This window comes from Triturus cristatus, chromosome 6 (assembly GCF_964204655.1).
Source record: "Triturus cristatus chromosome 6, aTriCri1.1, whole genome shotgun sequence".
NCBI classification, from domain to species: Eukaryota; Metazoa; Chordata; class Amphibia; order Caudata; family Salamandridae; genus Triturus; species Triturus cristatus.
The window spans coordinates 656,931,151-657,075,329 of record NC_140589.1 but is presented as its reverse complement, the minus strand read 5'-3'; positions in this window follow the sequence as shown (position 1 = coordinate 657,075,329).

Below are 144,179 nucleotides of genomic sequence, written 5' to 3'. Positions count from 1 at the left end.
TGGGATACATTTTATCTGTGATAAAATAAAAACAAGGACTGTGTAATGCTAGCGGATCTCAAACTTTTATAAATACGTGACCAAATCTTTTTCCAAAATGGTACATTCCAGTTCATGTCAAGATCCTTTTCCTATAAAAGTTCAGTTTTGGACTTGGTTCTAGAGGAATCAGGAAAGAACAGAGATTTTGTGACCACTTGCTAGGTTTGACGTTAAGAGAAAGTTTACAGCGGTCTCAAGGTGAGTTTACATTCTTTTATTCAGTATTGACAACTATTTATGTGTGAAACACTCCAGTCCTTCTTGATGTCCTTTATGCGTCTTCCTCTCTTTTAGGTTCACCGGAGACTCTCCCCGCCAGCACCCTCGGCAAAGAAAACAAAGAAGCAGGTGAGTGTCTGCCCTTGTTGCTGGCTTTAGGGCTGTTTTTCAACTAGGGAAGGGGTGGGTAAATACAACTATTTTGGGAACTCTCTTTCCCTTTTTTTCTACAGGGAATGCCTTCTTTATTTTTCTTACTTCCCTTCTCTCTTTCCTCTTCTTTCTTGTCTCTTTCTTTGCTCTTGTTCTCTTCTTTTAGACACCACTCTTTTCTTTGTAGACTACTGCCCTTGCCCCCCCTTCTTTTTCATCTTTTCCTTCTCCCTTCTTCCCGTTATACCCCAACCTCCTCCCTGCCCCCCTCTTTTCATCTTCCTTTTTAGTCTTTTTTTGGTTTAGTGAAAGAAATGGGCACGCACCTGACGAAGCAACGCCCCTCCTGGGACGCAGCGGATATCCCTCGTCAGCTGGCGGTGAGCCAGTTCTTCTTTGGTGTGGGATTCTTGTTCCCCTCTGGACAGGACAGGATTGCTCGGCGTTGCTCCTCTTCTCTCTTTCTCCCGGGGTTACTCTTCGTATCGTCTCCCTTCAGTAGCGCGTCTTGGCTCTCCGTCTTCGGCTTCAATCTCTAAAAATGGCCAGCACAATCTTCCAGCTTCTTCTGCTTCCGGGCTGTATGTGACAGCGGGACTCCGCCCAGATGCCTGACTTCCAGGCCAGGCAAATAGCAATGGGCTGGCTGTTGTTTCTTCATCACCTACCAGCTTTAGGACCAGATTTAAGAAAACTAGTTAAGAAAGAAGAGCGGGGGATAGCGGAAGAAGTATGTTTTATAGAAAAGTATGCATCTAGGTCTGCATTCATAAGCATAAGCAGCAGAATGCAAGTATAAAAATGCAGGGGACAGTGAAAAAGCTGCTGAATTTGTGTTAAGGGAATAGGAGTATTGTCTTCAAATTATTGACTAAATGCAAATTTGACCTTTATCCTTCCATGAACACCAAAATATTGTTCTGGTATTTACCTTAATAAGTGTGCTATACCATATTGGTATAGTAAGAAGCAGTGCAGGAGCTAGTATAGTCAGAGTGGATGTAGATTTGATCAAGGAAGTGGTGTTATGAAAAATGGGTGAATTAAGAAGAGGAGATTTAGAGGAGAAAGAAGAAACCTCTTTGGGAGAGATGTTTCTACTGTTACCCATGAAGGACAAAAGGGAGAAAGCAAGCCTAAGATTCAAAAAGACGCTTGACGTACCCAAATGCTACATGATAAAAATACAAATCTGGAAAATTCATCCCTCCTTCCAACTTAGACTTTTGTAAGAAGGACAGAGATAACCTTGATTTCTGATTATTTCAAACAATGTTAATAAACATGGAATTCATTTTATTAAAGGATTTTTTAGGAATATGAACTGGAAGAATGGATATAAGATAAAGAACAAGAGGGGATATCATCAACCTAATGGAATCTAAGCGACACCACCAAGAGTTAAATAAATGATTCCAAGAAAGAGTAGTAGATTCAATTTTTAGCAACAAATTCCTTAGAATGAATGCTGATGGAGTCTGATATCAAAACAGTGAACCAAACACTTAAGTATTTACATTTGGAAGTAGTCCATTGAAATCCAGTGATCATAAATGGTTGCTTCATGGTATATTTATTAAGAGGTAACATTTACATTTTATCTTTATTAATCTTGTAACCTGAAATATTAGAGAAAAGGGTGATTTCATGAAGCAAAGCAGGTAAAGAAGTTTCTGGAGAGGAAATAAAAAGAAGTGAATCATCGGCGTAAGCTGGTAATTTCAAATGTTGATCACCATAACAAAAACCAGATATAGAAGAATTTGTTTGAATGCAACATAGGAGAGGTTCAAGAGCTGGAGAGAGAAGACATCCTTGCCTAATGTCTCTCTGAAGAAGAAAATAAGAAGAAACTTTGCCTTTAACAAGAAAAGATGCACGTGGAGATTTATATAGAGGAGAGACAAAAGCTGTACATTTAGGGCCTAATCAATGCCTGGATAAAGATGTTAACATAAAGTCCCAATTTACTCCAGCAAATGCTTGCTCCACATCTATCATAATACCTGCGAGAGAAGATGAGAAATGGAGATTTGCTAAGTATATTTAAAAAATAATCTAGTGTTATCTGATGCCGTCCGACCCTTAATGAAACCTGATTGCTCTTTTCTGATGAAATGTTGAAGAAAAGATTCTAAATGGAAAGCTAAAGGTTTAGCATACATTTTATAATCTACATTTACCAATGAAATGGGCCTATAATTTTTACCATGAGCAGGTTCCTTAGCATCCTTATGGATAAGACAAATTGTAGGTTCCTGAAAGGTGACACAAGTTGATTAAAAGTAGTAAAGTGTTAAAATTAAAGAAGTAAATGAGGAAGAAGGATATTAGAAAAGTGAACATAGAATTCTTCTGCAAAGCAATCTGGTCCAGGTATTTTACACAAAATTAGTGTTTTAGGCAATCAAGAGATTTCAGTAAAGGTCCAAACTACCTACCAGTAAATAAAAATCGAAATCTGAGTGAAGAGGAAAAGGGACAGAATGCAAATACCTTTCAATATCAAAATGTTAAACTGGGATCTCAGGAGTATATAAAGTATGATGCAATTGTACAAATTCCTTTAAGATATCCTGATTATTTGTAATCTATGGGGCCGATTCACAGAACTAACTTAAGACAAAATCCTAAACTTACTACTTTTGGTATTCACAGAAGTTAGGATTTTGTCTTAAGTTTGTCTTAAGACAAATTTAAGACATACTTAAGACAGTCTTAAGACAAACTTAAGACAGTCTTAAGACAAACTTAAGACATACTTAAGACAGTCTTAAGACAGACTTAAGCTAGTCTTAAGACAGACTTAAGACAGTCTGAAGACAGATTTAAGACAGACTTAAGACAGACCTAAGACAGACTTAAGACAAACTTAAGACAAAATCCTAACTTAAGTCTGTCTTAAGTCTGTCTTAAGTTTGACTTAAGTCTGTCTTAAGACTGTCTTAAGTCTGTCTCAAGACTGTCTTAAGTCTGTCTTAAGACTGTCTTAAGACAAACTTAAGACAAAATCCTAACTTCTGTGAATACCAAAAGTAGTAAGTTTAGGGTTTTGTCTTAAGTTAGTTCTGTGAATCGGGCCCGAAGTGCCCTGCGAAGTTATTAAGAAGTCTATTTTACTTCTTTGTTTCCTTATTTTCAAGTAGTTAGCTAGTAGCTTACCAGTTTTATTTTTTCCACCATAATACCTCACACTATTTCTAAGTAAAATAGAATTAGCTTCCTTAGTGGATATTGTGCTAAAATTTAGTTTACCTTTGATTCCATTTTGGAGGTCAAATCATGGTTTAGAGGAGAACTATTGTTGCTCTAGGGATTTAATAGAGGAAATCTGTGATGTGTGCTCTTTAATAAGTCCTTTCCTTCTTTTAGAGACATAATCAATTATAAAGCCTTGTGCTGCTGCTTTAAATGTGTCCCATAATAGAACAGGAGTAATGAGAGAAGAATCGTTAAGTGTGAAGAATTCAGATCCGAAATATAGGAAGAGGTAATTAATTGAGCATCCTGTAGTAGAGAATTGTTAAATCTCCACCAAGTCCAAACCTGTAATAACCATGGCGTGATCGGAACATATTATGGGACTTATGTGAGAATTTACAATACATTTTGAGAGGGACTTAGAAACAAAATCTGGTCAAGTCTAGAAAGCCTACCATGTGATGCTGAATAAAATGTGTAATCTCGAGAAGTCGGATTTGACAATCTCCAAGAATCAATTAACGCACCATGAGAAATGGCCGAAAGAAATTATTTATGCATTTGATGAGATATGAATTGAACTGAGGATGGCCTAACAAAACATGGATCAATAAATTGAATACAGTCGCCTCCTAAAATAAAATAGAAATTTAAACATTGTGTACATTTTTGTGACCAGAATGTATGATTGGGTTGAGTGGGAGCATAAATTTTCAAAATCAGTAGAGGGATATTATATGTTAAAAAAATAATAACAATCTATCTACCCAGATCATCTTTTTCTTGCGATAACACAACAAAGTATTGGAAGAAGGGGATACAAATACCGAACCGTCCCAACCGCATTTTAATTTTAGGGCTTCAATTTCAGTGAGATGAGTATCCTGGAGTAAGACTAGATCAGGACTGGATTTACCCAAATGGGATAGAATTCTCTCTCATTTAACAGGATTAATAAAACCTTTCATATTCCACGTGATTACTCTGAATATAACAATAAATGCACAATCTAAATCTTATGAAGACAATGCAATATAAAATAAAGTTACAAAATAAGCCAAAACCAATATATGATAAAAGGAAAGAATACGTGAAAAAATAGAGTGAAGAGGAAAGGAAGAAGGAAATAGAGGAGGAGATAGAGATGAAGATGAGGGCGAACAATACACAACAAGAAAAGACAGTACATGTCAAAAATAGATGACTGACAATACATACCTGAATAAATAACAAAAGTAAAAGACTGGGGTGGAGATCACACAGTTCAGGATGGCACAGCTGAAACAGGGAGACTGCGCACCACAGGGTAACAAAATACAATCAGGAGGACACTATATAGGGTAATCAACATGGCAGATCTATATGAGGAAAAAGAAAAAACTACCAAGAAATATTGAGAAACATCATATGGAACAGTTCATATAAATTGACAATTCAAGAATAGGGTCAAAAAAACAGTTAGTGCACAGATGGTTCAGCTGTGTCCATGTTAATAGTCATATGCGTATTAATACATGTTTTAAGTTCAGCTGGATCTTTGTAGGAAGAGGTGTTATTCTGAAAGGTGACCTTTTAGAGAATATCGGGCACCAAGGATGCGTAATGCCGGGCGAAGATTGAGAAACTCTTTTCTTCTATTGGCTGAGGCGTTGGACACATCTTGCTATATGAAAATCTCTTTATACTAACCAGATAAGTTTTTGCTTAGATTTGGCAGCATTGAGGACCTTTAATAAATCAGTGAATTCCTGAAAAAGAAGAAATATTCTTCTTAGCCTAGTAGAAGAAGCAGATGTGGAACAATGTAGACCAAGTCTGCGAGCTCGCTGGATATTGAGCACTGTAGTAGAGAGTATATCTAACAATTTGGGCAGAAAAGAAGTAAAGAAAGAGACAGGGTCAGAGCCTTCAATTTCTTCAGGAAGGCTGTGAGAGTGCAGATTATTATGCTGATTCCTATTCTCCAAGTCCTCTGCCTGCTATTTTAGTTGAAGAATCTCCTTTTCTAAATGAGCAATTTTATTTGTTTCATCATGGAGGTCAACTATCTGCTGCTCCATCAAAGAAGCTCTATTTTCATTGAGATTCTGACTATGTTTGATGGTTGCTTTAAGAAAAGGTTGCAGTGCTCGAAACTCTTCCAGCAATATATCCTTGGAAACTGGAGATGGAGAATTTTCTGGTGAGGCAGGGTCTTGTTTCAAACACTTGGTAGTGGAAGATGGTAATTGAACTTTGAGGACCTAGGTAAGGAAGAAGCACGAGAAGTAGCAGAAGTTATCATGCTAGCTGAAGTAAGCACCCTGTCTACCAAAGATCTATTAGAGATGGAGCACACAATTGAAGAAGAGGTAAGCAGTGACTTTGACTTGGTGCCAAAATATTGCTTCTTTAGTCTGTCCCTAGCCCTGCCCTGGACAAAGCAGAAGTTCCAATACAACTAAAGAGCAAGCAGCAGGTAAAACAAAGTCATTGTTGTTATTGCTCCAACTGCAGCGCAATATAATAATAGACACATTTTAGTCAAAGAGTGAGTGCAGCTAAGGTAAACAGAACCAAAATAGCAGCCATGAGTGAAGGGGTAGCTATAGTGGTGGCAGAAAAGTCACAAAGTCATTCACCTGTCTGAAAGATGCGCTCCCGGCATCCTCATATTATCCGGAGCAGATCAGAATCTGAAACCTCCATGAAACAGGTCTCAAGACGAAATTAAAACACCGGTAGGTCCCCTGTGTAACAGAGCTCCTGGTTCAGGTGGCCACCTTAAGTGGCGTTGAAGCCAACCCCCCCATGCCATCTCCTTTAGATTTCCGCTTAAGCACAAGCTTCTAATCCTTCATTTGCTGTTATTATCAATCATCTCGGGATTAGAGAAATATTCTGGGACACCATGCGCTGACATGGTCTGTTTAATATATGAGAATCAATTAATTTGTAATGCATTATTCAGCTCTAGGCAGTAAATACTAATCTTGAAAAAGCCACATCTGGTGAGAGCCAAATATGAATACATACTAATAGAGTGGCTAATGTGTAGTGCCTGAAATATAGTTTACTCCTAAATCAGTGTGACAAATGTTGGTGGCAGTGTTTGTGGCTACTGAAAGGAGTCCACGTAAAAATAAATGTTCTGCTCTTTGAAGGGCTCCAGTGTTCATGTGACACCATATGCCTGCTCCATAGAGAGGTACAGGTATGCATTTGCTACTGTACAGCTGTAGCATCTCCTTAACGGGTCTGTGACGGAGCTTAATGGCAAAACGAAAAATCGCCATGGTCACCCTTGCAAATTGCTTTCTATATTTATTAACTAATAACCTTTTGATCCTCTCAACACCTGGGCTGAATTCTGTACTCATTGGAGAAGAAGCGAAGGCCATGCCAGGTAAAACTAGTATACAGTCTCAGGAATACCACATAGACCAAGAAGGCAAGTGGAGGTGCAAATACTTTTTTGTGACTCTTCTTCACTTCTGATTTAGAAGGCAACAGACAGAAAAAACAGAGCAGGTACACCAAATGCAGCAGCAAAGTAAAGCTACCTCACAAATGCAAACAGGTACAGGACAAGCGGTGACAGTGGAAGATGCCGTCCCACATGATAAACCTGCTGGGCAAGCTTCCACAAGACACAACATGGGCAACTGTAGCACAAAACATCCACATAAAGATAAGGAACAGCAGGGACAGCAACTGTGAAAAATCATCTTCACAAAAAAAGTTGAGTTTCTCAGCAACCTGAGCAAGCCTCTTTAAAAACAAATTTTAAAAAAACTGGATCAAGCCTCTTTATAAAAAACGGAAATAACAGACACTGCACAGAAATGGTCAGCATAAGCATTGCTCACCTAGTGGTTACATGCACAGCATTAAAAAAGTTGTATATGCCTCCCTCATAAAAAGGTACCTTCCCTCATAAAAAGCGCACAGAATGAGGATGAACTGTGCAAACCTCCTTTGTAGAAAACTTGAAAAGCCTGGGGAGCATCAGTGGAGACCTACCACTGAAGCAGCTACAGTAGTGGTGCCCAAACGTTTTAGAACTACGACCCATGTTTTAAAACGACGAACTTTCACAACCCACCCACTGTAGTGAGGATATGGACACACCTGCGGACATTGCTAAGTTAGCATAAGTTAGTATATGCTTGGCCGCCATTTTGCCGCCTTTGCTCACGTTACTACATGCCACATTTCTCGTAAACATTTTGCTTGCTCGCATTCACATGAGAACTGTCTGCATTTGACATATTTAGTTGAACACTCTGCTCCTTGTCTGTACAGTGTGTTCAAGATAAAAAAAACAATAAGCTCTGTTGATTTGCTTTGGTCAGTCTCACGTCCCTAGCCATAGCATAGAACATAGAACACATCTGCAAATCTGAAAATCTGGTGCTTTTAATATTGCCTTGCATGCAGGTTAAGACACTTGGAGAAACGCTTTCCAGGATAGAAGAGCTGTGCTCATCCGGTGATGTAAATTCCTGCATCTGAACTCAGAGGTATGCGGTCCCCCTGACAAAGCCTGGAGGTCTTCTATAATTATAATAAACTAGCTTCTAGCACGGGGAGGGTGGCAAGGCACTATAGTCCTGTTTCCACCATCATTATAATATGATTTCCCCTTTTGTTCTATATGGAATTGTAACAATGCTGATTTGTTTGAGCTTATGCAAATTGCTGCTAGTATTGGCTAGTGTACTGCATTATAGAGCACGTTAGTTAAAATAAACATTTTAAACTATTCCTTGACTCTATTTACTCACGTTGTGGACAAGTATGAGAGTTTGAACTAAAAAATGTTCTTGTTCCCACGTATCCTGAGAGGGACGGAGTAGCATGTTCCAGGATGTCTAATCATTGGTTTATTTGCTGTAGCATGGAGAACGAATGAGACACTATAGCTAGTCGGATTGGGGTTCTGGGCTCCGAGGTGGGTATTTTGGTACACCACTACACACTGAGGTCCTAGGTTCCTGTGCATAGTTCTGTGTATGTGCAGAATCCCTGCAACACCACCTTTAATGGACATGAGGAGGGGTGATTTTTTAATGTAACTAAAGCAGCGTGTGGTAGCCCATTGCTATATATGGACAGCACATTTTCCATTGAAATGGCCACTAACTTTGCCAAGACGTGCAGCTTTACTGATCAAAGTATATAGCGTACTGTATTCAAATGATAATGCGTGGTAATGTGATTTCTGGGAATATTTATCATTTGTGCGTCATCAATTAAAGTGGCTATATTTGTTTTGAGCGTATTAAAATCTCTGTTTCCATCAAACTTCTGAATTATAAAAATTATACATCATTTTTGCTTTTCTAAGTGCTGAATTGATACAGTTAATTTACAGGTATTTAAATTTGTTTCTGTCTTGCAAAAAAAGACATCCTAAGATTGTCACATAATTCAATTTTAAAACTCCTTTCACATTGCAGTCAGAGAAAGAAACGTAAACACCAATCCCATGTTAAAAGAATAAGCAGCAACTTGTCAGAAGACGTAGGCTGAAATTTGACCTCTGTCGTTAAAGAACTGGAAATGTGACAAGATAAACAGGGCCCAATTCAGAGGGATTTACGTTTAATAAAGTTATGATGTCTAAACAATTGTGGTGGAGTCTTTGCACTCACCACGGAATCTCTGCACTCTGGGTGGAATCTCCACACAGCGCATTCTCTGCAGTGAGCCACGTGGAAATTCTGCCACAAGTGCGGAAACTCCACCAGGAGTGCTGAGACTCCACACTCGTATCTTTACTACATGTAATTCCCTTCGAATCAGGCCCATAATTTAAAGGCATCTTATTTAATGCCCAGACTTTCCGGAACGTCCCAAAATTGGCTCTCAACTCACTAGTGGGTCACGGGCCAAAGTCTGGGAAACGCTGAGCTACGGCATAGGAAGCAAGCAGCTATACAAGTCTTTTCAACTAAAACAGACACAGTCTGGCAGCAGGAGCCTCATACAAAAAAGTTACAGTGTGGGCAGCAGAAACCACGCAGGATGCAAACCATGTGGGCAAATAGCTACTAGCGTAACAAAACTTGAGGAGGTCCCCCTGCACAGTTCACGGAAGAGGCCAGGGCCGGACTGGGAACCAAAACCGACCCTGGCAAATAGCTTGGCTGGACCCGGGGAGTGGAGGTGGGTGTGTATGTTAGTGGAAACCTTGTCGCTTTTGCTGGAACCCGGTAACAAAACTGGCCCCCTAGGGGTCTAAAACCGGCCCCCACCCTGGCAGCTCACCGGGGTAACACCTGATGGTCGCTATGGCCAGTCCGTCCCTGGAAGGGGCCCCTCACGCTCTAGACTCAGGATCCTCAAAGCCAGGGGCCCCACAACTGGTGCACAGTGCGGGAGGGGGGCTCCTGGAGCTTGCCCCTCCACTGTCCCCTCACCCAAAGCTCCCCCCCCCCCGCACTGCATAGGCTATTCTTCCGCCACTGCAAATAGCATACATTCTGGTTTGTGCTCTTTGTAATGAGGGTAAAACACACTAATAGTTTGTTATCCCTAAATCCAAGGTTCGAAACTTGGAACCTGTGATAATTGGACACTCTTTGAACACTACACCCACTGATGCAAGTATTTAAAGGGTGTACAATTATCAAGAGGGATTGGAGGCCTGTTAGAAGCAGGCATTGCAGTGTGAACAGCCGAGATCAAGTCCATCACTCACAATACAGCACAGGAAGCAAAAACAGTGCAAGCCTCTCCCATGGCAGAAAAGAAGCATGATCTGCAGCAACACAAGCCTCCCTCACCAAACAACATTCACCTTCACCAACAGCATAGGGATAGATCTGTCCAGCTTGCAAGTGGTATCATGTCATGTATAACTTCATACAGTCCTTCACTTTATCCAGCAGCACATTCCTAGCTGTGATGTGCTGAAATATATGCTTGAAATCGTAAAAGGAAAAATGCAAGTTCCAGAAACATGCGAATAGATGGTAGCAAAAACGTTAAAACTACCCGAAGCTGTCATACCAGCTACCTATGTGCATTTAAGGACTCTGTGAGCCATGCACCTGGCGGCAGTGTCAAACAGAGGGGCATCAGATATGTTTTGATTATGATCTTTAAAATGCACAAACTCGGGGCAGCAGGGCATGTCTGACAGCTTCAACATTCAAGCCGACAGGCCATCTGTAGTACTAAACACGGGCGTTTGGAATATCTCTTCTTTTTATTTTATTGATATTTTCAACTGGATTTGACGGTGCCAGGGGACAAACATGGAATGTTTTTCCAGCCAATCCAAGGTTATTTAACTGTAGGAAATTTAAAAAAAACTAAAGATAAAAGAAGTCAGCCAGGTCACTGCATTAGAGCACCTGGACAACAGGCAGCAGGACCTCGGTTTTCCATCACACCATGCCAGCCCCTCCCTGGTTCCAGGTAAGATGAGTGCAGTACTTAATTTGTAAAAAAGATAAGTGCCTGGTCTCCCGACAGGAGGCTTCTGCAGCTTGCTTCACACATTGCCCCTTCCATGCGGCCAATGCCAGCAGCAACAGAAAAAAGTGTGACTATTTCAGGCCCCCAAAAGCTGCAAGAATGGCTTGGATGTCAGGAAAGAGTCATTTTATTGTATATTGAATGAATAATTAACTATTGTTGTGGGCATCTCTAAATTAGCCAGAAAACATCACATTGATGCCGGTGCTGAGCACTGGAAACCACCGGCTCAAAAAAAGGCTCTGGGTGAGTGACTTTATAAGAAACTGAACTTCAGCTTGCCTTTCCTGCTGCTGGAGTGCTCTACAAAGTGATTTCTCTTGACAAACAGTAACAGGGGTCACTTCATCCTGGCCTCCAGGCTATCAGACTTTGTTTTATGGGTGAGCCACAGGGGAGCACGGCCGCTGGGTATTACAGATGCCATAATCCCTTACTGGACCAACAGCTCTTGGAGATAAGTGCGTCGCAGTCCCACGGTGGCGCAGAACTTCACCTTGCCTTTCCTTCTGCTGGGGTGCTCTGCACAGTCATTTTTCTTGACTTCCAGTAAGGGGGGTCGCTTCATCCTGACCTCCAGGCCATTGGACATGGTTTGAGGGGTGAGCCGATGGGAACCACGGCCACTGGGGACTGCACATCCCATATTCTCTCACTAGGCCTGCAGCTGTTGGAGATAAGCGTAATTTAAAGCACGTCGCAGTCCCGTGGTGCGGGACATGAGCAGAAGGTGCCCAGGCATAGCGCCGGCCAAGGGCAGGCCTGTCCTGCGCCCGTCACTGCCAGGAAAAGGCAGGGCAGGGCTGCTCCCCTTGGCTTTATGGCTGGACATTGCCAGGGACATTTGAGCAAATGGTACTATTATAACACTGGCTTCTTACTATGATTATGAATTTTATCTGACACTTTGCTCCTTGATTGATCAGTGCCCTTCCACACTTCCTGGAGCCCTCCAGGTAAGTATGTATGTATTTGGTATTTGTTAAGCGCATATATCACCCTTAGGTCTCATAGCTCTAGCTGCTATTCAGAGAACCAGAAAAGGTGGGGCAAAGAGCTAAAAATATTTGTGATCAGTTTCCAAACAAAGATGTAGAGGCAATGTGTTCCATATTTCAGGAGCAATTCTTGAAAAGGATCTGCAACCGTTCCTTACCTGTGCGGACCTTGGGTGCAGTTCGAAATTATTTACTGGTGTTTTATGAGTTTCTTTGCTAGATATTGTGGTCCTTTATTGTTTAGTGTTTTGTGTACCAAACAGCAGAGTTTGAAATTCATCCTCTTTCTGAATGGGAGCCAGTGGAGGGTTTTTAGACTGGGCGCCGATGGAGAGCGCGGTGGGGGGGGGGAGGTTTAAGATCAGCCTTGCCGTCGTATTCTGTAGAACCTGAAGCTTTGTCAGATGCTTTTTGTATTTATGGATGCAAGTAGCGCATTTCCATAGTCCAAGTGACTAATGATTAGTCCCTGTATGAGGGGCATGCAAGAGGGAAGGGGAATCCATTTGAAGATTTTCCTCAGATTACGCATTAGACCGTAGCTGGTATGAACCACGGAGTTATCGTGGTCCGCCATGGAGAGTTTATTATCTATTATCACTCCTAGATTTCGGGCTGCTGTCTTGTGCGGGGGGCAGGGTCCCAAAGAGAACGTCCACCAGTCAGAGGTCCATAGTTTCTGTACATCACCAAAGAACATGATTTCTGTTTTACTCGCGTTGAATAGTAGGTGGTTATTTGTCATCCAGTCGTTTACGGTTGTCATGCATTGTTTGAATCTGTGTTGGGTGCCGGTGGGATCAGGTCTGAGGGTGATTAGTAATTGCGTGTCATCGGTGTATGACACTGTTTCAAAACCATGGGCTCTGATTATCTTAGCCAAGGGCGACACATATAACTTAAAGAGTGTGGGGCTTAGAATTGATCCCTGGGGGGACTCCCTTGTCAATCGTCTTGCTTTTGGAGGAGCAATCTCCTTTTTGGACCTTGGAGGACCGGTCCATCAGGTAGCTCTTAAGCCATTTCAGTGTGGGGCCCTCAACACCAAACTCCTGTAGACGCTCCAAAAGGAAGCATTGTGAGATGGTGTCGAAGGTAGCCGACAGGTCAAGTAGGATCAGGATGGCAGATTGTCTCGCATCAAGTGAGAGCCTGATGTTGTCAACTATCTCTATCAAGGCAGTTTTGGTGCTGTGAAAAGCCCGGAAACCTGATTGAGATGGGTCTAACAAGTTGTTGCTTTCTAAATGTTTAGATAGTTGGTTGTTGACCAGTGATTCCATTAATTTACCAAACAGGGGTAGGAGAGAAATTGGTCTAAAGTTAGAAAGTTGTTTAGGCTGTTGTTTTTTTTAGAATCGGTCTGACTATGGCTTCTTTCCAATGCCAAGGTACGGTGGATTATGGTAGGGAAAGATTGAGAATTTTTGTCAGATTGGGGAGAAGGGCAGGTCCAATTTTAGATAAAATCTGGGAAGAGGCGGGGTCGGTCGGTGAGCCGGATTTAATCCTGCTTAGTGTGGTGGATGCTTCTTCCTCTTTAATTGTATTAAATTCTCTACGAGGATCCGTGTGCAAGGATTTGCATCAAGTCTCCGTTCTGGTGGTTTGTCGGTTGGCTAGTAAAAGTGTTTGTGGATGTCATTTATCTTATTTACAAAAAAAGATGAGAGGGGGCCGACCCACTCCTGTGAAGCATTGTGCGTGGGTTGGCAGGAGGGGGATTGGTAAATTCCTTCACAAGCTTGTACAGCTCTCTATGGGAGTTGGAGGCCTGCTTTATTCCATTTCCTGGGTAGACTTTTTTGGCTGTGGCTATATTATCCATATAACTCCGGTGTGTTGTTTTGTAGTGCTGCTTATCTGTTGTATTTTTTGTATGCCTCAATTTGCGTTCTGCCTCCCCGACGGCGAGTTTATTGATTTTTAAGTCGGGGGTGAACCAGGGGGACAGTTTCTTTGGACATTTGGGTTTTTTCTTAGGAGCAATTATGTCAAGGGTCATGCTAATGGCTAGCTCGAGATATTTGGCTGCCTTGTTAGCGTCAGCCAGCTCAGAGGAAGAGAGGGGAACAAAGGTTGTTGAAAATGATTCTAGGTTTATCTTGTTCCATGACCTACTTAGTTTAGGTTCTTTTGTGGGGTGTGGTTGGGTTGATATTTCACGTAGATGGAACGTTATTACATGATGGTCAGACCATAGGACAGGGAGAAGTTGGTTGATATTTACATAGGGGGAGTTTGTAAATTGTAAAATGTGACCAGCGATGTGGGTGGGACCTGCCACCAGTTGGTTTAATCCTAACGTGTTAAGCCTGGTGATAAGATCAAGTGTATGAGAATCTAATAGGTGTTCTGCGTGATAATTAAAATCCCCTAATAGGAGGAAATTATCAGCAGCCAGGACGTACGGCGCAATTGTCTTTATTAGATTACTAGAGAAATGGGCTTTGTTTCCAGGGGGCCTCTAAAGAAGTACACCTATCCAGGACTCCCTGCTAGTGCTCTCTATTGTGAAGATACAGATTTCGCCCCAATCTGCCTGGACGGACTCTACGGTGTGTGATTTGGTGTTTGCTCTAAAAGCAATCACTATCCCCCCACCTTTCTTATCTTTTCTATCCAGCCTGGTCAGCTGGTAGTCGTGGGGGAGAGCTACTGAAAGGTCTGGTTGTGAAAATTCGTGGAGCCATGTCTCTGTAATGAAAAAAAAATCAGGTTTCTCAGAGTCCAAGTGCGTGTTTTGGGAGGGAGTGAGCATTACAGTATAGGCCTGTCGAGTATTTAGGTTCTGGTATTACGAGATTTAATTGTGAGTGTTTGGTGCTACAATTTACTATTTTGGCTTGCCCGCTGATTGAGGAGTTCTCGTGGGCTGTAAGACCCATGGTACTTTCTGGGGGGGTGTTGCCTGCCTCCTTGGAGTGTACTTTGTTAAAAGAGTGGAGCTCCTGACTAGTATATTGAAGAATAGCCATCACAGGCTAGTAGTTCGTGAAAGAAAACAAAAAATAATGGGTGAAACGGGCAGGATGGCTGGCGCCTGGCGGCGGTCAGGCGCAGACGGGCTTGCCTTTGGTGCCCAGCTGCGCACGTCCGCTCGGCGCACTTCCTTTTAAGTACGGGAAGTGGGCAGGACTGCAGCAGCGTGTGGAGAGCTGACCTGGTGTCAGGAGAAGTGTGGGCTAAAATGGCGGTGCCTGTCCCATCCACACAATCGACACAAGCCGCAGCAGACCAGGGGGAGCACAAAGTCTGCATGTAAGCCGCGCCGGTTAAAATCTTTAAAAAGTGTGGCAGCAGAAAACAGTTCTGCCTGACCTCTTCTGTGTCTTCGGTTTCTAATTTAGCTGCACCTCCGCTCGATGCACTTCCTTTTAAGTACAGAAAGTGGGCGGGACTGCAGCAGTGTGTGGAGCGCTGACCTGGAGTTAGGAGAAGTGTGGGCTAAAATGGCCGTGCCTGTCCCCTCCGCACAATCGGTAAAAGCCGCGGCGGACCATGGGGGGCACAAAGTGTGCAGGTAAGCGGCGCAGGTTAAAAACTTTAAAAAGTGTGGCAGCAAACAAACAGCTCTGCCTGACCTGTGAGTTGCTGGGTGGGGGCTTATGGTCATTGTGTGTTTATGTGTTATTACACCTTTTGTATTGCCTATGGAACCGTTTTTTTTCCCTTTTCTTACTAGTTTGTGTTTGTCTGTGGAAACCTCACTGCTTCTCTCTTAAAATGCTGGGAGGCTCTGGTTTCATGTACATAACTTTTGCTTCACTAGCTCGATGTACCATCTGTGCGTGACCACAAATTCATCAAGGGATGCGGAGTGCAGTAATTTACACAGTACTATAAACAGACTGTTAGGACGAACGAGGTGCTGGGTGGGGCTTTATTGGGAGGGATTCTTAGATTTGGACCTCCCCCTATGCAAAAATGATTTATTTGCATTAGAGGCCAAAACTAAACAACCTACCCCATTTCGTAAGGGGGGCCCAAATAATTAATTCTATTGTTGATAATCCTTACTGGGACTCACCAATCTATTGGCTCTTCGTTGAATGTTTCCCTTCATCTGGCCCCTTTTGTTGAGAGCTCAGTGACTCTAACCACTGCCTTCGACAGGATGGTAATGAAGAAAGTTACAGAAATGTTCCCTGTTGCTACGCCCCAAGAAAAGTTCACCTCCATAGATAGGATAGGGCCTTAGGAGTTATCAGTGCGGAGATTGAGCTTACTGTCCTTAGAATAGGGGGAATCCCCAGGATAGGGTTGAGTTCTAGCTTGATCATCACAGAATATTATAGAACCAATGTCTACCCACAATCCCCTATTCCCGGTGACCTTGTCACAGACTCTGCATCCGAAATAGAGCCATCTACCAAGGGAGCTGCTTAAATTTTGGGTAATGCTAAGCGAACCAGACAGCTAGCAGAGCACTTAAGTCAGGCCAGTAGTGACATCCACCCTAGTCCCTTGCAGACTACTAAGGCTCTGCCCAGAGAACCCCCCAAGGATCTAATGGGAGTAGTTTCCACCCCCAAGCCCGAATGGGGCGAGAAGTTTATTGAGGATTGCATGCACAAAGTCAAAGACATCATTCAGAACAAACGTTCCCCCTTTTGTGTCCGCTTGGCAGCCATTGAGAGTGAGCCCTACTAAGACAGGTTAAGGCCCCGCCTGCAATAGTAAATCCCTCTGAATGCAGAAACTCAAGGTTACAATGATTTAGGAGTGTCATAGTGCTAATAGATCTAGGCCCTCTAAAGACGTATTGCCCCTAGAGCCAAGACCAGCAGTCGAGCTTTCTCATCATGCCTATGATGGTCTGGTGTTGATTGCCTGCTCCATCCTCCTCCTATGCAATTAGAGAAATCATTTCATAGCAAAGCAGGGAATACACTGGGGGCGAAGACCCCCTTAGCTAACACTGAACTCACCAGAGCCACGGAGAGTCTAAATTTACCAATCTGAATCCTACCCATACGTAGCAATATTAATGATAGTCACACGGTTGCGTGCAGGTCAGAGTGAATCATATGAGGACCTCCTCAACAAAACTTTGAGCTGGTTCATGCAGTATAGAGATTGTTCTCTGTCACAAGGGTTGCTTGGATTGGGCCTGGTAGAGTGGACTGGGATGGAGACTGTTTTATTGTTAATTTCAGATTCCTCTCCATGGCCCACAAAGTGCTATTTGGGCATGAAGGCAACTATGTAACAGCAAGGAGCCTCTTCAAGCCACTGCCCCTTGACAATTTTTACAGGCCAGGTGGCTGCATGGGCTCTGCAGCACATCTCCAGCTGCAGAGATATGGCAAGCACCCAGCCACTGCACGACCATTAGAGATGAACTTTAGAGAAATTACCACAATCCCAATTTTCAACCGCGATGAATCATTAGTAGATGTGGATTGACTCTCAAACATTGTACAGGGGTCAGCCAGACTATTAATACTACCAACACCATGAACGGGGTTAACAAGAGCACTTTTCTCCTTAGTTCATCCGGAGGCCCATTAGCACAGGAAGCTACCAATAAACACCTAATGGCACCACAAATTGCAGAAATAGTTGCGTCCACCTACCCTGACTCTTCAATTTCAACCAAGGAATAGACTGGGGTAGTTCTATATATATCCCCTCAATTCAATCTTATCTCTTGGAATGTAGTGGGTCTGGCATCTAAAATAATCAGTCCAGAGTGGGGTGATTGTGTTGATCAATATAAACTTTGTCTCCTCCAAGATACTTGGTCCTTGCAGCCAATACATCTTGCAGGTTATGTTATCAGTATCCTCAAGGGTAGGCAGGCACTCCGGAGGTCTTATGACCTGGGTTAAAACTACTATGCCGGGCCTGATAAGTGAGGTCAAGGTAAATTCACTTTACATTTTATACCTCAGTTTGACCACTTTTTCTAATGTAACATGTAAAATATAAAATGTATACAGCAGACCCATTGGTAAAAAGAAGGACTCTCCTGTCATGGATTGTCTGAGAGAAAATCTTGCAACAGTCACAGAAACCGCAAGAAAAATAGTGGGGGCGATTTTAACTGTCAATTTCAGCCCCTGGGTGTTGACAACCATGCATTCATGGCAGAGGAGGATTCCACCTGGGTAATCCAGGCAATAGTGATTTCACCTATTAAGAAATGGCCTATCGTAGCTGTCCAAATTAATGCCCTCACACTGAACCAGGAGCTACATGCCTGTAATGGTATGTCCTACTCTGATAACTCAGGCAAGCACACATACAAGATGTCAAACCATACCAACCTAACCGACTACATATTGTGGGATGTTAATACATGGCTATTCCTGATTGATATGATGGTGCTTCCCAGTTCTGATAGTGATCACAATCAATCAATCAATCAGGTGTTTGTTAAACGCGACTATGCACCCTTAAGGGTCTCAACGCACTGGGGGTGGGGGGATTGCAGGTTCCAGTCCATAAAGGAGGGGGTCCGTCGAAGAGCTAGGTTTTGAGATTTCTTGCAAAGATGGGAAGCGCTGTTGTCTGTCTGAGGTGGAGCGGGTGGGCATTCCAGGCTTTGGCCACGAGTAAGGAGAAGGAGCGGCCTCTCAATCTGTTTTTTCTGGTGCGTGGGACCATGGCTTAGGAGAGCTGGGCTGATCGTAGGGTCCTTTGGGGTGCGTGGAATTTGAGTCGGCTGTTCAGGTATGCTGGTCCGGTGTCGTGGAGGGCCTTGTGCATGTGGGTGAGCATCTTGAAGGTGACTCTGTCCTCGATGGGGAGCTATTGGAGTGTGCACAGGTGCTGGGAGATGTGGCAGTGTCTTGGCAGGTTGAGGACCTGTCTTGTGGCGGCGTTCTGGATGTTCTGTAGCTTGTGGGTGGGGTTTTTGTTTATTTCGGCGTAGAGTGCGTTGCCTAGTCAAGTCTGCTGGTGACCAGGGCGTGAGTGACAGTCTTTCTGTGTTCGAGGGGGATCCATTTGAAGGTCTTACATAGGAGGTGGAGGGTGTGGAAGCAGGAGGACGAGAAGGAGTTGATCTGGCGGTCCATTTTGAGCTCAGAGTCCAGGATGATTCCCAGGTTGCAAGCGTGGTCCATGGGGTTGGGCAGGTTTCCGAGGGCACAGGGCCACCAGGTGTCGTTCCAGGTGTTGGGGTTTGGGTCCATGATGAGTACTTCTGTCTTGTTGGTGTTTAGTTGTAGACAGCTGTTTTTCATCCATTTGGTGACGACTTACATGCCTTCTCGAAAGTTGTGTCTGGCGGTGTTGGGTTTGTTGGATAGGTAGGGGATGAGTTGGGTGTCGTCTGCATATGACACGATGTTGAGTCCGTAGGTTTTGATGATGGGGACGAGCGGAGCCATGTAGACATTGAAGAGCGTAGGCCTGAGTGAGGACCCCAGAGGGACTCCACAGGTGGTTGGTGTAGGGTCCGAGAGGAAAGGGGGGAGTCTGACCCGCTGCGTTCTGCTAGAGAGGAAGGAGTGGATCCAGTCTAGGGCCTTGTCCTGGATTCCTGCATCGTGGAGTCTGCGTATTAGTGTGCGATGGGAGACTGCGTTGAACGCCGCTGAGAGGTCGAGGAGGATGAGGGCTACCCACAAAAGAAGCTTTTTGTACTCAGGGTGAGCCATTTGACAGAAGACTGAGACTCATGAGTAACAGTTGTAAGGTCAAATGGAGTAGTGTGAATCACTCTCAAGAGTTCATTTGTCAGATCTATAGACTGGTTGTCAATGGGATGGAGGAACTAGTTTCTCTGGATTCAACAGCAGAAGTGAGTAAGCCCCTGGGGGAGATCTTGAAAGGGCATAATCGATGTTCCAAAATTTGAGGAACCTTTTTTTCATTGAAACCAGAAAAACAGCTGTGAGAAAGTGATCCTCATTCTGGAATAATAAGACATGCAGAGACACTAAGACCAAGTTAGTTCTAGCAATAAAGAAGCAAGATGGGTCCTTAATACAGGCTTCAAGCAGTCTTACAAAAAAGCAGTATCTGATGCTAAAAGAGAATGGGAGCGTGGAATCTGGGAGGGTGCCCTAAATGCTGCCAGAACAAAGGGACATCGGTCCTTTTGGAATCTGTGTCATGAGATAGTAGGGTAGGATTCTGCTCGATAGAAAATAAAATTTCAGCCAGTGATGGGGTTAAACATTTTTCTAACTTATATATGCAAAAGAGCGGTCACCAGGCACCCCTGCGCCAATATCCTGGGTTTTGAGGAGCCAAGACAGTTATATGAAGACATAGGGGAGGTGGCACAATGCTTAAAGGTGGTGTCACCATGGTCTGTAGAACATACAAAGAAGCCTGATGACCAGCTGGTTACAGCGCAGGAAATGAGCCAGGCTATCAGGGGAATTGTTTTAAATAAAGCACCTGGATTAGATAAAATTCCTGACAATTTGTTCCTGAGTGAGATGGGTAATTAGAGTGCATACTTTTCAGTGATATTTACAGCCGTTATGAAAGGGGTGCCTATTCCACCAACATGGGAAGGGTTGGAAATCATCCCCATTTTTAATTAAAAAAAAATTATTTAAAAGTATTTTATTGGTTGCTTCCAAATAAAGCAATACATACAGTACATCAAATAAAAGGACATAAGGACTAGACATACGAAAAAAGCAAAGTAGCGACACTAAAACAACAAAAGCATTACGTAATCAGGTAAGTGTGACTGAATATCACATTTTCATACACAAGTATTGCTTGGCTAGTGTTATCCAGCCACTAAGTAGATTAACAATTTTGCATAATGTGACTGTATAATCAGCAAGAAGTATCTTAGCTCAGGGAATAGAACGACTCGGGTATCGGTGTGGATCAATGATCTATAGGGTGGTGCCCTTAGTCAGGCAAAACGAACCCTAGAGCGAGTATGATGTGGGGAGATTAGGTTATCAGGTCTGTTGTGGTTCATGGTGGTCTGTGTGAGTTAAAATAGAGATCAAGTGTGTCCCACATGTGTCTGATAGGGGCTTTCCATAGTGAATTCTGGAGCGCTATGTTGTCAGCCCCCCTTAAGTTGGTGACCCAGTTTAACCAGCATTTAAAGGATGCTTTGCGTGTATCTTTCCAATTGTTGAGTATGATCTTAACTGCTGCTGTTAGGAGTAGGTCCAGCAGCGCCCTATCTTCTTCACTCAATGACTCTGCTTGGAGGTGACCGAATACCAGTGTCAGTAGATCTCTATTAGGGTAGTAAGAGAAGAGTTTAGATATGAGTTCGAAGACCTTATCCCAAAAGGGTACAACACAATCACACAGAATTAGTAAGTGTTCCAGATCACCTATTTTATTGTTACAATTCCAGCAGATGGGATCTTCACGAATTTTGTGTGAGTATAATCGGGCTGGTGTCCAGTAGACCTTATGCAGTAACCAGAACTTTGTCTGGGAGAGTGGAGGCCTTCTTTTATTCCTTATGACTGAGTTCCAAGTTTTGGAACAGTCGTCTCCAAGATTGGGAAGGAGGAGTGTAACTCTCAAAAGGATGTGAGCTTCTTATTGAGAGTAGACTGCTGTGGGCGTATTAATCTATAGATCCAGGAGACCTGGTGGCCTAAACTGTGTACAAAGGGATCACATGACTCACCTACAAATTATAGACCTATAAGTCTGATTCATAGTTCAGAAAAGTTGTTTTGCAGACTAATCCTGGACAGAGTTCAGGACTGGATTTTAGCCAACGAAGTGTTGACTCCTCTTCAGGCAGGATTCAGAGAGCGCACTAGCATCATTGATCAAGTGTTCTGCTTACAGATGGTCTACTGGAAGACCGTCATTCTGGGTGGGGGTGAACTTTATGTCGTTTTTGTAGATATGCGCTCAGCATTTGTTCTAGTACCCACAACAACATGCTGACAGGTGCTTGCTGAGATGAGGGTGCCCAGTTACCTGATAACTTTATAGTGACACTGCATCATAGAAAATATGTGCAGGTAAGGTGTGGTAATGCCGACAAGATGACTGAACCCCCCCTGTCACTAGAGGAGTTAGGCAGGTGTGTGCCCTCACCACATCCTCCTTACATCATATATTAATTGGCTTCTCAAATTCCTAGAACAATGCAACTATAATGCACCTAGATTAGCAAACATGAAGTTTCCCATCCTGATGCTTGCCGAGAACACCCTTCTTTTCTCCAAATCCCCATGGGACTCCAAAAACGGCTTGTTTCGGTTTGAGTGCTTTTGCAAGATGAGGGACCTAGAGATCAATTTGAGTAAGACCAAGTATATGGTCCTGAACGCAGAGCACTCAACCAGGTTCAACCCAATGTTATCAGGGGTCCCGCGCGAGCACGAGAGCAATTTTGCACACTTAGGCATGACATTCATAGAGCATAAGGGATGGCAAGCTAACATCACGCAGCATTGGTTAAAGATGGAACAGATTATAGGTGGAATCATTAGGATGCCATTGGGCTCCCAGTTTTGCCGTATTCTACCTGCTCTGCAGATTTATAGACATCAGGCACTTGGGGCAGCCTTGTATGGTGCAGAAATGTGGGGCCATGTAGGTGGGACCGCGCTAACTGTGATGGAAAACAGGTTCATGTAACAGCGGGTTAGTGTCCCCTTAAGTACTCCTTTGCTCCCCCTAGGGCTGAACTTCGGGCCAAGATCACTATCTGACATTGCAGGATTGCTCTGTTTGCTCTACCTGAGGATGATCAGGGCGAACCCAGGGCTTGAACCCACCAGCAGGAATTGGAGGAAATTCTCTCCTGGGCTGGCTCTAGTAGTATTCCATGGATAAAATACTTGAAAACGACCCCGCAGGTCATTGGTATAACTAGCTGAGATAGAACACCTGGCGTGTTAGGGGCCATTCCTAACTCGTTCATTAAACCAGCCCACTGGTGGAATGGGGACTCCCTCCTATATCTGAGCCATGGTACCCTAATTGATGTTTTCCTTTTGGACAAGGACACCTACATGAAGGAGTCTTTCCAGGATCAGATCGAGCCACCCCTAGCTAAGTGACTCTATCTGCAGTTTCATTATGGAGCCCTGCCTTCTAGCGCGTTTACTGCCAAGTTGCCTTGTGCTCCGAGGGGATTAGATAGGAGGTGCCTGGCTTGTGGTGCTGTGAATTGAAAATATAGAACACATTTTGTTTTTCTGCCCGGTCTTTAGGAACTGCAGGAGGTGTTGGATAATTCCGCTGTGTCGGAACCTGAACGCCAGGAAATATAAAAAGGCCCTTATGATGCTGAGATGTGATACCAGCAAGTTGTTAGCTTTTGCACTTACCTGGTACTTGATGGGAATGTGGAGACCCAAGCAAAAAGTGTGTGTCGCCCGTCAGCATGGTTGGCTATGATGCAACCCACCTGCTGATTATAATTGGTACAATGTTGTGCTACATCTGTATAAATTGTTTTACATTTTTGGCCGTAAATCGTATCAATTCAGTTTTCCTGCCCTGATTTAAGGAATTATTCTTTTGTGGGTTGTATTTTATTCATAGTCTACTGTTATTAACATATGAATTATTGCGCCTACTACTATTGATTGGTAAATTCCCCAGAGCAATGACTATTGTGAGACATCACGTTTCATGGTTTTATTGCGTTTACCCCAAGTGTAAGGGAAGAAAGAGTCACTGCACAGGAACCTGTGGCCTACACAGCATCAAAGAAAGTGAAACAGGCTCTGCTGCTGGAGTAGAGCCTGAAATGAACAGAAGAGTCAGTTTTGCCGCTTGGAACATCTGAATTCATTAAAGTGCACATTGCATGCACTTCAGAGCGTATTTGTAACTGTCAACCTCTTGACTCAAAAATATGGGTGAAGTCAAGACTTTAACTGGGTGATGACATTAAGGTGAATAGAGAATGAACACTTTTTTGGAGTGTGATATTGTTTAGAAAATGCAGTTGAGATGACAGGTCTGTGTTTTTATTTTGCAAAATAAAAACATTCTGAACTGTGATGAAGATTCTGGAGGCCATCATGCTAGTGCAGGAACAGAAAGTAAGCAAGTCGCATTAGAGCACTGTTAACTGAAATTCAATCCTGGCACAGTCTTTCAGATCTCCGAGTGCTGAGGTCACAAGGAAAGTGCCATGGGTAAGAAGGGGCATGCCAGGAGTTGGATTAACCTGCTGTCACTGGCAACCTGTAAATGATCTCTAGGGTACCTGTTAATGCTGTTCTGTGCCTGTGATAAAGCATATGAGGTCACATGTATGACCATTTCTTTAGCGGTCGCAAAAGGCCAATCGGGCCGTTTGCGACCGCTAAATAGGTCTGTGGCACGTACAAACCCTATTTTGCGAGTTGGTAAAATAGGGTTGGTGACTCACTATTAGGAAGGGGGGTGCCAAGGGCATCCCTTCCTAAATGCAACTGCAGTGCCACATACAAATGTTTTGCAATCGAAATGCAGTCGCAAAATATTCTCATTTTACCATCAATGAAAAGTTGATAGTAGACCAGTCACAAATGGAAAGGGGTCCCCAAGGAACCCTTTCCCCTTTGCAAATGTGGGCGCACTGCCACAGTCTTCTCTTCAAAAATTAAACTGAAATGTTTCATTTTTCTTTTTGAAACACATCCTGTCTGCGTTTAAAAAAAAACAGCTTTATGGAAAAAGCAGTCGCAGACATGGTAGTCTGCTGATCCCAGCAGGCCACTATCCCTGCGAGTACGGCCCATTCACAATGGGTCGCAAATTGCGACCTCCCTCATGAATATTAATGAGTCAGGTCACTTGCTCCCCTTTTGGGAATCACAAACGGTGTCTGAGACACTGTTGTACATTCCATTCTGCGAGTCGCAAATTGGGAGTCACAAAACATTGCAATTTGCGACTCACGAAATGGAATGGTCATACATCTGTCCCGTAGTGCTCTACACTGTGCTGTACCTGATGCTAGCATCAGTGAAAGAGTGGACCACTGCTGCTCAGTCTGTGCTTTGGTTGTATTTCAACAAAGCGTGGTGATCACAGGTTCTAAGCTGCCCTTGCACACACACAACACATGCAGCAATAGAACAAGCCATCCGTGCTTCCCGTCAACACACCCAGAATGTAATGTAAGGTGGATTTGTAGAGCGCTGCTTGTTACCTGTGAGGGTATCCAGGCACTGTGAGGGTATTCAGGGGCTGCAGAACATGTACCATATAGGCATTCAGTAGTTAAAGCGCGCCTTGCACACACAGAAACATAACTACAAGGCAATCGGAAGGGCAAGGTTCACTTCAATCACAGGGAACATAATTTCATTATTCCAAGAACTTCACTGGGGTGGGTGATAACATGACCTCTTATGTCAGTTCCCAGAGACAATTCAGTTTGTTCTCTGCACTATGTCAGTGTAAGTTATTTCACTGAACTAGATAGCGAGGAAGGAAAATGAAATCCGTTCACGTTTACGTCAAGCCTGACTAGTAATGACTGGATAGAAGGAACGCTCCCGAAACACTATTCTCTGCTGCCTGCGGCCAATGTCGCTGCTCGCTCTTGCTTGTCAATGTTTGCGTGGGTATTCTGTGCCTGCCTACATGTTGTATTCACCACTCGAAAGTCAAACATCTAGTTCTCTCAACGTTTTTTTTTTTTTTTTAGATATGTGGACATATAAAAGGCCTGCTAACTGTAAATGATGCACAGTATTTTTGTAATTTCCCACATTGCATAAGTATTTTTTGAAATGGTGACAACAAATAAGTTATGGCTCGTCCCACTGTTTCTCTGTCTTGGAAATGTAAATGAAGCACTCGTGAATGTCAGGTGATCTACTCACCATCCACTAAATTAATTCGCACTGCTTCCGGTTCTAGCTCAGACATGCAAATGATCTACTTTGACTATTTTAAAGAAAAGGGAATAAGCAAAATGAGTAAAGAAAAAATTCCTGGTGATGACGGTGGATCGCCTCAAGTGATAAACCTCCACGGAACATCCGCATGCTACTAATAAATGTAGAATACTTTGGGAATGACTAAAACAATTGCTTAACCATAGCTGACGTGGGAAGATATATATCAGCTTATTGATCAGGTCAGAAACCCATAGCCAAATTGAGGCTGCTCCCTCAAAACGGGACCCAAAATAGTGGCTATGGATTTCTTATCTGGTAAATTAGCCGAGCTGGCCCTATGAAATCACAGCTTCAGCCTCTGCCCTCATGGATTTGTGTCTTAACCCTGGCTGGATCATTTGCCTTTATCCTACATGTCTGTGGTAATAATTAAAGACAATGTGAAAGGCACTTGGAGGGTTTGCGAAAAGGTTCAATGTCAAGAAGTTTCCAGCAACCTCTTCCAATAAATCATTGGAGAGTTCCTACGGGTCTCATCATGAGACACTCATCCTTTGCTTGTATTTGTTAGTGTCTACCACTACAAGTTTGAAACCAAAGTCACGTTTTCGTGTATACTTCCAAGAGCACACACTAGAGAGAGCTAAACCTACTAATACAACATCATTCTAAATGCTTTGGTTTTGTTAAATAGAGGCAAGAAGGAGTGTTATTTTAGAGTAGGGCCACTCAGCATGCTCTCAACTAAAGCCAACTCAATATGTGAGTATTGGGACAAGGACATGAAATGCACTGATGAAAATCACTCCTGAGAGAAAAGGGAAGAGCTGGTATAGGTGCTTGCATTAAAGTTTTGTGTCCAGTGTGCTAAAGCTTCCGCTACTCTTCGGGGCATATTCTCAAGGACCTATCGCCGAGTTATTGGCACTTTATCGCACCCAAAGTCACGATAAATGTATTGCCCAATTCACAAGCTGGTGCAAACAGCCCATATCACCAGTTTTCCAGCGATAGCATCCGCAAAAAACATCGCCACATATGACCCCGGCAACTATCGCTAATGAGATGCAGAGTAGGCGTTCCCGAGCAAAAAGACGCGACAACACCAAACCTCAAAATTCTCAACGACCAGCCAGATCCGCCATAAGATCACAAAACATGTGATAAGGCGTGTTAGCAGCAGGAAATTAACACCTGCTCTGACCTGGTGCAAAGTCAGACGACAACCGGCACCAGAAAAGGGAACCCAGACCACAGCCACTCCCGAAGACTAACAATGCCATGGAGCCACTGATCATGCAGCTCGGAGCCCCAACAGGGCCACACCAACCACCGCCCCCCTCCCCCGGACCACCACAGAGGCAGCATGGACATAGACAGCGGACCCTCAGGAAACGCATCAGCTTCACAGACCTAACAACAGACAATGTCATTGCCCACTACAGGCTCAAAAGGACAACCATCCTACGCATCCTGACCATCATTGCCGAACAAGCTGATGGCACCAACACAGCAGACAACCAACATCTCACCTCAGACACAGATGCTGGCTGTGCTGCACCTGTTGGCCTCTGGTACCTCCCAACCAAAAACTGCCAGAGTCAGATGAGTCTCACAGCCAGCCCCATCCAAGTCCCTCACACCTGTCCTGGATGCCATCATCAGCCTGGCACCCCAGTACCTATACGTCCCCCACAATGCACAGGAACAGCTGGAGACCAAGCAAGGACTATATGCCATAGCTGGATTCTTGCACGTGTTGGGGGCAGTCGACAGCACACATGTCCTACTTGTGCCCCCTCGTGACACAGCACACAATTACCTCAATGGAAAGCACACGCATTCCATCAATGTGCAGGCAACAGTTGACCATCGGGAAATCGCCACCAACGTCGTCGCCAACTACCGACAGTCCATCATCAACCAGCACTACCAGGATGGCACCCATGGAAATGCACTGCTTGTTGGTAAGTACCAAATGAACACACCACACACCTCAACTCCACAACCATGCAACTCACAACCCTGGGAATGCACATGATACAAATTCACATACAACATGCCCAACAACTTGCCCACCCACCAGACACAACAGCACAACTTACTGTGGCATCCTGGGCTAGCCATGTACATGAGTCTTCAATGGCATGGCACATCAGCCACACAATAGCAGATTGGGAGGATTGGTGGGAACCAGGCGAAGGAGGCAAGTGACCCATGAATGAGAATGTACACAATGCCAAGTGTGGCGTGGATATGATAGCCAGACTACAGTATGCAGACCACACCCATAGCCATGTCGACATACGCCGCTGGTGTATGGAGTGTAGTGGACAGTGGACGCAACCATGTCACCCCAGCCAGTGGGGAAGATCACGGAAATGTACCTTGTTACATCCCCCCCTGTAAGCATGAGCGGAGTGGGCTGGTCCGGCGTACACCAGGCCAGCGTAGGGGTGTGAATAAAGAGCACATAGCCCTGGGCGTGGTTCTCTTCCAGAATGCCCAACGTATCTGCCAGGGCGGCGCCTCTCACCCTGCCATGAGGCCAATGCCGTTGTCGTGAGTGGAGTTCCCTGCAATCCTGTGCGCCTGCTGTACCCCGGGCCGCTGGTCGCCAAACCCATCTTGCCTGCCCCTGTGCAGGCAGCCCTCTCTGCTCACCTACCGACACCGGTGTGTGTCAAGGAGGGCCCACCACGTGCCGATGCAACCTCCAAGCCAGGGGCCCGCGACCTTGGCATCCGGCTCAGACCATCACGGCCTCCTCGAGCAAGGCCCACAGTCCTCCTTTCTCGTTGACGTACTCCAAAGGCATACACAGCGGACAAGTAGGTCACACATTTGGAACTGAGTCTGATTACACAGTGGCAGAGTACATATTTATGTCTGATTTTATGTCACTATACTCTCTTTGATGTGGTGCTACCAAGTCTGTGAATGGCATTCCAACCACAAGTGCCTGTGGGACCTCGCGGACTAATGCCCTCGGCCCACACTGCGCTCGAGTAGGTCACACATTTCATCATGGCAGGGTTCATATCATTGCACGCCAAGAGAGGTGTAAGAGGAAGACGCGTTTCAGTCTGGAGGAAAAAAGGATCATCTCAACGGTGGTGACCGAGCACTACCAACAACTGCCCTGGTATCACTAACTGTGCATCGCAAGCCGACGACACATGCTTGTGGGCCCCTGCTGACCGCTGCCTCCGGCCTACACTGTGGTCGAGTAGATCACACATTTGGGACTGAGTCTTGATTATACAATGTTTGAGTACACAAATTAATGCAGAGTTTAAATCACTATACTCCCTTCGATGTGGTGCCACCAAGTCTGCGCATAGCATCCCAACCACACGTGTCTGTGGGCCCTTGATGACTACGCCTTCGGCCTACACTGCGGTCCTGCAGGCCTCATACCAATCCAATCCAGTCCGTACCGTGCAGGACACGGCATCGTCGCTGACTAAACACACGCTCATCTCTGTTGCTTCTATATCCCTCAACCACAAGTCACCCCCACATGCCATTTCAACGTCGTGTGTTAGAGTTCCAGGAGGAGCTCGCTGAACAGCGGTTGGCCCGTGCTGACCGCTGCCTAGGGCATACATTGCGGTTGAGTAGGTCACACTTTCAGAACTCAGTCTTGATTCATTAATGGCAGATTTGATATAATTGTACAAGCCTCATTGCAGACTGCATCCCCTTTCAGCTCCGGTGCCACTAAGTCTGTTCCCCGACATCCATGGACACTTTCTGGTTGAACTTTGGTGGGGACTGAGTCTATGGACTGGAGGTTGTCGTCATCATCATGTTGGTGATACTGACTTGGTGGCAAAAACAAAGCAGTAGCATTCCACTCCTCCATTTTCCGCTTTCGTATGGCTTCTACCCTCTGCATCATGCCCTGGAGGACACCTTCTACTGTCCCACGCAACCCTCCGCCACATTCACCTTGGACATCGATGAGGACCCGCTCAGCTCGCATGGCCCTATCTCACTGCACCGCAAGTCACCATCCCGTGGCGGTGTGCCTGTGCCAGCCGCAGTGCTTCCAAGGCCACTAACTCTCTGCAGCTCAAGTCAAGGACCTTGTCTGCTGAGATATTGGATGGCCTCTGAGACAATGGCCTTGGGTCATCAACACCATGTGTATGGAGCCCTGCACTGTCCGCTGCCTCCAGCCTCAACTGCGGTCCACCAGGGCTCACACATCAAAGTGAGTCCTGACCGGCCCGGTCGTCACATCACCGCAGGAGGCACATGCCACCACTGCCAGGGCCGCCTCCAAACGTCAACTGCCAGAGTCAAAAGTGTCTTACTGCCAGACTATCAGAGTTGCTCCACCTGTCGTGGATGCCATCATCTGCCTGATACCCTGCTCAGCACTACAGCTGCCACTAACTCAGTGCACCACAGCTCATGGACACTTCTGTTTTCTCATTGGGTGACCTCTGTACTTGCTCCGGCTACCACCATGATGCTCCGCAGTTGTCTCTGTAATGCTGGTGTTCTCTGTTTCCGTTTTAATAGTGTTCACTGTTGTAGTTGTTGCCAGCACCAACCACTCCTTGCGGGCTGGCTTACACTCACCCCACACACATCCAGAAGAGGTGTCACTGTACATGTGACCCTGCCAATAAAGGGGCCGGGCGCACATGCCCGTAGCCAGTCCCATAAACTGTCTGCGTGTGTCCATGTGGTCATAATGTATGCATGAGGGCCCCAGGCCCTACAACATTACATTGTGCTGTGTACAGCAGACACAACCATGTCCCCGCTGGCAGCGGGTAAGACCTTGGGCATGTAGCTTTGTCGTCACCCACTCAATATGTAAGAGGAGCGGGCTGGGCCGTCGTACGCAGGTCCGGCGTGGGTGTGTGAATGATAATTCCGGAGCTCTGGGTGTGGTTCATTACAGGACATGTGCAAATGCATGTGTCTCTGTAGCAGTGTGGGTCTCCTTTGTGGGGTGTAGGTGGTCCCTGATGGGACTTAGACACCCACATATGTGGTCCAGTTCAGCATCCATGAGCTTTGACCCCACCCGCACCTGTTCGGCCACCTCCTTTTGGCATTCTGACACCTGGCATTGGAATGCGATGTGTGCCTCAGTGGAGTGTTGGGAGACAGCCGTGGTGGCGGGTGCTTCCTGCTGTGTGGTCTGTGCAGGGGCAGTGGTCTCCTCTATGTAGCTTGACTGCACTGCTCCTGGTGGTGGGTTGCCTAAGATGTCCATGAGCTGTTGTAGGGCATCGGTGTTGGAGGTGTGGTGGTCCTTTCCAGCAGCACTGATGAGTTGTCTGGTCTGCTCTGCTGGAGGTGTTATTTGCCCCTCTGCAAAGTGAAGGGGAGATGCATGTTGACATTGTGTTGACATGTATGTTGGCGCATTGTTCTTGTTTACATGCAGACTGTATGACAATGTGCATTGTGACTGTTTGGGAGGTGCTGAAATTTGAGGCAGGACAGTGGACATTTGGACTACATAAAGGATGTGAGCTTGTACACGTTCATTTCAATCTCACAGTTTCCTGCTTTGTTAGATGTGATTGGCCTGTTTCTGCGCATGGGCAGACCCAGTTGTGTCCTCTGATCTGCAGTGTCGGTGTTGCACTTTGTACCACATTGTCGTGGGATGTGCTGTGATTGCTATGTGTGTATGCTGCAGTGTGCCATTGGGATCAGGGACATGATCCTGGGTCATTGTGGGTGTGCAGTGTGCTACACATCGTTGTGCATGTTTGCCATTGTGCCCATCTCCCTCTGCCCCCCCAGTCCCTGGTCGTTGCTCACCCTGTTATTTTGTGTCAGGTCCTATCGAGCTGTGTCCATACTCCCGACTTGCACCGTATCCACACTGATGACTGTGGCCTCCATTTCCTCCAGCTCCTTCTGTGGCGCCGTACTCCCACCTCCTGTCGCCGTTGCTGCCTTCCTGTTGGCAGCGGGTTTGTGTATGGTTTGGCTTTTCACATCATGCCAGCGCCTCTTGGCCTCCTCAATTGACCTCCTCCACACTCCGACTGCATTCACGTTTGTCAAATTGGCGTTCAGTTGATGGTAGTGTTCTGTCACCTCCGTGACGCTGATCTGGTTTTCCTGCGGACTGCACCCCGTCTTCCTCTTCCTCTGCTCCTTGCCCTTCCCCAACCCTGAGGTTCCTTGCTGGTGGTCTGTGGGTCTTATGGGGTTCACATTGGCTTCTGCACTCGGGTGCATCCATGGTGCTACGCAGTTTCTTTTTTTCTCCCTTTTTGTTGTTACTTTTATAGTGCATTTTCCCACATGATGCATGGGAATTGCAGGTCTGTGGCTGGTTTTCACTGATTTTTGTATATCGCGATTGGCGTCATCTCTACTATTTTTGCGTTTGTGTTTTGCGTTTTTGCTGCGTAGCGTTGATTTTAACATGTTCATTTGATGCGTTATCGTGGGTCTATCGCATGGTACAGCCGTGTGAGAATACCACGTTAACACCGCGTTATTTTCCCGCGATAGACTGCAATGTGAAGAGTTGCGTTATGCTACTTTTGCAGTAGCTATTACACATTCTTGAGAATATGCCCCTTCGAGTACTGAAGCTGGTTGCTCCATAACACTGTAATGTTTATGTCTGGGTAGTGATGATGTTATTATTCCATTGTGTCAAGACTTCCAGAACCATAGCCAGCATTAGATCAGTGCCAGCAAAAGCTCAAAGGTCATTCAAGCAGGGCTCCAAGTATCCATGTGGGCGAAGGCAGCATAGAGTCACCACGTTGTTCCTGCGGCGCTGTGTATTGAACCTGAAGAAGCGAGTACCCCAACATGGCCGCCGAAGGGGATTACAAACAGCGAGGAGTGAGCGCTCTAGTCTTCGAGAGCGCGCGAGCAGCTGTGGAGATGAAGCGCACAGCTGCTCAGGAATCTGCGCACTTCAACTGACCTCTTCACCGGAGTCACTGCGCAGCTCTGAGTGAAGTTCTTGTTCTGAGGGAATTCCTGTCAGCGCTTCTGTTTTGGTTGTTCTTATCGCATGCGCAACGTGGGATTCTGGCAAGTGACTTATTTGAAGAATTCGTAGTATGTATTTAGTTGGTGCCACTTCACGAAATTCTAGTTAATTATCTCAGGTTCCAGAATTGGGGTTAGTACTCCTTCACAGTTCAGTCAGTTCAATAGGACAATATTAGTTACTCAAAGCTAGGGGTTTAGTCATAGTGTCTACTTCAAAGTTCATCCCTTGAGTCGGAACTTCTCCACTACTATTCCTCAAGAGTGTTGCCTGTCCATTCCCCCATTGTTCCTTCGATAGACTCTTGTGAGGATAAGCAGTACATCGCCTGTCATCAATCATCTCCAGGGGCTCGTACAGATCATATTGTGGGTAAGAGACTTCGCCTGTATTTTCCAATTATTCACAGCAATTGTCCAGAGTGTACATTGAGTTCTTTTTCAGAGGTAGTGGGCATAGGTATCTGTGTCGACTCCAGTGTTACTGAAGATCCTGACAGATTGAAGTGCCCAAAAAAAAAAAAAAAAAAAAAAAAAAAAAAAACCTTTCACTCGAGTCGACATGGCTGAGGGATTTGATATGAACTCCTTGGCGGGAATCCTAGAAGGGTTACAGACCCAACTTACACGTTCCACAGAAGAGAATAGAGTCCTGAGGGATGAGGTAAATAGGTCCCAACAAGAAACTCGTCACGTTCAACAGAAATTAGAGGAACTCTTAGCGGGGACAACTCCTTTACCTAGCTTCAACTCCTCTCAGAACTCTAGTGCAGAAGTGGCCACGCAAGTAATTCATTCAGTGGCACCTATTGTCCCCTTAGCCAACCCAGAACGCTTTAGCGGGGACCCCCATAAGGCCCAGATTTTCCTGACCCAATGTTCCCTACATTTCTTGTGCAGATCAGTGGTGTTCAAAGAGGATCAAGCCAAGGTCGCATTCATGTTGTCTTACTTGAGCGGCGACGCCGCAGCTTGGTCTATGCCGTTGGTCTCTCGAGACGACGCAGCTTTGTACGATTTCAACCGTTTCAAGAAGGAATTTCTACGAATATTCGACAGAAGAACGGCCAATCAAGCCACCGACAACGAACTTCTAGACCTTAAGCAAGGCAATCGAGAATTGGTGACATATATAGCTCAGTTCAACAAACTAATCGTCGAGACAGATTGGCCCGACAGTAAACGTGCGGCGATATTCTATCGTGGTCTCAAAGATGAAATAAAAGATGCATTGGCGCAGATCCCGAAACGTCCTCAGGAAATCTCAGAACTTATTGATTTAGTTCTTCAAATAGAGCATCGATTGTTTGAAAGAAGGTCGGAAAAGAAGCGAGACTACAAGTCGTTTGTGCCACGCCTAGACCGTATGAGACCCGAACCCTCAAAACCTGATACGGGTACCGGGGAGGAACCAATGCAAATAGGTTCCATCAGGGGCCCTCTCTCTCAAGAAGAAAAAGATAAAAGGCGAGCAAATCAGTTGTGTTTGTTTTGTGGTACCTCGGGACATTTTGTGAGGGAGTGTCCGAAGAGAAACAAGAGTAATCAGGGGTTAAAAGATCGATCCCACCAGTAACAGGAGTTGCCCTGGTGGGATGTTCCAAACAGTCAACTCATGAGCCTCAGCAACAGATTAACACATTGCAGTCAGCGGCCCCCCATCTTACAGTATTTTTTACAGTCAAATTCGGAACCCAGAATTTGGAAGAAGTCTCAGTCATGATTGATTCGGGGGCCACTGGGAACTTCTGTGACCTGAGATTTGCGCAAGAAATGGGCATAAGGGCGATCAAGAAGAAGAATCTCGAAGTCGTAAAGGCAGTCGACGGCTCCAATTTAACTTCAGGACCCATAGTAGAAGAAACAGAGACCTTAGAATTGGAAGGATTGCAGGGTCATCGAGAATTTATTAGATTTAACCTCATAGACGCACCCCAGTTCCAGCTGATTTTAGGGTTACCATGGTTGACCACGCATAACCCGGTTATCGATTGGGAGAGGAGAACAGTCAAGATGAACTCGGAATTTTGTCAGAGGAATTGTTTTACTAAGAAGTCAGAAGAGTGCGAGGGACCGCCGGCTACAGGGTTGGCCAAGTTGTCGCCCCACATCTGCACTGTTAGCGCAGTGGAAATACCAAAAGAATACCAAGATTTGGCGAGTGTGTTCGACAAAAGGAATGCAGAGAAATTACCACCACACAGAAGCTATGATTGCAAGATCGAATTGGAAGCCGGTGCCAACCTGCCCTGCAGTCGAGTTTACGCACTCACCGAAAAAGAGAACATCTACCTCAAGGAGTATTTGGAAGAGTTTACCAGGATGGGTTTCATAAGGCCATCACAGTCTCCAGTTTCATCTCCGCTTTTCTTCCGGCCGAAGAAGGATGGGACTCTCCGCACGTGTATCGATTACAGAGCCTTGAACCAAGTTACAGTGAAAAATCGGTACCCATTGCCACTAATCAATCAACTATTGGATCAAGTCAAAGGAGCAAGGATTTACACCAAGCTTGACCTGCGTGGAGCTTACCATTTGGTGAGAGTAGCCGAGGGTGATGAATGGAAAACAGCCTTTCGGACCAAGTATGGGTTGTTTGAGTATCAAGTGATGCCTTATGGGTTGAGCAATGCCCCAGCAGCATTTCAAAACTTCGTTAATGATGTTCTGAGAGAATTCTTGGATCGAGTGGCTGTCGTCTATATTGATGACATATTGATTTTTTCCGACAACTTGGAAGATCATGTCAAGCATGTGCGAGCTATACTCCAGAAGCTTTTGGATAACCACTTGTACGTGAAATTGGAGAAGTGTTCTTTCCATGCCGAGAAGGTGGAGTTCTTCGGATTCATGTTGTCCGCAGCAGGGGTCGAGATGGATAATTCAAAGGTCCGTGCCATTCAGGAGTGGTCATCGCCAGGAAGTGTGAAGGAAATCCAAAGTTTTATTGGTTTTGCCAATTTTTACCGGAGGTTCATCCCTAATTTCTCGTCTAAAGTCACTCCCATCACACACCTGCTAAAGAAGGGACAAAAATTTGTGTGGACTGCAACGGCAGAACAAGCCTTCCAAGACTTGAAGACGGCCTTCATTAGCGCCCCCATTCTAATGCACCCTGATCCAGAACAAGCCTTTTTCGTCGAAACTGATGCATCAGACTTCGCAACCGGAGGAATTTTGTCACAGAGGAACAAAACGACGGGACAACTGCATCCGGTGGCCTACCGGTCCAGGAAGCTGTCGGACACGGAGCGCAATTACTCCATTGCCGACAAGGAACTACTGGCTGTTCGAGAAGCATTCCAAGATTGGCGACACTACTTACTGGGGGCCAAGCATACTGTCACTGTGTTTACAGACCATCGCAACCTCCAATTCCTAAAGTCTGCCAAAACACTTTCGCCACGTCAATTGAGATGGTCCTTGTACTTCTCAGAATTTGACTTCGTGATCACATACAAACCAGGTGCGAAAAACGGGAAGGCCGATGCACTTTCGCGCATGAACCCAACAGCCGAAGAGAAACCTTCAGTCGAAGAACCCATAGTCCCATTGAAACAAATAATCGGAGCCCTGCAAATGAAAGAATTCGATGAACAAATTCAGCAAGTCTGCTCAGAAGAGGATCTTCGTAAGTGGGCCGAGGCCGATGCTAAAAGGAACCTTGTCGAAGGACTCCCATATCATGAAGGCAAGCTATATCTTCCAACCAGAACACTCCAAGAAGAGGCTTTGAGAGGTTGTCACGATGATCGGATGGCAGGCCACAAGGGGGTCAAGAAGACCGAAGAACTGGTCCGGCGACACTTTTGGTGGCCGGGTCTGGCAGCCCAAGTAAGACAATATGTTTCGACCTGTGAAGTCTGCATCAAAGGGAAGCCCAGTCGTCAGGCCCCACAAGGGTTATTGCAACCCTTACCTAACGCACCCTACCCCTGGCACACCGTGACATTAGATTTAATAGTGGATCTGCCCTCTAGTCTAGGTAACACAGTGATTTTGGTGGTGGTGGACTCATTTTCTAAAATGGGACATTTCATTCCTTTCAAGGCTGTACCCACAGCTTCGCAATTAGTACAGACATTCAACCAACACATCATTCGGGCACACGGAATTCCACAAGTAATCATCTCAGATAGGGGGTCACAGTTCATGTCGAAGTTTTGGAAGGCCTTTATGCACAACTTAGGCGTTGACGCACGTTCTTCAACTAGTTACCACCCCGAGACAGACGGTCAGACCGAGAGGTTGAACCAGGAGCTAGAACAATATTTACGCCTCTATCTGTTAGAGCAGGATGTGGAATGGTCCGAATTACTGTGGACTGCAGAATTCGCATACAATAACGCAACTCATGATTCCACAGGATTCACTCCATTTTACTTGAACACAGGCAGACATCCAGCTATCACACTGGGGAGACAGATTGGGGAGGTCCCTGCCGTGGCTAGAGTAATGGGGGAGCTGCAGCGCGCTTACAAAAGAGCTTTGAGCAATTTAATCAAGGCCAAACAATCCTATAAAAAGCAGGCAGACAAAAAGAGAAGACAAGGCCCACAGTTTAAAAAAGGTGACCAGGTGTGGCTATCCACGAGACATTTGAGATTAAAGGGTAATCGGAAGTTTCAGCCTAGATTCATAGGGCCATTTAAAATTCAGAAGATCATAAATCCTGTAGTGGCGAAGTTACAATTACCAAAGTCACTGAAAATTCATCCGACCTTCCATGTTTCCCTTCTGAAGAAAAGTCCAGACAAGGTCAGATTAAAAAACTCTCCACCCGCCATAGTGGCAGAATCGAGCGAAGAATACGAAGTCAGCAGAATCTTAGATTCCAAGGTGACAAGAAACAAACTGTATTACTTGATAGAGTGGAAGGGGTAAGGACCTGAGGAAAGGTCGTGGGAACCAGCAGTCCATGTAAATGCCCCACGACTAGTTAAGGCCTTTCATCAGGCACACCCAAACAAGCCCGCTGTGGAAGGAACATTCTTGAAAGGGGGTACTGTCAAGACTTCCAGAACCATAGCCAGCATTAGATCAGTGCCAGCAAAAGCTCAAAGGTCATTCAAGCAGGGCTCCAAGTATCCATGTGGGCGAAGGCAGCATAGAGTCACCACGTTGTTCCTGCGGCGCTGTGTATTGAACCTGAAGAAGCGAGTACCCCAACATGGCCGCCGAAGGGGATTACAAACAGCGAGGAGTGAGCGCTCTAGTCTTCGAGAGCGCGCGAGCAGCTGTGGAGATGAAGCGCACAGCTGCTCAGGAATCTGCGCACTTCAACTGACCTCTTCACCGGAGTCACTGCGCAGCTCTGAGTGAAGTTCTTGTTCTGAGGGAATTCCTGTCAGCGCTTCTGTTTTGGTTGTTCTTATCGCATGCGCAACGTGGGATTCTGGCAAGTGACTTATTTGAAGAATTCGTAGTATGTATTTAGTTGGTGCCACTTCACGAAATTCTAGTTAATTATCTCAGGTTCCAGAATTGGGGTTAGTACTCCTTCACAGTTCAGTCAGTTCAATAGGACAATATTAGTTACTCATAGCTAGGGGTTTAGTCATAGTGTCTACTTCAAAGTTCATCCCTTGAGTCGGAACTTCTCCACTACTATTCCTCAAGAGTGTTGCCTGTCCATTCCCCCATTGTTCCTTCGATAGACTCTTGTGAGGATAAGCAGTACATCGCCTGTCATCAATCATCTCCAGGGGCTCGTACAGATCATATTGTGGGTAAGAGACTTCGCCTGTATTTTCCAATTATTCACAGCAATTGTCCAGAGTGTACATTGAGTTCTTTTTCAGAGGTAGTGGGCATAGGTATCTGTGTCGACTCCAGTGTTACTGAAGATCCTGACACATTGTAAGTGGTGATCTGTTGTTGCAATACTAGTGCTTCTGCTGCTATCCGAGAGCAATAAATGATGCTACTGTTGTCAGTGATCATGCTGCTAGCCAAAACAAAGAAATAATGCGGCTGTTTGAAGGATGTTACTTCTGCTGTTATGTACAACAGTGTAATGATGTAATTGTCTGAGTATATGTGCTTCTGCTTAAGTGCAAGTCAATATACTGCTGTGAGCACAAAATGTGCTACCCGAAGAAAATAATGTTGCTGCTGTGTGAGAAAGGCTATGGAAAGATTGTCAGGTGGCCCGTCATCCACCAGAAGAGCAGAGGTGATATCCTAGTATTAAAATGAAACAGGCCAGATTCATAAGACTTTTTCTCTGAGTGGATGTGATAGAATGCATTTGACAACCTCATATTCTAATAACAATGGTAAAATAAATCAACTAAATATAGCTTTTTTTTGCTTGTGTTTCAGTTTTCCAAAGTTTGATTTGTATTACTGTTCTGGATTGTCTGTAATTTACATTCCTTGATTGAGAGTTACTCTTTCCTCCCTAAATCATTTTGGTGGGTTGCCATAACCATTCTAAGAAATTAATTCTAATTTTGGCATAGACCACTACATATTGTTTCACTAATGTGGGCACACAGTTATTTATCTGTCAGAACCCTTTTCAGAAGGCTAGTGGGAAAGCAGGAGCTGCTGGCCCAACTGCCCAACTGTGGGGGTTGATGTCTTTAACTCCTGATGTTCCGGGGCCTGAGTTACTATTGGTCCTGAGCAATTTGGCCAAGTGCCCCCTCAGCACTTGGCTCTCAGTAGTAGCGTGGGTCGAGCAGTCCAAGGCTTCTCGGAGGACAGGTAGGGTGAGGTAGATGCAGGGGGGTAAACATACGTTTACAACTCAAAATATGTTCAATGGCAGCAGTGTTAGACTTGTCAGGCTTAGGGTGGTCTTCCTCTAATCTTTTTTGCTCGTTGCTACCACGCTTTGCAGAGTCTTTTGTTGTCCTTCAGACTCTGTGCACTTTACCACTGCTAAGCAGTGATATAATGCATGTGTGTTTTCCCTAAACATCTGTGCAATTGGTACATACCTCATTGACATATTTAATTTACTTGTAAGTTCCTTGTAAGGAACTTACACACTTACATACTGTATACCCAGGGCCTGTAAGATAAATGCTACTAGTGTGCTGCTGCACTGATTGTGCCACCCACAGAAGTAGCCTTTCAAACGTGTCTCAGCCCTACCACTGCAGTACCTGTGTATGCAGTTTACTGCCACTTCGAGTTTGGCATTTAAAACTACTTGCCAAGCCTTAAACATCCCTTTTTATTACATATAAGTCACCCATAAGGTAGGCCCTAGGTAGTCTTAAGGGCAGGGTGCTAGGTAAGACATGTGCTTACTGTTTTTATGTTTTGCATGTCCTGGTAGTGTCAAACAGTTACACTTGTTTTTCACTATTATGAGGGCTGCTCCTCACACAGTTTAGCATTGGGAATTCCTTAATGCACATTTAAGCTGTAATTACTGATCAGAGAGGAGTTGGTCTTTCATGTTTAATATCTTTGGAATGGTAATGACAAATCCTCCTTAATGGTGAAGTTAGATTTAACATTACTATTTTAGACATTTCTCTGCACTGACCACTCTGTGTGTCTGCCGGCCTGTCTCCAATATATATCTGGGGTGGGTGACTGCTACACTTTGTGCATTCTCTCTAGTGAGCCACAACACAGGAAGGATAGGTGTGTCTGAGTACCCATCTACATACATCTGCATTCTGATGGATAAAGGGAAGGGCTAACACTTCACTTGAATAGGCAGTGTCCTGCCCTACACAAAGGGCTGATTTCTCCCGCATTGATAGCCTGGCAGATAGGACAGGCTGAAAGAGAAACTTATGCACTTCAGAGAGCTGCTTTGAAGTCACCACCACACCAAAGACACTTTTGCGTATAAATACTGGGGCTCTGACCCCCTAAAATCAGACACTTCTGGATCTTTAACTGAACCTCTGTCAGAAGGACTGCTGTGCTGCTTAAAGGATTCATCTTTGGACTGCAGACTTGGAAGGCGTGCTTTTCTCCTGTGTTTCCCTGCTGCCTGCTGCACTCTGACTCTGCTGAAGGAAAGCTGGACTCTATCTTCACTCCAAGTTATCTTCAAGGGCTTTTTGGCTTGCCTCCTGTCGCTTGATACTCATGGAACTCAAAGTCTCTACCCCTGCTCCTGTGCCCAATTCACTGGAGGCGGCCCAGATACTTGCAACATGGTTGAAGCATCTCCTGTCTGCTGGTAGGAGAACCAGTGCATTGACCCAGTTGCGGGAGTAAAATCGGAGCATTGCATCAGATCCAGGACTTTGCCTACTGAGGTCGACAGAGTATCACCACCGCTGCAGCTTGGTGAGATCGACACATCCCCTCGTCTGCATGGCAGAAACCGGCGCATTGCTCAATGCCTCTCGACTCCGCCATCGATCTTCAGAACTGAAGTATCGCTTTCACTATGCGGAGAAGATGGACACATTTCTCTGCTTGCACCAGGAAAGGTACTTTGTTCACCGGGACCTGAGTGGGTCCTGTAGTCAGGGGACTCTCCATTGCTGTCAGCCAGAAGTTTTCTTTGCACCGGTCTAGCGCAACTAAAAGCAACCTTTTTAGAGTTACTTGCTTCTGAGCACTTTACTGCTTTAATTCTTTCACAATTCAATATCTGAATCTCTATATCTTGTTTTTTTGTTGATTTGGTCTTGTTTTGCTTAAAATATAAAAAGTTATTTTTCTAAACCTGTGTGGAGTCTTTTTGTGGTGTATTCATTGTGTTACTGTGAGTGAATGTTACACAAAAGCATTTCACATTGCACATTTAGTTTAGCCTAACTGCTCTGTGCCAATCTACCAGAGGGTGATCACAGTCTTTTAGTGTGATTCTATCTTACCCTAACTAAAGTGATTGTGCTTTCCTGGCCTGGGTGCATACCTGAGCCAACCAGGAATCCCATTTCGAACAAGCAGAAATGATTCTCCAGTCAAATACTTGCTTTAAATGAATAAAAGAGCATTTATATAGGAACACAAAGTGAAATATGGCATACACAAATAATAAACACAGTACCCTGAGGGCACTATTGTAGTGTTCAATAGTCAGGTCCCTAAGTCCCAGTTCTCTCTCGCTAATGATAGTGGTTATTCACAATTCACAATAGGTTACATTCAGGTTAAGCCTCACTAGTATTCTGAGTGTCAAGAGTCCAATCGGACCCTTCGAAAATCAAAAGTGTTCCACTCCCTAAAGCTTTATGAGAATAGATTCCCCTGGGCCCTTTGGTCCTATGATCAGTCTTACCGACTAATGGAGGCATTGGGCAATTGGAAACCCCTGGAGCCCACCCCAGTTGGGCACTGCAGAAGGCTGCTGAAGCTGCTGACCATGAGTAGCTCTCTCAGCTTTGCAGGGGCAGCGACTGTTCAACCATGGCGCTTCTTCTGTTGACACAGTAGGTTTCTCGGACCCTTCTCACGGGTAGGAGATGATTGCTCAGGTTCTGATCCTTTAGTTGGGCTCGGGCACTCACAGGTCACCACAGCGACCTCTCCTCTAGATGTCAGTGAAACAAGGCAATGATTTCACGGTGGTCCCCTCTGCCATACGGGGTCATCATCTTTACACCACATCGGGGTGAATGCCTCAATGGCACAACATTATCGCACTCTTCCTGGCAATCCCTTCTGGCATGCAGGGTCACCGATTTCACTCCACAAATGGGCATGGAATTAATTCAATCTTCACTGCGGCAATCTCAGCCATATGGGGTCATCGACTTTACTCCCCACATGGGCAATGGCCAGATAGGCAGAGCAGTAATGCAATCATCCCGGTGGCCCCTTCTAGCAGAGGGGTTGCAGACTTTACCTTGCACATGGCCCAATGAGTGCAGCAACTACTGGCTTCAAAGCAGTCCCCTCTGGCATTCAGGTTGCTGACATTATTATATGTATTTGTAAAGCACCTGTTAGAAATAAATAGCAAGCAAATGAGACTTGCATAAACATATTAGAATTTCACTTTAGAATGCATTTAAAACACTGCTAAGAAACTGCCGAAGAAACTCACATTAGGAAAATGTGCTTACTTATAGCGTGTAAGAAATTTAAGTGCAAAATGTAGTGGCTATCATTTTCAATGTGCTTCTGTAACAAGGCCCAAACCATATTTTCTTTTGACTCTTGCTCACAGCCAAATAGACTTTTCTGTATAATATTGTGCCTTGCACCAGTATCCTTCCGAAGAATGTGCTGACTTTAAGATAACAGTCTTTTGCTTTATCACACCCCATTAGCTTACCCTGCTTTGGCAATGAATTTGCTGTTGCCTATAATGGATAGACTTTTAGAATAAAGAACAAATTAGATATATAATGTATATGCTTAACCAGGATACTGTTGCTAGAATTGTTGCCTTTCATTTGACTAGCCCTTTGTCTTCACAATGGGATATTGGTAGCAGCTAACAGCTTAGGTACGAAGATTTTCATAAGAACCTTTTCCCCTTATGTCAACTACTGTAACATTAGTTAACCATAGGAATCAGGAGGAGAAGCAATGGATGGCGACGATACCACTGGACAAGTGGTTTCTGTTGGCTGACGATGACGTGCACCTATTATGTTTGTTACATTATTGTTCATTTCATATTATAATCGAGTATTCCTAGCTAGAGAGGAGATTCTTCTCCTTATTATTTTTCCCACTCAGACCTCTGTCTTTATTACTGAAATCTACTGCTGATAGTAAATTTACCCTCCTTTTACCTGACTCTTTTTTCAGGAAGATTGTCTTCTTGCATTTGATTAAAGCTACTGCTACGATCATTCTTCTATCTTTGACTTTAATGGTTGCTACTGCAGCTGTTGGCAACCCGACAGATTTTTCAGAACAACCTTTATGGGAAGTTCAATACTTTAATCATGCTTTGAGAATCTTGTTCTTTTCCAGAAGAGACTCTTCATGGGTTTCTATAGGTTAGGATAGGCTCTTTAGATAAGGTAGGGACTATTTCTTTATGGACCATTATGTTGATTTATGCTGTCACTAATCAAACATTTTTCTTGATATTTCTGTAACTGGACTAATTTGAATAAAAACACCAAAACCATACTAATCCTTTAAAGATAAATAAAGGTTTTCGAAACTTCTTCAACTTCTTGTCATTGACTGATAATTTAGAACCTAATAGTTGATGACAGATGACTTGTACTTTTATTTTAGCTCCATAACAAAATGGTGGCAAAGGTCTGTCAACCTGATAATGAAGCGCCACAGGATATCGAGTATCCCAGTTGTAAGTTTGGGTTGATTGACTTAAGACCCAATCCCGACCAATCCTTGGGCACTTACACGCCCTATCAGCCACACGGGAATCATGGCGCTAAGCAGGTGTGTGTCTAGTCCTGCCTATGGTAGATTGGTCAACTGAAAAGCCAGGTCTTCAGCTACTTGCAGAATTCAATAAGAGAGGAGGCTCTGATGTGGAGTGGGATGCCTTTCCATGCTTTAGAAGTGATGTAAGAGAATGCCTGTCCTGATCTGTTTCTGTGTTTCTGTGTTTGTGTGGGATGTGTAGGAGTCCTGTGGAGCACAGATTTCTGGGTGGTTCGCGGAAGGAAATATGACTATTCTGGTGCGCCTGAGTTGTGTAGTGCCTTGAATGTGCATTTGAGATGTTTGAGTTGAGCAAATTTGTGTATTGGGAGTCAGTGGAGTTCCCTGAGGTGTGGCGTAATGTGAGTTAAGGGTGGGATGTTGAGGATGAGTCTAGCTGCCAAGTTCTAATAGTTTGTAGACTTCTAGTGAGCTAATTGCTGATCCTGGCATAGTTGGTGTTCTCATAGTCCAACTTGCAATCGGCCAGGTTGTGAATGACAGTTTTTCTAGAGCTGCTTAGGACCCATTCGAAGATCTTCCTCAGCATCTCCAGGGTCTGATAGCAGGATGCAGGACTGTGCTTACCTGGGCTTTCATGTCTAGTTTGCTGCTGATAATTATTCCAAGGTTCCTGATTTGGGTGCTAGGTTTGGGTGTGGGTCCGAAGTTGGCCTGCTACCATTTAGGGTCCCATGGTGAGCTGTTCTGTCAGTGTTGAGCTTGAGATAGTTGTCTTTCATCCAGTTAGTATCTTCTGTTTATGCAGGCGATGTCTTGTTCCTTTTTTGGTTGTCCTTTTTTGGTTGTCCTGTCTGGGAGGCAGAGTGTGAGTTGTGTGTTGATGGCATAGGAGAGGAAGTTGATGTTGTGTGCTCAGATTACATTGTTCAGAGGGATCATGTATGCGTTGAAGAGGGTGGGGCTGAGAAGTGAACCATGAGGCACTCCACAGGCGAGTTTGTGGGCTTCCAAGGAGTAAGGTGCCAAGCTGACAGCTTGCGTTCTAGTCATTAAAAAGGAGCAGATCCAACAGAGAGTGGGTCTTTGGATGCAAATCTCATGCAGGTGCCAGGTGGGGATGTGAGAGCTCCACAAGAATACGGGCCGCCATGTCTCCTCTGTCAAGAATTGTACCAATGTTACTTGTGGCGGTGATGAGTGATGTTTCTGCATTGTGATTTGGCCTGAATCTGCGTGGCATCAAGTAGCTGGTAGTTGCTGACGTGGTCAGGAAGGCATCAGTTGATTATTTCCTCTAAGATCTTTGCCGAATATGATAGGTTTTGAGATGGGTCTGTAGTTGGAAAGCATGGCCGGGTGTTGAGGATGGGTGCTAGTGGTTCGCTGATCAGTAGGAGTCCTTTTATGAAGGTATGTTTGGAGCAAGGGTCAGATGGAGACCCCAACTTGATGGTCTTCATTGTAGCAGAAATTTCAATGGTGGTGATGGAAGGCTTCTAGGTTAGAGTTTGTTTATCGGCCATGATAGAAAGTTGAGTTGCGATGGTGGCGGGGTCCAGTAGAGGGTCAATGTTGATATATGTGGAGACGCTTTTGTTATGGAAGATGTGATTTCATTCTTACATAAGAATTCTGAGAGCATGTTACAAAGGTCTGATGAGATGGTGATATTGCTGGGGACAGCAGAGGCGCAGTGAAATCTTTGAAGATGGTAAAGATGTATTTGCTGCCGTTAGTGCAGGTGGTGATGCAATCTGCAAGAGCTGTGCACTTGGCGTTCTGTATCTGCTGATGGTAGTGTCTTAGGGCTGATTTGAAGATGCCTTTGTCTGCAGTCTTCAATAGTTCTGTATTTGCACTCTAGTTTCTTGAAGTGGTGTTTTGTCAGCCTGAGTTTCTCTATGTACAACCTGGCCTGTGGTCAGTCTCTTGCCATGGGGTTATGCTTGAGGTGAACCAGGGTGTGGGCGCATGCTGTGATCCAGCTACTGAGGTTCTTAATGGCTTTTGATGAGTTGCTGGTATGCTCAGGCCAGTGCTCGTAGAGGGCAGAAGTCCACTCCTCTTCTGAGATGCTTTTCTAGCTACAGCAGTTGGTCCCTGTGGTGGTAGGTGCAAAATGGATATGCTGAAACTGACAAAGGTGTGGTCTATCCAGGTCTTAGTTGCTGGCTTGTTGACTGTGATGTTGCTGAAAGAGGAGGAAATTGGTTCTAATAAGGGTCTGGCAGGGTGGATGGGTTCGGTAACGTGCTGGGTGAGGACAAAGTTTCTGAGGTTTAGAAGGGATGCAGAGTTTTAGTTGTGCAATCTTCTGGGTAAAAATTAAGGTCTCTGAGGAGGATGGGAGTGATCGCACCAGTGATGAGGGGTGCGACAAAGTCTGTGATGTTGTTGACAAAATTGGTGAGGTGTCCTTTGGGTATGTATAAGAGGGTTCCACTCAGGGAGAATTTGGCTAGGATGTGTATCTTAAGCATGAGATGTTCGATTTAGGTGGTGGGGTGTACTTCTAGCTGGTGCTGCTGATGGTATCTTTGAATTTGATGGTGACTCCACCTCTAGGCATGTGTTGACAGTCTTGCCTTTTGATCTTGTAGCCGGCGGGCATGACTGTAGTGATGTCCAGGGCCAAGGCTGGGTGTAGCCCTGTTTCAGTGAGAAACAGCAGGCTAGTAGGTCCAGAATGTGGTTGTGCACTAGGTTCCATATCTCCATGACATGTTTGGTAAGGGAGCCGGTGTTCAGGAGCATGCATGCGAGCATGGTGTGTGGTTTGAGTGATGTTTGATCTGTGTGAGCCTGAGCGGATGGCTGGTTTTGGTTATTGTGAGAAAGTGGGGTGCTGGGTGCTGTTGGTGCAGGAGTGCTGGGTGTAGAGTGGGGGAGAGTGCATGAGAACATGCAGAAGGTGCTTATGAATTCTCCTTCCATGTTGCGTGGTGCAGTGTGGCAACAGTCCAGGGAGTGGCAACTGGGATTAAGTACACAGAGGAGCACAGTAGGGTAGCGATGGGTAGGAGGAGAATGAGAGCTCCTGGCGATGGACGTTATTCAGGCACGGAAGGGTACAGAGGGACTTGCCTGTGGAGCATCTTTGCTGCCCCGGCAGCACACCAACTGAGCACGTCCCCTATGCAGGCACCATTAAATAGATACTGGGAGGAGCGCAGGGTATTGTGGGTAGGAGACTAGTAAATGCCACTTCCTGTGCAAGTGGACGATTGGAAACCCAGTTATGTTGCTTCCTGTGCAGATGGATGATAGGAAATTTGACATTATCCTAAACATGGGTGACAGAAAAATTGGTGCAGCAGCCACCTCTTTACATCTTGCGATGGGGATCCGCTTTCCAGGATTTCCCACTGGTCCTCCCTCACTCCAAGAGCTCTCTGATTCCTCACAGGACACACTGCTCCTGGCAAGAGGGCAGGTGTTGGTGCTCCAGACTCCAGGGCAGGTGTTATTGGATTTCCATGGATGATGTCCCTTCATCTAGCAGGGAACATAGCAGACCTTAGCACCCAGCCACAGGTAGAAGAGATTTCTTGCAGAGCTTTTCTTCCTTAACATAGAGCCAGACTGGCTGGCCTGATTTAGATCTTGGTGGATGGAATATCCGTCACCATTGAGATGGAGTAACTCGCGCGACCGCCACTCTATCACAAGGATGATGTCATCAGTGATGTCATGAGTGATGCCACTGACCATGTCATGAGTGATGTAATATGTGACGTCATGAGCAGAAGATTGCGGGCGCGCGAGTTATAGTTATCTCAATTAACTATAACGGGGGAATTTCATTGGTTTTTTACGAGTGAGATATCCACCTAACTATAACATGTGTGAAACCTATGGTTTTTTAAGTGAATATATATATGTATATACCCAAACACAATCCCTCCAGCCGGCAAGATAATTAGGACGCACTCTCATAATCCTTTTGCACTTTTTATTTTTTCAATCCTTCAATAACGGGATGTTTGGCAAAACAGAGCTACGCGTTTCGGTATTCCCCGATACCTTGCTCACGATCAAACATTCACCTAGAAACCGCCCATGCAAATATTCAAATTGATGTTACATCATTTCCTGTCGGTTTTCTAAGAATCCCTTTGCATTCTGGAGGATATAGTTTTACATTTAAAATGTCAAATGTGAAGTTGAAAGTAACCAAAAATACAGACAATAAAGTATTATTTTCATCATTTGTGAAATATTCATGTGTAAATACATGTAACCCTTATGTGCTTAAGGGGGAAAAAGTTCAAATTCTTGCATCAATTCATGGAATTATACCCCTCCACTGGAGGGGTATAAAGCATTATGAACTTCCATTGTGATACTAATAATGTATTGATGCAAGAATTTGAACTTTTTTCCCCCTTAAGCACATAAGGGTTACATGTATTTACACATGGATATTTCACAAATGATGAAAAGAAAAAAAGTGAATACTTTATTGTATATATACATATTTACACACTTGGGTATCCTGGCATTGTTGGTATGAGTGTGACATTAATGCCATTTTTATGATTTTCACTACAGGTCGCATTTTTAGAGGGTTTTTGGTTCATTTCATAGCTATCGCTCTGCCATGTCAATCACAATACTCCAACTGTAGGAAAACATTCATTGATAAGTAGAATTATGACTGAAAATAGACTTTCCAAGCCCCCTTGCTGTGCATTATTCTGCTGTCTACTGTCACTCTGATACTTAATGGGTTTCAGGTTGAGCATATGATGATTTACTCTTACTTAACTTTTCATTGCCTATACATAGAGGGCCTAATTTACAAAGATTTGGCACAGGTCAGAGCCCCAAGTAATCTTGGGGGATATACTCAAGAACGTGTGATAACTACTGCAAAAGTAGCTTAACGCAACTCTTCACATTGCAGTCTATCGCGGGAAAATAACACTGTGGTAAAGTGGTATTCCCAAGCCAGCAGTACCATGCGATAGACCTACGATAACGCGTCAAATGTCCGCACTAGAATCAACATGAAGACGCAGCAATGAGAAACACCAATGTGAAAAAAGTTGCGATGCCGCAAATCGCGATACAAAAATCAGCGACAACCAGCCACAGGCCTGCAATTCCCATGCGTCATGCAGAAAAATGCACTATAAAAGCAAAAAAAAGAAAACACACCAACACCAAATCAAACTGCGTAGCACCATGGATGCACCCGGACCGAGTGTAGAGGACAACTGGAACCCCTCAAGTCCCACGGAGGACCACCCAGGACCCCTGGGGTCAGGGAAGGGCAAGGAGAAGAGAAAGAGGAAGACGGGGTTCATGCCGCAGGAAGACCGGATCATCGTCACGGAGGTGATAGAACACTACCAACAACTGTTCATCACCTCCACTGCGTCATTGACAACACAAACGGAAATATGGCAGTCCATCGTCACGAACGTGAATGCAGTCAGAGTATCAAGGAGGTCAACAAAGGAGGTCAAGAGGCACTGGCATGAAGTGCACAGCCAAACCAAGGAGAAACTTGCTGCCAACAGGAAGGCAGCAAAGGCGACTATAGGTGGGAGTCCTGCACCACAGGAGGAGCTGGATGAGCTGGAGGAAATGGTGGCCACAGTCATCAGTGTGGAGATGGCGGCAATAGTTGGGGGCCTGAACACAGCTCGATATGACCTGACACAACAGCAACAGGGGGGTATCGACCAGGGACAGGGGTGACGGAGGGAGAAGGGCACAATGGCACATATGCACAATAATGAGCAGCACACTGCACAGCCACAATGAGTGTGGAACATGTCCCTGATACCCTTGGCACACTGCAGCACACATAGAAACACCAAGTAGGCCCCCGTCCACAATGTGCACAAATGGGCCCCCCTCCATATCACCAATTTCCCAACCTACCCATGCACATGTGCGGAATCCAGAAAAGCAGTGGCTCTGTTAGCCACACGGACAATGCAAGTGACACTGCATGACAGATAGCATGGCTGCAGTCACAATACATGCCATGGTGCACAAGATGACTTTGAGGTGGCTGAGTGTGGACCACATCCGTAAAGGAGCAGGGCACACTCTGACACATCCATGTGCACCTACAACCCATGAGGTCAAAAACACATCTGCAGACAAAGAATGCACAAGAGTATAAATACCATACAAGAGCACATGTGACCCAAATGCAAACATACCAGCATTCGAAAAGCACACAAGTCAAAGGTACACCAACTCAAAGGGGATAAGGGGCTGCAAAATCAGAGCTGCAGGGGAGACTCGCCAACAATGTAGCACACACACATAGCAAGCACAGTACACCAACATTGACGAAAATGTTGTACAAAGTGCAACCCTTACACCACAGGACAGAGGACACAACTGATGCCATTCATGCATAGCAACTGGCCAATCACATCTGGCATTGCATGGCACTGTAAGATGATAATGTACGAGTACAACCTCACATACATCATGTAGTCCAAATGTCCACTGTCTCCCAACAAATAGACAGCTTCACCAAAACAGCCAAAATGTACACTGTCATGCAGTCTGAATGTAAACATCTACAATGTGTGAACATACATGGAACACACTGTTAACCTGCATCTCCCAGTTACATTGCAGAGGGACAATCAACACCTCCTGCAGAGCAGACCACACATCTCTACAGTGATGATGAAGAGGACACCCTGCACATTTGCCCAGACACCCTCCAACGGCTTGTGAACAGCATCTGCACACCACCCCCAAGAGCAGGGCAGCCCAGCTGCATCGCGGTGACACCACACCCTGCACAGACCACACAGCAGTAAGCACACACCACCACGGCTGGCTCAAAGGACCCCCACGACCAACACATGGAATTCCAATGCCGTCTGTTAGGGTGGAAGGAGAAGATGGCTGATCAGCTGCGGGTGGGTTCGACCTCATGGCTGCCAAACTCAATGCCATACATGGGCATCTGAGTCCCATCAGGGACCACTTACAGTCCCTAAAGGAATCCCACGGTCCGCATAATGCTCACCAACAATCCTTGGCTGACCTCGCTGATGCCATTAGTCGGATACAAGAACTGTCTAGTCGGACAGACTTCAGCTATGACAGCACAGAGTTGGCACAGATGCGGAGGACAATGGAGCCGATGCAGCCTGGAAGTAGGGCTGCCACGTCTGAACACCAGTGAGATGTAGCTGGGATCTTCCATGCCTCGCAGATCCTCATCTTGCCATTGCTGCCACGGAGCCTGTCACAGATAACTGCTGCTGGAACTTCGACACACACATCTCTGCCCCCTGATGTGTGAGTGGTACACAGTGATGCAGCCCTACCACCTCCGCCCCCTGGTGTGTCAGTGGCACACGGTAATGCAGCAATAACACCACCACATACACCTGACACACCAGACACAGAAGACATCTCAGAGGAGTAAGATGTGGAGGGTAATGACTGTGTGAGGAAGGAGGCAGTAGCATCCGCAGCTGCCACATGGCCTGTCCCTGCCTGGTTCAGCCCTATGCATCATGCCCTTGAACAACACCTCCCACTGTCCCCCGGAACTCTCCGCGACATCCACCTGGACTGCCATATCTGCTCTCGTACCAATGACACAGCAATCCGGCTGAGGACTGAACTCTTCATCTACAAATTAATTTTGCATTCCCCCAAGGACTCTGCTTGGCCCAACACTGGGCAACCACGCAATGTGGGTTTGATCTGGCCATGTACCCCTCCAGCTGTGACCCTCCCCGGATGTGAATAAAACATTCCAAATCACACAGATGTGTCATGTCTATGTTCACTCTTGTGTACGAGAATGGATGAATGTAGGGACATTGATTGCACAAAAGGTACACCCTGGTAAATATCATCAATGTACATGCTTGATCCAGACCCACATGGACCTATAGATGAATGTGAAGGTGTGAACCAGCTGTGGCCTCAGTGCACATGAACAACAATCTTGCATCCCCCAACGTAGCCCCACGTCCATATATTACATGGGGCTGTGCGTGTAAATGTCAGGATCGGTAGCCCACCTGAAGTAGTGTCCCCCATCCCATGTGGCTACAGAACATCTCTTCGCATGACCTACTCACACACATCAGTGTGGACACAGTCTGTCATAATGGATCATATTGAGCCACATGGCAAGAAGTTGGACACCATACTTACATTGCTGAGGACATGTAAGAACACAGGTCTACCAGCAACTATCCCAAACACAATGTCTGGCTCACAGAGGTGGTGCTGCCAATAGGGATTCACCACCAATGTACCAGTGGCAGTCTGTCCCTCCCTGTGTATGGACAATGCTCATTGAGGCACACGATTTGTCACACTTATCAACACTCATCACAGTTGTACACTGTTGCAGTTGCGAAGACTTTATTAGCATGTGCGTGTCAGTACTGGCAAGTAATGGGCCACAACAGGCTGACAAATGCTTAAGAGACTTACTGGCAGAATGGGAACGTGTCGAGGTGCAAGAATTTGGGATGCAAAAATGAACACATATCCTTACGTTTGGCAACAGTCTCAGCCCACCTTGCCTTGCTGGTCGAGTCATGTGATGTGAGGCATCTGTTCATAGCCTGTGTCAGGGGACACGACTCACAGCCCATGGGATCTACATGGAGCTGTACCACCGGACTGCGCCGACTGTGTGCTATGCTGACAGTGAGCAGGTGACAGGGACCAACAAGGTCACATGTTGTGCTACATTGCCATGTGTGTAGTCTCCCTCCAGCAGTATGTCAGCTTTAGGAAATTTGCCAAACAACGCTGTGCAGCTCCACCAATGGGGCTACATCACCCTGCACAGGTGTGTGACAACACGCTTCGGTGCACGCACATGCATTCTGAGTCTGGGAGAATGCAGACATATCCACTGTTGTTCTGGCTTATGGGACCATTACTCCGCGATGCAACACGGTGTTGGGACCTGTGCTCTGGGTGTCAATCAGTTGTGGCTGCAGGAAGGTAGTTTCTCGTCCATGAATGAGAGCGCTGCTTCATAGGCAATCAGTTCCAGAAGTACGTCGTTCTCGAATTCAAGGAACACGAGGGAGAGCCAATCCATTAACTGGTCCGGACATATGTGCCCCGACTACCCATTTTCACCGATCCGCAACATAGCCCAATAGGGGAGCACCTCGATGTGGTCACTGCACATGAGGACTTGTGCAATCTCCCATCCACTACTGCCAGCACATATGCCACAGATCAGGGAATCCAATGCACGCATATCCCGGTTGCACTCCTGTTCGTGGGCCAACGGGGGCGCACACACAAGTCATAATCCAGTTTGGCTACCGCTGTGTTGGATAGGCAGACCTCCATGGGCCACTCGAATGTGCATGATCGACAGTGGAACCAGGGCTGGACGCATGTGACGTACGCAAGTCAGAAACTCACACGGTAATTGATTCGCAAAACTGCCATTGGCAGTGCTCCCAAAAGATGCAGCATTTGTGCACGGTACAGTTCCACATGACAGGGGTTGTGCATGTGCCTGGGATTGCCTGCCATTGCGTTTGTTGGTCTCGTACCAACGGCACTCCTCAGACCGGCGGCAGTTCTGTGGATGATATGCCACAGCTCGGAGAAATGAGTCGTATGTGTGTTTAACGTTTGGCTGTATGGGTTTTTTTTGGCAATGTGTTGGGGGCATGCCATACAGGTGTACCTCAAGCAGGGACAAGTGTGTGGGGTGTGGACATGTTTCTCTTTCATTGGCGCAGTTTGTGGTGTGGGAGTCGTAGGAGTATGGTATGGTATCTCACTTAGGGGGTGCCGGGCGGAATTGAGACCAAGGTTGGAGGTTCGGATGTCCTTCCGCCTTGTGTATTGAGACAAATAAGCTTTCATGCTTAATGTTTGTCTGACTTATACTTGCATTTCTGAAATGTGATGTGGCCTTTGTGCTGAAATCGTTGCCAGACCTTTAGATTTAGGGTGCACTAATTGCGAAACACACGCAGCAGTTGGCATGTATGGGCCAAGGATCCGATTGTCCTTGCGCTCCTTGTTCTATCTCTCTTTCTCTCTTTCTCTCTCTCTCTGTCCTTTGATGAGTGCCTGACACACCTTCTCATCTTGGATGTTGCCTTACAGGCTGTCACTTACAGATTGTCCAGGGATGACCCGCCATGACTCTTCCAAATAGTTGTTTGGAGAGAAATTTGATTGTGATATTTTGTTCGGACTTTCAATGGTGAATGATTCATTTGGCTTTTTCTGTACTCACATGACTGTTAGTTGTTGTGATTCTGCAACATCAGGCAGATGATTTTGTTCATGATTTTTTGCCGTTGATGTGCAGTCTCTTGGTCCAGGAGAGGTGGGGGGTGCCTGGGGTGGGGCCCCGGGGTGGGGTCCGGGGATGGGTGGCGGTGGGTGTTGTGGCCCTGTTGGGGCTCCGAGCTGCATGATCGTTGGCTCCATGGCATCTGTTGTTCTTCAGGTGTGGCTCTGGGCTGTGCTCCCTTGTCTGCTGCCGGTTTTTGTCCAACTTTACACCAGGTCAGAGCAGGTGTTAATTTCCTGCTGCTAACGCGCCTTATCGCATGTTTTGTGTTCTTATCGCGGATCTTGCTGGTCATTGAGAATGTTGTGAAGTGCTGTTGTTGCTGCTTTTTGCTCGGTAACACCTACTCTGCATCTCATCCGTGGCAATGTTTTTTGAGGATTTTATCGCCGGAAAAATGGTGATATCGGCTGTTTGCACCGGCTTGTGAATGGGGTGATAGATTTATCTCGACTTTGGCTGAGCTAAAGTGCCGATAACTCAGCGATTGTTCCTTGAGAATATGCCCATTGGTACGCTACCCTGAGTCAGAAGAAAAGGGCCGGAACATGGCGTATATATGAGATACAACACATTCCTGTCCTTTTCCCCAGCGCTGGCGCACAATTGACTACCATGTGGAAACGCAGGCACCCTTGTGCCATGGTATATGGGAGCCTGTGTTGCAGGGCTGATTGATTTGGTACAGGAAGGGACACCTTTCTGTACACAATCAATCAGTTGAGGTGATTTCCTCTCTCTATGTGTGCTGCAGAATACAGCACATATAAAGAGAGGGAAATCTAAGAGAAATTAAAACATTTCTCCTCATAGCACTTCCCTAATACCACCCATCACCCATGGAGGAGCATTAGAATCTAAAGCATTCACAGGTTGAAGATCCCTAATAAATCTGGGAATGCTACTGATTCCATGGGTGAGACAGAGGAACACCCTCAGCAGCACCCGTGGAATGCCCCTTTCATGCAGAGTTCTGCATGAAAGGAGCACAAATTTACAAGGACATGAAAAGCCAGGTAAAGTGGCTTTGTGGGGCCTTGTAAATATGCAGCGGCACATTGCACCACTGGAGCATCACAAAATTAATGTTCCTGAGGTGCAAAAGTACTGCAAGGGGCCTCATAAATGAGGCCCATAATGTTTTTTTCCAAATCTCAAAATTCTATCTGGCCCATGCATCAAGGAAGGCTTTTGCGATTCCTTAATTGTGATTATTAAGGAATCGCAAAAGCCTATGCATGTAGGAATCGCTAAACAAAATAGCAATTCCTAAACATTCCTTATTTGTGACTCGCAAATTGCGAGTCGCAAATAAGGAATGCCTTTCCACTCAGGCCCATAGGAATGAATGGGAATTGCATGCGCAATTTGCGAGTACCAAATAGGTACTCGCAAATTGCGCGTGCAATTTCAAGGGTGCAAGGGTGCCAAAAGGACAACCTGCTGCACCCCTGAAATTGTAATGTGCACCCATGATGCGCACACACATGCCCCAAAGGCATGTGTGTGTGTAAAATGTAACTTTGAAAAAGACACTTTATTTTTTGCAAATTACCGACCAGTTTTAATTTTCGGTAATTTGCGACCCCTAATAGCGAAATCGCTATTTTAAATTGCTTCTAGAATTGCATTTAAGGAATCACAATTTGTGATTCCTTAAATGCAATCACGATTTGCGAGTTTTGCATTTGGGATGATGCATCCCAAATGCTAAAATACCGGTCGCAAAGGGACAGATTCTGAGAATCTGCCCGTTTGCGACCAGTTTTTATTTTGATGCATGGGGCCCTATATTCGTTGTTTAGAAAGTTTAACTTAACATGTTTTTGACATTATTCCTTCTGGTGGATTTTAATCTACATCAATTATTAACCCCTTCGCCGCAGGGGTAATTCCCCCGCGGCGCGGGGGGGGCGGCGGCAGCGGCGCTGTGCTCGTGACCAGCCCAGCTCGTCATGGGGCACAGTGGAGCTGTGCTCATCACGAGCTGGGCTCGTCACGTCTCCGCCCACTAGTTGATTCTCCCGCACAGGTGGGGAATCAATTACGCGTGGGATTGGCGGGAGTTATGACGAGCCCAGCTTGTCATGAGCCAGCTCTACTGTGCCTCATGACGAGCTGGGCTCGTCATGAGCACACAAGGGGTTAACTAAGGTGTACATTTCTAGACGCTCCTGAACCAGTTCTACCAGTATGGAATAGTCAAATATCCTTCTATTACATAATATAGAGGTACACATTATCACAACAGAAATACATAGTGGAATAAATATTGAGGACAACAATATCAACTTTTATTACAATGAAAATTACAATAATTTTCAACTAGAATAAGTATTTTACTAAAAGTGAAATTATACAATATAATTATGAAATACTCATAATAAAATCAGTGTGTAAAATATACTACTAAAAGCACAATTAATCAAACAATAAAAGAAAATAAATGGAAAACATATCAAATAAATGTAAAAAACCTATGAAAACCAAATATACCATTATAAGGCCAAAAAAATAAATATGATAAAAAATTAATACATTAAAGAACATCTGATTTTCCATTCCTACCCCACACTAAGCGACGTTAGGAAAAGTATACTATTGAGGGGAGAAATTCACTATTCCCACTAATAACTATGCATCAGTAGAGAAAGTGCTGCTCTTAACACTGGTCATATTTACTAACCCCACACCAACCCAACAATAGTATTAAAGTGTTGGACTTTGGAGAATTCATACGTACTATTTAAATTCTAACCGGAGCAACATTGGTGATGTACTGGACTTTAGAGGGGTCAGATTTACTATACCCACTCCAACATGAGCAAAAAAAGAAAAGTGTTGGATTTTGGAGCTGTCCAATTTATTATTTATACTCCAAACTCTAGAGGATGTATTGATCTTTGGAGGGCTGAATGTTACTAATCCCACTCCAACCTAAGCAAGAGTAGGGAAAGTGTTGGACAAGGGTTGAGATTTACTATTCTCACTCCCACCTGAGAAAAAGTGGGAAAAGTATAGGACTTTGGAAGGAACAGATTCACTACTCTCAGTCCAAACTAAGCAACAGTGGAGAAAATATTGGCCTTTGGAACGGTCAGATTTAATTTTCCCACTCCATAATGAGATACATTAGAGAAAGTGTTGCCACTCCAATCAAAAGATCAGTAGGGGACATGTTGTATTTTGGAAGAGCCAGGCTTACTATTCTCACATACATGACTTTTACATAAATACACTAACATTTAATAAAATAAACTATTTAAAAAAAGGATTGCCAGCAAATCCAAATCAAACAAAATGTGTTACTTAAATCATATATAAAAACCGATTTCAATTATATAATGTAAATAAAACATAATATTCAAGTTCACAATATAAAAATACAAATTAAAAAAACTATTAATAAATATTTTAGCAATAAAAAAAATAGCAATAAACTATATCATATTTAATAAATCATTGCAGTTACACATGTGACCTATTAGGCAAGATTTACGAGGTAAGTTTGCTACTTTTGGTAATCACAAACTTCGCTTTTGTAGTAATTACAGCACTAAACATTTTCAACCACTGGTACTGCAACACCCTCCCATACAAAATAATGGAGAAAGAGATTTGAAATAAAACCTCATGGGAATAATTTTTAATTACATTATTCAAAAATTCCAAAAGTAAAAAGTTTAAATAAACACACATTAATTTTTAAACAATATATAAAAATAGTGCACATTTTTATTTATGCTGGTTTTAATTACAGTATACATATACGTGTCAATATAAAAAAGTAAAAATGATTTTAATTTATGAAAACCAATGAACACACACACAATTCTGGTAGTCAGCAACCAGTCTAATGTTGGGGTCTTCAGTGGTGGCCTGATGCCCTGAGTTCTCCTCCTACCCCCAAATTTGCTGTGAAAAAATCTGGGTGTATGGTGCAACATTAATTTAACTTACAATCAGCAGATAAAACCTGTGACTCCATGCTGTTTTGGTCTTGTGATTTGCCTGAGGAAAACATTATGGATTCTCCTTATTTCCAAACCAACAAAAAGACTATTATCCAGACTTTAATAACATCTTGCCTGCAATATGGTAATGTTAAGTATTAAGCATCGGTCAGGCATCATTAAAAAGTTGTCAAATAATATAGAATGTGTCGGCACTACTGCTTGCCCATTTCCGCAACTATCACTCAGTTTCTTCCCAGCTACAGAACCTGCATTGGCTTCCAAATGAGCAACACATCACATTCAAAACTCTCAGTTTTGCCTATTGGGACTTCACTGATGTAGGTCAACAATATCCCGGGCACTGCTTTCAGCCATAAAGACGAACCCAGGAGCCTATGGTTCTGTAACCTGAGACTGGCCTTAGTCCTCATATGAATGAAGTCAAGCAGAGGGGCCACTCTTTTAGGTTTTTAGCACTCAAACTATAGAAAATAAATGCCCCACCTGCGTTTAAGCTCACACAACGAAATCTTCTGAAAAAGTCATAAGACTTGGCTTTCCTACCTATGTCTGTTCAATATCATGGAGTAGTCAAGTTCTTTAGCGCTGTGAGGCTCTGTCTAGGGCAGCCATATGTTCAATTAATCTCAGTATCATAAAAGCATAATTAGAACTCTTAATTAACATAATAAAACTCAAAGAGATATAATAAATAATTAATTAATCAATAAAACAGTTAAATAAAAATGTCGCACCCTACTCCACTACAAACTCAACAGCCACTTACAAATTGTAATAAATATTTGAAAAACTGTAATTATTTCTTAAAACAAATACACAAATATATACATCTAAAATGAATTACTCAATCTACATGATTAATACACTAATTGCCAATTAAAATGTAGTAGCTTCATTCAGTTATGAAATATAATAAAATGTATAATTTAAATCACTTCCCTCCTCATACTCAATACTAAAGAAAAGAAAAGAAAATCAAATTGAATACACTCTTTATTTAAATATATACATTTAACAATACAATATTAATTAATTTACACAAAATAGACTCAAACTAATACATTTAAACAAAAACAGAAAGAGATAATATATGCAACAATGTTAAATAAAGAAATACTATATGATATTTGAAAAAAGGAAAAAATGTATTCTTGCCTGCAATGTTATGTCTCACAAGATTCTTGACTTTACAATATTTCTGAAATGGTATTAATGACCAACCAAATCTTTCAATCAATGTTAAGATACAACATGATCAAACACTGCTCGATTGCCCTAAAATCATAAATTTGATGTGGTGCATTGCTTACAAAAATACAAATGCAGGTAAGCAATCTCAGGACATTTACCTGACATAAATTATTATTTTCTTTTTGCAAATCTATTGGCCATGTATCGCTTTCCAGTATAGCTCATTGGATCAAACGGGTGACGGAATTGTTTTTTTTGACAGAGCTGCTGACTCATATTCTGTTAGTGCAGCAATTGTCTCTAAGGAATGTTATACAGTAGTAGAATGTTTGGAGGATGTGCTCCAAACAAGAAACTTCACAATAAGAGATCTTGAATTACCATAAGTTTCAAATTTTTCATATCTACTCTTGAGGGAAAGTTGAGAATTTATTAATGACAGTGATAAGTATCGTCTCACTTCTGACTATTGTCCAAGTTTGAATATAAAAGATCCCTGTGCCACATTTTTTTAAGCTACACTATTTTCTGTTATTGATACAATCTGAGACTGTACTGGAGATAATAGTTTGAGGATTCATTGTTTTGATCCTGGGATCTACTCTCTTAATTTTAATATCTTATTTTCCAGATGAAAATTCATAAAGATCTAACATCAAGTGGAGTGGACACACTTCCTTCAAACCTTAAAAAGGAAGTTATTTCAACTTCCATTGGCTTGTTCAAATTGTTGACAAGGTGGCTGGAGGCTTCTTCTGAGATTTTCGTTGTTATCCTGAACCATCGTTAGAATGTATAATTGTAAGTATTTTTTATGAGAAACAAATGAATATTGTGTTGAGCATGTAGAGTAGTAATAATTCCTGGCACTTTGGATTAGTGAAATGTGGAAGCAATTGTGAATGAAGAATAGAAGATCCATTTGGTTATTCTGTTATGATTGTTTTCTGGATATTACTGTAGTGTGGTAAGTTGAAATCTATTTTTGAATTTTTTTATTGCCATTTTAAGTTGCTGTGTGCTGTTAGGCTATGTCGCTTTGACGGTAGCTAACTAGGCGAAGCCGATTGTGTTTCATAGGTTCATACTAGAATGGGTAGCATTGGCACAGTAGTTTTCAATTAAGAAGGGGTGTGTGCTGATTTACTTCTGCAAGACGTTTAGCAGGTACTCCTCTTTGATGATAAGACTGTGCTTCTGGCCTCAATCTTGAGTAATTTGTATGGAACAATCATAAATGGTTAAATACATTTCTGAATATATCTCCAGGTAGCTTTCCATTTCTAATATATAACCTACTGTGTCTGACTTTCTTGCAATAAATAGCTTCACAGTTTAAGAATGTCTGCTTATTCTTGTGATCTTCTATTGCCCAATAAGCAACATTTAAATATGTGGCTCTAGTAATTGAAAAATGAAATGTTTATGATATAGAACATTTGACTTCAAGCCAAAACAGTGTAAGGCACAATAGGTGTTGTAGTCCACAGCTGGCATTTAACTTCCAGGCATTGGGTGCATTATTTACACCATATACTAGGGACCTTAGGCAAGTTAAATGTGTCAATCAGGGATAAGTCAATTGAATCCCTGTTTAAAAGGAGAGCTGTTTAGCCAGCCATCAAAAAATACATCAAACATTTGGGGGACATCACTTCAAACATGATCATTTTCTACACTTATGGACTGTGTTACTATCCCACACCACCTCCGCTGAGCGGGCCTTGGACTGTTCTGCCTCACTACCTTGAGAGAGTCAGGGATACATGGATCACTGTAGATGGAAGATTGTGGAATTATTACTTGGGGAAAACCCACAGCATTCACAGCCTTCACAACTGGTAATCCTCTTTCCCACACAAGGTATGTCGTAAGCCTTCATGTCAAGTTTAATCTGAGAAAAGGACAGACATTCCAGGCCATTAATATTACAGTATAACAGAAGCTCCAAAAAAAACGGTAACATGTGCCTTTATTACCAGAAGGGGCCATATTACATAAAGTGCCCCGGGGGCGTAACGGGCATTTGCACCCACTTTGTGGGCCCCCGGGGCACTTTGGTTTTATAGAAGGGGGAGCAGATGCTTGTGCGCCCACTTCTGCCAGTGTTACCTTCAAGAGGGAGTTACCTCATCTGAAGGGGGCGTGCCCCATCCAAATGAGGGAATCCCTTTGCCTATGTGCCCCCTTTGTATTACCGACATCGGCACAAAGACAAAAAAGACCTCAGGAAGCGCACTGACAGTGTGTCCCCTCGTGGCAGGCCTCTGGCATGGGAAACTGGGTTCCTATGTAGCCCCAGACATCCCCTTGCAGAAGGGTGCAGTAATTGACTGCACCCACCTGCAAGAAGATATCCATTCCCCTTTAAAAGCGCTGGCTGGTTGCTGCCTGCACAGTGAAACACAAAGTGGCTTTAAAGCGTCCTCTCCGTATTTTATGTGAATGCACTGCCCTCAGGGCAGCAGGAGTTCTCGACTGCCCTGGGGGCAGCGATTTCCCCATAATGCGGAGCATTTTACTTCATTGCACAGGGCGCACCTTTTTAATGGTGCACCCGGTGCAATGATGGAAAATGTGAAGCATTTGTAATGCACACCCTAGGAGGGTGATCTGGAGTACTGGTAACTTGAGTCCTCAGTAAAGGACTTAATTCTGTTTGCTCACTCAGAGATGAACACACTTTGCTTAATAGGGAAAGAGAAGAAGTTTCCAGCCTCCGACACATATAAGCATGCATAGCAACTAAACTGATCTTTCACTTACAGAAATGGTTTGGATGGAGGAGGATTTTTTATTTCTCATCTGAAAGAGTGCCTCCTTGATGCACTGGCTGGTGGAGGTAATGTCTATCCACTATCACACTATTCATTGTGCTACTAATATGGCTACGACCATGTAGGTAATATTATTATACATTTATTTAAAGGGTACTACCCCATAAATCTCACTACATATTTAAAATATATCTAAAACAATGCCATTTATATATCATTATTCTACACTTTAATGCATTGCATAGGGCCAGTTCATTCCTTAAAGCTCAAACAACTTATGTAATTCATAGCACAGTGAAATGTAGGGGTAGATTTACGTTTCCTGGCACATCCCTGCAAATCAGCAGGGATGCGCCAGGAAACTTGCGACACGCATCTCAATTCTTGCACCACCACAGAAGCGCCGCGATCTCGGATTAATCCATCATCTTTAGCCCACTCTGCCACCCCAGTTCAGACGTGGCCATATGCAAATCAGTCTGACCCTGTGCCTCATGGGAACAGTCCAGCCTGAACTGCCAAGCCATGCCTTCCCTGGACCGGAAACAAGCTTCCTAGGACCGGTTTCTGGCATTTCAGCCGTCTTCAGCCAGGCTTGCTTGAATCCAGTGGCAAAGTGAGCAAGGGACTCAACGTCTGAGCATACCCTGCCAACTTATGGCGAACAAAGCGGTACAAAATGGGGTGGTGATGGACGGAGCATCAGAACCAATCAAACACTCAAACCCGTCAACAGATCTGGGATTAATCCATCACCGTTCTTTAGCCCACTCTGCCACCCCAGTTCAGACATGGCCATATGCAAATCAGTCTGACCCTGTGCCTCATGGGAACAGTCCAGCCCGAACTGCCAAGCCATGCCTTCCCTGGACCGGAAACAAGCTTTCTAGGACCGGATTCTGGCATTTCAGCCGTCTTCAGCCAGGCTTGCTTGAATCCAGTGGCAAAGTGAGCAAGGGACTCAACGTCTGAGCATACCCTGCCAACTTATGGCGAACAAAGCGGTACAAAAGGGGGTGGTGATGGATGGAGCATCTGAACCAATCAAACACTCACACCCAGTCAACAGATCTGGGTTTGATCCATCACCGTTCTTTAGCCCACTCTGCCACCCCAGTTCAGACATGGCCATATGCAAAACAGTCTGACCCTGTGCCTCATGGGAACAGTCCAGCCCGAACTGCCAAGCCATGTCTTCCCTGGACCGGAAACAAGCTTCCTAGGACCGATTTCTGGCATTTCAGCCGTCTTCAGCCAGGCTTGATTGAATCCAGTGGCAAAGTGAGCAAGGGACTCCCGTCTGAGCATACCCTGCCAATTTATGGCGAACAAAGCAAAAACCAAAGGAAATGATCGACGGAGTGTTGAACATTGCAAGCACTCACCCCCAGTCAACTGATCTGGGTTTAATCCATCACCGTTCTTTAGCCTACTCTGCCACCCCAGTTCAGACATGGCCATATACAAATCAGTCTGACCCTGTGCCTCATGGGAACAGTCCAGCCCGAACTGCCAAGCCATGTCTTCCCTGGACCGAAAACAAGCTTCCTAGGACCGGTTTCTGGCATTTCAGCCGTCTTCAGCCAGGCTTGCTTGAATCCAGTGGCAAAGTGAGCAAGGGACTCATGTCTGAGCATACCCTGACAACTTATGGCGAACAAAGCAAAAACCAAAGGAAATGATGGACGGAGTGTTGAACATTGCAAGCACTCACCCCCAGTCAACTGATCTGGGTTTAATCCATCACCGTTCTTTAGCCCACTCTGCCACCCCAGTTCAGACATGGCCATATGCAAAACAGTCTGACCCTGTGCCTCATGGGAACAGTCCAGCCCGAACTGCCAAGCCATGTCTTCCCTGGACCGGAAACAAGCTTCCTAGGACCGATTTCTGGCATTTCAGCCGTCTTCAGCCAGGCTTGCTTGAATCCAATGGCAAAGTGAGCAAGGGACTCACGTCTGAGCATACCCTGCCAACTTATGGCGAACAAAGCAAAAACCAAAGGAAATGATGGACGGAGTGTTGAACATTGCAAGCACTCACCCCCAGTCAACTGATCTGGTTTAATCCATCACCATTCTTTAGCCCACTCTGCCACCCCAGTTCAGACATGGCCATATGCAAATCAGTCTGACCCTGTGCCTCATGGGAACAGTCCAGCCCGAACTACCAAGGCATATCTTCCCTGGACTGGAAACAAGCTTCCTAGGACCGGTTTCTGGCATTTCAGCCGTCTTCAGCCAGGCTTGCTTGAATCCAGTGGCAAAGTGAGCAAGGGACTCACGTCTGAGCATACCCTGCCAACTTATGGCGACCAAAGCAAAAACCAAAGGAAATGAAGGACGGAGTGTTGAACATTGCAAGCACTCACCCCCAATCAACTGATCTGGGTTTAATCCATCACCATTCTTTAGCCCACTCTGCCACCCCAGTTCAGACATGGCCATATGCAAATCAGTCTGACCCTGTGCCTCATGGGAACAGTCCAGCCCAGACTGCCAAGCCATGTCTTCCTTGGACTGGAAACAAGCTTCTTAGGACCGGTTTCTGGCATTTCAGCCGTCTTCCGCCAGGCTTGCTTGAATCCATTGGCAAAGTGAGCAAGGGACTCACGTCTGAGCATACCCTGCCAACTTATGGCGACCAAAGCAAAAACCAAAGGAAATGATGGACGGAGTGTTGAACATTGCAAGCACTCACCCCCAGTCAACTGATCTGGGTTTAATCCATCACCGTTCTTTAGCCCACTCTGCCACCCCAGTTCAGACATGGCCATATGCAAAACAGTCTGACCCTGTGCCTCATGGGAACAGTCCAGCCCGAACTGCCAAGCCATGTCTTCCCTGGACCGGAAACAAGCTTCCTAGGACCGATTTCTGGCATTTCAGCCGTCTTCAGCCAGGCTTGCTTGAATCCATTGGCAAAGTGAGCAAGGGACTCACGTCTGAGCATACCCTGCCAACTTATGGCGAACAAAGCAAAAACCAAAGGAAATGATGGACGGAGTGTTGAACATTGCAAGCACTCACCCCCAGTCAACTGATCTGGGTTTAATCCATCACCGTTCTTTAGCCCACTCTGCCACCCCAGTTCAGACATGGCCATATGCAAATCAGTCTGACACTGTGCCTCATGGGAACAGTCCAGCCCGAACTGCCAAGCCATGTCTTCCATGGACCGGAAACAAGCTTCCTAGGACCGGTTTCTGGCATTTCAGCCGTCTTCAGCCAGGCTTGCTTGAATCCAGTGGCAAAGTGAGCAAGGGACTCACGTCTGAGCATACCCTGCCAACTTATGGAGAACAAAGCAAAAACCAAAGGAAATGATGGACGGAGTGTTGAACATTGCAAGCACTCACCCCCAGTCAACTGATCTGGGTTTAATCCATCACCGTTCTTTAGCCCACTCTGCCACCCCAGTTCAGACATGGCCATATGCAAATCAGTCTGACCCTGTGCCTCATGGAAACAGTCCAGCCCGAACTGCCAAGCCATGTCTTCCCTGGACCGGAAACAAGCTTCCTAGGACCGGTTAATGGCATTTCAGCCGTCTTCAGCCAGGCTTGCTTGAATCCAGTGGCAAAGTGAGCAAGGGACTCAACGTCTGAGCATACCCTGCCAACTTATGGCGAACAAAGCGGTACAAAAGGGGGTGGTGATGGACGGAGCATCTGAACCAATCAAACACTCACACCCAGTCAACAGATCTGGGTTTGATCCATCACCGTTCTTTAGCCCACTCTGCCACCCCAGTTCAGACATGGCCATATGCAAAACAGTCTGACCCTGTGCCTCATGGGAACAGTCCAGCCCGAACTGCCAAGCCATGTCTTCCCTGGACCGGAAACAAGCTTCCTAGGACCGATTTCTGGCATTTCAGCCGTCTTCAGCCAGGCTTGCTTGAATCCAGTGGCAAAGTGAGCAAGGGACTCACGTCTGAGCATACCCTGCCAATTTATGGCGAACAAAGCAAAAACCAAAGGAAATGATGGACGGAGTGTTGAACATTGCAAGCACTCACCCCCAGTCCACTGATCTGGGTTTAATCCATCACCGTTCTTTAGCCCACTCTGCCACCCCAGTTCAGACATGGCCATATACAAATCAGTCTGACACTGTGCCTCATGGGAACAGTCCAGCCCGAACTGCCAAGCCATGTCTTCCCTGGACCGAAAACAAGCTTCCTAGGACCGGTTTCTGGCATTTCAGCCGTCTTCAGCCAGGCTTGCTTGAATTCAGTGGCAAAGTGAGCAAGGGACTCATGTCTGATCATACCCTGACAACTTATGGCGAACAAAGCAAAAACCAAAGGAAATGATGGACGGAGTGTTGAATATTGCAAGCACTCACCCCCAGTCAACTGATCTGGGTTTAATCCATCACCATTCTTTAGCCCACTCTGCCACCCCAGTTCAGACATGGCCATATGCAAATTAGTCTGACCCTGTGCCTCATGAGAACATTCCAGCCCGAACTGCCAAGCCATGTCTTCCCTGGACCGGAAACAAGCTTCCTAGGACCGGTTTCTGGCATTTCAGCCGTCTTCAGCCAGGCTTGCTTGAATCCAGTGGCAAAGTGAGCAAGCGACTCACGTCTGAGCATACCCTGCCAACTTATGGCGAACAAAGCAAAAACCAAAGGAAATGATGGACGGAGTGTTGAACATTGCAAACACTCACCCCCAGTCAACTGATCTGGGTTTAATCCATCACCATTCTTTAGCCCACTCTGCCACCCCAGTTCAGACATGGCCATATGCAAATCAGTCTGACCCTGTTCCTCATGGGAACAGTCCAGCCCGAACTACCAAGGCATGTCTTCCCTGGACTGGAAACAAGCTTCCTAGGACTGGTTTCTGGCATTTCAGCCGTCTTCAGCCAGGCTTGCTTGAATCCAGTGGCAAAGTGAGCAAGGGACTCACGTCTGAGCATACCCTGCCAACTTATGGCGACCAAAGCAAAAACCAAAGGAAATGATGGACGGAGTGTTGAACATTGCAAGCACTCACCCCCAATCAACTGATCTGGGTTTAATCCATCACCATTCTTTAGCCCACTCTGCCGCCCCAGTTCAGACATGGCCATATGCAAATCAGTCTGACCCTGTGCCTCATGGCAACAGTCCAGCCCAGACTGCCAAGCCATGTCTTCCTTGGACTGGAAACAAGCTTCTTAGGACTGGTTTCTGGCATTTCAGCCGTCTTCAGCCAGGCTTGCTTTAATCCATTGGCAAAGTGAGCAAGGGACTCACGTCTGAGCATACCCTGCCAACTTATGGCGACCAAAGCAAAAACCAAAGGAAATGATGGACGGAGTGTTGAACATTGCAAGCACTCACCCCCAGTCAACTGATCTGGGTTTAATCCATCACCGTTCTTTAGCCCACTCTGCCACCCCAGTTCAGACATGGCCATATGCAAAACAGTCTGACCCTGTGCCTCATGGGAACAGTCCAGCCCGAACTGCCAAGCCATGTCTTCCATGGACCGGAAACAAGCTTCCTAGGACCGGTTTCTGGCATTTCAGCCGTCTTCAGCCAGGCTTGCTTGAATCCAGTGGCAAAGTGAGCAAGGGACTCATGTCTGATCATATCCTGCCAACTTATGGCGAACAAAGCAAAAGCCAAAGGAAATGATGGACGGAGTGTTGAACATTGCAAGCACTCACCCCCAGTCAACTGATCTGGGTTTAATCCATCACCATTCTTTAGCCCACTCTGCCACCCCAGTTCAGACATGGCCATTTGCAAATCAGTCTGACCCTGTGCCTCATGGGAACAGTCCAGCCAGAACTGCCAAGCCATGTCTTCCCTGGACCGGAAACAAGCTTCCTAGGACCGGTTTCTGGCATTTCAGCCGTCTTCAGCCAGGCTTGCTTGAATCCAGTGGCAAAGTGAGCAAGGGACTCACGTCTGAGCATACCCTGCCAACTTATGGCGAACAAGGCAAAAACCAAAGGAAATGATGGACGGAGTGTTGAACATTGCAAGCACTCACCCCCAGTCAACTGATCTGGGTTTAATCCATCACCGTTCTTTAGCCCACTCTGCCACCCCAGTTCAGACATGGCCATATGCAAATCAGTCTGACCCTGTGCCTCATGAACACAGTCCAGCCCGAACTGCCAAGCCATGTCTTCCCTGGACCGGAAACAAGCTTTCTAGGACCGGTTTCTGGCATTTCAGCCGTCTTCAGCCAGGCTTGCTTGAATCCAGTGGCAAAGTGAGCAAGGGACTCACGTCTGAGCATACCCTGCCAACTTATGGCGAACAAAGCAAAAACCAAAGGAAATGATGGACGGAGTGTTGAACATTGCAAGCACTCACCCCCAGTCAACTGATCTGGGTTTAATCCATCACTGTTCTTTAGCCCACTCTGCCACCCCAGTTCAGACATGGCCATATGCAAATCAGTCTGACCCTGTGCCTCATGAACACAGTCCAGCCCGAACTGCCAAGCCATGTCTTCCCTGGACCGGAAACAAGCTTCCTGGGACCGGTTAATGGCATTTCAGCCGTCTTCAGCCAGGCTTGTTTGAATCCAGTGGCAAAGTGAGCAAGGGACTCACGTCTGAGCATACCCTGCCAACTTATGGCGAACAAGGCAAAAACCAAAGGAAATGATGGACGGAGTGTTGAACATTGCAAGCACTCACTCCCAGTCAACTGATCTGGGTTTAATCCATCACCGTTCTTAAGCCCACTCTGCCACCCCAGTTCAGACATGGCAGTATGCAAATCAGTCTGACCCTGTGCCTCATGGGAACAGTCCAGCCCAAACTGCCAAGCCATGTCTTCCCTGGACCGGAAACAAGCTTCCTAGGACCGGTTTCTGGCATTTCAGCCGTCTTCAGCCAGGCTTGCTTGAATCCAGTGGCAAAGTGAGCAAGGGACTCATGTCTGATCATACCCTGCAACTTATGTCGAACAAAGCAAAAACCAAAGGAAATGATGGACGGAGTGTTGAACATTGCAAGCACTCACCCCCAGTCAACTGATCTGGGTTTAATCCATCACCGTTCTTTAGCCCACTCTGCCAACCCAGTTCAGACATGGCCATATGCAAATCAGTCTGACACTGTGCCTCATGGGTACAGTCCAGCCCGAACTGCCAAGCCATGTCTTCCATGGACCGGAAACAAGCTTCCTAGGACCGGTTTCTGGCATTTCAGCCGTCTTCAGCCAGGCTTGCTTGAATCCAGTGGCAAAGTGAGCAAGGGACTCATGTCTGATCATAACCTGCCAACTTATGGCGAACAAAGCAAAAACCAAAGGAAATGATGGACGGAGTGTTGAACATTGCAAGCACTCACCCCCAGTCAACTGATCTGGGTTTAATCCATCACCGTTCTTTAGCCCACTCTGCCACCCCAGTTCAGACATGGCCATTTGCAAATCAGTCTGACCCTGTGCCTCATGGGAACAGTCCAGCCCGAACTGCCAAGCCATGTCTTCCCTGGACCGGAAACAAGCTTCCTAGGACCGGTTTCTGGCATTTCAGCCATCTTCAGCCAGGCTTGCTTCAATCCAGTGGCAAAGTGAGCAAGGGACTCACGTCTGAGCATACCCTGCCAACTTATGGCGAACAAAGCAAAAACCAAAGGAAATGATGGACGGAGTGTTGAACATTGCAAGCACTCACCCCCAGTCAACTGATCTGGGTTTAATCCATCACCGTTCTTTAGCCCACTCTGCCACCCCAGTTCAGACATGGCCATATGCAAATCAGTCTGACCCTGTGCCTCATGGAAACAGTCCAGCCCGAACTTCCAAGCCATGTCTTCCCTGGACCGGAAACAAGCTTCCTAGGACCGGTTAATGGCATTTCAGCCGTCTTCAGCCAGGCTTGTTTGAATCCAGTGGCAAAGTGAGCAAGGGACTCACGTCTGAGCATACCCTGCCAACTTATGGCGAACAAAGCAAAAACCAAAGGAAATGATGGACAGAGTGTTGAACATGGCAAGCACTCATCCCCAGTCAACTGATCTGGGTTTAATCCATCACCGTTCTTTAGCCCACTCTGCCGCCCCAGTTCAGACATGGCCATATGCAAATCAGTCTGACCCTTTGCCTCATGGGAAGAGTCCAGCCCGAACTGCCAAGCCATGTCTTCCCTGGACCGGAAACAAGCTTCCTAGGACCAGTTTCTGGCATTTCAGCCGTCTTCAGCCAGGCTTGCTTGAATCCAGTGGCAAAGTGAGGAAGGGACTCACGTCTGAGCATACCCTGCCAACTTATGGCGAACAAAGCAAAAACCAAAGGAAATGATGGACGGAGTGTTGAACATTGCAAACACTCACCCCCAGTCAACTGATCTGGGTTTAATCCACCACCGTTCTTTAGCCCACTCTGCCACCCCAGTTCAGACATGGCCATATGCAAATCAGTCTGACCCTGTGCCTCATGGGAACAGTCCAGGCCGAACTACCAAGCCATGTCTTCCCTGGACCGGAAACAAGCTTCCTAGGACCGGTTTCTGGCATTTCAGCTGTCTTCAGCCAGGCTTGCTTGAATCCAGTGGCAAAGTGAGCAAGGGACTCACGTCTGAGCATACCCTGCCAACTTATGGCGACCAAAGCAAAAACCAAAGGAAATGATGGACGAAGTGTTGAACATTGCAAGCACTCACCCCCAATCAACTGATCTGGGTTTAATCCATCACCATTCTTTAGCACACTCTGCCAACCCAGTTCAGACATGGCCATATGCAAATCAGTCTGACCCTGTGCCTCATGGGAACAGTCCAGCCCGAACTGCCAAGCCATGTCTTCCCTGGACTGGAAACAAGCTTCTTAGGACCGGTTTCTGGCATTTCAGCCGTCTTCAGCCAGGCTTGCTTGAATCCAGTGGCAAAGTGAGCAAGGGACTCACGTCTGAGCACACCCTGCCAACTTATGGCGAACAAAGCAAAAACCAAAGGAAATGATGGACGGAGTGTTGAACATTGCAAGCACTCACCCCCAGTCAACTGATCTGGGTTTAATCCATCACCGTTCTTTAGCCCACTCTGACACCCCAGTTCAGACATGGCCATATGCAAATCAGTCTGATCCTGTGCCTCATGGGAACAGTCCAGCCCGAACTGCCAAGCCATGTTTTCCCTGGACTGGAAACAAGCTTCCTAGGACCGGGTTCTGGCATTTCAGCCGTCTTCAGCCAGGCTTGCTTCAATCCAGTGGCAAAGTGAGCAAGGGACTCACGTCTGAGCATACCCTGCCAACTTATGGCGAACAAAGCAAAAACCAAAGGAAATGATGGACGGAGTGTTGAACATTGCAAGCCCTCACCCCCAGTCAACTGATCTGTGTTTAATCCATCACCGTTCTTTAGCCCACTCTGCCACCCCAGTTCAGACATGGCCATATGCAAATAAGTCTGACCCTGTGCCTCATGTGAACAGTCCAGCCCGAACTGCCAAGCCATGTCTTCCCTGGACCGGAAACAAGCTTCCTAGGACCGGTTTCTGGCATTTCAGCCGTCTTCAGCCAGGCTTGCTTGAACCCAGTGGCAAAGTGAGCAAGGAACTCACGTCTGAGCATACCCTGCCAACTTATGGCGAACAAAGCAAAAACCAAAGGAAATGATGGACGGAGTGTTGAACATTGCAAGCACTCAACCCCTGTCAACTAAGCTGGGTTTAATCCATCATCGTTCTTTAGCCCACTCTGCCACCCCAGTTCAGACATGGCCATATGCAAATCAGTCTGACCCTGTGCCTCATGGGAACAGTCCAGCCCGAACTGCCAAGCCATGTCTTCACTGGACCGGAAGCAAGCTTCCTAGGACCGGGTTCTGGCATTTCAGCCATCTTCAGCCAGGCTTGCTTCAATCCAGTGGCAAAGTGAGCAAGGGACTCACGTCTGAGCATACCCTGCCAACTTATGGCGAACAACGCAAAAACCAAAGGAAATGATGGACGGAGTGTTGAACATTGCAAGCACTCACCCCCAGTCAACTGATCTGGGTTTAATCCATCACCGTTCTTTAGCCCACTCTGTCACCCCAGTTCAGACATGGCCATATGCAAATCAGTCCGACCCTGTGCATCATGGGAACAGTCCAGCTCGAACTGCCAAGCCATGTCTTCCATGGACCCGAAACAAGCTTCCTAGGACCGGTTTCTGGCATTTCAGCCGTCTTCAGCCAGGCTTGCTTGAATCCAGTGGCAAAGGTGCTGTTCCCATGAGGCACAGGGTCAGACTGAATTGCATATGGCCATGTCTGAACTGGGGTGGCAGAGTGGGCACACGTACTCCTACGGCACCAGTAGAACAGTGATACGGACCGTACACACGCAATGAATGTGTGGGTACTGTGCGTTGCACATGTACTCCTACGGCACCAGTACATTTGGAATACGAGGCGTACACACGCCAGGAATGTGGGCTTACGGACTGGCCCTGCATGTTACCTTGATATTGGTGTGTGTGTAGGTCCAGGCCAGCAGTGTACTGCTCCAAGGTGGTGGGTGAGTGGGTGCAGAGGATTCCCAGCAGTGGCCAGCCGTATGGGGTGGCTGCAGATCAATACCAGCAGTGGCCACACATATAGGGTTGGGTGCAGAGGACTCCCAGCAGTGGCCTGCAATATGAGGGGTGGGTGCAGTTGAATATCAGCAGTGTCCAGACATATGGGGGTGGGTGCAGAGGACTCCCAGCAGTGGCCTGCAATATGAGGTGTGTGTGCAGTTGAATACCAGCAGTGTCCAGACATATGGGGGTGGGTGCACAGGACTCCCAGCAGTGGACAGAGACATGGGGGTGGGTGCAGTCCCAGCAGTGGAAAGAGACATGGGGTGGGTGCAGAGGACTCCCAGCAGTGGCCTGCAATATGAGGTATGTGTGCAGATGAATACTAGCAGTGTCCAGACATATGGGGGTGGGTGCAGAGGACTCCCAGCAGTGGACAGAGACATGGGGGTGGGTGCAGAGAACTCCCAGCAGTGGACAGGGGGGGGGTGTATCATTATCAGATGACCACACCTACATGGTGGTATGGACGCATCCCTAACTTTGGACTATGATGATAGTGCTATAACAACACATCACTGACAGCAGCGTTCCACTCCCAGGAGGATGGATGTATTTCACACACTGCATGACACACCACATGTGGGTGTGAGGACATGTAACACATGCATACCCACCCATGGCGGATGCAGCACAATACACACCCTGATATCATGCCACAAGACTGTATAGTCATGTAACTGCCTACAAAACTAAGATAGCCAAAGGGAACACACACTGTCATGCACATCCCAGGACTGATAGGAATGTCCAGGTGCTGGTCCAGCCACCAAGATGTTGTCTCTCATGGAAGGAATAGAGTGGAATTCCCATAGATACAATGCCCAGTATTGTCAGTCAGGTGCCCAAATATTCTGCATAACAAGTACCATTTGTGTGGTAGGCCGTGATTACACACATGCATAGTGCTGAAAAGGTGGAATTTGTCCCTGAAGGCATTCTGACATACTGAAAACACAAGTACAGTGACTAGCAAGGATGGCACTGACGATTCAGCAGGAGACATCGGTGAGCAGGCATGGCCATTGTTGAAGGGATCCGTCACCAACAAAGGAAATGTTGACACAGGTCAGCACAACAATTGTGCAACTGTTTGCAGGGAAGATGTCAGGTGCCACAGAGGAAGGAACACTCCTTGGGACAATGTCTCAAACCAAAATTAACACACACTACCAATGATTCTTTGCAGAGACATTGTGATGGCACACAGATACCATGATCCACCTCATGACCATCATACAAAAACATTTCTCAGAACCCTAACAAATTACCAGAACACCAACTCCAGGAGCCTCATCACCAACATCAAGTACCTAAAATGCAATAGTGTTGAAAGTAAAAATAAAGGCTTTATTCAGCACCAAAAAAAAACAACGAAAAATAGACTATGTACAGAGGCCAATGGCCAGTCCATATTTCAAGTCCGAGGGCGGACGTAGGGTACCACGTCTACCCCTAGCTAGCCTGCACAAAGGAACCTCAAGGTTTGTCGACTGGGGGGGCATCATCTGTGGCAGTACCAGGCACCGCAGGGACAGGAAGGGGAAGGGTAGGTGTGGCGGGTGCAGGGGGGACGTCTCCACCACAGGGGGTGGGACAGCGCAGAAGGTGGAGGTGAGTGTGGCACTGCACACTGCTGCTAGGACGTCCAGCCTAACCCTTGCACCAGAGGATTCCCCAGGGTCAACAGAGGGTGTGGTGGGTGAGGGATGGGGCGCAGCGCTCTTGGGGGAGGGGGTCGACATGGTGGGGGACTTCCTCACCCGCTTGTGGGGTGGTCGCTTAGTGGGGGCGAGGTCCAGCTCTTCTTCTTGGGTGAGCGTTTGGCCAAGGGGAGTGGTTTTGGAGGAACAGGGTTGTGAGGACTGCGACTGTGGCTGCGTGTATGTCATCTGTCCCCAGACCCTGTGGGTGTGCCTACATGCCCCTGAGTGTGCGTGCCAGGAGGTGTGAGCTTTGCTTTACTTGGGGGTGTGCTGCCTGTGTCTGGTGGGGTGCATGCCCGTGACTGTCTGGGTGTGCGTTGGACAGGCATGGGAGAGGGAAGTGTGGATGGGGCTGGGGTGGGGGGGAGGGAGCGCTGCAGGAGAGTAACTGCTGCCATCAGGGAAGAGTTCATGGACCGCAGAATCCTGCGTTGGTCAGACATCGTTGCTGACATGCCCTCCATGAACGACACCATCTGTGTGAGCAGTTTAGTGTGTCCATGGAGGACATTCAGCACCGATGCCTGCCCAACCTGCAACTGCCGCAGTATGTCCACAGACTCTTCACTGAGGGCAGCAGGGGTGACAGGGGCAGGGGGTGCGGTGCCTGGGCCGATGGAGACATGGTGGGCCTCTGCACGGACAGAAGGGACAGGAGCAACTGGGAGGGTGGAGATGGTAAATGAGGAGGCGGGGACAGATGTGTGGATGCTGCCAGGTGGTGTTGCAGCCTCCGCCTCCTCCAGGAGGGCAGCGTCGGACCCGTCGGCGTCGTAGCTGGTATCGTGTCCAGACAGGTCCTCTGACTGACTCCCCTCGCCCTCCATGCCACTGGCTCCTCCTGACTCTACAGCACTGGTGGCACTGTCGCTGGGTCCCTCCTCCAGGTCCGTGCAGGTGTCTCCCTCCGTTGTGGATTATGATGCTGTGGGCAAGGAGAAGAAACCGAAATGCATCAGTCACCTGTATACATCTGACACATGAGCACAAAAACAATTGGTCACAGTGCATATCAGGCAATGCATCATGAGTAACAGATAGATTACTCCGCACATATGTAAGCCCTGTACTGCCCAGTTGGTAGACCCTCTATGCCACTTGGACACAAGGAAAAAAAGAACACACCAGACCACAACTTGAATGAGAAATACACTGAGAAGCTAGTGTCTGTGAACCGGTGAGCACAGCAATACAATGAAGTCATGCTACCTCTTGTTTACCCTGAAAGAAACAGTAGTGGTGCACCCAATGTAAACTGACACACCTCAATACTCAAGGTGTCACCACACTCAGAGACCTGTAAGTACATTGGAACACAAAACGAAAAAATGTTGGTACCTTGGGACTCACAATACTTTACACAATCGACATGTTTTGAATGTGCCAATTCGCCATTTTGTGAAAAAAACACTCATGTGCCTGCATGAAATATGTCTCACAAGGCAGTGCACACAAAACTACATTTACACTGTCATTGAAGAAGCTGGCACCTTTTCTAAGAAGCCACTGTTAGAAATGAATGGTGTTGCAGAAAGTACATATACATGGGCCCACGGAGGTCTTGATGTCTTGAGACTTGTTAGTTTGTATCACCAACAACAAAGGAGTCTCACAAAATCAAGACCACTGTGGGAACATGTATATGGAGAATCTGCAACACCATTTAATTCTAACAGTGGCTTCTATGCAATGGTGCCAGCGTGTTCCATGAAAGTGGAAATGTCGTTTGGTGTGCACTTCCTTGGGAGACATCTTTCATGCAGGCACATCAGTGTTCTTAACACAAATCATCAAATTACCACATTTGAAACATGAAGAACTGTTGACAAGTGCTGTGAGTGCCAAGGTACAATTTTTTAGAGTAACAACTTGAATTATGTCAGTTGTCACATGGCCATCCGTCACCTGATTACACAGTTGGCTACACATATGACCTACTGCCTGTCATCTGGAGTGGCACCAATGTCCACACCCAGGACAATGCATAAGCTAATGGGCCTGCAATTGGGTTGTTAAAAAGCATAGCTGTACTGTGGAGACACCCTTATGGCAAGCCAGAATGTCCACACAGATGTCAGCACACAAAGTCCAAACTATGTTGCATCTGAACCACACAAAGGTGCCAAAAATATATGAGCAGGAGTCATGTTTTTGAAAAAATGACACAGGCTGCAAAGCACGAACATTAAGCACTGGCCAGTATCACAGGGACACTGCACGGTGATTCTGTGTACAGCCAATTCTCACACACAGGTCAGACCTGGCACGGAAAAATCAGGGGTGCCCATGTAGGCCTCTCCCGCACAACCACCCATACCTGAGTCAATGTGATTGATACAGATCAAGAAGTGACACCTCTTATTCAGGGTAACAAAAATGTGCAGCAAAAATTCCTAGATTTACACAACATCACCTCCTGGGGCTGGCAACACATATTTGTGACTAACAACCAGCAACAGATTGTTGTGAATAGCCACACATGCACTGCCCAGTGTGAGTATGCACAAGCAAAATGGTGTATCCATGTCCAGTGGACACATGTAGCACACACTAGAAAAATACAAACTAGGCCAGGGAACAATGCCACAGAGGCAGACCTATGCTGAACCCACAGAGAATGTGCACAGTGTTGGATGACACACATGATTAGGAGGCCAGGGTGTTTCAGGGGACTGTAGTGGGCACACTGCTCCGTGTTCCTAGAATGAGCTGACTGTACCATGAGCAACCGTCATGGCACTATGCATGTCTCCCACTCATTCACATCATGTCTGAAGCCACAACATTGGTCATGCATGCTGCAAGGGTGTGCAGTTGAAACCTCACACTCCTATTTTGAGAATCATCATCAGTGCCAACAAATATGGACCCCCAACATAGTGAACAGGTCATGGCACAGGCAAGGTACCAACACAAGTCACACACCACCCTCCCACATGATGCAGAAAGCAATGTGCACTTAGATTTACTGGAACCCTAGATGACCATGTGCAAATGTGATTACACACAGACCAGGGGACACATGTCAAGGATGGGAAGGGATGAAAAGGAGCACCAGGTGACATTGGGGAACAGAAAATGCAATGCACATATAAACTCTGGGAGTGTATCCAGGCTACAGAGCACATCCAAAGGCTGGTGACACATAACACAACAAACAGCCATGTACCTACTCCCTTGTTGCTGCAGTCTCTCCTGTAACTGCCTATCGAGGTCAGGCAATACCACCGCCAGGACACGGCTCATGTGGGGGGTCAGGCGTCGGTGCCCGCCGTGGGGGCGAGGACTGTCGATCCCCAGCTGGACCCGGGCGATCCGCCGGGTCCAGCATTGGATGTCCTGTCACCTTTTGCGGACCTGTGGCAGGCTCCGACTACGCTCCCCCGCAGATCTCACGGCCCTGACGATGTCCCGCCAGATCTCCCCCTTCTCGCAGGCAGTTACCTGTAAGGATGACAAAGTGACACAACATCAATACACCTGCTCCATGTCCCAGAGACACACATTTGAACATCTTTTAAATGTTGAACGAGGCATAGGATGCCGACAGGAATTGCATCATTCACAATAAGAAATTGGCCTGTGTTCAAGCCCCAATGCACTACATGGCATTGAAAGTCAACAGGTGGCATGAAGGGTGCGACACACTCACTGATCTTGGCACACACTGTGCAGCACATGCAACAGCAGGCTGATGGCCAGCAAGTGTCAAGCAGTCACATGTCCCACTCCACTGACGCACCCTCAGCAGACTAGACAGACACACCCAGGCACAGATCACTCGCCTGTCATTGACAACAGCGGATACAACCCTCACTCTGCACATGTGCCACTTGCCAGTGGGGTGTCACAGGTGTCGTGCTAGCTCTGCAAGTCAGACACACAGCACAGCTTACTTGTCACATCAGATGGGTAGATCTGTTGCCTCCTCCATGCAGCTGTGGTGCAACACTTCACATAGACACTCACCCACATGACAAGGAACATTCACACACATCAAAGTCCATGAGGTCGTACACATCATTTGGACACTCTCACCACAGGTCCACTCAACTCATACACATCTGTGGGAACAGTCACCTGTCACACCTGGGGGACCACTGAATCACCTCAGGACAATAGACACCTGGACACAATATTGACAGTCACACAACAGGTGCATAGGCAAAGGTAGTGGAGTCAGCACTCACCTGCTCCCCTGGACTCCCATACAGCTTGGTGTACTGTGGGAGGAGGCAGGCCAGCAACGCCTCATTCTACTCCAGGGTGAATGGCTGGGCCCTCTCCACAGTAAGTGACATGGTCCAGAGGAAGCAGAGACAGCAGCAGTGTGGTTGACTCGAAAGTTGTGCAGGCAAGTGCCCTCTCATGGGTTCTGGCTGCCTTATAGCTGTCTTGCTGAGGGGCATTCATTTTGAGCAGTACATAGTGATTGGTCAGACACATTTGCATTGTACGTTTACTCCAATCCCTTTAAACATACACCTATGACACGCATTTGCATCGTTCAAATTTTGAGCATCATGTCAAGTCAACAACCACTTTGCAACATTGTATTTTGTGGCCAACTGACTGTTCCAGGACACCTGATGGACACATTTCAACTGAAAACTCAGTATCCATGACAACCAGCATGCATTTAGGGCCTAATACTTGTCCCTTATGTGTCCCCTATGTAATTTTGAAATCCACACACAGGTACGGTGCGTTTCACACCTACCCCTACGGCACAAGTACAATGGTGAAACGAAGCGGACACACGCGAATATTGTGGGTGTACGGTGTGTTTCACACGTACCCCTACGGCAAAAGTACAATGGTGAAACGAAGCGTACACACGCGATGATTGCGGGTGTACGGTGCGTTTCACACGTACCCATACGGCACAAGTACTATAGTGAAACGAAGCATACACATGCGATGATTGTGGGTGTACGGTGCGTTTCACACTTACCCCTACGGCACAAGTACAATAGTGAAACGAAGCGTACACACGCGATTATTGCGGGTGTACGGTGCATTTCACACGTACCCCTACGGCACAAGTACAATGGTGAAACGAAGCGTACACACGCGATGATTGTGGGTGTACAGTGCGTTTCACACATACCCCTATGGCACAAGTACAATGGTGAAACGAAGCGTACACACGCGATGATTGCGGGTGTACGGTGCATTTCACACGTACCCCTACGGCACAAGTACTATAGTAAACTGAAGCGTACACACACAATGATTGCAGATGTACGGTGCATTTCACACGTACCCCTACGGCACAAGTACTAAAGTGAAACGAAGCGTACACACGCGATGATTGCGGGTGTACGGTGCGTTTCACACGTACCCCTACGGCACAAGTACAATGGTGAAACGAAGCGTACACACGCGATGATTGCGGGTGTATGGTGCGTTTCACACGTACCCCTACGGCACAAGTACTATAGTGAAACGAAGCGTACACACGTGATGATTGCGGGTGTACGGTGCGTTTCACACGTACCCCTACGGCACAAGTACAATGGTGAAACGAAGCGTACACACGCGATGATTGCGGGTGTACGGTGCGTTTCACACGTACCCCTACGGCACAAGTACTATAGTGAAACGAAGCATACACACACAATGATTGCGGATGTACGGTGCGTTTCACAGGTACCCCTACGGGCACAAGTACTATAGTGAAATGAAGCATACACACGTGATGATTGCGGGTGTATGGTGCTTTTCACACGCTTACAATGGTAATACAGGCGTACACATGCCAAGAATGGAGGGCTACGAGTCGCACAAGGATGTCCATCAAGTACTTGTCATTGCATACTTTCATGTGCAGGCCCTAGGTGTGTCAGCCAGTGATATTGCACAGGTCATCTCATCTAGTTGCACAATTGATGTGTCATGACCTGTGTACACGTCATGTGTGATGGGGCACTATGTGGCACACATCACCTTGACACTTGCCACATGTGTGTCTGTAGTCCAACTGTGTCATGCACAGCAGCAGTGGGATGGCACAGTCATCAACACCTGCACCTGTCTCCTGAGGCCAGGGACAGGGACACTCTATCAACTGACATGTCACGATCAGCGTGCCCCTATGTGACTATGTCAGGTGTGTGTCATGTGTTTCCATGAGCTTGCTGTTAGTGTTCCGTCAATTGCATCTGCTGTTGGTGCATCCAACATGGGTCTGTGTGAAGATGGGCATGGCACACATCTACGCACACCATGCCACATGTGGATTCCCACGGCTGTAGGGTCTGTGTGCATTGGACATCATATTTTCCAAGGCATACATGTCTGCATCGTCTGAATGGCTGTGTTAATTGTTGTCACGTGTACCCCTTCATCGCAATGTGTGTCATATGTACATTTGACATTCCATGTGACCTAAGCATGTGCCTTGCAGTCAACTGTCTGGATGAGATGACATCCTTCCAATGCAGCTATGTGGATGTGTGTCACTCCGGTGATATCTCTGGCTGTTGACTCAGACTTGCCCCAAGCTCATTTCAGGGCATGTCATGTAGACTTGACAATCAACAGGTGTATCTGGCTTTTCGTAGGAGTGCCAGCAAGCTGGCATATGTGTCCTGGATGTATTGCACACACCAGACTCCATAGTTACCTGATGTTTTGTAGCAGTTTAGCATGTGCTATGTTCCTTGACATTGATGTTGGCAGACTCTCAATCTTCAGTATTCCTAACAATGTCTTGCAGGGCACCGCCTGTCCCAAGACCAATGCGAGACTTGGCTGCCATGAGGGAACGTGCCTGCATCCAACGTTACAGATTCACTCAACAGTTGATTGAGGACTTGACCGACAAGCTGGCACCACACCTCCAACCGCGACACAGGTGACCCCCAAGATGAAGGTGATGGCATCCCTACATTTTTTTGCCACAGGTACATTTCAATTGACCATAGCTGATGTTGGTGGGATGTCACAGACAATGTTCAGCGGTGTCCTGCATGATGTTTTGGCAGCCATGTTGGAGCACCTTAATGAATTCATCAAATTTCCAACTGACAGTTGGAAATTTGACAGATGTCAAGGGTGATTTCTATGCCCTGGGAGGGATGCCCCATGTCATTGGGTCCATTGATGGGACACATGTGGCTTTGGTACCACCACAGGCACAGGAGCAATCCTATCGCAACCGTAAACATTACCACTCAATAAATGCCCTTGTGGTGTGTCTTGCTAACATGCTGATTTCCCATGTCTGTGCATGCTTTCAAGGATCAGCACACGATGCCTAAATCATGAGGCGTAGCAGGGTGCCACAACTGATGCTGCGGCTGCACAACGAACGAGCATGTCTTGTTGGTGGGTATACTTTGTTTGTCCTGTGTGTTGCGGTATCTTTGGCTCTTACGGCATCTCCTGACCCACATATTTACATGGTGTTTCCATGTAGGGGACTCTGGATATCCCAACATGCCATGGCTAATTACACCTCTCCGCAACCCGAAAACAGCTGCAGATCACCGGTACAACAATGCACACGGGCAGACCAGGCGAGTGATTGAGAGGACGTTTGGACTCCTTAAGAGCCGATTCCGGTGCCTTGACAAGACAGGTGGGTCCCTCCTATATGCACCGGAGAAGGTGTGCAAAATCTTCATTGTGTGCTGCATGCTGCGCAACATGGCCATTGAGAAGGCAGAGCCACTCATCCTTGATCCTGATGAGCAGGAACATCCACCCGTGGAGGATCCAGGGCTTGGTCACGAGGCAAGTGATGAGGAGGATGATATCCGGAGTCAGCTGATACGCAACTTCTTCTCATAATGGTGAGTCACTGGGTATGAGTGTGCAAGCTTGTAGCATTGAGTAGCATGTGTTGCAATGTGTGTGTCCAGCTGACTGAATGCAAAGTGACTTTGATGTGTGTACTGATGTGTCACTCGAGAGATGATGTCATGCCACACAGTTTTACGGAGAGACTTTCTTTTAAATTTGCATGTGTCCAAAATTGTTAATGTTTCGTAACTGACCATGCGAGCGGCGAGATTTGTTTTAGGTGACTTCTTGTGTGTCTGACATTCCCAGGTTTTTTCGCCTATTGTCTGCTCGTGTCATCTTTGTCCTCCTGCTATTCCTCATGAGGATTGCAACGTGTGCTGAATCAGCGTGCCATGCACGGACATGTGGAAATGTCAGTTTGGGAAGGATAGCAGCAAGGCTTTTTGGTGGTGGTACGGGTTGGGAATGTGTGGGGACTGCTTCTGTGCATGTTGTGGTACCATGCATACATGTCTTCTCACCATGGAGCATGTAACATGTAGCATCACTCCCATGACATGATATTCACCCTTCTTGACAGTCCTCTGTAGTGGAGTGTGGAGTCTGATGTAGGCATCAATGTGCGAAACCTTGCCTCTGAAACATTGCAGATGCTACTGGTGGACGTAGTGTGGGACATCACAACAACAGGCTCTATGGTGAATTGCAGCCTCTCCGTGTGCAGCAGGATGTGTTTGGCTCATCCCCTTAACTTGTGTGCGACTTCATTGGGATTTACTAAATCCGTGTTGTGAAGGGGGGGTCCAGCGTATGTCCCACATGTTCTGTCAACTGACCTGTGAGTCTGTTCGTATGGATGCATTTCCCTTAGTGTGAGTTTGTGTAATAAAGGTGTTCAGCACAATTCGAAGTGCCTCATCTCTGTCACTGCAGATCTCTTGCCAGTTTGCATGCTTCATCTATGGCATAATTGTCAAAGATTGAGCATATGGGTGTATGTGTACTTCAGCAACATGCATGCAGTTCTTCATGGCTAATAATATGTATTGTGCATGAAGTACCTGTTTGTGTATGTATTTGTGCAGGTTACTCCCCACAACGGGACGTGAACGCCTGTTGACGGTGTGTCTCCTGTGCGCAGCTCCGCTTTTTGTTACCTGATCCTGTGGCCGTCATTTTTGCTGATTGTTCATACATTTTCTCTGAGTGACCCATGAGTAACCTGACACTCCTTCCTTTACATACACCTGTTGCACTGTGCCTTTCTGACCTCCTTGTCTTTGTGTGCTACTTTTTGCCTAGTTCCTCACCCTTCCGCCTGCTGCTGCCTCCCCTGCGGCACCGCCCCACCGAGTGCCCTTATTCTGCAACCCACACACCTCCAAATTGCTCCTCCCTTCCCCCTCCACCCATTCTAAAGGCAGCCAGCAGCTTGTCTGTGCCACTGTTGCACCAACGCCGTGCCAAAGGCAGGACCGTCTGCACCTGCAAAGTGCACAGTGCACGACCCTCTGGTCCTTGCATGACCCACGTCACACAACAGGCTCATGCTGCAGCCCCCCTCCAAGCAATGTCCTCCAGACTATCAACCGCCTTCTATCAGGCAGCCCCTAAGCGCACACACGACACCTTTGCATGCTGAGTGTGCAACTCCAACTGCCTACACAGCGCTGCCCCGCCTACCAGACCCTGTCAGAACAACCAGGTCATGTGCCTCCTACGCCACACCCGCTCCGGCCACAAGCACGCCATTGGACTCTGTTACCTTCTCAACACAACAGCCCCGCCCCACACATCACCTTCATGACAGTAACCTGGTCAAAAGCATCCTCAGCACACAACTTCTTCATTGCCATCTCAGACGGATACAAGATCACATGCATGGAACGGCAACAACAATCCCGGAGGATGAATTGCAATTTATTCCCAAGTACACCCTCAGAGTCACAAATCTGGTTTTGCTCCAACCCCCTGGCAACCCTCAGAGTAACACTCATCTACAGATCTCCAGGCCTACATCCACAATTCCGCAAAGCCATCAACACGTACATCTGCACGCACGTCCTCACCTCCACAGGCTACATGTGGCTGGGGGCCAGCAACTTCTTGCTGGAGGAGAACCACACCACCATCCAACATTGGTCCATCAACATTTGCATCCACGTCTCCGACAAGTAACACACTGCCCCACACCCCGCTACCGATCCCCCAAAGATGCTTGATGTAAGTCACCACAGACAAGCTGTGTGGGACACTCGAACCAACAACACCGCCACACCCTGCAACCTCACACAATGGATCAGCTACTGATCCAACAATCTTGCCACATTGACGGACTTTCCTGTGAAGCACAACAACAGTTAAGCCACCTGGGACAAGGCAGACCTGCTGGACTCATACAGATCTAGCCGGACTCTTGTGCAAACCTTGCAACACAAAGTACCTTCATTTACCTTACAGCCCTGGAAAACGCCACACACAGCCATTACCATATCATCAGCAAGGACAAGTGGAGATCCTTCAGATAGGGCAGAGGCACCAAAACACACAACATCAAGGATCTCATCAGCATTGTGAGTGAACTGACAGCAGATCTCCATCCAAAAGACACCCCACCCTTGCAAGGCAGATCACATCCCTTGCAACTTTCTACCACTGCAAGCTCATGGCCATACACGACAGCCTTGGCACACAGAGGCAGACAGCACTATTATCCGCAGGACAAACACCCCTCAGGTTCTGGACTCCCGTCAGCAACAAATACACCACCTGGATCATGTGCACCATCCACTCTGGCTCTCCATCAGGCCCCTTCCCACACAACATCTCAACCACATCTTTCCCCATCCTTGAAGCCAATGTCCAGGGTGTTGTGAATGTCTCTTTTGAGTTTGCCACATTCCATGGGAGCTGGAGGCATGCAGAGACCCAGGCTCTTCTTCAACAACGGACGGCAGTACCGCAGGATCTCCTGGAACATCACCCTGCTTCCCTACCCAGCAAATGTCATCAAGAAGACACTCAACGAGCAACTGACAAACTTCCTCCGCGCATACAGCTCCAGGCAACCAGCACCAGAACATCTTCCACAGTAATCACACCACTGCAACCGTCATCATTGCCACCACCAACGACAACTTTGCCCTGCTCAACAATGGTGAGACCACCCCCCTTGACCTCTCAACGGCATTCTACACCATATGCTACCACACTGTCAGCTCACACATCTCCAACACTGGTATCCAGAGGAGGGCCCAGGATTAAATCAACAAGTAGCTCACCAGCAAGGCCCAGGGAGTCGGCCTCCACCCTGCAGCATGTAGTACACTGGGGTCATGTGGCCCATGCCCCAGGGCTAATCTCTCAGCGTGACGATCTTCAATGTCTCCATGACCCCCCTCGCCACCATCACATGCGCACATGACCTCATCATCATCTCGTATGCCATTGACACCCAGCTGCTCCTCAACCTCACCAAAGACCCAGCCATTGCCAGATCCAACCTTCAAGAAGGCATGAGATCCGTTGATGAATGGCTGACCATCAGCCACCTGAGGCTGGACTTGGACAGGACTGAGGTCATCATCTGAGGATTGTCCCCTTACGGCTGGATCAACTCCTTGTGTCCCACCGGCATGGGCACCGCACCAGCACCCAGTGGCCACGCATGCAAGCTGGTGTCCATCATGGACTCATCGCTCACAATTACCATGCAACTCAACACCATCTGTACCTCATGCTGCAACACCCTCCGCATGCTGCAAATGATCCACAAATGGATCCACTCCAAGGCAAGACAGACCGTCCCCCAGGTCCACGACACCAGCCGGGTCAACTACAGCACCGCCCTCTACGGAGGAACAACAGCAAAACTGCAGGAGAAGTTGTCCGCACACCTCATCTTCAACATCCCCCGCCCCAGCCACATCACCATCCACCTGGGATAGCTACAATGGCTCACTGTCTGCTGCAGGATCACCTTCAGACTCCTCAACCGCACTCAGGAGGCAGTCCACAACCCCAGACCCAAAACCAACCTTGGACGTCTGTCATCCAACACCCCGTTGGCCCAACTCCATGCAGCCCACCTTGCCCTGGCCACCATTCATCACATCCACAGAACACCTGCATGCAGGAGATCGTTCTCCCACCTCGCCAAACAGACCTGGGACTCCCTCCCCGGGCACCTCAACATGACCCATGACCTCTACACCTTCATGATACTCTGCCAAATTGGTCTGTCTGAGCAGTATTGCAAGCCCCCCCTCAGCAGCTTGAGGCCATCACGGGTGAGTATTGGGCTCCATGTCTGTATTTGGTGATACATTGTGACCCATGTGTGTCCTCGACCGGACTCAGATCGAAGTGTATGGATGGCTGAAGTTAGTTCCACACTCACATACTTTGACATATCCCCACACGTATGTTGTGGACTCATGCTAAATGACTGCAACATCAAATTACAATTATACATTTTTTTATTATAGGTCTGGGGCGTGATTTGTGCACAGAAAAAGGTGCCATACAGGGAGCATAGAATCCAAAGTTCACAGGGGGAGATGGGATCCTTGGCATTTGAAGTCATCAGAGTCCAGGCCACAGTGTTTGGCATCATTGGTCAGACTGTGACCAGCAAGTCCATGTGGCAGATGATGTCAGGCAATGAGGTGATAATGTCGCACATGGAGGCCAGGTGCCACGCCAGGTGACCTGGGAGATGTGGATGGTCCGCTGCCTCTCACGGGCTTTTCCGTGGACAACCCACCTACCTCCGGGGACCCTCAGATGCAGGCCTTGACGATGCTTGGGACACTCCGTCTGACGAATCCTCCTCCTCCTCCCTCCCTGTGGCTGGTGGTGGTCTTCGCCTGGTGGCACAGGGAGGGTTGCCCATGTTGTCGGCGATCCGACGGAGTGAATGGCTTCTGTCCCTTTGCACCGCCAGGAGCTCAACCAGTCTTGCCTCCATCCATCCTTGGTGTTCTTGTTGACTGCCGTGTTGCTTGGCCTGCTGGTTCTTCATCTCTGTGAGGGTCACCACTACCTGGCTGAACTCCCAGGTGTCACGCCGGTATGCGTCCATGATGTTGTCTATGTGTGAGATACCGGTCCCTTCAGCTGACTGGTCGGGTTCTCGCCTCCGCCTGCCTCCACTCCCACCACCCCTGTCCACACGAGCCTGGCCTGCCGTTGTGGGCACATCGGGTCTACGGGACCCCTGAGGGATGGCAGTGGCAGTGTTGTCTGCCTCCTCCTGGGTGCCCGGCGCACCTTGTCCCTCCTTGTCAGACTGGCTCAGCTGTTCAGTGCGGGCAGGGCTCCTCGGTGTCTCCTGGGATGTGGCAGGAATGGGGGTGGTGTTTGGCACAGATGTTCCTGAACCAGGTGCTGCAGGGGCTTGGACACCAGAGGGTCCAGGTCAGTCGGGGTCATCCGCGGAGTGTTGAAAGGCATCGCTGCCGGTGGGATCAGGTTCCTCCCGAGCCTGGGACTGTGATTCTTCACCCCCATTGTTAGGGGGAGAATCATCACGTTGCCCTGTGTGTGAGAGACAGACAATGTTAATGCTGTTTCATGCAACATCCATGTTTCATACACATTCAAGTTGGCACTGTTCCTCCAGGTACTTGTATGTGCCTAGCATTCTCCTCAATGTTCACTTGTGGATGGGTATGTTGCGGGGGACAGATTGATATGTTCTCCTGAGTCTTTGACATGTAGATTTTTGGCTTGGATGCTTCTTCGGCTATGTATTGGTGTTGTTGTGTCACATGTCCATTGTGACAGTGGATAAATCCATTGCCTGTCCCAGGGGTGTCTGCTTGTGTAAGGGATGTGTGTGGCAGGGCCTGCTGGTGGGTGTAGTGTGATTTGTAACCCTGGGCGTGACACTACGCTTCGCCCACGTAGTGTACGTAGCGCTGCCTGCTTCGCAGTTTTCGACGTAGGCGAAGCAGGCAGCGCTATGCACATGCCAGGGTGAATCTTAGCTGCCTGCCACCCACCACCCACCTCCCACCCGCCCTCCTTTTAAAACATACCCTAATTGTAAATTAAATAAAAGTAAAGACACTTACCCTGAAGCGCGGCGTCTCCGGGGCTCCCTCTTCCTGGTTTCCAACTTCTTCTGACAATGCACTGTTGATGACGCCACATATTACATCACTCATGACATGGTCAGTGACATCACTGATGACATCACTGATGACATCTCAAATGACATCACTGATGACGTCATCTAGTGAGTCTGTGTTTCTGTAAAGTTTTTATATGTTTAATATATATAGGGAAAGGCCTGTTGAAGAATGAGTGGGTGTACAAGTGTGTGAATGGATGATTTTCTAGGTGCATGACTGACTATAAGTGAGTCATTAAATGTATCTTACTGCAGACTAGTGACTGAACTGTTTGAATGTCTGTATCTGTCTGTCTGTTGGTGTATATTAGTGGCTGCATGGTTTTGTGAATAGCTATATGAGTGTCTATATGGGTTATTGATTGGTTGTCTGAGTATCTGTATGGGTGCCTGAGTGTTTGTGTGGGTAGGGTGTGTGTAACTCTGTGAATAGATGTGTGAGTGGGTGATTCTATGGGTGTATGGTTTTAAGAGTGCAACTGTGATGGACTGTATGGTTGGGTGAGTGTATGTATGGGTGTGTTAGTGATTCCATCTCAGTTGTACATGTGTCAGTAACTACATATGTGAAAGGCAGTGTATATGTGTGTAAGAGTATATAACTGGCTACATGTGAGAGTGTGTGATGGTGAGAGTGGCTGTATGGAAAAGTGTGTGCTTTGATCAGTAATTGTATTAGAGCGTCAGAATGTGGTAGTATTTTTATGAGTAAGTGAACTTGTGTGTGTATAACTGTATAGGTGAGTAAATTGGAGTGTGATTAATTATTTGCATGACTGACTAGGTGTGTGAGTACGTCTATGGATAATTGGCGGTGTCTGAGTGTCTATATAGGTGCATAATTGCATGTGATATTCCTGTACTGAGTGACTGTAATTATGTGTGACTGTACAGGTGAGTGAGTGGAGGTGTGTGTAGACCTAAGAGTCAATGAGTGGGTATGTAGTTATTGGTATTGGAGTATCTATGGTTTTGAGAATGGCCATCTGAAATTTTGAGTCGGTGTATCAAAGGTTATATTAGGGTGTGAGAAGATGCACTAATTTATCACATGGATGCCGTCATCAGTGATGTCATCAGTGATGTCATTTGAGATGTCATCAATGATGTCATCAGTGATGTCACTGACCATGTCATGAGTGATGTAATATGTGACGTCATCAGCAGTGCATTGCGGGGACGCGAGTTATAGTTGGCGGAACTAACTATAACGGCGGAATTTCTAGGGTTTTGTACGAGGGAAATGTCCAGCTAACTATAACGCCCTTGAAACCTATGGTTTTTTCAGTGAATTTCTAAGGCTTTTTAAATGTCAATTCCTAACTATAACATGCATGAAACCTATGGTTTTTTCAGTGAATTTCAAAGGTTTTTTAAATGCTAATTCCTATCTATAATTTATCACTAAAGCTATGATGTTTAATGATTTTCATTGGATTTCAAAAAATTTCCATTTCAGTCTGTCAATTCCTTTAATTATGTTTTTGTTAAATTCATTTTTATCACCTTTTTTTTAACCTACTTTTTCAATTAATTCTTTTAAAAATAAAAAAATATTATTTGTTTTTATTGGGTTTAAAAAAAAATATGTTTTAAAATATATTTTTATATTTTCAAAACTTTATTTGTTATTTTTTTTCCATTTTTTGGGGATCCGCGCACCCTATGCGCACCCTTCACGATCCGAAAGCATCCGCGTATGGTAAGCGTGTTTAGGGCACGATTACAATGTGACCGGTACACGACTCCAAGCCTATACGCGACACATACAATGCACGTTACGCGACGCTTGCGCACTTCTGCGATGCGTCATGTCCGTGCAAGATGCGGTGGGTCCGCGACTCCCGCGAAATATTTTTCATTTAAAAAAACATATATATATGTATTTTATATGAATATTAATTGAAGACAAACTGTAAACTACTCATAAAAGTAATATATTTTTACATTTAATGCTATATTCTTTTTAAATTCAATTTCGCGGATGCGCGCTGGGTGCGTGCTGCGTAAGCGCACAGTTCGCGGATCCCATGTGACCTGAAAAAAAGAGATTTGATTGGTTCATTACACTTCCTGTTCTAACTATTGAAAGACCCCACCCATTTCTATCATTCTTCTTTGACCTTCTTTGGAGGAGCATCTCTTTGCAGAGAAGAAGCTTTTTTGACTAGGTTTTACCCTAGCTCAAACTTTTTTCTAACCAAACAATGGCTTCAGGTCAGCAGGCATCTCCTGGATCTCCACGCACACCACGTTTTTCATCTGTGGTGTGGACATTTTTCACATATCCAGAGAGCAAACAAAGACCAATGCCACCTTGGTGACTTGCAAGATCTGCCAGAGAGTGCTGTCTCGTGGGGATCCAAACAAGAAATATTCATGTGGAACGGCAAGCATGATGAAGCATCTGAGGACCTTTCATCCAGTAAATCTCGCTCGGGAGGAATGCCGAAGGATGAGAGTCGTTCCTGCTCCTACAGATTCATCACAGCCAAGCACTTCAAGAGTGCATTCTTCTGCACAAAATTTGGACATCCGTCCGCAGTTCCAATTTTTGAAAGTGCTCTGCATAAAATGCAATGCTACTTTATGCTACGGGGAGCAGACTATTGATCTGATCTGCCGCAAGCAAGAAAGTCACCATTGCTAGTTTTTTTCCCCCTGAAGTTCATTGTTTTGTTCCTCCAGTTCTATTTTTTCCTTTTTTTTTCTTTTTAAAGGAAATCCCCATAAAATAAAAAATTGTTCAATAAAAAAATATATATATAAAAGAAAAGAACTAACTTTCCTGGTTTAAAAAAAGAGCTATATACTTGTTTGTTGGTGTGTGAAAGTTTAGATGAATGTATGTGTAGAACGTAATTGACTGAATGAATGCATTATTAGTGTATGGTGAATGTAATAGTGCAGAACTATGAGGAAGTACTGCAGCATCACACAGTAACCTCTTTAACTGCAGTGTGCTGTAGTACTTCTGAAGCACAGGGATGCAACATATGTACATAAATATATTGCACATCTATGCTTCTCTCTGCACGGCTGCTTAAATTGCAGCCATGTGGTGACACAGGCACCCTTGCACCATAGTGGAAGGATATCTGTGTCATGTGCTGTTTGTTTTTGTGCAGAAAGACACACCTTCCTGCACAAAAACAACCAATAAACGCACTTTTCTCCTTCAATGCTGAAAATTTTAGCAAGCATTGAAGATTTAAAAATGAGGAGAAAAGAAAACATTTCTCCTTGTTGTGCTTTCGTACACCAATTAGAGAATGGTGCAGCATTCACACACATATCGAGTTTTATGATTTCTGATAAATCTGGAGATGTGTCTTGTTCTATGAGTATTCAGTGCAATTATGCACAACAACACTTATAGAACAACCTTTCAATGCAAAGTGGTGTGTATGATGAGGTTGCATTTACATGGTGTAGAAAAAGTACACAGAGTGCCTTTTCCTCTCTTTGTAAATATGAAGGAGTGTCTTGCGCAATAACTATGTTACAAAAAGTGACATATTTCTGTTTTAAAATTGCTTTCGAATGATAGAAGGTAAGCACTGAGTTTTGTCTGCAAAGATGCTCAAACAAGAATGATTGAAATGATTGCAGTCCTTCGATAGGTACAATGGGAAATATTATGAACCACTCAAATCTGTTTTTTTGCAGGTCACATAATATCCGGTAGCAGAGAGATTTCAAAACTACATCGGTATAAACAGAGTGTTTTTAAAAAGTTGTTCAATCTTTGTAGGTTCTTGCAGATCTGCCCATTCTGCATATTTATACTTAGTTAAACTTACCTTCACAGTAATAGAAATTAAAAATGGTATACATTTTTTAAAGATTTTTTTTGCAATAAAAATTAATGTAAACTGCTTATTTTAGAATTAGGATCTGTAAAGAAAAGAAAAAATAGTTATAACATGTAATAATACATTTTTTACAACACAGCATAATTTCAACAAAGTAATTTGTTTGCCTTTTTTTGCTGTTCTCAGAATATATTGAATTTCACTAGAAATAGTGATTTCAATTGTACTCATCACTAGGCCTGGGCGGCAAATTCCGTTCCGCTCGCGGAATTTGCGGAATTTGCGTAATTTCGCGTTCCGCGGAGAACGCGAAATTGCTCAAAAGTCTGCTTTCCGCGCTTTCGCGAAATTTTAGCTTGTTCGCGTTCTCAAAATGCATGTTCGCGAGATATTTCTCCTCGAGCACGCAAACAGCAATTGCGAACAGAGAAAAAGCATCGCGAACAAGCAATTCCGCGTGTCCGCGGAATTTCTGCGTGTTCGCGGAGATTTTTTACCGTTTCGCGGAGATTTGCGTAACGCAATTACGCAAATTCCGCCCACCCCTACTCATCACTTAACAGCGGGCAAAAAAAAACAATCAAAAAGATTGTTTAAAAAACCCAACATGCTATTCTCACTAAAATACCACAAGATACAAATCACACATATATGAAATGCTTAGGGCTAACAAAATTTTATACGTTTAACTTATAAAAACTGTAAATGTTGTCACTTAAAAATATTCACTGAGTCAATGAGCACAAAAAAGTCCATAATTCAAACATATACCTTTCCTTGAGGCCAAATGGTATTTTTGCACTCCTGTAAATTGTCCAATGGTAGTCCTATTAAATTATAATAATACATTCCTCAGAGAGTGAATTATCTTCCTAAAACTTTGACTTTAAAAATATTAGGTAGCCTTTGTCACATTTTAGATAGGCAGTGTAATGTCCAGATGTGGTGGAAGGACCATCATGGAAAATTATTGCAATTGCTACAAAAGTCCTTCCTGATATTGATACTTGTGTTGCAACAACTGCTTTATTAAAGTATCCAATTTTCCTCCATCAGCTGTACAACGTTGCATCATTAAAATTATGTATTGTTCATATTTTGTTAAAAATAATGTGGACAACATTTCTGATTTATATTGGCTACACTTCATGTTTTGATTTGCACCTTTAACTAATTTATTGAAAGACACTGATTTACAGTCTGGTAATGTTAAATACAGAAATCTTTCAGTGTCTACATTAGTGGAACATGTATACATGCAATTTTCACAATGATGTTCCCATTTGTAAGAAAGGCCAAAAATATTTTCTATTTCTACACCTTAATTTTCAAAAATGGTAAGCATATACATTAAAAAATTCCTGAGCATCTTGTTGGATATTTTGTGAAAATTGTGTAGAACCAGAACACACATCCAAAAGATTACGAACATCTGAAACAGATTGTATTTTACTTGTATCTGTTGTCAATTTTTCAAAAACAGAATGTAACAGAGAACAAAATCTTTCTTGCCGATTCTGCATAATTTGTTCTTGCAAACCTTCAAGATAAAAAACAACATTGACCACTACATTAGCATAGCAGTTGACACCTGAACTATTTTCAAAATGATAACCAACAACCTCTTCAACAGTGTCCAATTTCTTTTTACTTGAAATCACAACATTATCTTGTTCTATACCCTTCTCGACACCTTCAGAACAGATATTCTCAAACCTTCTTTTTCGACCAATCACATGCTTTTCAAATACAGGATATTTGGAGCATACACCTTTCTTAACCTATTATACTCTTTTACAAAGTTTGCATCTGCAGTAACCTTTTTCTCATCAAAATCAATCAAAAACAAACCAGATAATGTTCTGACTCGTGACAAAGCAACATATGCCATACCTGCTTTAAATACAGTAGATCCAATGTTCACCAATGCACTGTCTACACTTAATCCTTGAGATTTATGAATAGTCACTGCATATGCCAGAGAAAATGGAAATTGTTTCCTACGGACACATAAATCTTTAACAAGCAAAAAACGAACTAAACAACGACCAATTTCTTTAACATCTTTAATCTGATCAAATTTAATTTTTAAAAATTCAATTCCTTCTTTTTTCTGATAATTAACAAAATCCACCACTTTACCCATTGCGCCATTAATTAACCCTTTTTCTACATCCAAATTACGCCTTAAAAGTACCCGACAGTTTACACACGCATATAGTGTCTTTTCTTAACCAGCTGTTTTAGATATTTTTTTTTCTAAAGAATCCAGTTTTGTTTTCAACTTTCCCATCAAAATAATAGTGATTCCTTCATGCTCTATTTTATCAATGGCTTCCATTTTTATAATATTTTCATTTTCCAGTATCAATAGTTCTTCGTTGAATATGGAACATTCGCGCAGTGTTGGCATTAAACAGATCACTGATTTATTTTCAGCAATTTTCATGTACACTTTTGCAGGAACTACATTTTCATTTGGAAAGACATTACAAAGTAATCAACTTTCCAAAGCGTGTTTGCCATGTTTTGTAACAATTCCAATTCTTATATCTTGAAGAATACTTCCATATTCAGCATCATTTGCCTGTCGCATATTTGTTGTCAGTTCTTCGTATTCAAAATTAGTCCAAATGTTCACATTACCAACACTACCAAGAGACTTTCTGGTATCTTCATGTGCAAGTGTTTTAAATACTGGTTGTCCTTTTAATCAGTTGCAATAGATCTCCAAAAACTATGATGTGTTTTCTTCCAAATAACACGTCATACTGTTTTAAGAATTTGCTGCATTCTTAAATGCACAAAGGCAAGCATCACGTTTGAGACCATGCTCACCTCATCAATAATGAGAAGTTTAATTTTCTTCAAGACTCTTGAAACTTCACAACAAGCTTCTCCGGATAGCTTGTGGTATTATGAGTTCTCATACTCTACTGGTAGCATTAGTAAACAATGTAAAGTAATTCCTTTAATGTTATGGGCTGCCAACCCAGTTGGAGCAGTGACAACACAAGACAAATGCGACTCACTTGTTTTTTGCAGATAACTTGTAATTAATTTAATTAAGAAACTTTTTCCTGTTCCAGCTTGACCACTCACATACATTCAGATAGGTTGAAATGATGTACATGAGCACCCTTACTTTTCTTGAAGTAATCCATGGTCAATGTGCTCTTTCACTTGTTGATATATTTGTTTCTGTTCAACATTTAGTTGTTCTTCCAAGTTTCCTAACTGTATTACATCTTCTTGAGCTTGATACATTGCTGTTTCCACCTCATTCATGGCAGTTGCTGCTTCATTTTCAACATTTGGTTGTCCAAGTGGATCTTGACTCAGTGCAGCAGCACTTTGACTCTAGCAATCTCATCTGCAATTGTAGCTTCTTGATCAATTTCATCATTCAACATTTTCACATAATTTGCAAAAGCACTGCATTGTATGCTATATTTACAAGCATTAAATGAATCTTCATAGCTCTGAAAATCTCCATGTAATTCCAGTTCTGAACGCCATGGTTTGAACATTTACAAAAGGGCTAAATAGTAAAATTCCCTTTTATCAGCAGTGTCGCAACTCAGTTTCGTGTGATTAATTAAATTTCCTTTCCTTTGTTTCACCAGACATTCTTCAGAACCAATCACTGCATATTTTCCATCATTGATGTTCTCTGTAGTATTCCGTTTAAAAGTGTAGTTTTGCAGCACTTCATAGGACACATGTTCTCAAGATGATGACTTCTGTTTGGGTAATATGTGTCCAACATATTCGTTTTCAAAATATCTGTACTTTCTGGTTCTTTTTCTGCTAAATATTAAATTTCTTGAACAGATTTCAGTACCGGATTTCGCATTCCTGCAAGACCTAGACTCACCCAAATGATTCTTCTACTTTTGGAATATAGACTTGCAGATGATAACCGATCTGAACATTCATATGCTCCAATTTCACGATGCGATAACATCTTCAAACTGAAACTGTATAATTTTTTACTTAAAGTCTTCTCGTGAGAAATCTCTTCCGACATTTCTTTCAATTCCTTCTTTTCTGATTTAGTAATGTAGGACGTTACATATCGTGCAGCAGCAATGGAATTGTCCGCAACACACTGAATATCCATGTTAGCATTCCACATGGATAAAATAACTGGATTGTAGTCATTTATGTGTTTTGATTCTTCACTTCTTCTTAAGTTGTAGGTATTTTTCGTAGACTTTCTTGTGAGGGTATGTCGCATAGCTGACATAAAACTGTTCACACTTCCTTTGGATAACACAGGACGTGGATATCCAAAATGGCATTTGGTATAGAACTTATCCTTTGACTTGTACTTTCGTCAACAGTATTTTCCACATCGATGGCTTTGGAATCGTAAGACTTGTTGTTTTAAGTTTTTATGTTCTCTGCTATTGGTTACAGCACATGTGGCATAATCTTCAATGAAAGATAAAACAGTTTCATCTGAATCTGTTCCAAATTTGGGGGCGTCTTTGATCCATAACAACATATGTATATAAGGAGCACCTCTTGCTTGATACTCCTTTCTCCAAAAGAAATCCACAACTTCTCCAAGAGGAGGATTCATTTTATTGCAGATGAAAGACATCATAGCTTCAAATCTATGATTGAAATATCTGCATACATTAACAGGATCCAATGAGCACAATTCTCCAGGTGTCTTGTATTCAATATTTTTAATATATGAATTTGCCTCTCGAAGAAATTCAAGTAAATCATCCCAAGCATACTCAGCACAGCTTAGTGCAACAAACCATGTAAGAGTTCCCAAGTTCCGTAGCATACATTTCAGTTCTCCATGACAACGGTACCAATATTCATTAGTCCCACGCTGACATGCCATCAGATTAATCAACTGAGATTCTAAATGATCATCTCTCTGATGCACTTTATCCATAAAATCCTTTGCAGTTACATTTTGCAGATGCATTCCAGTTCTTAAAATGTGATTTACTGCATATGAAAGTCCAGACAAGTCACTTTCAAACAGAAGATGAAACATATAAGGGATACATTGTCGAAATCTTGGATCTTCTGCATATAATCTTGTTGTCCAATATTCAGATACAGGAATCTGCATAGGACGTTCATCATATCGTCCACCTTTTCCTGTTGGAAACAACTGCGGGAAACAACGAGCTTCCAAACTCTTTTCCCATACACTCATGGGACTTCCTGTTGCTTTTTTCATTTGGAACAACTCAATCGTATTCCCCATCACCTCTTTGGAATGAAGTGGATGTACACTGTAATGTTCATAGATTTCTTCACATCTGGACATGTCCACTTTTTCAATTTGTCCACGTAACGTTTCACTATCTTCAGCTAAATCTATTTCTTCTTCTCCTACAAACACATTTCTATAGTACTCATTATTTTTTAACAGATACAATGATGTCTTTTGCACTTTTCTAACATCCACTAACTCATGCCATATTTTCGTATTCTTAGTAGGAACACCATTTACTAGGATGACTAGTGGCTCGTTTTCTGCATGGTCTACACCAATAGTTTCAATATTTTTCCTTAAATCTAACGGTAAATACACAACTCTTCCTTTCAATACTCTTTGCAACTCTGATGGAGGAAATTTACCTGTTTTAGGCTCCATACGAACAATAGCCTGAAACGGGTGAACACATTGAATAAGAATAGACTCATACGTATTTAAATCTATCAGCTCTGGAGGAATAGCAACCAACTCTAGATTATTATGAACAGCTCTAGCAGGCATTTTATTTTCATCTAATTTGTTATAACAATATTTGCAAATACGCTGCTCAGATCCCAAATCAAAACAATCCTCTATCAAAAAATAAGTTGCAAATTGCATCCACTTATCATTATCTTCTATTTCACTTTTTAAATACAGATTGACACCCCTAGTCTGATTTTCATAGTGAGTTCGCCGACAGCAAATACAAGGAACATTTGGTCTTTCACCTGAAATTACCTTAAACTTTGTGATTTCATCTTAATTTTTTTTTGTAATTACAGGTTCTACATTGTCTTCAACATTTTGTTCTACTAATGTGTCAGTTTCTGCACTCTCTTGCTGAGGACCAAAGTAACAAAACTCAATATCATCACAAACCTTCTTCACATCTGAGCCACGCAAAAGAGCACTGTTCAACTCATTTAACTTTAGTGCTGGACTTTTCGCATAATACAATCTTCTCACTAACTTCAGCATTTGAGTATGATGTACTGCCAGCATCCTAAAATGGTGAAAAACACTTTCACAAACTTTGCTAGAAAGACAAGCCAGAGAATGACCTTGCAAACCAGTATTTTTTCTCAAAAAGAAATAGCTCTGCACACTTGTAAATATTTAATTCTCAGCAACCCACAATAGGGTATAATTATAACGGAATTGTAGGTTTATATAAAGAAACAACGTTATTCAGTTGATGTTGATTTTTCATCTTTATTCATTATGCAACCGCCAACGCGTTTCGTCCACACACGGACTTCTTCAGGGCTCAACAATAAGCTTTCTCTATTGTCAATTGTTCATATTCAAAATGGTTAATAAACTCTGTTTTGTGAAAAGATGTATCCGGACACCGTCCATCTTATGTTTCCATTGGGGCAGATAATGAGTCGGTCACAGTATTCGTCCGTCCTCCCTCGCCCGCCCGGTTCGAATTAAGTATTTTTTCTCACTCTGCAAGGGTCTAGTCCTTGCAACACCTTAATCTTTTGTTTAACACTTTTTTTACTATATGCTCGTAAAAAACGACATAATGTATCAATAGATTCCTGTCGTACACTACAAATATTACTGCAATCCCAAGTATACACAGGGTGTTTAGGACGTCTCCCTAGAACTTCAGCAGCTATCACTTCTTCTGCATTTCTTTCAACCATTTTCTCTTTCTCAATTGGACAAACATCTCTAACTTCATAACCTCTACCACTGGTGTCAACTGCAAACAGGAATTTTTTGCTCTGTAAATAACTCTCTTCATTAAGGAAAGGCTCTGAACTGGAACTGTGTTTCCAGTCTCCCAAAAAAAATCACAAAAACTTTTTCTATTAATTACTCTTTTCCTCCTACTTTTGGCCTTCAAGAAATGGATTGGTTTATCTAGTGATCGAATTCTGTTTAATACTAAAATGAATAGTTTCCATTTTACTTCAAAAGCCTTTTCAACAATGTTTTCAATATGCTTCTTCTTTTTATAAAATAGAGCTCTCTTTTTATATTTCTTCACATCTTTAAACAAATAATGTACTACTCTCCTGTAAAATATTTTTTTGCGTAATTGCTTATACTGATTTTGCCTTCTTTTAGCATACTTTGTCTCCTTTGACTGAACATTTGTTTTTTTGCTTTTCCTCTTATTTTGAATTTTTTTTCTAGTTGAAACATTCTCAGTGATTTCAGCATTCTGTACATTCTGTTTGCTCCTACAAACATTTTTAATAAATTGTTTTGTGATCTTACCAGAACATTTTTTCTTTTTAGCCACATTATCTTGTATATTCAATACTTGTGGATGAGGTTTCTTCAAGTAATTCTCCTGTCTCTGTTCTTTTCTTTTTCTTTTTTTTTCTGGCGTGATTTCTCTATTTTAACGTTGAAAAACAGTATCTGTAAAAAAGAATCACAAATAAAAGTATATTAATAACTTTCAAATTTATACTATTCTATTACTGTAGAAACACATTTTATATAAAAACTGACTAAGAAACTATAGCCCTGAAGCACAAGTGTGACGATGGTTAAAACACTACATGCATAGTGCATACTACTTTGAAGCAGTTCATACCCTGAAGCCTACCTCACTAAAAGACTACATGCTAACTGACTGAATGATTACAATACTATAAGGAGACACACTGGGTGAGTGACAGGGTGTTTCCTAGAAGTGTATGAATACTGACATGGATATTGATGGTGTGATAAACAAGTGTGTAGGTGATTAGAGACCTACATGCATAGTGGACACATGTTTGAATCCATCCATATGTTAAGGCCTGTCTCAGTTCAATAGTACTTGGATACTGACTAAATGATTAGAGTACTGCAAGGAGAGTGCCTGGGTGAATTTATAAGTGTTCGGGTTTTGGCACAGTGAATGGATTAGTCCATGGTGCTGAATGGGTCAGTAGAGGACTGCAAGGGGAGTGACAGGGTGTTTGCTAGAAGTGTATGAATACTGACTAGGGAATAGAAGGTGTGAAAGACAAGTGTGTAGGTGGTTAGAGGACTGCATGCATACTGGATAGGCGTTTGAAGCAATTCATGTGCTAAGGCCTGGCTCACTGCATGAGTACTTGGGTACTGACTGAATGATTAAAGTACTGCAAGGAGAGTGCCTGGGTGAATCTATAAGTGGTTGGCTTTCGGTGCAGTGAATGGATTAATACATGGTGCTGAATGGGTCACTGGAGAAGTATAAGGAGAGTGACAGAGTGTTTGCGGGAACTGTATGAATACTGTCTGGGATATTGAAGGTGTGAAAGACAAGTATGTAGGTGGCTAGAGACCTACATCCATAATGGATAGACGTTTGAAACAGTCCGTAGAGTAACACTTGAATCACTGCAAAACTACCTGAGTACTGACTGAATCATTAGAGTACTACAAAAAGAGTGACTCGGTGAAACTTTTTAAGATTTTGGATTCTAGTGCAGTGAATAGGTTAGTACTTACTGCCAAATGAGTCAGTGGAGGTGTGCAATTAAAGTGACAGAGTGTTTATTGGAGTTTATAGATACTGACAGAAATTAAAGGTCTGAAAGGCAATTGTGTTGTTAGTTAGAGGCCTCCATGCATACTGGAAACACGTTTGAATCAATCCATGTGCTAAGGCCTGCCTCACTCCATTAGTACTTAGGTACTGACTGAATCATTAGACTATTGCAAGAAGCGTACCTGGATGAATTTACAAGTGTTTCAGTTTTGGCGCAGTGAATGCATTACTACATGGTGCTGAATAAGTCACTGGAACACTGCAAGGGGAGTGACAGGATGTTTGCTGAAAGTACATGGATACTGACTGGGGAAATGAAGCTGTTAAAGACAAGTGTATAGTGTGTTAGAAGACTACATGCATACTGCATAGAAATTTGTAGCCCTCTATATGGTAATGCATGGTTCACTACATGAGTACCTGGAAACTGACTGAATCATTAGACTACTGCTAGGAGAGTGCCTGGGTAAAACTTTTAAGTTTTTCAGTTTTGGCGCAGTAAAAGGATTAGTACATGGTACTGGATCAGTCACTGGATGAGTGCAAGATGAGTGACAGGATATTTATTGAAGTATATAGATACTGACTCGTTAATTAAAGAAGTGAAAGACAAGTGTGTAGGTGACTAGAGGCATGTATGCATACTGGATAGGGGTTTGAAGCAGTCCATGTTGAGAGGCCTGGCTCACTGCATGAGTACTTGGATACTGAATGAATGATGAGAGTACTGCAAAGAGAGTGCCTGAGTGAATTTATAAGTGTTTGGGTTTTGGCAAAGTGAATGGTTTAGTATAGGCTGCTGAATGGGTCACTAGAGTTGTACATGGGGAGTGACAGGGTGTTTGCTTGAAGTGTATGGATACTGACTGTGGAATTAAAGGTGTGAAAGAGAACTGTGGAGATGGTTAGAGAACTGCATGCATAGTGGATAAGCATTTGAATCAATGCATGTGCTAAGGCCTGCCTCACTCTGTTAATACTTGAATACTAAAAAACCTAGTGAAAAAAGGGTCTAAGGGAATAGTTTATAGACCTGCCCAAGTACCACTCCCCTACTAATAACTTATGCACAAAACAACAGGAACTGGGGGTCTTATAACAGACAGCACAAAGGTAATAAGTGAAAATAGACTACAGTGCAACGGACCAAATCAAACCTGGCCATGAGCAGAGCATGGATTACCATCAATCTTACTCGAAGTACAGAGCAAATGGTGAGAGAAAGGTGGCTCTCATGATCAGTAATATCATTTGGTGATCCAACTATTTGGCAGAGGTATGTCCCATGATCATGGGGACTGCCTCGCTAGTTTGAAGCTCTGTTGTTATCTCAGGCTGGTAAGTAATAGCCAGCAACACATGAAGTGTAAGAGGTTGTGAGAAACAAGGATCGTGATCCTATAGTGTGCAGTGCAGGAAACAGAAAAAGTGTGATTTAAAAAAGGTTGTGTAGAGAGGACAAATCTTAATGTACCGAGTTCTCCACACACCTTAATAAAAAAGGGTGTAACAGGTTATAGCAGTACTAGCAAGTGACTACTATATAAAGGTCAACATGTTTCAGCCATCCGGGTTTGACTCCCTACGGCTCGGTACATTAAGATTTGTCCTCTCTACACAACCTTTTTTAATTCTCACTTTTTCTGTTTCCTGCACTGCACACTATAGGATCACGATCCTTGTTTCTCACAACCTCTTACACTTCATGTGTTGCTGGCTATTACTTACCAGCCTGAGATAACAACAGAGCTTCAAACTAGCGAGGCAGTCCCCATGATCATGGGACACACCTCTGCCAAATAGTTGGATCACCAAATTATATTACTGATCATGAGAGCCACCTTTCTCTCACCATTTGCTCTGTACTTCGAGTAAGATTGATGGTAATCCATGCTCTGCTCATGGCCAGGTTTGATTTGGTCCGTTGCACTATAGTCTATTTTCACTTATTACCTTTGTGCTGTCTGTTATAAGACCCCCAGTTCCTGTTGTTTTGTGCAATACTTGAATACTAACTGAATGTTTACAGTATTGCAAGGACAGTTCCTGGGTGAAAACAAAAGCACTGACTGCCTTCTAATTCTACCAAAACTTGAGAACAGGAAAGTTTTTAAGCAGTTATGCGTATTCAAACATATGAAGTACCCAAATGCTTCTCTCACAGTGGTTCCCAAATGCACACAGACTCACAGTGTGATTCTAGATGAGCAACACTATCCCTAGGAGTTTACCAAAACTCATTCACTACTGTGGATGGGGTAAGGGGAATGCACACAATCTACATATTTCAGTACTGCACTTTACTGTCAATGCCTGACTCATTTTATCAATGCATAAGCAATGACTGGCTTCTAATGCTACTAAAACTTGACAACATGACAGGTTTTAAAACAGTTATCTGTCAGCAAATACACGATGTTACCAAATGCTTCTCCCACAGTGGTTCCCAAATGCACACAGACTCACAGTGTGATTCTAGACAAGCAACACTCTCTCTAGGAGTTTACCAAAACTCATTCACTACTGTGGAAGGGGTAAGGGGACTGCACACAATCTACATATTTAAGTACTGCACTTTAGTGTCAAAGCCTAACTCATTTTATCAATGCATAAGCAAAGACTGGCATCTAATGCTACTAAAACTTGACAACAAGACAGGTTTTAAAACAGTTATCTGTCAGCAAATGCAAAATGTTACCAAATGCTTCTCTCACAATCCTTACCCAAATGCACACAGACTCACAGTGTGATTTTAGACAAGCAACACTATCCTAGGAGTTAACCAACACTAATTCACCAGTCTGGAAGGGGTAAGGGGACTGCACACAATCTACATATTTAAGTACTGCACTTTAGTGTCAAAGCCTGACTCATTTTATCAATGCACAAGCAAAGACTGGCGTCTAATGCTACTAAAACTTGACAACATGACAGGTTTTAAAACAATTGTTTGTCAGCAAATACATAATTTTACCAAATGCTTCTCTCACAATGCTTACCCAAATACACACAGACTCACAGTATGATTGTAGACAGACAACGATCCCTTGTACAAAACACATTTACTAGTCTACAAGATCTAAGGTGACTGCACACATTAAAGAAAATCTACTACTACAGATTAGTACCAAAATGTTTCTCTCAAAATGATTCCTAAATGCACACGGACTCACTGTGTGATCCTAGACAAACAACACTATCCCTTGCACTATACCAAAACACATTTCTTAATCTACGAATACTACATTTTAGTGTAGAAACATGACTCATTTTGCAAATTTATAAACAATGACTGATTTCTAATTGTACCAAAATATAAAAACAGCACAGTTATCTTTCTGCAAAGACATGAACAACACAAATGCTTATCACAGAATGATTTCTACATGCACACACACTGTCAATAAGATTGTAGACAAAAAAAAGTACTCCCTGCACTTTACCAGGAAAAATACATTAGTCTGATTAAAATCAAAATACAGCACATACATCCCCTCACAATTAAATACCTCACCTTTCAAGTTGTTTTGTAGATTAAGAAGTATATCAGTCACACACCAGATTTTCTTATACAGAATCTCTGCACTGTACACCTGTCAGCAAAACCAAAGAATGGCAAAGTTTCCATTTCATTTTCCATACATATACATGTAAACATCAAATCGCATTCCTTCCCACATAAATTCAAAACCAAACATACATTTCTATTGGTTAAACATTTCAACCCTTTCCAAATGACATAAATTTCAACCCTACCCCCAATCTGCCTTCTGCCTGTTACCATAGAAACAGGTCATGGAACACTGAACTGAGCACACAGGTCACAAGTTCAGCACACAATGTTGCTAATCAAAACAGCAAGTGTGCTTGACTTTTCAACATATCAGCTTATCATATATAATGTTCCTTTCAATCACTTTTGTTAACCAATAAGAATCATGCGTTTAAAAAACAGAAACATGCACCCTACCTTTCAGTGTAGAAGGTTGTCAAACAACCAATGATCTCTTGGTTTTTTTCAAAACTGCATCTTAGCCACAATTTTAGAAAAATCTTACTTTTCAAACTGCCATTTAATTTACAGAGACCATCTGAGTGCACCCAGACCTCCCTTCAAGATGCTTAGAGTGTGGATTGTGGGACACAGCTATATTTTCAGGAGCCAAAGGTATGCAGAAAACAAAGGCATTCACAAAGACCTAGGTTTGCCAAATGTAGACATTAAATGGGTTGGACAGAGAGGGTTAAAATGGCACCAATTGATGCCATTGGTAAAATCCTTTATGCATATCCAACACCCTTACCTCATAATAGTGCACTGTGGTGGCTATGACCTATGCACTTTGACTGGGGAAGGTCTGGAAATGCTTATGAAGGACACCTTTGCAGAATTGATTTCACTTTTTCCCAAAACTGCCTTTCTGTATTCCAACACATGCCAAAGGCAGAAATGGAACTGGTCCAATCATTTTTGGAAACATGTGAATAAATCTGTTTCTGCTTTTTCTCCGAGACTATAGAATGGGGTCCATTTACAATAACAATGTGCGCTTTCATATGCAAGAGATGTATAGGAGAGATGGAGTACACTTTACTGATGAAGGAAACAGAGTCTTCCTCAACAACGTTAGACTCTGTATAGGTACTTACTTATAAGTACTAAAAACTCTCAATGAACACAACAGCTCTTTTTAGAGCCACTCAAGAACAAAACACTTAAGCTTGATGTTTATCTCCCAAAAATTTCAGTATTTTTTCCTTGGATCCGCGCACCCAACACGTTAGGAACCGAGCACCCAACACGAGAGGAACCGTGCACCCAACGCGTTAGGATGCGCGACTCCTAATTTTACCATAAACAAAAAATAGCCCCTATCACTAATTTTTATTATCCCCGGGGACCCCATCCCCCGGGGCTTATAAAAAAAACATTGGAGACCGTGGGGGGAGCCCCAATGCCCCCACCGTCCCAGCCGGCTCCCCGCGTCCTTCGAGAGCCGGCATTGCTTTTCCACATGGGGAGCTGCTGACATGCAGCTCCCCGTGTGGAAAAGCAATATCGTTTGGATTTTGAAAGAGAGAGCAGGTTTCCCTAAGGATGCAACAAAAGGTGAAAACTAAATAGGATTTAGATGTCACTTTTCAGGGGAAGTTGGAAAGTCCCACAATAAATGTCACTGTAAAGTGGTGACAAAAGAATTATATTTCAATTACATTTTATGAAAGCACCAATAAAAACTGCATAGACTGGAAGCAGGCAGTGACATTGGCATATACCCCTCATAGTTACAGGTAGACAGTGCCAAAAGTGTTGTGCAAAAGAAGAACTTTGTTAGGCATTGACCAGCAAGACAGACCTCAAGGTGGCACCCAATATGCGACTAACACTACTTGGACGAGTATGCTCTTTTCTGAGTGGTGAATATAGAAAGCATAGAAACCTGCGATGAGTACTAGAAATTAAAAATAAAAATAAATATTTACTTGCAGTGGGATTGTTTGCCATTACTACAGATGCAGATAAAAGTCAAGATTCATGTTATGAAACAGTTAAGAGAAAATGCACACTAGAATGTGAAATTCCCACCTTAACAGAACTTTAACTTCTCAGCCAGTGCGTTGTACTTTTTAAAAACTACACCAAAAAATGTAGACATGGCTGATATGCTTTAAAAGAGAAGGTGCCAGCTTCTCTCACAAAGAGCATATAGTCACAAATAACAAGGGTGTGCCATTGTTAAGCACTTCGCAAAAAGCTGTGTCGATCAAGTAACAATGGTTAGAGCTTATTAGAATTTCAAAAAACACTATGCAAGGTGATTTGCTGACCATACACTAAGATCCCTCTTAGAAAATAAAGTGCAAAATTGTGTTTTGAAATCACATTGGGCCAGGTATTTTTGAGAAGACATGATAAGCTATAAATTTCACTTAAAATCGCCAATCACCATTTGTCTACATATACCTTACTATCAAGTCACTCGTTTAGGCTCATTCTTACTTTCCCTTTTCACTTCCAATCTCTACCCCCACTGCCTCTCTCAACCATTTCCCCGCTATCCCTTTCTGTTTGCTGCTTCATCTTTCTTCCCATTCCTGTGTCTCCAGCACTATCTTGCCTTTTCTATTTACTCAGCTTTCTTTCGCTTAATCTTCTCTCCCTCTTTAGAACTTCTCCTCTCTATCTTCTCTTCTATCTTCTTTGTACTTCTCAATAATTTTTATCGCCTCTCTAGCCCTCTTCTCCATAGACCATGTATGGCAACTGAGACTTTCTCTTGGTTGTGTGTGGCTATTACCAGCACCATGCACCTTCCTTTGACCACCGTGCTTTTTCCTGTTGCCCAGTCCCAGAAGCCTACCATCCTGTGCGCCTTCTGGAACTAGAGAAGACCCCCTATGATCATTGAATAAAGACGTTAATGCATGTGGCCATCTTATCCTTGCAGCTTGTTGTCAATTATTGTCAATTATTGTTGGACAGGACATCAGGCAGCATGAATTTGGGGGATTTTAAGTGGTTTAGGGCAGACAACCCATTGACATCCACCACACTACTTTCACAGTGTGGTGGACTTCAATAGGTCATCAACAGTACTGGAAAAGAAAATGTTTCTGGTCAAAAAAAACAGAAATGTTTTCCAAAGTCATAGTCGATGCATGAGGAAAATGGTCCCCACGAGTCCCAAGTTTAACTTTTGTTTGGCTGTATTGCGCAGCACCCTTTGTGCACTGATGTTACACAGCATATTGCGCTAATGGAATATGCGGTGATCGACAAGTGTCCAATCACCTGGCATTCTTATACTTCTCCTGATAACAGTAGTACCCCACTTGTGTGACTGAGCTATGGCCCGTGAAGTGAAAGACTCCCTAAGGCTCCTAAGACACAAGGTAAGATCGAGATTTTGCACTGATCAATGACCAATTCTGTGGTATTTAGGCCAGGACTCGTTTCGTTCCAGGAAAAACCTTCCAGGCCCAAACATTTTTTAAAACAAGGTACCAAAGAAAGTTTGGGTGGTGTAGTTTGCATGGATTCTTACCCAGAATGGCCAGCAAACTCCAAACTGTGGCTATTTTTGATTTTCCTCATATTTCTGTGTAGCAAAATTTTGAAATCTGTGAGGATTCATAAAATTACGTGAACCCAGCGTTCCCAAACCACTCCCAATATTCAGCATTTAGTACATTGGACCTCCTAACAGCGATTTATCTGCTATGACTATACATTAGATGAGGATAAAGCAGAATTTCATAGAAGTCAATAAAGTTCAAAAAGCAGATTCAAACTACACACGTCCTAAATTACATTATACAAAACTCTGAATATTTTAGTTGATGTTCAGCAAAGAGGGCAAATATAATACAAATGCTTTCAGTCTCAAATACCCTGATTTTGGTTTCCACATTATTTGGTTCAAGGTGATAAATCCTCAGTGTGTTGACTTCGGCAGGGACCATTTTTGTAAGATAGTCTGTTATGGCAGGCCTTTGTGAAATGGCAGGCCATATTGAGTCATTTCAGAATCACACTACTTCTAGTTAGGGTATTTGAACTCCTCTGTAGCTGGAATATGCCAACAGCCTATACCTCGGCACACCCACATTCATGATACACAAACTACAACTCATCCAAAATAGTGCTGCAACATTTCTTCTCTGCCTTCACCCAAGAGAATATGTGACTGCAGTCTTGCAAACACTCCACTGGATATCTATAGCAAGAAGGGCAGTGTTCAAGGGACTTTGCATTATTCAGAGAGCCTCCAAGAAAGGACAACTGTACTTTAAAGCAAAAATTCAAACAATATGAACAAATCAGGAAACTGCACTCTTGGCGTTCACCACTTATCATATAGCCTTACCATAAGCAATCTGTAGAAGACACTGCTTTCTCAGTACAAGCCGCCAAGCTCTGGAACACCCTACCAGCCAACATTGGAAGCATTGAAGAGTCTATACACTTTAGAAGATGGAGAAAACATGGATATTTCCACGACAACTATACCACCACATATCCCAGCAACAGAACCTGGAAGGACAGTTGCATCCTCAAACTCAATCTTCAGCTTAAGATCCGCAGATTGGAAACAACGCAACCAGCAAACTACTTTAGGTAGGCAGGTAAGTTAAGGAGAGCTTACCTATGCTACGCCTGGGTATTTTATAGATATGGAAGCTCATACATAACATTTCTGGCCTACACTAATAGTCACACCATAACGTTTAGCTGTCGGCAGCCAACTGTAACTTACACCTCTTACATTCACATAAGACATATCTGCTAAGAGGGTTGTCCGTAATCAGTACTGTGCAGCCAATAAACCAGTCATCACTAAATGAACATGCATGGAATAACTGAAGAGATCTCTCATACACTGCGGGTCAATTGAAGGACTTTAATCTAGTCCATGACTGCAGGTCCCAAATATCTACACACAATGGCTGCTTCTTTACATCTCACAATGGCTTTCAGATATGAGATGATGGTAACAATGCACACCCAACAGATCTTTCCACTTCTCTCTCCCTCCAAAAATTCCAGCTGTGGCCCAAGACTATACACCAGGGGGCAGATTTACTAAGATTTTGCATTGGGCTTGTGTCACGTTTGTAGCGCAGCCTGAGTAAAATTATTTTTTGTATTTACTAAGCAATACAAAGTCACCCTGCTTTGTTTTGTGTCCTCTAGTAAATACAAAGTAACACATGGCAGTGCATATTGCTGCCTTGAGTGGTTATCACAAACAACGTGGAACCACTTCCCACATTGGATCTCAAAACAAAAACAACACCCTTCTAACCACTTGCCACCCTTTCTGGCTTAGCTTGCTGCCCATATAGATAAGCGCTCCAGTGCCACGCATAAGGGTAGCAAGTACTATACAAATGGGCAATTAAATACAATATTAATCACTTGTGCATCACGAAGATTTGTTTTGGTCCTATTAAAATCTTTCTTTCCATTGCACTTCAGAATTCTAAAACAAAATGTGCTTCATTTGTGCTTTTGTAACTGCTGGTATTTGTTGAATATTTGTACATTTATAGGTATTTACATTTTATGGGACTGAGATGCAAATTGGGCATCCTAAGGTATTTATTTTTGCACTCCATCTACACCCACTGGAAGTATGTAAATCTGCAGCTGTGGAATTATGAGCTTCTGCAGCTGCAGTGTTTACTACATGATTATGAATTTCCAAATTTGCCACATAATACATCACCTGCTGCATAATCTGCAGATTTGAAAAAAAATCATTTTGTTTTTAGTTCATACTGATCAAAAATTACTAAAAATGCTGCACACATGCTGCCGTGCAGTGGAAGGTCCTTCGCAAAGGCTGACTAGTCACCATTCAGTTGCTTACAGTGAGTGGTATTTGGATGTGGAACTGGTACTAATAATGTGAAACCTTTCCCCAGACATTGCTAACATGTGCAAACATGACATAATAATGGAGAGATACTATTAAAAAATCTCCAACATCAAACTGAATAATTAGTGCTTCTTGCCACTTAATTTAGTCAGTATTGCAGCATAATGTGGGCCTCCACTGCTGTCTAATTATAGTGGCTTTGTCTGTACCACAGAGAGATTGCCACATAGTTGATTTTACAGAATTCTCTCACTTTGTAGCCAAAGGAAGAAAATGTAACAACTTTTTGACAATAAAAGGGTAAGAATCCTTTTGTCAGAAGAAAGCTTGACTTTTATTTACCCTGCCTTGCAATACTGCAGCAAATGTAACAAGATACAACTAAAATGTAAATGCATTTTATTGCTCATTCACCTTTTGAATTCCTGCACTTCTATATTGTGCCTTGGTCATTTGTGGGGGCCAAAGATTGTTATGCGCTGACCTGGCCCTCAAATGCCCTTTGTGGATATGGCCCTGGTTACAGTGTGCAAAAGAAATGTGTTAGTGTGCTTACCATTGTTTCTTTCTCCTTCCACCTGCACCTTTATATCTGCTCTTCTCCTTTGCCAGGCTGCCTACATGTAGAGCCTCAAGTAGCCATCTTTGCCTAACATCAGTGCCCCTATACTGATTCAATTGTTTTTCTCTTGTCCCCTTTAAAAATCTATATATGGGTTAGGTAATTGTTTTTGCCCCACCAAAATGGATTAGGCATTGCACAAAGAGGAGCTGTGCTTATGCCTAAAGGGAAGGGGCCAGCGTGTAAGTCCTAAGCACTCTAGACGAGGTCCCTTCATTCCACCTTCTGTCCATCTATCGCTCCATCCGATAAGCCTTTCATGCATCCATCCATATATGTATCTTTTCCTGCCTCCATCCTTTAACTATGCCTTCCATTCTTCCTTTACCAATCTGTGTATCCACCCTTTCATCAGTACTCTTTTCCATATATCGTTTCACTCACACTTCCAGCCATTCATTCATGCTTTTTATCATTTCACCTATCCATTTATCCACCCATTCATTCAGCATTTAATCAATCAGCCATTCTTTCTTTCACCCGCACATGCACATGTTTTTTTACACTTCACCCATCAGTTCTTTCGCCCTTGCACAAATCTGTTAATGCTGTTGGCCCTTCTGTCTTTCACAGTTTCTTTCTTCTTTTTATATGGCCTTTCATTTTACTCTTCCTTTCAGCCTGCACCCTCCTTTTCTCTCACTCAAACTGCCAGTAGCATAGCCAGTTAATACAGGGCCCTATTTCAAGAAGGAAGTTAGCCCCCATGGTGCTACATGAATTATAACATACAACAGTAAACAGGGTTTAGTGAGCCCCCTAGTCCATGGTGCCCCTGTACCTGCTGCACCAATGGAAGCTATGCCCTTGCACACTCTTTCTTCCAAGCTCTCCTCATTTCAGATTGTGGGTCCTCCTTCACTGACTTCTGTTATGTTTTTCCCTTACTTTGTGTTTTTAAGAACTTTTGTCAGCTGAGCTGCAGACAGAACACTCTCATAATTATGTGTCAACAACACCCCTATTTAAGCTGTGACAGGGGAGTGGGGGTTAATGACGCCACTGCCTAGAATAATTGTATTGCTGAAGTTCACTGTGCTTTGTACCAGTGCCTTACATTTACAGTGGAAACCTGTATTTGATGCAAGCATTAAGATATTTTTATTTTGCTCCTAGGTGGGTGCATGGCATATAACCACTTGGTCCTCCTCATGGATTGGCATGCTCCTCTGTTACTACTAGATGGACCCAAAGTGAATTTTCTGCCTGCCTGTACGCACATATCCATACAATAGTTTCCTCCTACTCTTGGATGGAGCATAGACAGATCGATGCAGGCTACCTTTAACTGGTGAACAACTTTGGATTGCTTGCCATCACTTCTGTTTGGATTCAAGATTATTTGCAATGGCAGGCTGTATACAGTTAATGCCTATTGGGTGCTCACCTGTCAATCTGGAGGATTGTATAGAGCTGTACCATGACTGATATTCTCCAGCATGTGGTGGGTCACTCTTCTGTTGTAGTTAGGTGGATCCTAATGTAGGCTGCTTAATCATTCACAAGAACAATGTAATGTAAATTTGTAAATTGCACATTCAAATCTATCACTCTTCTTTCTGCTATTAAACATCTGTTCCAGTCCCCATGAACCATACAGAAATGCATGCAGCTCAATAAGCCTACAGAATGCTAAATCAGAATGCCTTGGATTGAAGTAGGGAGTTAAAATGGGTCCCATGTATCACATATTGAGTTAATTGCCTATGCATCATTGCATCATCATTTGGGGACTCATAATTCTAGGCTTTTATTTTAAATGCAATGTGCGACTCAAGGCAGGTTTGCCTCACTAGAAATAACCGAGTCTGTTCTGTAAATCCAGATAATTTCATGCTACTGAAGCTATCCACAGCTGCACTTTTATAGTGCTTTCTGAAGAATTTTCAATTGATGCCAATCACACACTTCAGGACTAAAAAAAAAACCTTTAATCATTTTACATGCACTACTATAAATTTCCAGTAACTTTTTTTTAAGGTGTTTGACGTGTGGTATTTTGACCTGATATTTCAGGAACATTTTTAACTAACTAATGCTTTTTCATATATTTTGTTTTCATTTGCTGCTAAGCCTAGCTTGGGCATTATGGACAGATTCAGCATTCGGAGATGTTCTTTAGATCTCATTCACAATCCCTTGTGTTATAATCTAAGAATCCAATGAGAGGCGAAAAGGAAATAAAAATGTCTGCTCACCTAAATCATTGTACTGTGTGACGAGTAAAGACCTTATTGACAAAGAAAAGATTCAAGGCTGTCTTAGTAACAATGCTACCGATCTACTAATCTAAATAAGGATAAACCAACCCAACAATTTCTTAAATCTTATCCATGAAGTAGGTTTGGCGATTGCGAAAGAGCATTCAGCTCAGACTGGTAAAAAAAAACCTGACCATGGCTGAAATACTTCAATAGTCTGGATGCTTGCTTTTGCTTCTCATGTCGAGTGAATACTATTGAGAAAATGATAAGGAAACAGTTTTTACTGTAGATGGTTACCATAGCTGGAAAAGTGCCCTGGTATCTGGTACAGGTTTTGCTAACATGTAGCCAGTAAAATAGACACATATGCTGTACTAGCTCCAGGCGAGGTAACTAAGAGAATGGAAAAAAGAGATGCAATTGCTTTTTTATTAGATACAAAAGTAGTTGAAAATAATTAATATTTCTGAAAAAGCATTGGAGAAGTCATTTAATATCTTGCTGTAAATGAGCTCCCGCTACATGGTGACACAAAAGATTTTCTAATTCAGGAAGTGGATTATTTTTAAAGCTTTTCCAATACACCTGGATAACAGATAAAAATGTAACTGAAATTGTACATTTCATTTACCTAAATACCAAATATTCATCTGATTGTATCAAAATGAAGTAATAGGTGCTTTAACTGGTATGGTTCTCTCACTAATAAAACAAGCATTGGCATAGCGAAAAGGTCTCACCTTTGGGACCTTATAAGTGCATAACTAAATACTTATAAGGTCCCAAAAGCGAGACCTATTGGCTATGCGGCCACGAAAGTGAAAGTGATCGCGATCACCCTCAAACATCAAAGCGAAAGTGAAAGTAATCACGGTAAAGCGTGGCGTGCGCGCCCCCGCACATGCACTGTAGCTCTAGACTGGCCTGGTAGCACTTTTTGGAGCCCTCTCAATAAGTCTCGCCAGACCAGCGCATGCGCTGGACAGGCGAGACCTAAACAGTACAAAAGTAGTAATTCAAAGTGTTTTTTTTATTAAAAGTGATTGCACCTGTGATAAATGTAATGTTGAAATCCTGTCCCTCGTAGTGCGTTTTGTAAGCAAAGCTACAGATGGAACAATTATATACTGTTCCTATAGGTCGAATTTACCAGACAGCGCAGGTTGCAAAATATTGACTTTAATATAAGACTTTAATATTGCCACTCTCGTATGCGTGCTTATTGGCATGGCCTTTCTTGTCCCAATTATATACTCCCCTGAAGCACAGTGTGGTGATGACTCGGACACAGGATGCGTTGAAGCACAGCTTTAATCATCGGTAGTCAGAGTACAGAGAACGGGATCCCACCTTCGCCAGCCACATTACAAACTGCCGTTGGCAGCACCACAATGAAATAGCTGACTGCTGACAATGCCGAACCTGCTTTGAACGGGGCCACTCACCGTATCCTTGGCGTCCCGCGGAGGGTCCTGCTGCTCTACCGTGTCCCGCGCCTCTCTCCCGCCGTCGCATACCAACGCGACCGCTGTGTGGGGAGGAGCGCCAGAGGGGACTACAATACCCAGGGTCCCCAGCGTGACAAAAACCGGAAACGGAGCTGTTTGCACGCCCGGAGGCGCTATTTAATCGAACCTGCCCTCGGCAGAGTGCTGACTGCTGACAACGCCGAACCTGCTTTGAACGGGGCCACTCACCGTGTCCTTAGCGTCCCGCGGAGGGTCCTGCTGTTCTACCGTGTCCCGCGCCTCTCTCCCGCCGTCGCATACCAACGCGACCGCTGTGTGGGGAGGAGCGCCAGAGGGGACTACAATACCCAGGGTCCCCAGCGTAACAAAAACCGGAAACGGAGCTGTTTGCGCGCCCGGAGGCGCTATTTAATCGAACCTGCCCCCCGCGTCGCAGGAGACTGCGACGCAGGAGACTGGACTGGGCCAGGGACTTTGTCCATTTTCCAATATACAGCGGTCACCATCATGTCTTCACGCGAAACAAGAAGTAGCAAAGCTGTGGCAGGTAGTTCTAAATTGACTGGAACATTAGACGATTTTATAGTCCGTACCAACACATTAATAGACCAGGGTATTGTCCTTATGGAGAGAAGGGTTTCGCAAGATCTTGCTTTGGCCAGAAGGTCCTCCATGGGCCACATTGCTATAGCGCGAACCCCAGTACGAACCCCTGAGAGCACTTCAATTAACTCTAATACATTACATATCAATGCTGAGGTTCACGGAACTACCATCACACACTCTGATCTCCAAGATTGTAATGTTCATGACCCACAGGGTTTGGCAACCATAGAAAGTACCTCGTTAACCCCACAGTCAGATAGTCAGTTAGCCAACAATAATCTTTTAAGAAAGGGGAAAAGGGAGGGAGCAATTCCTAAAAAAAAACCAAATAAGCGATTCTATAAAAAATATCCCGCTCCTAAAATTACTAAAGCCACAAAGATAGGAAAATGCAACGAAAATAGTACACTTAGTGTAAGAGCGACAAGGGAAAGCCAGGACCATGAATCTGGGAATGGAGGGGTTGTCCCTAAGACATTACCCTTGAATATTATAGATGATAGTTTTTTAGACAACTCCCTAGCTGATATACTTTCAATTACTCCATCAGCTGATAGTACAGGTATAAAAACAGGGAATGAAGATCCTCTTATACCGACCTTGATAAAAATACTTAAGACCCTACTCACTCCTATAGAAGCAAGATTAGCTGGGATAGAAAAACAACTTATAGAATTAAAAAAAGGGGAAATAGTTGATTATGCTACTCAGCACAAAAAGGTAATCCAGGTACCAATTTCTACTACCAATGTACAGGTGCCAAAATCTTTTGACAACGACACGGAAAAAGGAAGAAATTTAGCTTCTAAGGTCCCTAATTCTAACTCTACCACTATTGATGGAGGTAAAAACAGTGTAAAATCTTCTGTGACACATGAAACAGTAGCCCAAAAACTGGGTCCTTGCAGTATATCTACACATAATGATGACAAAATGCTTACTGGAAAGTGTAGGAACATCAATCTACCTCCGGAAGCATGTGACTATGTAGTTATCTTAACTGGTGTCCCGGAACTAGGCCCATCAATTCTAGAACCGTATGAGGCGCTTAAAAACAAAGTGTCCCATTGGCTAAATATTAACCATCCACTACCACCCACAGTAAGAAGTAACATCTTAATGGTTGAGAGAGTATCTTGGGTAGGTTATAATAGGAAAAGAACACAAGGGGACTGTGTGATTGTATCTTTTGAAGACCCTAGGTCAGTAGGACATATTTGTTCGGGAGAGCCTAGGAAAAAAGGTTCATTGATTGTGGCAAGACCCCTGGCTTATTTTTACACGCCAATGGAACATCTTGATAATGCATGGAGTTGGACAAGGGATATAAATCAAGTCAGGGGGGGAACTGGGCGTGAGCTGCTTAGGAACATAAATCCTAATAGATGGGAAAGGGAGGGGGATGATGGTTGGACTACAATACAGCGTAGGGGCAGGAGGCCTCAATTTACTAATATGCAGTATTGTGGAGAATGGATGGGCCCACAGTTCACTCAACCCTTCATTCCCTGCTATAACAGGTTTAGCGGACTGGAGGACGTTGAATGACTCCCAGTAAACGGGGAAGTGCATAATTTTACTATCTGTCCTTCCGTTCCACCCGTAATTCCTGTTATGGATGCTACTAGTTTATATAAGTCATCTGATGAATTAAATGGTTTGTCTCGATTGTTATCAATCAGTACACAGGGGGATAATACCATATCTATAAAAAACCTAAGATAGCCCCAGGATCAATACTGGAAGCTGATCAAATAGAGCATCGAGAGTTAAATGAACAGAATAGTGAAAGGTTAGGAGTGCATAGGAGACCAAGTAAAACCCCAATGGTCAATAGTTTTAGCTTAAATCAAGACCTTCCTGTGGCCAAGATTGTGTCATGGAATGTCGCAGGAGTGGGCTCTAAAATAAGGGATCCGGATTGGAACCATTACATAAACTCCTTTGACATTTGTGTTTTGCAAGAAACATGGGCTACGAAATCCATGCACAGAGTTGGATATAAAACCTATCAGTTGGACGCAGTCCCATCAGTAAGAGGCCGTCCATCAGGAGGGTTAATAATATGGGTTAGCGTGACTATTAATATAGCCATCCAGCAACTAAGAATTGACTCCTTAGATATACTTGGTCTGGAAATGGTTACCGTTAATAAACGGGTGATCCATCTTTTTAATGTGTATAATCGACCGCGCCCATTATACAAGGAGTCACCATGTATTGACAAGTTAGAGTCAATACTGGATACTCTGGACCCGGAAACAAGTACGATTATATGTGGGGACATGAATTGCAATTTTGAGCCCATTGTAGGAATGAATAATTTGTTTGAGGATGAAGATAATGCTAATGGTATACCATCCTTATCTAGCAACGGGGCAGTTGTTGGTACTACCCTAGCTTTCCAAATCACAAGGGTATTGGTAAGTCATGGACTGAGGGCATGTAATGGGCGTTTCCCGTCTGATAGTCCCAAGGCACCAACTTTTTTGAGACACAATTGTCAAAGTATAATTGACTATGCTATTGTTTCCGTGGATTTGTGGCCATATACTAAAGATCTGATGGTCAGATCAAGATCTGACAGTGACCACCATCCCCTCGAAATTAGCTTTGTAAAGAGCTTAGTAATGGGGCAGGAAGCTAATAAAGGAGATCATCAACCAGCCCTAGATAATGTCATATTAAGTAACAATCGTCGGGCTGTTAAATGGGCATATATCCTGGAACAAGAAGATCTAGTGGCAAATATCTATAGCTGCCTTATTAATATATTTGACACCTATAATCCCTCCAAAAGCGAACCTGGTCAATTTCTCAAACTACACAATGAGTTCTTTAAAGAATTACTAGAACTCATGACCAAAAGACCTAAAAAAGGAACGGGTGTGGTGAATTTACAGCCTATAGGTAAACCATGGTTTAATAAAGAATGCCGAACAGCAAAATCAGTTTTGATTGATTCGGTAAAAACCAAAAATTCGCTGGAAGTTAAAGTAAATAGGAAATTATACTATAAGGTGCTGATTAATGCAAAGCGCTCTTGGGACGAGGAATTATGGTCCTGTATGCTGATGGCGGCTAAAACCAAGGACCAAAAGCTATTTTGGGAAACAGTGGCAAAGGGTAACCAAAGGGAGAAAGGCTCAAGAGAGGTTTTTTTAGATGAAGCAACCTGGATAGATCATTTTACGAATTTGTATGCCGCTCAAGGGGCTGATAGTGCAATACAGGAAGAGTATGTTTTGCCGCCGGTAGAGGCTGAACTCTCCCATATAGTTTTTGATCTAAAGGAAACAGAGCTAGCTATTAACTCTGTTAAACACGGGAAAGCCCCTGGGTTGGACAAAGTTCCAGGTGATCTTTTCAAGCACGAATTAGATGTTTGGGTACCATACCTTAATCACTTGTGCAATACTGTTGCATCCGGGGAAGCAATTCCGGACACATGGAACGGAGCGGAAATTATTACTGTTTTTAAAAAGGGCGATAGAAGCAATCCTGCTAACTATCGCCCTATAAGTCTTTTAGACATTACCCAAAAAATTTATGCTAGGCATATATTAAATCGTATTAATACATGGTTGGAGGAAGAATTAATTTTAACGAAATATCAAGCTGGTTTCAGGAAAAAAACAAGAACCATTGATCAAGTCCTAAGGCTCTGTTGCTTGTATTGGAAATATGTCACCCTCCGTAAAGGCTATTTGTATGTGGCATTTGTTGATCTACGAGCCGCATTTGACCTTATTCCGCGAGACCTTTTGTGGGAATCACTGAAATCTCAGGGACTCCCATCAGATTTATTAAAATTGGTTATTGGATTGCATATGGATAATTATGCCAAGGTCAGGTGGGGTCCCACTGGGGAACTTACAAAAGCCATTCCAATTAAAAGGGGAGTACGTCAGGGGTGTGTATTGGCACCGACTCTATTCTCCCTGTTTGTTAATGATATTCCGTCTTATATGGAGTGTAGTGACAACGATTCATCAAGACTAGGGGGCGAACGGGTTTCGTCCCTCCTGTTTGCAGACGATACCATTCTCATTTCCCAAACGCCACGGGGCCTGCAAAATTTATTAGATAGGTTTCAATTGTACTGTTCCCTGAAGGGCTTAGAAATTAATACTAAAAAAACGAAATATATGGCACTAAGCCCACATAGAAATTTTAGGAAAAACATAATGTTAAATGGACAGAAGCTTGATTATGTGAAGAATTTTACTTATCTAGGTGTCTCAATAGATTCTTCTTTAGCTTGGAGATTACAGCTAGAAAAGAATAAGATAATCTTCAAACAAAACTGTCTCCCAATCCTTAAGAGATATAAAAAATGCTTGAACAAGGCAGTGACCCCTGCCCTAGAGATTTTTAAGTATAAAGCTCAATTGTCAGTATTATACGGGGCAGAATTATGGGGACCCGTATGTAGAAATACATTTGAAAGCCTTGAGAACAAGTTTCTTAGGGGGCTATTAAAAATACCTGTTAACACCCCATTGATACCCCTTTTTTTGGACCTAAATTTGAAACGTACAGATCAACATGCAATATTAAGACCGTTATTGCTGTGGGTTAGATTGTGGACGACTTCAGAATTACTTGACTACAAGAAAGGTCTGAAAGAAGTTATGGATCTCGATAGTTGTAACAAAGTCTATTGGTTCAAACATGTTAGAAATTGGTTAGGCATGATCGGATTAGCCCATTTTTGGACTGACCCTGAGGCCATGAACTCGTGCTCTAGGAAAATTGTTAAATTATCCTTTTGGACATATGTGAGCTACGAGTCAGTGTATATAAGAATTCATGGACCTCTAACTGAAAATTTTCTATCGTTCAAGGATGTAGCATCCTTTGAACCCTTTCTAGATGAGATTCATCCGCCACTATCAAAAACTCTGTACTTAAAATTTACATATGGTACGCTTAGAACAAAGGCGCTTGAAAAAAGTTGGGCAAAATCAGGAAGTGACCTCTGTATTTCATGTACTCATGGTACTAAGGAGGATGATTTACATATTCTTCTATTTTGCTCCAGCTATGTAATACCAAGGAAAAAGTGGATAGTGCCGCTTTGTCGTAATATTGGCTCAAGATCCTATAAGGAGGCTGGTAGAATTCTAAAAACCGACACCAGCCAGGTGATAGTTTTTGGAGTTAGTAGATTTCTTCTTGCTGCCAACTTTATTAGAGTAAAGTTGGGTTTACATTTTTAAAAAAAAAGATATCTCCATAATGAACATGATAATCAAATATTTAAACTGTATGTTCATTTACCCAACCAGGAAGGTGCTGTTGCTGTTTTTATGAATTTTTTTTATAAAAATGTCCTAGCGGTTAGTGATTTAATACTATTTTTAATAGTTTTTAGAGTGTATTTATTATTAATTGTTTTCATTATAATGACATTTTCGCCCGGGCAAAATGTGTATGATAAAGAAGTTTGTTATTAGACATGTTTACATCGGATGCAAGGGATATAGATGAAATAGGTCAGCTTATTGACCCCCTTACTCCTTTTCGAGCTAGCTAATGTTAGATTGCTAGAATAATAAATGTTTTTTAATTGTATCTTTTATGATGTTAATGCGTCGAAATAAAGATTTAAATGAAAATGAAAATATGCTGAATATATAGCTGATTGGATTTTAAGCCACTTGTTTGCCTGTGAATTCAAACCAGAAGACATTTTAAGTCAGTGCTATGATGGAGCATCAGTGATGAGTGGATGCAATGGGGGTGTCAGGCTGTGGTTCAAAGAATATTGAATAATTATATTCATTACATACACTGTTACAATCATCAGCTTCGTCTTGTTGTCATACGTGCCATCCAGACTGAATCAAGGGTGAGGCAATGCTTTGATCTTTGTAGTATGCTTTACAATTTCTTTCATCGTCATTATGTGAGTCAAGGATATAATGGACAGATTCTCAAACTTCTTCTTGAAATTCAATGGACTATCCACTATGAGGATACAAAATGCGTCGCTGAAAACATTGACACAATATCTGATCTTATATCAGACATGTATCAGGATAATAACACTACATCTGAGTTGAAGGTGGAACCCTATGGATTATTTTGTCATATTCAAAGAGAAAATGTTTGTTATTGTTTTTTTTTTTACAATATCTCCTTTTAGCTTTAAAGCCTCCAAATGCTGTGTTTCAGACACAGCAAACATTTTTTTTGTTGCAGTGGAGGTTGTGCAGTCCACACTTAGTTCCCTGAAAAAAGTGAGTGCAGATCGAAAGTTTTCAACCAAGTACTGCTGTTCTGTCAGATGAACACCATGCATATACTCATGGACCAAAATGGAGAATGACTTTTAACTGTTGATTTTCAGATTCATTGGTAACTTCTGCGGCTGGACAATCTGCAGGTCATGCTTCCTTTTTTTCAACAGCATGTGCCTAGGAAACCGCTCATCAACATTCTGGACAGAGCAATGTCTGAAATGGACACCAGATCCTCCCAGAATAATATTGACCTTATTGAAGCCATTTTTAATTTGGTTCACTCATCGCCTCATTTTCATGGTGCGAACAGGTGTGCACCCCTGCTAGATCTAAAAAATGTAAGCAAAGCTACTCTTGCAACACCTAACTGTATGGAGCAGGTTGTAAGCTAGTTTTCAAGGAACAACAGAAGATTACTACTATGACTGTAATTAATAGTTTTGCAATTGTTGTGCATGAAAACTGTAATTTTTCAAAATATTGCTTTCTTTTTTTTTTTATAAATGTGTTGCTGTTTAAAAAAATATATATATATCCATGAAAATACATCTCAAAAGAATAAGAAAATGAAAAATAATAAAGTTCCTATTGTGCAGAGAAATAAGCTTTGGACAAATTGCAATGAGTTAAGATTTCATTTGGTAATAGTGACCTCCTTAAGCTTGAAGAACTATTACAATATGCTTGTTATCCAGGTGCTTATTTTGAAGCCTGGTCATTTGAGGGTTTCATCTCAAGTGCAAACATTGCTCTTTTTTCATGTAACTCTCTACATGCTCTGCATACACACAGGATCTATATTTTGTATTGTGGTGCCTGTTTGGAAGTAGATATGATGTAATCTAGGGCCTGTCGGCTACCTCCAGAAGCGACACATTGGGCCCACAGTGGCCCACCCAAATGCACCATTGCCCATCCAAATAAACATTTCTGGCCTGGTGGGACATCCTCACACAGCATTCAATTCCTTGTGATTCAATTGTTTTTTGCTAACTTCTCTGTGTAGGACACTGCTCTGCAGCAGTTAGCTAATCCAACAATCCAAAAGCATGGCAGTCACATGATCTGTTTATCAATTGGCTTTGTCACCCTGATTGCTGGGCCCAAGCAATATGCTGGGAGGCTACATATGAGGTTGTGATGCACTGTGACTTAGAACCTGTGACCATGGTGCCACAGAACACAGATGCAAGGAACAACCAACAATGTATGCAATGCTCTTTTAAAGTCAGATGATTGAGCCTGGCAGAGGGGACACTAAATGTTAAGGTGGGCCTATACTCTTTGGAGTGGAGACGTTTCCCAATCACCCCATAGGTCATGTGGTTGAAGAGAAGGGATTTATTCTCCAAGAAACTGATTTTCATTGAATTGAGAAAAAAATTAAATGTGCGCATTTCAGCCAAACCTATTTCTGTAGATTATCTTCCCTGTACGCTAACCACAGAAGGACAGACATTATGTATCAGTGTTACTTATTAGTAAATTTCCATTAGAGCTCCTGAAAATATTTATATACCCTTAAAAAGATGAAAACCAGTCAAATCTCAGACATAAACCGTTGATACGTGAATGTTTGACTTTTTAAGAAAAGTTTACAAAGTTAATCTAACAGGCGTTACAAGGTACCATAGAAGTCGGGGCATGCCACCTTCATTGGTATTTCTTTCTTACCAAGATGTTTTGATGTTTGAGCACAAAATGTATTACATGAACTAAGAGAGGATAAAGAGGTGTCCAATGTATATATAAACCAACCTTAAGTGTGTAAATTATGAAAAAATATTTTATGTTCATACATGCAGTACACTGAATCCTTTTAGAATAACCAGATTCCCTCCATGTTAAAGTGTGTAAACAGATGCATCGATTAACTGTGGGAGCTTAACATCTAAACTTGTTTCAGGCACCTGAGTGCATGCATCCAACTTCCACCCACTCTTGCAGCCCATGATTAGCAGTCAGATAACAGTATTTTCATTACACTCAAATAGGACTATCATTCAGGTAAATGTTTGGTCCTGACTGACACCCACTCCTGTTGATGGTACACTTGATTATATGCAAGATCACGGGCGGGAAATCGATGGGGAATTAGCTTAAATGATTGATTTTTATACTGATGCCAGCCAGTGAATGTTAGAAATAGTGCACCTTTTGGAAAGAAACCTTATCGAGGCTTCCATTCTGCCTGGAGGTAATATGGCTAATTTTCCTTTAATTGTTATAAGATAAGTAGTTCTTATTAGACAATGAGAAACATTGATAGTGCTACCATTATCGCTGCAGTGCGGTTTATTGCAATTCTGCTCGAGTATCATTGCCAATGTAAGGCAAATCGCATGCGGCTAAAAGCTAACAGTGACTGGTTTCCATGGCTGTGATATGTTTCAAAATGTTGTGACATAATCGCTCTTTGTTTCGAGAATAACTTTAACTGAACTCATCTTAAGCCTGAAACAATACAACGGTTATCACGTGGCTTTCCCAAACTCCATCCATCAGTTAGAGGTTTGTAGACCGAGAAATTGTATGCAGCACGTTAAACTGATGCAGCATTGCTCTATGTTTTAGATTCAACCAGTCCCAGTCGCTGCAGGAAGGAGCAGTGGGTTGGTGGGGCAGGGTGGGGGCGGGGTGGGTGTAGGTTGTGAATTCGACAGACAACGAAGAGGAAAAACAAAGTTTTAAAAAAAAAAGAAAACCACTTCCCTTCCCTAGCCATGGCTGCATCGCTGAGCTCTATTTTCAATTTTTTTAGTTTGCAATGGGGATTTGTTTGCTCATTTGTCTTTACTGTACCCGATTTCCAAACATTTTCCTTGTTACTAACTTCTTGTGCAAGTGATAATTGCACCACTCTATGCCTGGAGAAATATGTATAGAGAAAACTGTGAGGTGCAAAATTACTGCTCATTTCATAAGCTGGATTCAGGTGCAAACATCTGGTTGCACCCATATCAAGAGTTAATATTTAAGAATAGATGCATTACTAGAGTCTGTTCAATAAAGTATTTTGCTTTTTTCTCTTGTGTTTCTCTGCTAGGAAATATTCTCAGTTATTATTGTAATTAATTAATTGTTTTCAGTTTTAATATATAATGAACTTACGGGTCATTTAGAGTTTGGCGTTTTGAATTTGGTACATGCCCCATCTACCAAACTCATGGTTCTCCATCCCCACTTAGAGGCAACGGAAGTACCAGTTTTCACTAGCGATGCTTCAGATGTATCCACCCTCAATAATCTTTGGGGGATATTCTCAAGAACGTGTGTTAATTATTGCAAAATTAGCTTAACGCAACTTTGCACATCGCAGTCTATCTCGGGAAAATAACACTGTGTTTACATTGTATTCTCAACATGGCGGCACCATGTGATAGCCCCCAGATAATGCGGCAAATGACCACGTTAAAATCAACGCGACACCGAAAAAATGCAAAACACCAACGTGAAAAAAGTGGCAATGTCCCAAATCACGTTCGAAAAATCAGCGATAACCAGCGACAGGCCTGCAATTACCACTCATTATGCGGGAAAACGCACCATAAAATCCAAAAAAAAAAAAATCAATAAATAAACTGCGTAGCACCATGGATGTACCCAGACCGAGTGCAGAGGACAACACGAACCCCACAAGCCCCACAGATGACCAGCAAGGAACGTAGGAGTCGGGGCAGGCCAAGAGGAAGAGGAAGACGCGGTTCAGTCTGCAGGAAAACGGGATCATCAGTACGGAAGTGACAGAACACTACGAACAACTGTTCGTCACCTCCAACGTGTCAATGGCAACAAAGACGCAAATATGGCAGACCGTCTTGGACCCTGTGAATGGAGATGCAGCGTTGAGGAGGACAATGGTTGAGGTCAAGAGGTGCTGGAAGGATGGGAAGGGCAAAACCAAGAAGAAACTCGATGCCAACATGAAAGCAGCCACGCAGATTGGAGGTGGGGGTCCAGCGGCACACCAGGAGCTGGATGACATGGAGAAAATGGTGGCCACAGTCATCAGTCGGGATACGGTGTCAGTAGTTCGGGATCCAGATTCACAGTCCGTCTCGTGTGCAGTGGGGAAAAGAATTAGGGCGAGAAATCACCGATGATCAGTGGAGATATTGCTTCCAAACAGCACAGATCTCGGCAATCTGTAGGCTTCGAGTGATACATTATAAATATCTGCATCGCTTATACTATACGCCGTTCAAGAAACACAAATTTAAGCTGGCAGACACTGATAGATGTGAACGATGCAAACAGGCAGGCGCAGGGTTCTTACACCTAGAGTGGTTATGCCCCACAATACAAGAATATTGGGAACAGGTATTGGTGGCACTTGAAAAGATGACAAACAGATTAATAGAGAGGGACCCTTTGCTTGCACTTCTAGGATAAACGGCACAAATGCCTGTTGCGCATAGGAAATTCCTTGCTATTTCACTGTTGTTAGCCAAACGAAGAGTAGCGTGTCGATGGGGAAGGGGCAGAGCTCCAAAATTCAAAGAATGGTTGACGGATCTAACCTATTGCCAAGAACAGTCTACCATCTATGCTGAGACAGTACCGCATACCTCTAGACCTAGAGATGTATGGGGGCCTCTTCGGGGGTTTCTACTATCGCAAACTTCCGCAGATGTGCATCCTACTCCAATGGCAGTTCCTTGAGTTATAGCGGATGTGCTTGGGAAACATTTGAGTCGTCCAGGTTGTCGGGTTGGTGCGATGGCCCAATCTGGTAGCCTCATATGGTCCTTGGGTTGTCAACAGAAGATATAACTATTTGTCCTTGGATATTCACAACTGGCAAACTCCTCTTGATCCTTGTATAATGATGTATTCCACTGTGTCTAGTATGTCCCCCTGGCAGTACTGTGAAACTAAAAAGATTGTTTATCGCCTATGTTGTATTTATGACACCAGACTGAAGAGATTATTGTGGTACTATTGTGATTCACTGTACATTGCATTGGTATACATTGTAGTGCTCTATGTTAAAACTATAAATAAAGCTTTCAAAAAAAAAAACAATACGTCAAAAAACATGTCAACACAATGTTAAAACGTATCTCCCCTCCACAAAGCAGAGGGACAATCAACACCTTCTGCAAAGCAGAGTACACAACTCATCAGTGATGATGAAGAGGACCTCCACACCTTCGACACCGACGCCCTACAATAGCTCATGGACATCTTAGGCAACCCACCTCCAGGAGCAGGGTGGCCCAGCTGCATCCAGGAGACCCGACCCCCTGCACAGACCACACAGCAGGAAGCACCCACCACCACGACTGGCTCCAAGCACCTCACCAAAGCACACATCGCATTCCACGGCCAGGAGTTAGACTGCCAGAAGGAGGTGGCTGAACAGGTGTGGGTGGTGTTTGAAATCATGCCAGCCAAACTTGATTACATAAGTGGTTGTCTAATTCCCCTCAGGCACCACTTACACTCACCAACAAACACACACAGAGACATAGACACACGCATTTGCACATTTCCAGTACTGAACCACGCCCAGAACACCAGGACAATCACTCACACCCCTACGCTGGACTTGCGCACGCCGGTCCAGTCCACTCCTCTTACGTATGAAAGGGGGGACGACAAAGCTACATGTCTCAGGTCTTATACACTGCCTGGGGTGACATGGTTCCGTCCGCTTAACACTGCACAATGTGATGTGGTAGGTCACGGGGCCATCATGCATACGTAATGAGCACACGGACACACTTTGATAGTCAGTTGAACTGGCTACGGGCACATGCGCCTGGCCACTCTTTATTACCAGGGTCACCTGACCAGTGACGCCTTTGATGGATGGGTGTGGGGTGAGTGTGAGCCAGCCCTCAGGGAGTGGTTGGTGCTGGCAACAACTTGAACAGTGATCACTATGAAAGCGCAAACAGAAAACACCAACATAACACAAACAACTGCGAAGCATCATGTTGGTAGCCGGAGCAAGTACAGAGGTCATCCAATATTCAATCTGAAGGGTCGGCGAATCACAGTGCACTGAGGTAGGGGCACCAGAGCTGATCGTGCTCATCTGAATAAATTGTCCAAGATTGTGTCCCTTGGGGATATTCCTGCTGCAGCTGCAGTAGGGTGTGTTACACCTGCCACATCTTCCCCATCATCATCCCAGGTCATCCCCACTGCCTGAAGTGACATTGTTGTGTGAGCTATCCACAGCAAAAGAATCTGTTGGAAAGGGTCCCTGAGTTGTGGTGCACTGAGTTGGTGGCACCTGAAGAGCTGAGCAGGGTACCTAGCTGATGATGTCATCCAAGACATGTGTGATAAACTCTGATAGTCTGGCTGTAAGACTCTTTTGACTCTGGCAGTTGTTGGCTGGAGGTGGTCCTGGCGGTGGTGGCGTGTGCATCCTGTGGTGATGTGTCCTCCGGGCAGGTCAGGACTCAATTTGATGTGTGAGCCCTGGTGGGCCACAGTTGAGGCCGGAGGCAGCGGTCGGCGCAGGGCCACAGACACATGGAATTGATGACCCCCCGGCCATCGACTCAGAGGCCATACAATATTCATTTAGAAAGGGTAATGACTTGAGCTGCACAGAGTTAGTGGCCCCGGATGCACTGTGGCCGGCACAGGCACACCGCCACAGGACGGTGACTTATGGTGCACTGAGATAGGGCCACGAGAGCTGAGCGGTTCCTCGTTGATGTCCAAGGTGAATGTCGCGGAGTGTTTTGGGGGAAAGTGGAAGGTGTTCTTCCAGGGCCTGATGCAGAGGGCAGAACCAAGAAGACACAGGCAATATGGAGGAGATGAATGCTTCAGACTCATTCCTAACACCAAGTCAGTATCAGCTACATGATGATGAAGGCAACCCCCAGGCCATAGACTCAGATGCCACCAAAGTAAAGCCATAGACTGTCCATGATTTTCGGGGCACAGAATTAGTGGCACCAGAGCTGAAAGGGGATGCAGTCTGTGATGAGGCCTGTACAATGGTATAAACTCTGCCATGAATAAATCAAGACTAAGTTCCAAATGTGTGACCTACTGGACCGCAGTATAGGATGGAGGCAGCGGCCAGCAGGGGCCCACAGACAGGTGTCGTTGGAATTCTATGCACAGAGTTGGTGGCACCACATCGAAGGGAGTATAGTGACATTAAATCAGCAAATAAATATATGTACTCTGCCATTGTATAATCAAGACTCAGTTACAAATGTGTGACCTACTTGACTGCAGTGTAGGCCAGATGCAGTGGTCAGCGCGGCACAACTGCTGTTCAGCCAGCTCCTCCCAGAACTCTAACACACGACATTGGAATGGCACGTGGCGATGATTAGTGGTTGACGGAGGTAGGAGCACCAGAGCTGAGCGTTTGTGCAGCCTGCGACGATGCCGTGTCCTGCCTGGTCCGGACTGGTTTGGATTAGTGTGAGGCCTGCTGGACCGCAGTGTAGGCCAGTGGCAGCGGTGGAGTACGTCAATGAGAAAGGAGTAATGGAGGCCTGTGTCACGGAGGCCAGCGGGCCTCGGGCGTGGAGCTTGCACTGGCACGTGGTGGGCCCTCTTTGACACACACCGGTGTCCGCAGGTGAGCTGTGAGGCCTGGGTGTGCAGGGGCAGGCAAGATGGGTCTGGGGACCAGTGACCTGGGGTGCAGCAGGTGCACAGGATCACAGGCACCACGACTCATGGCGTCAGCCTCATGGCAGTGTGAGAGGCACCGCCCTGGCAGACACGTTGGCAATTCTGGAAAAGAACCACGCTCAGAGCAACGGGCTTTTTATTCACACCCCTACATTGCCCTGGTGTACGCCAGGCCCGCCCACTATGCTCACGCTTACAGGGGGGGATATAACACGCTACTCTTCCACGATCTTCCCTACTGGCTGAGGTGACATGGTTGCGTCCACTGTCCAGTTCACTCCGAACACCAGCAGTGTATGTTGCCATGGGAATGTCTGTGGTCTGCATACTCAAGTCTGTCCTGCACATCCATGCCACACTTGGCATTGTGTACATTCACATTCATGGGTCACTTGCCTCCTTCACACATGCCTGGTTCCCACCTCTCCCCACATTCTGCTATTGTGTGGCTGAGTTGCCATGCCGTTGATGGCTTGTGTGCATGGCTGGCCCAGGTTGCCACGGTAAGTTGTGTTGTCATGTCTGATATGTGTGCATGTTGGTTGTCATGTTGTATGGGATTTTGCAACGTGTGCATTCCCAGAGTTGTAAGTTGTATGTTGGTGGAGTTGAGGTGTGTGGTGTGTTAAGTTGTTACTTGCTGATGGGCACTGCATTCAATTAGGTGCCATCCTGAAAGCGCTGGTTGATGATGGACTGTCGGAAGATGAAGGGATCATGCACACTACCTAGGTAGTTGGCGACGACATTGTTGAAGAATCCCCAGTGGTCCACTATTGCCTGCACATTGATGGAATTCCTGTTACAGTAATTGTGTACAGTGGCGTCAGGGGCACAAGGAGTACATGTGTGCAGTCGATTGCCCCCAACACGTGCAGGAAGCCAGCTATGGCGTAGAAGCCTTGTTTGGTCTCCAGCTGTTCCTGCGCAGTGTGTGAGAAGTAAAGCTGCTGTGGTACCAAGCTGATGGTGGCATCCAAGACAGGTGTGAGGAATTTGGATCGAGCTGGCTGTGAGACTCCTCTGACTCTGGCAGTTGTTGGCTGAAAGGTCCCAGAGGCCAACAGGTGCAGCACAGCCAGCAGCTTTGTCTGCAGAGGGATGTTGGTTTTCCGCTGTGTTGGTACCATCAGTCTGTGGGCATTGATGGTCAGGATGTGGAGAATGGTTGTCCTTTTGAGCGTGTAGTGGGCAATGACATCCTCTGGTGTTAGGTCTGTGAGGCTGGTGGGTTTTCTGATGGTCCACCATCTTTGTCTGCGCTGCCTCTGTGGTAGTCCAAAGGGGTGGGCAGGAGGGGGCTCCTGTGGGAGGTGGCGGTCCTGGGGTTGGTGGCGGTGAGTGTTGTGGCCCTTTTGGGTGTCTGAGCTGCATGATCAGTAGCTCCATGGCATCTGTTGGTCTTCTGGTGTGGCTGTGGGCTAAGCTTCCATTTCTGGTGTAGGTTTTATTCCGACTTTACACCAGGTCGGAGCAGTTGTTAAATCCCTGCTGCTAACGCACCTTATCGCATGTTTTGGGATCTTATCGCCGATCTGGTTACTAGTTGTGAATATTGCGAAGTGGTGTTTTTGTGGTTTTTTGCACGGGAACGCCTACTCTGCATATCATTAGCGTTAATTGCCGGTATCATCTGTGGCGATATTTTTTTTGCGGCGGCTATCGCAGGAAAACTGGTGTTATAGGCTGTTAGCACCAGCTTGAGAATGGTGCGATACATTTATCACCACTTTGGTTGCGATAAAGTAACGCAATAGGTCCTTGAGAATATATCCCCCTAGACCGTTGTCGCATCCGCCACGTGGCTGTTGGTCAATTATCTCTGAACTACTGCCCTATTTAGGGCAGTGCTTCACATTTAAATTGTTCATGTTTGGGAAAGTATTGGGGTCCCAAATGGAAATCAATAGAAATTACTACCAGGGCATGGAAGAAAACCACCACATATCAGTCATTTTTATTTTGGTTTCTCGATAACAAACTTTAGTTTGTTGTTAAAAACGCAAAACTCTGTCGAGGAATGCATCACATTTGGCTTCTGCTGAGTAAAGTGTCAGAGTCCTCAAATGGCTCAGTACAGAGGTAGCTTCAATGAAGGCCCAGAGATGCCCATAAGGGAGGTGGCTATCTCTGCCTCTGGGCCGTGCTGGGGTAACGGGCCATATGCCAATCTCCAAATATTCCCCTTAGCTCAGAAGGGCAACAGAATGCGCTAGTAATCATAGAGCATACATTACAAATATTACACTTCGAATTGGTAGGGTGTGCCAAATGCACCATATATTTTGTACATGCAAAGCATAAACAAATGCCTCCAATATACAGACCGTAATATTATAAAGTGAGCCTGCCATCAGCCAGGAAAAAAACGATAAGAAACAATGGTACCGAACATAAGGGGTAATAAAAGTCCTTTAACTTATCTCCTAATGGCATTCTCGGTCCATGAGGCAATTCTGGGACATGCAGTAATAGCTGGATCCGTATACATTTAAGAAGCTGTGTTATTGCCAGAGATAAATTATTGCTCAGTCCTCCCTACAGATCGCAAGTTGACTATTCACTCTCTATCATGTAAATTACATTGTGATGGATTACATGGTAATTGTTCCTACCTTTCAACTGTTTGCTTGCAATGGTCTGGTGGAGACATTAACCTGTGTGAGCCCACTTCTGACATGACCCAGGAGAAAGGGAAGATGCCGCCAGGAAGCAGGGGAATTCTGAGAACTACCAGAGCCGGCTGTTAGCTTCTCTATACTTTGTGTCTGCGTAAAATTAAACATGACATATGAGGATTTGCAAAGCATTAGGCAGATAAATGGAATGCAGCCCGCAGAGTGTGTTGGACCCAAAGTAATAATTTGGCCTGAATACAAAAGCCTTTTAAATTGCAGTGGAAATATAACACACAGTCCTTACACAAACTAGTTTAGCAGAACTGCAGGATATAACCATTCTACAGCAGCAGGAAAAGCTTCCGCTTTACATTTCAAAATACATTGGTAAAATCCTTCGTAATTTCAGCATCATCTTCTTTTCGATAAAACATGTTATAATTATGTTCACATGAAGTTGCGGAAGTCTACTTACCATGGGTTCGACGGCGGATTCAGTAGAGAGAGTAGTTTTAATTTTAGCTACTCACTTCCCAAATTGTACACTTGTGAGAAAAGCACTTAATCTACTAGTGAATCAGTTCCCTTATCATCATGGCTCAATAATGTACACGTTTGATAACTATAATACCTGCATTCTTTTGAATAAAACACATTTTACATGAAAAGAATACATCACAACACTTAAAAGGGGGTATTAACACAATCATTCCTTGCCCCTGAAGTGTAAATGTGGAAAACAAAAATCACAGAGCAAAAACCCATCAATATTATTGAAGCTTTAACCTTCAAGAATTAAGCTGCATTACCTTTTATCACGTGGGGCACTGTCATGATTAATTTTTTGGTGCAGAGGAAGACCTCCAGGAAACAAGAAGAGAAGTATGTCAGGAGGACATCCCACTCCCTTCAGGTGCTATCATCCACTCCATGTATTTTCTTGCACCGTTGTGCAGACAACATCTTGACAGGCCACATTCCTGACTGAAAAAAAAATGCCTGTTGGATCAGATAATAAAGGTAGATGCAACAAAAGTCCTTTTTGGTTTGCAGTAAAACCTCCATATTCCTGTCACCTCGAGCATGGATTAAGCCCTATTATCAAATACTGTTTAGGAACAATACCATGGCCCATCTTGAGGAGCTCAAGACCACTGCTTGCCGTGGTACTCGCCACCCTCCTGATATTTAGACATTTACCCCTCAACACAGGCAGGACTCACGCCTTACTCATGCTCTCATAAATGTGAGAAAATAAATTGGAGTCATCATCTCTCGCCTGGTCAAGTTGGAGGGAAACCAGGATCAGTATTGTTTTTAATCCTCACATTTTCCAAACCTTCTTTAAACCAGAGAAGGGACTGGCTCAAGGGACACCGCATGTAAATGCTTGTGGGGGATGGAACAGAAAGGTCTGACAGGTAATACCTATAGAGGTAATTAAGGACTTGCGTAAAACCTGCCACCTTTTTGTTCAAAATATTTTAACTGTGTACTAAAGCGTCTTTAACTGTTATTACATTTGCCTTTACCACCAGGTCCTGTAGGGATTGGCACTCCTATGACAAGCAAGAGGTTTTCAGTGCATCACCTGCACCCCTAACCTCCCCTCTGCCTTCTGAAACAATTCAGAATTAGCTTTCCCTGCAACCGTAATGGAGATTGGAGTGGATTCAAATGCAGTCGGTCCTCCATAGGGGTTATCCGCAGCTCTGTGCATGTGACAAAGTCATGGGGGACGTGCCATCGCTGTCTGGAGAATTTGCCGGTCTCTCCACCCAGTAGTCTCAGGGATTGGTCATGGTCAAAGCATGAGAAAACCATGGCTCCTCTGAACACATTTACATGATACTTACTGTAAGGGCGCACTAATGCCAATTTACATTCTTTGCAAACATTCAGACACATATCCAATTTATGTTGGAAAATACAAAATACTAGGTAGCAGAGAAACAGAAACCCTTTTGGAATGGCGGCAGTGCAGCTGTCCATATGGATAAGTACAGGAAAGAGAGGTTTCCAATAGTAGGGACAGAGACTGTTTCCTCTGTCGTGCTGTCATTTCTTGTAGGTGCACTCCTTTCATTGCAGATTCTATTAGGACAGAGACTGTTCCCAGAGGCATGGGCAAAGTGGGCTCTGGCCCAGGGCCCCATCCTTTCAGGGGGCCCCTGATAGAGCCAGCTCGGTTCTGCAGAATCTAGCCCTGATGATCTTGAATAATTCTTAAACAGATTGTTTTAAATACTGTTATTCCCTTAATTTATTTTTAATGTGGATGATGCGTGAGAGTCTATTACAGACATTTTGTAGAGAAATGTTCTGTTTATGTTTCATGCAACATCCCTAAAAAAGGTTTCTTTTAGAGCAAAGAAGGACCACGCACATGAGAAATGGGAGGGTGTCACAGAGGTTATATGCAGAAATATTAGTTAGCTGCTGCTGTGTTAGAATATTGAAAACAAACATTACTATCCCTGAATATTAGATGTAAACACATTTATAATCTGGCCCAGTGTGCCTGTGCTCTGTCAGTGACCTGGCAAAGAGGGCATAAAAGATCTCAAACTGAATCATAAATTCAAAACTAGTCCGTACTGGAGCCCCCCAAAATACGTTTGACCCAGGGCCCCCAAAATCCTTAAAATGCCCCTGACTGTTCCCCCTGCCATTCAGATTATAATTGTCTTCCTGCACTGCTTACTCTCCTGTCCTGTACACGTGGATCCGTACGCTTGCAAGTGACAGCGCTCTGGTCTTCAACATTGGTTTTCTCTCACTGTTTTGGTTCAAGTTTCCAAATTTAATTCATAAGGACTTTTCCTTCTTCAAATACCCTCTTTAGTCTGGTCCGTCCCTTACAGAGTATACATGGCCAATTACACTTATGCATTTAGGTACCACTACACAATTGCACCTTCATGCATATTTGGTGGCAGCAAATACTTGAAACTTCTGGAACCCCTCGCCCATGAACTGGGACATACTCCCTGGCCATTGACAACATCCTCAGGCCTCCCTTCTAATTCTCCTCCCTGATGACGTCCTGCTCTTTGTTGTGAGTCGAGGCTCTGTAGGCTCTTTCCATATGAACCAATGTTGAAACCTCATGCATGCTTTGCATTCTGCAATTCTTTTAATGCAAATCAAGACCTGAACTGTTTGCTTGACTTTCAAATGTTTTGTGTGATTCACTTGGAGCAACAGCAGGTGCTTTCCGCAAACAGGCTTTTCGCAGTAGAGTTCTTTTAATTTGTACAATAAAAGTGTTTCTGTTTCTGTAGTGCCTGCTATTGTGTATTTCCCAATCTAAGTTTCACATATATCTGAATGTATATAAAGAGAATGTCAATTGTCTTTAGTGTGCTCTTATATTAAATGCCGTGCAAAAACAGTGTGTGTAAAATTGAGGAATTTTAAAAAAGTTATAGAAAATTAGGAGTCATTATGAATAATGCAAAACCAGCTCTTTGTGGTATACTGCAGAGCAAAATGCATTCTTTCGTCCATTTTTTACCCAAGGAGGACACATTTTGCTATTAAAAAATAGTGCATTAATCAAAAGTTCCACTACAGCAGGCTCTTCTGTTACAGCCATTCCCGTAGTTCCTGTGTACACAGACTAAATCCTGCTGCAAATGGTACATAATTACATGATGTGGCGAAATAGCGTAATATCCAGAATTCCATGTAACAAGCAAAACTTGAAAATACGGAAATTACCCAAATGTATGCCAGCGTAACTTAAATTTCACTTGACCTAATGTAAATGTGCTCAGAGGGACTGTAAAGTAAGTGGAAATCCGGTAGTGGAGAAGAGTTGGACAAGTAAAGTATCTTCCAAGTTGACTTTATTTGTCATGAACAGCAGATCACTGGAGTGCTTCCTTCCTTCACGAAGTACAGGCTGTAAGTGACTGTTCCACTACAACGTACTTTGTTGATGAAGGAGTGCACGAGAGATGCACCTTCGAACATAAGCATGTTTGAAGAGCGCATGCAAAGGAATTGAGAACATGCACATCTCATCAAAACACATAGCAACAAGGAGAACAAAGAAGATTAGTAAATATGTATCATTACATCATCTCCCTCCCATAAGAAAAGAAAAACAATTACTACATGTAATAATCTCTAAATCTCGTAGGGATAGAACAATTGAGAGATGTTCTACAAATGGTATAATTAGCAAAAGTAAGTCCATCTAAGTTACATTGTTGAGAAGATGCAACCCTTTGACAGTTAGGAACGTCAGGATAAAATGAATTGGTTTGAGACAAAACTGGAACTGAATTATGAAGAATTTGAGGAGTACTGAATGAGGAAGACATACCTAAAGGAAAATGAGTTACATCCAAGTTATCCTGAATAAGACTGTTTTTAGACATTAACATCTTTGAAGCCTGTACAGGAGACAACCTAACCACAGCCCTTTTGTCCCACCACCCTTTTTTGTCTAGAAAAAGAGATCCCTTGGCAGTTTTTGGAACTTGAACTGGCACGGATAATTTTGAAGTGCCTTTTTTAACTCTGTGAGGATTTTTCACCATGAGCAAATCACCAATCACAAAATCATGCAGGACATGATGAGGAGCCGAATCAAAATCTTTCTTTTGAATTTGTTGTTGAACGAGAATGGTATTTTGCATGTCAAGCTTATCTTGACATGCAATACAAAACTTCCCATCTTTTTCAACATTTTTATCCAATTAGGACACAAATTACCATTTGGGTCCCTTTTTTAAGAAGTCTGAAAGGAGATATTCCGGTATTTGAATGAGGAGTAATAATATAAGCCCAAATTTTCTTTCTGAGAAAATCATCTACTGGAAGATTTCAAGCCAAGGTGGATTGGATACCTTCTTTTATAAACCTATTCATACTTTCAACAAGGCCATTTGATGAATGAGACTACAAAGCAACCTTTAGATGTTTTATGCCATGTGAATTCAGGAATTCTTGCATTGACAAAGAAGTAAAATGTGTACCATTGTCGGTGACAATATCTTTGGGAGAACCCTCAGATTTAAAAATTCAGCTCAAACATTTAATCACTGATGAGTTACTAGGTGTGTTGCAGAATTCAAATTCAACCCATTTTGAATAATAATCAATTAAAACAATGATTTAACGTTTGTATGGAGGAAGCAAATCAAATGGCCTGTAAATTCAAGGGCAAGCTTGTACCAAGCGTCCTCAGGAACTGGAACACAATGTGAAGGAAGTTTGGTTGTTTTCCAATGTTTGTCTGAAAGAAGACAAGTTTGACATTTGTCTATCCATTGTGAAACATCTCTATTTAAACCTGGCCATCTAAAATGCTCTTTTAGTATTCTTGAAGTGGATCCAATACCTAGATGGCCTTCATGAGCATTTTCAAAGATTTTAAAATGGAGGGAAACAGGTGGAACACATTGGTCACCACGAATAAGGATATTTTCAACAATGGAGGGTTCATCAGAAACTTGTGCAAATGATTTAAGATTGGCAGGTAAAGAGCGTTCTCTAAGCCAAACTGACACAACCATATTTTTGGCAGCTTGAAGAATAGAATCTTCTTTGGAAGCTTGAATCCAATCATTGTGAGAAATATTAAATGAAGATTTGATTGTGTTTTCAACTGATGCAACTACACATTCAACATCATCAAACTTGGTATCAGAACAACTGTCCTTCAAAGGTAGTCTTGAAAGACAATCAGCCCTGATATTGCGTTCTCCAGGAATGTACTTCATAGAAAAATTGTACTCATGTAACCTGGAAAAAATACAAACTAATCTAGCTGAAGCTTTTCCAGTGCCATTTTCATTCAATAAATGTAGTAGGGGTTTGTGATCGGAATACAAGTCAAATTCAGAGCCCCAAATGAAAGTCTTGAATTTTGTGTGTTCTTTCCCTCTACTGAAATTGAGCATCCGGTGAAAAAGAAGACAAAGCAGGTGCCTCTGTAATCAATACTTTTATAGAATCAAAAGCATGATTGACTTCTTGAGACCACAAAAATCTTGTGGTTTGTTTTAACACAGCATGTAAAGGTTGTACAATTTGTGCGTAACCTGCAATAAATCTTGAGTAGTACTCTGTCATGCCTAAGAATGATTTCAATTCATCTTTATCTTTGGGAATAGTAACTTTGGAAATTGCCTGAGTAAGAGAAAGTTTAGGTTTAATTCCAAAAGAGGAAATAGAATCAACCAAATAATCTATTGAGTTAGCAAAAAATCTATATTTATCTTTGCCCAAGGTGATTCCAACTTCTTTACATTTATTGAGGACTTTTTTAAGGTGATGATGTGTTCTTCCTTATCTTTAGAAAAAATGAACAAATCATCTTGATAGGCCTGCACAGATTCAATTCCTTTAAAAAAGAATGTTTGAAAAACACTGGCTGCTGAGGCTAACCCGAAAGGTAAAGCTCCAAAAGGAGTTATGAAGGTAGTTAAATCAGTGCAAAAAGATGACAGGGGAATTTGGTGGTAAGCCGAATGAAGGTCAAGCAAGGTGAAAAACTTGGAACCATGGATGCCAGTTAGAAGGTCTTGAAATTTAGGGAGGGAATGGCAGTCCACTAAAGTGTTCCTATTAAGGGAGTGAAGGCCAGCACATAGACGGCTACTAGAATCCTTTTTTCTTACTATGACAATTGGACTAACCCATTGAGAGGAATCTGTGGGGGCAATAATTTCTTGTGAAACCATGGTGTTGAGTAATTTTTTAAGGTCATCTCTTACACTTAAATGAATTGATCTAAGTCTGTGTGCTATAGGAATAGCATTGGGTTTTAACTTGATGAGGTGTTCAAATTTAGAGATTCTACCTATTGATGAACTGGAAACCTCAGGAAACTCCAATGTTATTTTTTGAACATCACAATCACAACTCTCTGATACCATGTCAATGGAAACATCATTATTGATTTGAACTGGATTGTCAGACCCTGGAATTAGTTTGAGACCCATTCTAGCAAGGTCTTGCCAACCATGTTCTTTCCTTTTAAAGCATCACAATTTTTTGTAAATTCTTTTCTTCCTAGACAAGTTAAATTCTCATAAAAAAAAAGCCCAGCATATCAATTATAGTATCCTCATATGCTTTAGGGATTATGTCAGTTGTTGCTAAAGAAATGTGTGATGCCCAATGACTTTTAAATAAAACATCAGAAATTATAGTCACAGGAGCCCCTGAGTCTGCCATCATATCAATGCTAAGTTTACTAATGGTTACCTCGCACGTAGGATCCTTCACACATTCATTAATAATACATTTGGAATTAGTATCAACAGATAGAATAATCTTTTGAGTAATAGGGTGTAAAGGCACATCTACAGTGTTAATGTTAAGACTTTCTAAAGGTAAATTATTGAAATTTGTATTGAAATCATCACAGTGCTGGGGAACAACAGAACTAACCTGAACTACTTGTTTGCTCCTGCAAACTGAATGAAAATGACCAATTTTGTGACAGTTCCCAGACTTTTTACCTGCTGCAGGACAAATTGGACTGTTCCCTAGATGAGATCTTGAACCACACGTGTAGCATATGGTGTTGAATTATCTTGGAAAAGGCTTTGAAAATTTGTTTTTAAGGGTAATGGCATTAACAGAAGGAACATGTTATACTACAGCATTACCAGGAGAATCAATCAATCAATCAATCAATCAATCATAGTATTTGTAAAGTGCACTACTTACACGTGAGGGTCTCAAGGTGCTGAGGGGGGTGGGTGCTGCTACTGCTACTGCTCGAAGAGCCAGGTCTTGAGGAGTCTTCTGAAGGTCAGCAGGTCTTGGGTCTGCTGTAGGTGGGTGGGGAGGGTGTTCCAGGTCTTGGTGGTGAGGCGGGAGAATGATCTGCCGCCGGAGGTTGCTCTTTGGATGCGGGGGACTGCGGCGAGGGCGAGGCCGGCAGAGCGGAGCTGGCGGGTGAGGGTGTAGAAGCTGAGGTACGCTGGTCCGGTGTTGTGGAGTGCTTTGTGTGCATGGGTGAGGAGCTTGAAGGTTATCCTCTTGTTGACGGGGAGTCAGTGCAGGTCTATCAGGTGGGGTGTGATGTGGCAGCAGTGGGGGATGTCGAGGATCAGACGTGCGTAGGCGTTCTGGATGCGTTGCAGCCATCTCAGTAGTTTGGCCGAGGCTCCTGCGTAGAGTGCATTTCCGTAGTCCAACCTGCTGCTGACGAGGGCCTGGGTTCTTCTCTTTGTGGTGGGGATCCACTTGTAGATCCTGTGGAGCATGCAGAGGGTGTTGAAGCAGGAGGAGGAGACGGCGTTGACCTGCTTAGTAATGGAGAGGGTGGAGTCGAGGATGACCCCTAGGTTTCGTGCGTGGTCAGTGGGTGTTGGAGCTGTTTCCAGTGTGGTCAGCCACCGGGAGTTGTCCCAGGCCGAAGGGGTTGATCCGAGGATGAGGACCTCCGCCTTGTCCGAGTTCAGCTTCAGCCGGCTGTTCCTCATCCATTCGGCGACGGCCTTCATTCCTTCATGCAAGTTGGTTTTGGCAGTGTGGGGGTCTTTGGTGAGCGAGAGGATCAGTTGGGTGTCATCAGCATAGGAGATAATGTTGAGGTCGTGCTGTCGGGCGACGTGGGCGAGAGGTGCCCTGTAGCTGTTGAACAGCGTTGGGCTGAGGGATGAGCCCTGGGGTACGCCGCAGATGATCTCGGTGGCCTCGGAGCAGAAGGGGGGAGGCGGACACTCTGTGTTCTGCCGGAGAGGAAGAAGGTGGTCCAGTCCAGGGCTTTCTCTTGGATCCCGGCGTCATGGAGGCGTGCTCATAGTGTGCGGTGGCAGACCGTATCGAAGGCAGCTGACAGGTCCAGGAGGATGAGGGCCGCTGTTTCTCCATTATCCAGCAGGGTCCTGATGTCATCGAGGGCGGCGATGAGGGCAGGCTCAGTGCTGTGGTTGCTGTGGAACCCGGACTGGGATGGGTCCAGGATGCTGTTCTCCTCGAGGTAGTGGGTCAGTTGTTTGTTGACGGTTTTCTCAATGACCTCCGCCGGGAATGGGAGCAGGGAGATGGGTTGGAAGTTCTTGAGGTTCTTGAGTTTCTTGAGTAAGGCGTTGATCTCGGCGTGCTTCCAGCTTTCCGGGAAGGTTGCTGTCTCGAAGGAGATGTTGATTACTTTCCAGAGATGGGGTGCGATGGTTGTGCTGGCTTTGTTGAAGATGTGGTGTGGGCATGGGTCTGACGGTGATCCGGAGTGGATGGTGTTCATGATCTTGCAGGTTTCGTCGTCATTGATGTTGGTCCAGGAGAGCAGGCGGTTGGTGCTGGTGGTGGTTGAGGGGGTGGAGGCCTCAGTGGTTGTTGGGGTGGTCGTAGCATAGCGTTGAAGCTGTCGTGGATGTCGGCGATCTTGCGGTGGAAGAAGGTGGCCAACGAGTCGCACAGGTATTGAGAGGGTGGGATGTCGTTGGTGTTGGAGCTGGGGTTGAAGAGTTCCTTCACGATGTTGAAGAGCTCTTTGCTGTTGTGTGCGTTGTTCTCTAGGCGGTCTTTGAATGAGGCCCTTTTGGTGGCTCTGATGAGGTGATGGTGTCTGTGGGTGGCGTTCTTGTGGGCTGCGTAGCTGTCCGGTGTTCGTTCGCCGAGCCAGTTTTTCTCCAGTTTTTGGCCTGTCCGTTTGGAGGCCTGGAGGTCTTTAGTGAACCAGCTGGCTGACTGTAGGAGGGTTTCTTGAGCGGGGCGAGGGTGTTGGCGCAGTCGTGGATCCATTTTCTGAAGTTGCGGGCGGCGATATCAGGGTCGGTGGGGTCGGCAGGTGGGCTCTGAGCGATAGTGGGGGTTAGCTGGTCATCGGTGACTTTGCTCCTGCCGCGGCGAGGCATCTGTTGGGTGCAGTGGTGCGTGTTGGGCTTCCTGAAGATGAAGTGGATGCAGCGATGGTCAGTCCAGTGGAATTCGGTGGTGTGGCTGAAGGAGACGGGGCTTGCGGAGAAGATGGGGTCAAGCATGTGGCCGGCAGCATGCGTGGGTGTTGTGACGAGTTGTTCGAGTCCGAGGTTGTCAATCAGGGTGGTGGAGTTGGTGTCGTTGTTGTTCTCGAGGTGGAAGGTCAGGTCCCCGAGGAGGATGTAGTCTGTGGAGGCAAGGGCGTGTGTGCTGATGAAGTCAGCGATGGAGTCGCTGAATTGTGCTCGGGTCTGGGGGTCTGTAGACAAGGGTTCCTCTGAGGGTGGTGTTGGGGTCGGTGTGGATCTGGAAGTGCAGGTGTTCGGCGGTGCTGAGGGTGTCGTCGGTGACGGTCGAGACTCTGAGGGTGTTCCTGTGAACGATGGCAATTCCTCCTCCTACTACGTTGGTGCGTTCCCTGCGGGTGATCTTCTAGCCTTCCGGGATGGCTATGGCGATATCGGGTGCTGAGCTGGGGTTCAGCCAGGTCTCTGTTGGGAAGGCGAAGTCTGGGGAGGTAGAGTCGAGTAGGTCCCAGAGTTCAATGGCGTGTTTGCGGGCGGAGCGTGTGTTGAGGAGGATGCATCTGAAGTAGTTTGGGTCTTTCTTGGGTGGTGGTTTGACGGGGCGGATGCTGGTGAAGCTGCAGGTCCGGCAGGCGAAAGGTCCTTGGGTGCGCTTCGGGGTGGCCTTGTAGCAGGTGTGTTCTCATCTGGGGTTGAGTGCGTGGAGGGTGCTGGCATCGTAGCGGAGTCGGGCTTACACGGGGGCAGGGGTTCTAGTACTAGGCGCGGTCCAGGCGTGGACGGACCCAGACGGGCTTGCCTTAGGCATGCCTTCAGCGCGCCAGCGGCACGGCCGCGCAACGGGCGCCATATAAGGGGAGGTGGTAGAGAGGAACAGCTGGGAGGTGGGAGCGGGGTGGCGAGTTGATGAGCGATGGGGCGGTGCCACAGGGAAGCAGTGGCGGGAACGGGGTACAGAGGAAAAAGGGGGGCAACAAGTAAAACAGCAATGGCAAAAAGAGGCAATAAGCAGGCAACAATTAAAACAATATAAGACAGGCACAAAAAAAGAGCAAGACAAGTCACAGGGAGCAGCGAACTTACTGCAGTATCAGCAGCAGCAAGGGGAGAGGCACGGACACACAGGTGGTGCAGTGCGGCGCGGGGAGCGGCCTGACCTGCAAGCAGGGTCAAGGTTCACTCTCACTGCCGCGCAGCAGCCGCCATATAAGGGAAGGTGGGAGGGAGGAGCAGCTGGGAGGTGGGAGCGGGGCGGCGAGTGGGGGAGCGAGCGGGCGGGGCCACAGGGAAGCAGCGGCGGGAACGGGGTACAGAGGAAAAAGGGGGGCAACAAGTAAAACAGCAATGGGGAAAAAAGGCAATACGCAGGCAACAATTACAACAATATAAGACACACACAAAAAAGAGCAAGACAAGTCACGGGGAGCGGCAAACTTACGGCAGCGTCAGCAGCAGCAAGGGAAGAGGCACGGACAAACAGGTGATGCTGTGCGGCGTGGGGAGCGGCCTGACCTGCAAGCAGGGTCAAGGGTCGCTCTCACTGCCGCGCAGCAGCTGCCATATAAGGGAAGGTGGGAGGGAGGAGCAGCTGGGAGGTGGGAGCGGGGTTGCGAGTGGGCGAGCGAGGGGGCAGGAACCGGGAATGGGATACAGAGGAAAAAGGGGGGCAACAAGTAAAACATCAATGGGGAAAAAGAGGCAATAAGCAGGCAACAATTACAATATTATAAGACAGGCACAAAAAAGAGCAAGACAAGTCAAAGGGAGAGGCGAACTTATGGCAGCGTCAGCTGCAGCAAGGGGAGAGGCACGGACACACAGGTGGTGCTGTGTGGCGTGGGGAGCTGTCTGACCTGCAAGCAGGGTCAAGGGTCACTCAGAAGCATTCTGTACCACAGCATTAATAGAAGGAACATTTTGTACAACATTTATGGATGAAATATTATCATTTGAAGTACATTTCGAAGATATAATAGCCCTTTCAATACTCTTTGCCATATCTATGACTTCCGACAAAGAAGAATCCCTGCGACTCAATATTCTATAGACAAATTGATCCCTAATGTATGTATCTAAGGAGAGACCAAAATTACAGTCAGATGCTGAATTTCTTAACGCCAAAATGTATTCTTCTACGGTTTCATTTGGATCTTGCTTCCTTTTCATAAAATTGAACCTCTCCAACATGACAATTGGTTGTTCAAGAAACTTCTTATTCAGTCTTATTCAGTCTTGAAATTGCGTCAGTATATACATTCCATCCATCACCATTCTCAGATGGAGGAGGGGATGGTGGAAAATTATCAAAAATGTGCTGACCGGCACTGCCCAGATGACTGAAAAGATTTGCCAATTTTCGCCTAGGTGAATAGTTTTCAGCATCAATGGCTATAAAATGATTTTCAAAAACTACGAAACCAAATCTTCCAAGTTTCTTTTGGTTTGCCAGATAGAGGTAAAAAATGACTTAAATGTACTATTTGATTAGTTGTCATTTTGATGAATTAAAGCAGGAG